This window comes from Haemaphysalis longicornis, unplaced genomic scaffold (assembly GCF_048455015.1).
Source record: "Haemaphysalis longicornis isolate Haplotype H1 unplaced genomic scaffold, Haemaphysalis longicornis Haplotype H1 scaffold_6, whole genome shotgun sequence".
Taxonomy (NCBI): domain Eukaryota; kingdom Metazoa; phylum Arthropoda; class Arachnida; order Ixodida; family Ixodidae; genus Haemaphysalis; species Haemaphysalis longicornis.
This window is the reverse complement of record NW_027526407.1, coordinates 80,715,536-80,857,434: the sequence shown is the minus strand read 5'-3', so window position 1 is coordinate 80,857,434 and position 141,899 is coordinate 80,715,536. Positions and strand designations below refer to the sequence as shown.

At 46.1% G+C, this 141,899-nt stretch overlaps 7 protein-coding genes across 14 annotated transcripts in view; 4 read left to right on the top strand and 3 right to left on the bottom strand.

Annotated features, from left to right (window-relative positions):
- LOC144143585 (calcium-responsive transcription factor-like) overlaps positions 1-21,678 on the top strand; it is a 22,151-nt gene extending 473 nt beyond the window's left edge. Inside the window, exons 2-4 of the mRNA XM_077675393.1 lie at positions 9,998-10,137; positions 12,200-12,331; positions 18,047-21,678. Of these exons, the coding sequence (XP_077531519.1) occupies positions 9,998-10,137; positions 12,200-12,331; positions 18,047-18,484 (710 nt within the window). The 3' untranslated portion in view covers positions 18,485-21,678. The remainder of the gene's footprint in view (positions 1-9,997; positions 10,138-12,199; positions 12,332-18,046) is intronic.
- Positions 21,679-24,134: 2,456 nt separating this feature from the next.
- Positions 24,135-67,794, top strand: LOC144143583 (uncharacterized). Of its 6 annotated transcripts, XM_077675392.1 has the most exons (19): positions 24,135-24,405; positions 24,812-24,844; positions 26,329-26,447; positions 27,245-27,346; positions 28,538-28,783; positions 31,119-31,337; positions 32,426-32,527; positions 35,876-36,083; positions 37,272-37,453; positions 38,621-38,744; positions 41,143-41,274; positions 42,329-49,755; positions 51,149-51,277; positions 51,496-51,548; positions 58,408-58,576; positions 60,845-60,902; positions 61,570-61,624; positions 63,231-63,286; positions 66,864-67,794. In XM_077675392.1, exons 3-18 carry the CDS (start codon positions 26,349-26,351, stop codon positions 63,262-63,264), a joined length of 9,339 nt encoding a protein of 3,112 aa, XP_077531518.1. In that variant the 5' UTR covers positions 24,135-24,405; positions 24,812-24,844; positions 26,329-26,348; the 3' UTR covers positions 63,265-63,286; positions 66,864-67,794. The 6 variants fall into 6 exon arrangements, with proteins under 6 accessions (XP_077531518.1, XP_077531515.1, XP_077531517.1 ...); XM_077675389.1 differs by lacking the exon at positions 63,231-63,286 and having other exon boundaries at positions 31,122-31,337; XM_077675391.1 differs by lacking the exon at positions 63,231-63,286 and having other exon boundaries at positions 38,621-38,693.
- Positions 67,795-69,979: 2,185 nt separating this feature from the next.
- Positions 69,980-75,810, bottom strand: LOC144143580 (bifunctional 3'-5' exonuclease/ATP-dependent helicase WRN-like). Its single transcript, XM_077675382.1, has 2 exons — positions 72,929-75,810; positions 69,980-71,062 (listed from the first exon to the last, which is right to left on the bottom strand). Exons 1-2 carry the CDS (start codon positions 75,653-75,655, stop codon positions 70,673-70,675), a joined length of 3,117 nt encoding a protein of 1,038 aa, XP_077531508.1. The 5' UTR covers positions 75,656-75,810; the 3' UTR covers positions 69,980-70,672.
- A 349-nt stretch (positions 75,811-76,159) lies between these two features.
- On the top strand, positions 76,160-95,381 carry LOC144143582 (CUE domain-containing protein 2). 2 transcript variants are annotated; one of them, XM_077675386.1, is made up of 8 exons: positions 76,160-76,318; positions 76,997-77,100; positions 80,389-80,520; positions 80,903-80,961; positions 81,046-81,182; positions 85,531-85,784; positions 87,052-87,112; positions 93,777-95,379. In XM_077675386.1, the coding sequence occupies exons 2-8, from the start codon at positions 77,006-77,008 to the stop codon at positions 93,921-93,923; spliced, it is 885 nt and encodes a 294-aa protein (XP_077531512.1). In that variant the 5' UTR covers positions 76,160-76,318; positions 76,997-77,005; the 3' UTR covers positions 93,924-95,379. The 2 variants fall into 2 exon arrangements, with proteins under 2 accessions (XP_077531512.1, XP_077531511.1); XM_077675385.1 differs by having other exon boundaries at positions 80,903-81,182; positions 93,777-95,381.
- A 3,210-nt stretch (positions 95,382-98,591) lies between these two features.
- Positions 98,592-111,700, bottom strand: Fancl (E3 ubiquitin-protein ligase Fancl). Its single transcript, XM_077675384.1, has 13 exons — positions 111,557-111,700; positions 111,118-111,237; positions 111,001-111,057; positions 110,795-110,895; positions 109,670-109,766; positions 108,968-109,033; positions 108,139-108,292; positions 107,483-107,566; positions 103,418-103,463; positions 101,142-101,226; positions 99,833-99,949; positions 98,852-98,923; positions 98,592-98,768 (listed from the first exon to the last, which is right to left on the bottom strand). Exons 1-13 carry the CDS (start codon positions 111,668-111,670, stop codon positions 98,748-98,750), a joined length of 1,134 nt encoding a protein of 377 aa, XP_077531510.1. The 5' UTR covers positions 111,671-111,700; the 3' UTR covers positions 98,592-98,747.
- A 4,043-nt stretch (positions 111,701-115,743) lies between these two features.
- Spel1 (DNA mismatch repair protein spel1) lies at positions 115,744-118,642 on the bottom strand. The gene has a single exon (XM_077675381.1). It carries the CDS (start codon positions 118,521-118,523, stop codon positions 115,959-115,961), a length of 2,565 nt encoding a protein of 854 aa, XP_077531507.1. The 5' UTR covers positions 118,524-118,642; the 3' UTR covers positions 115,744-115,958.
- Positions 118,643-127,667: 9,025 nt separating this feature from the next.
- The window catches only part of LOC144143578 (uncharacterized), a 133,698-nt gene continuing 119,466 nt past the window's right edge, over positions 127,668-141,899 (top strand). The window contains exon 1 of one of the 2 annotated variants that reach the window (XM_077675379.1): positions 127,668-127,855. The gene's annotated coding sequence lies outside the window, so the exon portion shown is untranslated. Of the gene's footprint in view, positions 127,856-127,890; positions 128,120-141,899 lie in introns of those variants that run through there. The other variant, XM_077675380.1, reaches the window with a different exon arrangement.

Here is a 141,899-nt window from a genome sequence, read left to right as displayed (position 1 = left end):
CGATTTTCCCGTGTATCCCTATGGCTTCGGGGAATCCTGGGACTACCCGCGGACTATCCGCGGTGAGTCGAACTGTAAATGGAAGAGCCCCATTATGTGCACCGCGCAGCGCGTAGTGAAGTCCCACCGGAAATTGCTATACGCACTGCCCGTATAGCGCCATCTATGAGGGGCTGTCAGAAACGCTCCGAGCTTGCTTGGTGGCGGGCTGACGCGATCTCCGTACGAACGGCAACGTACCTGGTTTCGGTCACGGCAAAGTTTGCGCTGTAGTCATGGGCGTGAAATAGATTATGGCTGCCCACAGGGCCGTTTACGACGCGTTTGAGCTTTTAATCGAGGCAGGAACAGAAATTACGCGGGCAGCCGGTGCACAACATACGGTTAATACGGTGTTGATCAACATATCGTATGTTTGGTCGGGCCGGCCACCTCATTTTTTGTTTATTTTATTTTTGAGTTTTGCGTAAGCAAGTATGTGTAGCCCGAAGCTGTTCATTCCTGGGTATTGCCAACTCTCTAAATAATATCCCACGGCGGCTTTATTCGCCTTAATAAGATTTATCGGGCGTCAGATTGCTCAGATCTCGCATGGTCTCTCATGGCTGCAGGGGGTACAATGTCTCGGGTTCGATTCCCGGCAGCCAAGGCTGCGTTGAATTTACGATGAAGGAGAGAAATTACTTTGCGTACCCGATGTTTCGATCAACACTAAAGATCCCTGAGTGAGATGTCTACAACGCTGCCCCGTGCCTCTTAGCGCGTTGTGGTTTCGGCGGCGCACAAAACACCAGTTTTAATTGACTACGCAGCAGTTAACTAAATCATGTTCTACAGGAACTCCTGAGTACAAACGGGAGAACGTGCACCTGTGCTCATATCTGTGTTTGTACACCTTGCCTCGAGCTGTTAAAGTTGGCTTTTCCGCATGGCGGTTAAGCTGTGCAAGAAAGTCACCGGGGCTAAATGTGATAGTAAGAAACGCTTCTGATGTAAAGCAGCTCATCCATAGTGTTTAAGAAACGCTTAGGACACATTCTTTTGCAGTGTAACCTTTAAACGTTTCACACCCCTCCTCCCACTCGGCCTTCTTTTGGTAAATAAAGGCGCTTTCAACATGCAGACACAGGAAAAGGAAACAGGAAGATGTATAGAACTTTTATCTTGCATTCTTTCACCTACATAATGTCACATGCTAGCAGTGCCATTTGTCCACCATGTTTTACTTTGTGCATTGTAACAGTTTCTTACCAAGATCCAAAGACTCGCCTACAAAATTTCACATCACGAATGGTAAAAAAAATTATCTCCGTAAATTATGCAGAAGCAATGCCCATCTCTTCATTGCTGACACTTTCTAGTTTATCAGAGTTGCTGCAGCCAAGCGTCATGTTACATTTATAAACTAGAAAATACAGGAAAGAGGCCATTTCTAAGCAGAAGGAATTATATCGATTAGCATCTGCGTTGTTTGAATTGTATGTTTTCCAACTGGCAGGGCAACTGCTATAATTTCTATGCACATAAGATGACCATGATCTTGCTCCAGTATGTGACTCTTAGGTGGTTACATGCTGATAAAAGAATTCTGTGCTATCTTCATTCATACACTGCAACTCGTCCGTGCTCATGATGAGCATGCAGGGTGCACGTGTAACGCTTCGTATGTTAAACGTCACGCGACGTCTGCTCAGTTGTAATGAGAATATGTCTACTCCAGGATGCTTAAATAACTGAATCAATCGTGAAAAACCGTCAACTCAAAACAACCTGAAAAAAAAAGAAGCACCCTCCACCCTAAAAGAAAAAGAAGACAAGAAGAAACGAGTTGAGTATTTTACATTGTTTTCAGGTTATCCAAAAATATGTCTCCATGCGGAAGGTCCAAGAAAGGCTGTTGTTTCTTACACTTTCAAGAAGACATCAACACTGCCATTGTTTTACAATATAAAGTAAATTTTTATTACACCATATCCTCAGCTTCAGTTGGTGTTGTCCTTTCTGGGTGACCTGTAAAACCAAAGGTGCAATATAATTAGCAATATGGCTGTGTTCCTTCTATACATGATAGAAAAAGAGCAAAAAAATATACATGGCAAAACCCAGGACCTTCTTCATTTTGTGTTATTTTTTGTTCTACTGGCCCAATTTCAATTCTTGAAACCAACTTTCGTGAAAAACCTATTGAGCATGATTTTCCATACCAACCATTATCACATGAAATGGCTACACAATACTTTTTGCCTGAATGTAAATGTGGCTAAGAAATTTCTTTATTATTATTTTGAAGCAGCCAGTTTTTATTACCAGTCACAGAAAATTGGGGCAGATGGTGCAGAAGTGTATGCGACCACACAGTGTGAAGTGGTGTCCAATTTTTTTGCAAATCACTTGTTAGCCCAACTGGAACCACACCACATACAAAAGCTGTCGTAGTCTTAATAGCCTTATAAATTGACGTGAACCTTTTTCCTCCTTAGAACTGATATCCTTTTTTTTTTTTGCTGCTTGGTGCTGTTTACAGTAAGAACTACATTTTTTTTTTAAAAAGGAATTGCCACCCAAAGAAAACCACTTCTGATTCAAATTAGCAATGTACAAGATTTAGCAATGTACAAGATTAGAATCATACTGCAGAATGGGAACGTATACATGTTGCCCCCCCCCCCCCCCAAAGCTACCCCAGCACTTGCACCCTCCCCCATGCCCTCTCCCTCTTCCTTCGTGCCTCAAGATAAAATCCTGCTGACGCCCATGCTTATACATTAGGAACCAATACAGTGTGCCGCTGGCCGAACTGGTTCTCAATGCATAAATACGAAGCTGATTCAAAGAGAAACGATAAGAAAAAGGGCACGGGTGCCTTCATGGTCTGTTCCACAACTTTCACTACAACTTGGAACGGCGTTTTGGCCCTGAGAAAGATATACGCCTCCATGCCTATTCGGCACTAGGAAGCGGATCCAAGCATCAGCCCTGACTCCCCCCTCCCAGACAACACAAACACATCCTGAGCACGTCCCGAGGACGTTCTATTGAGGATATTATGTCCTCAGTATGTCCTCTTCTGATACTCAATTGGTACTGAAAAGGTCCTATTGTCCGGCCTCAGCACATCCTCAGAACATCCTTAAAAGGAAGCCACGAATGATTACAGTACATTCGAAGGACTACTGTACGACGTCAGGACATTTTGAGGACTACTTTCTAGCCATGCTTTTTTGTTGCTAGGTGTTATGCACAGGGTGTTTGAGAAAGGAGGGGCCTGGGCTTGGTACTGCCAACCCCGAGGTATTTGTGCAGTTGACTCTTTGCCAAGGTATGTCACTGTGTACCCCCAGAATCTCCACAGGGTACAGCCTTTATGTGTAGCATTTATCTAAAACCAGTACTGCACAAGCCTCCTCGTGATGACACAAGTACGCAAAATATGCTGGTGATGGTGATTTATTGCACAAGTAAATGCATCGTAGTGCAATGTGAGGCGACACATGCTGTGAATCGTCACCGGAGTCCACTGGAGAGCCTAGTAGTCACTGGAGTCCGACTGCCCCAACGACCTAGAAAAATGATACAAGCACAACAAATTAGCAAAGCATTTACACAAGACTTTTCTGTGCACTGGGCGCTGCCATTTTTTAACTAACGATGTGCCAGCTTCCGGGCATTTCTTGGGGACTACAGGGCGAGCAGACGATAGCACAGTCACGCTGTTGCGCCGTGCTTGGTTATTAGATGTCCCAGCGACATCGAAACTCGGTGTCACTTATTCGGTATGTCAACAGTGTGAACTTTAACAGTGCTTTAAGGGGAATGTTCAAAGCGTCGGGGAGCAGCCAGCTTTGCCCATTAATTCCGTTCTCAACTCGCTAAGGCGGCAAGCATGCACCCTACGCGTGCTGTCCTGATGGGGGTTGCCTGTGAGGATATCTTTCGTTGTGCCAGCAGGACGAACGCCCAACGCTTTATCACCAATTGACATTTACTTTCTTCATGTGGGCAGGTTGCCGTCATTGCCTTCACTTGGCAATGCACAGCAGCTACCTGTCCGGGCGTCACTACGCCGTTGTTAGCTGAACCAACTATCAACATAAGCGCAAAGTGCTCATACAAGAAACAAGTTAAGTGCACCACAACAAAAGTGTCTGCATGTGCGGAGTCTATTCACTTTACAAATTTCCTGCATCCCTCAAGAGCCACGGTGAATGGGTCGTCGTGCTGAATTGGAAAGTGTTCGAACCTAGCAAATTTGCGAGGGTAACTACGGTCCTACGCTGCTTTGGAAGCACTGTTTATTCACTGTCATGCTAAATTCTTATCGCACGTGTCTGTGCTCTGGAGGTATTCTCTGTTCATTTCATCGACGGGAAGGTGGTAAAAATCAACCCTACACCTATGCTGCCAGCTCGGGTGCGCCAAAACGGCGAGCCGAAAGCGAAATAGGAGTGTCGCGGTAGCGGAGCATGCCCGGTCGTTTCGGTAAATCGCTAAAACGCAAAACCTCTTTAAACGCGCCATAAGTATTTAGCATGAGGGTGAATAAACAGTGCTTCCAAAGCAGCGTACGACGGTACTTACTCTTGCAAATTTGCTACTTTCGAAGACTTTGTAATTCAGCACGACGACCCATTCGCGGTGGGACTAGAGGGATGCAGGAAATTTGTGCAGCGAATAGACTCCCCACATGCCGACACTTCTTTTGCTGTGGTGCACTTCACACGTTTCTTGTATGAGCACTTTGCACTTACGCGGATTGTTGGTGCAGCCAACAACGGCATAATGACGCCCAGACGGATAGCCTCTGTACATTGCCAAGTAAAGGCAATGACTGCAACCTGCCCTGAATGAAGAAAATAAATATCAATTGGTGATAAAAGGTCGGGTGTACGACCTGCTGGCGCGGCGAAATGTAGCCTCACAGACAACCCCCATCAGGACAAAGCGCGCATAGGGGGGCACGCCACCTTAGTGGGTTGAGAACGGAATTAATGGGCAAAGTGGACAGCCCTCCAACGCTTCAAACATCCCCTTTTAAGCACTGTTAAACCTCACGCTACCAAATAAGTGACACCGATTTTTCATGCTGCTGGGACGTCTGATAACCACGCACGGCACGGCCCAACAGTGTGACTGCGGTGTCGTCTGTTGGCCCCGCAGTCCCCCAGAAATGCTCGCCAGGTGGCGCATCGGTCACCAGAAAATGGCCAACCTGGCAAAAGTCTTGTCTATAAAAAAAAGAGTGCATTGCAACTTCGTTGCATTATTACAGGCTTTGACAACCTGACTAAAATGCTAAAAAATTTGCTCACCCAGCTGCACGGCTATATTTTCAAAGTTCTAAAGGGGAAGTATTGCTGGGCATGGTTCAGTGCCTTCCAAGGTGTGCTGAATGAGTAGTAGCCATTGTTTAATTACCTTTACCCAATTAGCTTCCAATGCAAAATGTATAGACCACGCTCCAAATGTTTCTCTAAAATTTTAAGCTATTTTCTTCCCAAAATGTTGACAGTGCCCTTTCCCTCACACCATTACACAACACACACCCACACACCATTTCCCTCATGCCAGTTAGATGAAGTCATTGTCTATCAACATACTCGCAATTCACAGGTGGGGAAAGGCCGAGTTCTGCAGGGAGCTCTGGACAATCCTGAAGTATTTTGCACAGTCCTGCTTCTACACCGAAGTGGTGGTACAGTCGAAAGCTTTATTACAGTAAACACGGGAGCGCGTGCCGCTCAATACATGCAGAGCGCTCTGGTGAGAGGATGGCATGCTCTCGCAGTTTGTGCGGTTGGCGGACGCACTCCCTGAAAGCGCTTTATCGCGCGCCTGCCTGCTGCATCAGTTAGTCACGGAGGATAACATTTTTTTATCACCCAATAAGGAAGCGAAAAGAAAACGCTTTAATCCGTTTGCGCCGTCTCGCGTTTGATAAAAAGCCCTTCATTGGAACATGTATTCTCTGGAATCATTTCCAGGTATCTAACATAGCTACCACGGCAGCGCAATCAACCGTTGTCAGGGGGTGGATCCGCCAAATGTACGAACTGCGACAGTTCGCCATCCCATCACCAGACCTCTCTGCATGTACTGAGTGACGTGCGCTCCCGTGTTTACTGTACAGTGTGTTGCCACGATTATTGGAACACTTAAAAAAATTTTCCTGAGCGAACCGCCGCTCTGTTCGCGCTGAAACTTGCAACGAAGGTCGCATTTTGTGGTCTATTTTGTTTGATACCGGGAACAAACGATGGTACTTAACTTTGTATTCTGAAAATAAATACAAACGATTTTATACAAATAAATACAAATAAATACAAACATGCGAGCCAGCGCAAGTTGATGTTGGAACGACGGAACCACCTGGAGTATGCAGAGCGAAACGCACGTTTGGGATTCACGGTAGGAAGGAGCCAAACAGTGGAGCAGACGATCAGAACATGCACCTAGGCATGAGCTAGCAGACAATCAGAAAACCCGGTTTTCGGGCTCGCACGTCCAAATCAGCGCCATTTTTCCATAGGTGAAAATCGTTTTTATTTTCAGGATAAACAGGTAAGTACCGTCGTTGTTCCCAGTGTCAAACAAAATAGACCACAAAATGCGACCTTCGTGTGAAGTCCGAGCGCAAACAGAGTGGCGGTTCGCTCAGGAAAAAAATTTAAAGTGTTCCAATTATCGTCGCAACACTCTGTATAAATTTTTCGAGTGTACTTTCCCCCATGAACGCTGCGAAGTACTACTGGACCTTGGTGTGTGCAGCAGGGCTCTTGCAGACGATGGGAGTGAAGAAAAACACGTGTGGCTGCGCAACACACCAAGCAGTGATGTAACCGCGGCAAGGGTCGATTTAGAGTTTACCACCCACTCCTGCAGTTGGTGCCGAAACGCCAACGTGGTGTCTTCATCGTCTTCGTCAACACAACTGTGGTCTTGACAACTCGTAATCTCCGCTGGACAGGGGCCGCGCAACGCGACTCTCAATGTGGCGACGCTTCATTACAGACACAGCAGTATGTCATGAACTTTGCTGCTGGTGGTTGCTCGGACTGGGATTACGCCTACAACTCGAGCGTGTGCTAGCATCTAATTCAGTTGCTTCTAAACAAAGCCCGCGTTGTTGCAATGTCGACGGCTTGGGCAAAGTCGGGCACAAAGTCGATTTGTGCGCTGCCAATTAACGCAGAAAATGCATCGATGCGGCACTTCCGTACCCGCCTGAGCTGCCGCTCGCTGCTTTCTGACATTTCGAATCCAGTAAAATTATACAGAGCGCTCACATTTGTTATTTGCACCCACGACAGGTGACTTACCTCTGTGCGTGGCTGCGTGGACGGTGGCTGCCATTTTTCTCAAGGCCGACTGGCTCGTCTTCAAACTTTCAACTTGGCTTGACTAAAATAAGTACTTGCGCATGGTGGCCAGCAGCAAAATAGAAGTGCTGAAAAATTGTTTCGCACAAAACGCATGCACGAACTGAACATTTTCTCTTTTGCATCATTTTTAATTTTAAAATTTGCAGAAGATGTTTGTATTCTTCTGAATGTTGAAAGTGTACCCAGCTAGTAAATTAGAAGCGCTATTTTGTTACCTGTGTTACAAACATACAATGTGGACGAGAACGCTAATCACTATCCGTGTGAAGTACCTGCGCGTGAAAACTATATTAGCGAGCGTTCCCATAGTCTTCTAGAGACCAAAATTAGCAAATCCTGAGTTTCTAGGACACCAAGCGCACTGACGTACTGGGGATGTCCTGAGGACATCGCAAAAGCAGTGAGGACGTTTGGACCTTTTGAGGACGTCCTGGGGATATTGTGTGTTGTCTGGGCTTCTCCTATCATTACTAATAGCTTCACACTTGTTGATTAAAAAAGTGCTTGTCGTTATGCGTCATCCCTTTGTAACAATTCATGCAACGACATTTAACAAGGCGAGGGGAAACGCGCTGAAGGCATACAATACGCGTTCGCACCGTTCAATTGCACGGGCCGGCTGAAGGACCCACGCGACATGCATGCATGCATGCTCGCGCATCGGCTGGAAAGGCTGGTGACGGAAATATAAGCTCGGCGGTCCACGCGGGTCTCCAACTTCAACATCAGTAAAGCAAGCGTTACGGGACAAACCAACGAGGCCAGAAATACCTACCTTCAGATTGGGCAAGCCGTCTTCAAACCACTGCGGTGTGTTGACGGCGCGATCGGGAAGTTGCCACGCCAGCTTGACGGCCCTGGCGCGAATCGTGTACATCAGCCCGGCCCACGACTCAAGACTTGCGCTTTATTACCGTGATTTGTCGCAACAAGATTGGTGGGATCGATCCATTCATGGGTCGGTCAAAAGCGACGAAAAGCAGCCATGTCGACCGTCCGAACGCTTGACCACGTACGTTAAAAAACACAAAAAAAAAGTGTTTCTGACAGCACCCATAGATGGCGCTATATGGGTAGTGCGTATAGCAATTTCCGGTGGGGCTTCACTACGTAGTACATATAGCATCGTCCGTTTCATATATATATATATATATATATATATATATATATATATATATAAACAACTGGCATGCTGGCGATGGGGCCGAAGGCGTGGTGAACACAAAGTAAGAAACCTCGGTAAGAGCAACAGCGGAGGGTTTATTTCGACGTTTCGACTTCGAGACAAGTCTTCTACATTCCTGTAGAAGGCTTGTCTCGAAGTCGAAACGTCGAAGACTTGTCTCGAAGTCGAAACGTCGAAATAAACCCTCCGCTGTTGCTCTTACCGAGGTTTCTTACTTTGTATATATATATATATATATACGTGCTTCGGTTAACGTTTCGAAGTGATTATCATGGGATACAAATGCACGTGTTTAATTACAAAAAGTCAGTCCTTAAATTTTAATACTGGGTTTTGAGCGCGATTGGATAACCAGATGAGAAGCAGTCGTAGTTTGTTTGAGAAATTCACCTGCAACCCTATTTTTCATGCAAAAATTAATCACATTCTTTCTATCTTATACCTGGTCCAATTTGGCCTCTAACGCCTAAAGGGTTCCTGGATGTCAGCATAAGTATATATATATAGGAAAAAACATTAAAAGATTTATAACACAACGGCAGCCTAATAAAGGGCACTACAAAGGCGGGTGAAAGGGAATTAAGGGAAGAGGTTCGGAGGCCTCGGTCCAGGCTTCCTAAATGAAGTTAATCAGCTAGGTTGTGCTGCTCTTCTCTTCTCTTCTGTTCTGGTCATGGCCGGTAAACGCGACAAGAATGGGTTTTCATTTATGCCACCTAAGACAGTGTTCATGTAGATGCAAGGTACTTTTTTGTGAGGGGCGTCACTGAAATAGTTTTAAGGGGCAAGCTGGTACAGTGCAGGAAAACCAAGGGATTCGCGCAATTGGCACAAGAAATGAATTTGACTGATCACATTTCTGACCACCAACTACGAGGGAGGGCCTTCACTCAAAAAAGACAGAAACCACTCCTCATTCACTCTGTACGTTTAAATTTTTTGTGTTTATCCCGGGTAAATTTAAAGTGCTCTCCGTTTAAAAATGTATTGCGACCAACAGACAAAAAGTAAAAAAAAAAGCACCCGAAGACAGCAAACAAAATTGTTCCGGCTTTACTCAAATTTGTCGCAGCATTTCAGGGGGTCCCTGAAGCCCTCCTTGCAATTCTGCCCACCTTGCCTCCCACTGCCAATGGTTCTCTCCTTTTCTGCCAAACCTTGCCAAGATACGTACAGTTCAAGCAGAAATTTGGACTGGTACTGCATCTTTTAATGGGAAATTGACTAGTGAAGGCAGCATCGACTGGCTAATTACTGCGCACTTTTTTGTTGTTCAAAACAGCTAGATTTTTTATACTACTCATTTGTATTTTGAGAGGGAGACCTAAGCTTATTGCAGTGAACCCTCAGTGAAATAGTCGTGGCGTGATATGCGAAAGACATTTTTGTACTGCCTGTGTGGTTTGCAAAACAGTGCCTTCTTTATCTACAGCAAGGTTCATGTTTTCTTCAAACCGAGGCGCCTTGCCAATCTCCCTTGATATGCCATTCCAAGTCACCAGACGAGTCAAGAAGGACTGTGTCATGGGCATTGATCGCAACAAGAGAAAGGACTGGCCAAGCATTACCATGGTGAGTATACGCTAAAAACATATATGCTTAGTGTACCGTAAAACACCAGTCAAGTGACCCCACCCTTGCAAGTGCCCCCCCTCTCATAATCTGAGTATTTCGAGTTTTCGCGCACTACTGAACAAGCAACCCCCCCCCCCCCCTCCCCCAATTACCTGTTGATGGCCCAAACCAGTGAAATTGAAACCGCCTAGGAACACTTCTGACTGCGCTCTTGTCCAAACCAGTCTAATTCAATCCAATAACACAGGGTCGCCGTTAATTCTGCACACGCTCGCCATTTCGTTATTACCCGCCGCGGTGGCTCAGTGGCTAAAGGCATTGCGCTGCTGAGCACGAGGTCGCGGGTTCGATTCCCGGCCGCGGCGGCCGCTTTTCTGATGGAGGCGAAAAGCAAAAACGCCCATGTGTACGAGATTTCGACGCACGTTAAACATCCCCAGGTGGTCAAAATTAATCCGGAGCCCTCCACTACGGCCCGCCTCATTGCCTGCGTTGCGTCAGCGCGTTAAACCCTACAATCAATCAATCAATCAATCAATCAATCAATCAATCAATCAATCAATCAATCAGGCTCAGTGAGGCGTTGCCCTGCTGAGCACGAGGTTGCGGGTTCGATTCCCGGTCGCGGCGGCCGCTTCAAAAACGCCCGTGTGTACGAGATTTCGGCACACGTCCAAGATCCCCAGGTGGTCAAAATTAATCCGGAGCCTTCCACTACGGCGCGCCTCATCGCCTGCGTTGCGTCAGCGCGTTAAACCCTACAGTCAATCAATCAATCAATCAAAGCCATTTTGTTATTGTCATCTGAAATATCCTTACGTGCCTGTGACTTCGTAATGAAAGCCAGGAGACACTGGAAGATTTCTGAGAGGCACCAAAGCCCTTCCGCTCCGCCGTGAACGCCCTCCGAACATGTCACGAGTACACCATGTTCAACATCTCAAAAATGGACCAGACGATGGTTAGAATTGATTCTCTGGCTAACAGGACCAACAGCGCGGTTGATGGGAACACCGTATGAATTGCTAACACTGGTTGCACAAGAGAGGGGCTTCACAGTCTTCTTCATCTTTACTAAAAATGTGTTTCCCTCCACTGACCTGCATTATTTTTTTTTCTTTTTCAGGGGGAGGCAGGGTTGGTAAATATTTACACACCGCCATTTTGAATTACGGAGCAGTTCCTTACAAGGGCCCCCCTCCCTAAAATCCTCTGAACTATCCGCACTTCGAGGGGGGGGGGGGGGGCTTGCTCGGTATTTTACGGTAGTCCTTGGACATGTGAACTTGGGCGTGCTCAGGTGGGAAAGGTCAGGTGAAACAGCTAGCTCAGTAAAACACCAGAGGTGCGCAGCTGTGAGGGGAGATTTCATAACTGTGGAAACAGTTGAACAAATTTTATTAGAATGTGCCGGCCTACATGGAACCGCGATCCCACTTCTCTGAAAACATTGAACGTCTGGAACGGGGACCAATACTAACTCTCAAGATTATTTTAAGACCATGGATTTGTCCCTCGAAGCAGCGCCAAGCTCTACGGAGTCTGTTCTCTTATTTGGATGACATTAGCCGGATTTCAAAATTGTAAATTACGTGGCCCAACCTCACACCAAAGACCAAATTTGTGAAAGTCCGTTATTGCGCCGAGTCCTCGACAGTTTTTTTTTTCTTTTTCTTTCCTGCCCAGCTCTTTCTTGGGCCTTTTCTTCCCCCATCCCCATACCTCAGCAAAGAAGCATGCAGGCGACTGTAAACGCCGGCAAACCTCTATGCTTTTTCAATAAAGACCCTTCTCTCTCTCGGGGTCCTCAATCCAGGACTCCATTGAGGCGGCCTGCCAAGATCTTGTTCAATTCTTTCGGTAGGTTAATCAGGGCGATGGTAAATAGTATTGGAGACACAACTGCGCCTTGGGGTGTACCCCTACTTCAGCAGAGAAGACGTCGGGACATTCAGCGGAAACGTTCTCTGCTACTCCCCCAGTTGGTGCTTTTCTAATAATCACATGCTCAAACCTCTCTTCTTTTTCAATAAACAGCCTTCTCTCTCAATTTTTTCAGTCCAGTTTTCCACCGGAATGGTACAACGACATCTTTGTTGGGAAGAAAAGAATGAGGCTACTAGGAACGAAAAAGAAGGGTTGTACGGCAAGCATGCATTTGAAGTGGCTACGTGTCTACCCAGAGTTCCAGGTAAGACCCCCATTCGTTGTTTTAAGGGGGCGCATGGATCTTTGGGACCGAAAAATTACCCAAAAAAGCATTTTTTTAGGTATACCTTTTCTCTTGATTTTCACAGTTTTTCCTCCGAAAATTCCATACGTGGAACAGGTACCAGGTACTTGTAAAACTCATAGAGGCTTGATTTCAACAAAGGAATAACAATTTTCTCATAATTCTCCACTTTTTTGCCACAAGTGGTATCGCGGTGATACGAAATTCTGGAGAGGTACATCCCAGCATGCAGTGCAGCTAGGAAGATAATTTATTTTGCACTCTGAAGCTGGATGTTTAAACCATCCAATATGGAAAGCAAATTTTGCATTTTTTGTTTCAGGAGTTGCTTAATTAGCGTTATTTTTAATTGGTTACCATACGAAAGAACTGCTTCCCACATTTCATTCTCCACAACTTCTGGTATCTATTCATGCCTTGCTGGTAATATTTTGTTGTATAGTTTTTTTCCTATTGTTCTCAAGAACAATCAAGGAAAATTTTTAATTGGAAATTAGTTACCTCACATCAAAACTAATTACATATTTGAAATCAGCTAAAAAAACCGAACAAGCCCATGAAGTTTCATCAAAATTGGTTGGAAACTAAAAAAAAGTTTCTAAGACCAGTGTGCCCCCTTAAATGATCAGTAAATCAGGCAGGCTGGGATGTACATGATAATGCCTTAAAAAAAAAAAAGCCTGACCAAATATAAGCTATATAGTCTGGTGGATGACACTTTCTGTTATGTCTTCCAAAAAACCACCGTTTGAAATATGAACTTGTCTATTTACAGTTTAGCATTCGGGGCACGCATTTGCTTGGAGACCACTGTCAAGTCACAAAAAGTGCACCAGCTATGGTGTTGTCTGATAACTTTTATGAGGCATTCCAGCAACTTTCACAAAGTGATAGTAGCTTTGCCATTTTTCGTGGCCATGTAGAAAAGCTTGGTGAGGATCAAAACATTGTGTAAAATTTGTCTGCTACCACAGCAGCATACCTGCCTGCATAAAAAACGATTGTGGGAGATCTGGGCCACACTTACGGTCATCCTTACATTGAATGGTTTGGCCTGCCGTTAGGTAGCTGGAATAATTGTCACGGAAGTATAGGTTTATTTATTTTGTGGCCAAAATTTCAACTCTAGTTGGAATAAGCACATACGTGACCAAGACTTTCATGCCTTACCATGTGACGTAGTACCACTGGGGTGTGAATGCATGGGCTAATGCGCTGCACCGCAAGTCATTCGTGTGTACTACAAATTACAAGCTGTACTTTTTCGTTTTTTTGGTGTGTTCCTTTTAGAATTTTGTACCTTTGCTGTGTTTGTTGCCCAAGTAATATTTTATTCTTATAGTCCCAGCCAAGTACATACTTTACTTAAAGGGACACTGAAGTGATATGTAAACATTGCGGGATTACTTGCGCAAATTGTAGTCCGAAGTCCCCAGGCCATGTTTCGACCACCCTGGGCGCGTTTACGCGATTTTATTTAGTAGAAAAATTAATTCGAAAATGCTGTCCTCCTCTCTTTACGCTCGCCCATTTTCTGCGGCGTTTTCGTGTGACGTCAGGAGGGGATAAGTTGGCAATTGGCCGCGCTACTGCACGGCTCCCCGGCCTTCAGACAGAGTCAGTCGGCCCAGCGTTTCGTCCGGGTCGTGGCAATTCGTTTGCTCAGTTGAAACGAAGCCAGGACACGTTTGTGAATGGTAGAATTTGCCTTTCTTTACTTGTTAGTTTGTACACTGTATCTAGCTCCAAGTCAAGGTCGCTTCACACAAGCGCTGAACAAGCGCACATGCGACGCTTCGCTGACTGGTATGCCAGTAGGAAAATATAAGGCCTCTTGAAGGCGGGAGAAGAGTCAGCGAAGTCAATATAGGTACTAAGGAAATAAAATCAACTGATATTTTTACCGTACAGCGTAAAACTAGGGTGCGGGAAGCACTTTTTTGCGCTGGGCGAAGAAGCACAGCGGTCAGCAGCACGACTACACATCTGCGAACGCTTTTCCGTCTACGAAATGCAATTGCTAGACGTGAGCTATTGTGGAAACTCGGGCGACGCTTACTGCACGAGCGCAATACAACAAATAGTCACCTAAGCTGCTTGAAATGTCAAAACTAAAGAAAAGTGTAAACTGGTTGTACAATATATACCCTATATTACCGGTGCAAGCCGAGCCTGCTTCGTGGCCGAGCGGTCTGGGTTGCTAGGTGTGCCACCGCAAGTATTTTGCAAGTCACGAGTTCGAATCCCCGCGGGTACGTACTTTTTTTTTTTGTAAGTTAACTTTTTCGTTTTCCGCCGATGTTTTCTATATTGAGTTCAGCTTTCTTTGGGCCGCAACGTTCATGGCTCCCCGAACTAGTTCACAAAACGCGCGCAGGCTGGCACTGGCGCGCTAGCGAGTTCTCGTTGGCGTGCTGTTGCCATAAGCACCGACTGCTTGCAGGCAGTGGGCACAGGCCAGAATGAACAGACCCTTGGCCTGGTGCGAACACGCTTTTTACGACCCAGGCATGAGGGAGGCAAGCTCCAAATATGGGGGAAAAGCGCATGACATTTGGGCGTCTGCGGGTACGCGGAGGGCGTTCATGCACTGCGTAGGTTTCGGCTAGTGAATGCTACGATTCCAATCCGTCCTAGGAGGCTTATCTTTATGCATTTTTACAGCTGACAACATGGCAGAAGCGCGGTGCGATGATTACTGAGTTATTGAGAATGCCCATCCAACAACGCCAACGGTTGTGTTTTACAGAACCGAAACCGAAACCGAAACTTGTTTGGTTGCTCACCTTGGGCATCGTCCAATCACGGTGCGGCTCCTCCTAACGTCACAGCTTTAGTTGGTGCGGCCGCCGCAAACCGCGCATGGTAGTTTTTCTTCTTTCGCGCTTTGTAAAATAATTACCGATTTGTCAACCGAATAAACGATGAAAAGTGTGCTAATTTGAGCCAGTCTACGCAGTGCAAGCAAAAACGGGAGCTTGACAAATTCACTTCAGTGTCCCTTTAATGACAGCTCTCAATAGTAGTTGAAGATCAGCCGACTTTTCTTGCAGGTACGCCAGCATAATAAATCAGTCTCCCATCTGCTTTGTGGATTTACCCTTCCCAAGTTCTGCCAAGTTTGATGTATCAGTGCATCCCAGGAAGCTACTCGTAAAATGGTATATAGAAGTGCTATTTAAATGCTTTGCTGAAATTTATAAGTGAGCCGACCGTGCTGGCTGTGTAGCTAAGGCATTGTGCTGCTGAGCCCACATGGGTTCTATCCCAGCCAGAGTGGCTGCTTTTCAGGGGAAGGCAGAAAGGGAAAATGCGCGTGTGTTGAGATTTCAGTGCACGTTAAAGATCCCCGGGTGGTCAAAATTAATCCGGAGTCCTCCGCTATGGCACCATAATCAACCCCATAATCAACCAACTTTATAAGGCACCGCACACGTAGGGGAGAACATACCATGTGAGATGACAGATGTTTGATTCAGTATAGTAAAGCTTTACTGTGCTGACATTCTGTATGCTGACAGTGCTAACAATCATTCTTTGTCAGGGCACAGGCCATGGCTCATACCAAACTGCAAGCTGCAGAATTTTTCAACTGAGAGTCATTGCTTCTTTCCATTCTTGTATGTTCGATAATTTTTCTATCAGTTTCCCAGGCAGTACAGGAAAAATCATTCGCCTGATTATAGACATGGCGAAGAAAATTAGTGAAAAGGGGACTACAAATTGCACTTCACATAGAGGTAACATTTTCTTGGAAGAAAATGAGTTGAAAAAGCGAGTTGCACTGTGTGCTGGATGTAACAAGTACTGGCGGAGACTGAAGCAGCAAAATATGGAAAGGACATTGGTTCCTGTCAGTCTGAAACCCAGTGGAATGATGTTATCTTTACATTTGTATACTCAGTTGACCTGTATACCAAGCCTCTTTATCCCGCTATCACTATCCACATATACTACAATGTTTATCGTATTTTTATCATACGATAAAAATTTATTGTATTTTTCTTTTTAACTTTTTGTGGTGGTACATTAACATAACACTTTTAAGCAAAGAAGGCACCAATCGCACTAATGACGGACAGTCTAGGTGGGGAATGTGCGGGTGCAGGATGCAAGCATTAAGCCATGCCAGTATCGGAGGCATATGTTTGCACTGATGTGTTTTAAGACATTCATTGACTGTACAAAGGCCCAAATGCAAGTGATGGTACGCCCAGTGGCACATTTTTTAGCAAAATTAATTATTAAAATGCAGGATTACATGCTGGGGCCGTAGAGAGAGTGGTCTGCAACACTTGCAGTTGCCAGCATCATGCACCGTCTACACTGGTGCGGGCAAATGGCAGCTCACTGGAATGGCTACTTGGGTTTTGCATACTGCGTCCATTTTGTCCAGCAGTGGGATGCACCACCAGAGTTTCTTTTAAAGGAGCCAAGAAGACAAAATACAAGTTGGGTTTAAAGACTGCTTAGCCCCGATAACAATGATACCAATATCATCGCAGTCTTCGAACAAATAATGGAGATATTAAAGAAAACGTGTGGAGCAGTTGCGACCCTCTAGCCAATTTCCAGCAACTTTTCTATGACGTCACGGAACCTTGTTTGTGCGATTGGCGGCCGCCTAACTGACCTGTCACGACGACACATGACTGGACGTCTGTAATAGGGCCTCTAGTTCCATTTGACCGCATCACTTGAATGCTAACGTGTAGTTAACACGCTGAAGATTATGTTTTATTGTTGGCCCGTATGACGTCATTCTTGCTCATAACACGTCACTGTGGCGCAAAATTTGAAAGTTTTTAAATCCTTCTTGCTTTTTTCTCGCAAAAAAAATTTTGGGGGGCTGTAATGGAGCTGAGTGAGATACTGAATCCTAGTTCTTTCAAATTACACGAAGTTGTATTTTCTCTTCATGGCTCCTTTAAGTGCAGAGCACTTTAGGGGCTCACCTTGTCGTCGTAGCTCGCTCGCTGCACCCAAGTAGAGCCCCACGGCGTTCCGTCCTCGCGGCGTAACCCAGAGGTTGCGAAAGCCAAGCGGTTTATATAGTCATGAGCATTTGAAACTCCTGAACTGCTGGCAATTTTCATACATCTCCACGTTGTTTAGCGCAAAGAAAACTGCAGGTACATTTGAGGCAAAATATACGCAGTTAACCGGCAGCGCCCACGTTCATTTAGTTAGGAGCGCTCGTTGAGTTGGTTTTTACTATAGTAAGCGAAAAAAGTAAGAGTGCAACGCCGGCACGTGCGGGAGGAAAAGCAAGCACAAAAATAACAGAACTCCCGCTGGCGCGGTTTCAGGCAGGGGGCGCACGAGCACTGCGAAGGCGGGAAATTTGAATTGCATTGGGTGGTAGCAGTGAGCGGATAACGGCGCTACAGCCCATTATGGCGAATCACTGCTGTGCACTTCCGACAGCTTTCACATTGAGTGGAACGCTTTAATTTTTTGTTTTGTTTTGACTCACTATGACTTAATGTTGTCTATCCCAGTCTTGCTAATGACAAGTGTGCGCCTAAAAAAATTGCGTCATGCAATGCCTAACTCATAATGCTCAGTGTTGATGCCTCTGTAAATTCTGCACGAGATATTTTGACATCTCCCTACATTTTTGTACATCTCTTAAAGTTTGCCTTGATGCTCATAACTCTGGTGGCAATGCAGGTTCAAATCCCTGAAGGAACAGGAATTGAGAAAACCTGGAGAACAAAAGCGGAAAAAATAAGGGAGCTTGAAGAGAAATTGCGAAGGAAAGCCGAGGTCAAGTGTGAACAACGCATCTACGTCACCTTGTCACCAATGAGCTCCCACTGCAACCACGATTTCGAAGAAATGGCAGGCTGCAGCCAAACTGTAAACAAAGACGTGTCTGCCAAGATACACGAACTGGTTCGGGAGGGCGTGACTTCGACAGCAACTGTGAGGCTCTGCCTAGACTATTATGTCAACAACGTTCTTTTTGCTGACAAGCCCAAGCCAGACAAAAGCTGCAGAGCATTCTTTCCCACAGATGTAGATATACGGAACCATGTTCAGGCTGCACTTCGAAGGGACGAGTTCAGCTCGTTGGACCAATCAGACGCTGCCAGCCTGACTGATTAGTACCGTCAGGCAGCAATTTGTTTTACCAGCCATACCACAAGAAGAACGTTGGCAGCAGCTTCAGGAAGAGCACAAGTGCAAGGAGAACTGCAACAGGAGTGTGAAGAGACGCTTCTATTTTGCTATCAGTCCCGTTTCATGAAAGCTATGATGGAAAAATATGGAAGGTCTGTTTCATGCCTCGATGTCACTAATAAAACAACAAGCTATCCACTGCCTCTTTTTCTTATTGTCGTGAAGACGTCCCACGGTTACTTGACTGTCGGTGCTTTTGTCCCACAGTTTCAGACAGAAACTTGCATATCTGAAGCCCTTAAAGTGTTCAGGTAATAGAATCCCGACTTTAGTCCAGAATACTGGATGGCAGACTACAGCCATGCTGAAATAAGTGCCCCGAACGAGTGCTTTCCTGAAAACAAAGTTGTGCTTTGCGACTTCCCTAGGGAGCAGGCTCTGGACCGATGGCTCGAAAAGACGGACAGTGGTGTGCAGTCGAAGGATGCTATACTCGCTCGTTTGAGGAAGATTGCCAAGTCGTCTACGGTTGAGGAAAATGCAATGTCACATAAGTGACCTTAAATCATCCGAACACAGGATGAACAGCAAGCTGAGGGCCTACATTGAATCCAATGGCTGGCCATCAAAGAAATGTGGGTGAGAGCGTACAGGCTCAACTTCAATGTAGTAGCCACCACGAATAATGGCACAGAACAAAGTTCTGAAGCACAAGTACCTCAACAGCAGTCAGGCAAAAAAGATATTTTCGACTACCTTGATTTCTGCCCCAGTACAAAAATTTCTACCAGAGCAGCGAGAATACAGCAGGCGTGTGATGTGATCATCATCATCATACAGGGCGTATAGTGATGATATTCCTGACTACTTGCACATCAGGCCACCCGGATTCATCAAACACATGATGCAGTGGATGAACACTGCAATGGAGTACGGGGAGGGCGACGTGGGTGCCGCATGTGCAGCTGAACACTATACCAAGTTTCTGGATGCCACACAGTAGATATGTTGCAGCCAGGATGCACGTGCATGGTCTTTAAAATAGTGAAGTTGCCCTGCAAACATTTCTGTGCAGGTTCTAGGTTCAGTAAAACTTCATTTCTACAGCTTCCCACAAGCTACCTCAGTGGGCCTTATGTATACAGTTGTAGCAGGCACGTCCAACTGTGAAGCCCGAGAAGGAAGACTAAGCCCTATAGAAGCACAACTGGAACTTCCTGAAGTCAGCGTGCCGCACAGCTCATCAAATCTATTGAAAGTGAAGTGAACCTTAAGCCGTAGCCTTACAGAAAAATTTAACAGCATTGCTTAATTACTACTGCACAGACCATTTGGCGGCTCTGGACAATGCAAACAAAAAGCTTTAGGAAGCCTGCGCTATAATGAGTGAACCAGTTCCTTCATGCAGTAGACTGACAGTCAGAGGCTCCCCAACAAAAGCTGCTCAGGCCAAAGGCCCCAGCCTTTACTGAGAAAAACGACCAGGTCAGTGGGAAATTCCTTGCTTTTTAACAGCTAATACAGAGCACTGGTGTTCCAGAAGGAGGGTTGGAAAAATTGCAGGGAACATGCACAAAACACTCAATGTTAACCCCGTTCTGTCAAGCCCCATGTAAGCGCTGAAATCACAGGAGCACCATGGTTGGCACAAGGGGTGACCCAAGCATTGACTGAAATGGTAAGGGGCTTGTCTTATTGGGCGTAAGCAATGTGTTGTGCTTGACGGAGCAGTTTCATCAGATGTGTGTGTGTCATCAGGTGTCCCGCAAGGGTCAGTTCTGGGGCCCATTCTTTTCCTGGTGTAAATTGATGATCTTGCCGAGCATGTTTCCAGCACTGTTGGATTGTATGCAGATGATCGTTGTGTTTACTGTCGCGTCACTCGTGAAACAGATTCAGATATGTTGAAGAGGGATCTCGATTTTATTTGTTCCGTGTGTCAAACATAAAAAATGACTGTTAACCTTTTTAAATGTAATGTACCATCGTGTCACTTGTTAAACAGATTCAAACATGTTGCAGAGGCATCTTGGTTGTGTACTTTCCTTGAGTCAAACATGGAAAATCACCCTTCCGTTTATGTTTACTAAAAAAAAGAAAACCTATGCCATGGCCACTAATTATGTTTTGGGTGGTGTGAAATTGTCCTTTGCCTCCTTCGGAATACAAATATCTTGGGTTAAATTTATAAATGACCTCTCTTGGAACAGTCATATAGATTACATAATCTCAAAGGCAATTAAGCCGATCACTTAACTTTGTGTTGATGTATTTTTTTGCAATCTCTGGTTGAACTAGGAAAAACCCTATACATGAGTAATGTTCGTCCGATAATTTGGAATACGGGTGTTCTGCATTGGATCCTTACACTAAACTAAACATGGATGTGCTAGAGAGTGTTCATAAATGTGCAGCCTGCGGTTTATGTGATGCTATTCACGAAAAGTTTGGTTGGTATCTAATTGAAACCAGGCGGAGATATTTGCGACTGTGTCTTTTTTACAATATACTATATCAGAACAGAATAGGTATCAACTCATCAACTTACGTCTCTGCTCAAACGCATCACCCACTAAAAAGAACTGAGTACCGGTCCATTATTAACATTTTTAAATATGCATTATTTTCAAAGAGTGTTCATGACTAGGAGAGCTTACCAGAACATGTGATCGTTGCTGCGCCTACATATTTTTTTACCAATTTGCAATGTTTCATGTTTAATATCTAAATTTTGTTCCTTATACCATGTGTGTACTGTACAAATAAACATTTTGTGCTTTGTGATTCACCGTATGTATATTTATACTTATGTTTATGTTAGTTTTGTGAATGAACATATGAAATTGAGGTCATTTTTTTGGTGCGATTGACGCTTGTTATACTTTTCTGGTTCTGCTACTTCTTTTGCTGTTATCATGTTGTGCACATGCTTTGCCGCATGTGTGATGTCTTGTACCATGCACATGTCTACACTGCCTACTTGTATCATACCGTTTTAACTGTATTGATTATTACTTATCGATTTTCATTTCTGTATGCCTTCCCCCTACAATAATGCTCGATAACAGCAATGTAGGTGTATGAATAAAATAAGTAAATAAATGAGGACGTTTCGTTTTACATTACGTCAAATGCAGTTCATTTGCCAACCTGCATGTCTTGTTCAAATATACGCTTCTCCCCCCCCCACCCCTCCCCCTCCCCACCCCTTAATCCACCGAAATAAATGTATGAGGGCTGGCTGTACTTTCTTCTAATGTGAAGAGCAACAGAGAGAATTATCACTTCAAATGTTGCATGCATGCAACATTTGCAGCATGCAGCAAGTTAACCATTTAACAGTTAAATGGTTAACTTGCTTTTGTTAATATATCGGAGCTTGTAGTAATAACCATAACATGGCTATATATTCAATCGTTAAATAAACACCTTGTTCCATTGACTGTCCATGGCCACTCATTGTAGTAACACGCAGCACGACTCAAGATGAAATTAAATAAACTTGTTTCAAATGCGTCACCAATTTGACTTTTCAGGATGTGTTATAAAGTATCGGCAAACTTGTTTCAAATGTGTCACCAATTTGACTTTTCAGGGGTGTTAAAGCATCGGCACCCCAGCCAAGGACTGGCAGTCATCACAGCTCCTTTTTCTGCTGTTTTAACAATCAAAGAGCTGTTTATTCAGGATTCACCTTCTCATTTCGCTTCGGCCACCATCTTTTTTATTCCCTGCAGCATTCATGTGCTTGCTGAGGGAGCTAGCAAACATGAGGACAGTTGGTGCAAACTATCAGCGGAGTTACCTCAAGCTCGCACAATTGCTGGAAAGGCTAAACAATGCTTTCGAGATCCCCAACTGTGAGCTTTCACTCTTTTTTTTGCAAAGAATTGTCTAGGTAAGCCTTTGGGAACTGTGCCAAATCACAAAAATGAGTATTTTGTGTCCAAACTGGCCAGCTAGGCCTCACTATATTGTCGATCCACACGTGGAATGGCAATGCATAAAAATTTAGCAATGAAAATTTCCTACCCTTTGAACCCGCTTAATTTTTGCAGAGACTTACTGCATTGACTAGTGCATCGCACTCTGTGTCGGCTACTGGCTTCCATTTATGGAGCCTGTGGGTTGCGTTAGAGTGTCCTGCTGCCAAATTTTTTTGGAGGCGCCCTGCAGTGCCATGGATATTCCTTGGAATTTATGTTGGTCATGATCCTAATAAATCGTTAGGAGCCACCCAAATGCTGGCAAGCGGGCATTTGTTTAGCAACCACTGTTTAGTGGCCAACATGTACTGTATACATATGCATATGCTGTTAAAGGGGTCACGAAGGAAAAAAAATACAATTAGTTTGGTGACATCAATTTTAATCAACAAATGACATCAATTTTATTGCAAACTTTGAACAAATACTTGAGATATGAGAGAAAACATTTAAAGCTGTGGAAGCTCCGCAGACTTTCAGGCTATTTCGCTGACATCACGGAATCTTGTGCGACTAACAGCCGCCGCGAACTAGTCCACCGCAAGGAAACATGACTAGGTGATTGCAATGGGGCCTCCATTTTTGTTCGATCATATCACTTGAGTGCTAGCGTACAGTTAATTACTGGTAACCATGTTTATAATGCATGTCCATATTGCGTCATGAGGTTTTAATTAGATAAACAGCCTAGACCTTACAGCCATGACAGCTAGCCTAGACCTTAAAATTTGCCGCGTGATCGGTAGTGATACCCATGGAGAAAAACAATCCGTAGATGCTTTCACGTACAAGGTACGTATTAATTAAGATTCTCCTTGAATTAAAGATTTATTTTTAACGTTATTATTGAGCCAGCGCAGAACCCATAGATTTTCATAGTGCATGCATGTTCGGCTTGCTCTTCCTTTTTCCTTGTACAACTTCCTCCCTGATCCTATCGTCTGGGCATAGTTCTTTTCAATGCCAAACGCATCGGCCCCGAGCCGCCAACCAGCCCTTTCCTTCTACTCCGGCCACTCTCCTCCAATCGCTAGCGTTCCTAGTGCTTTAGTCACGTGACCGGTTAATGGGCGACTGACTGTGTGGCGAAAACTCGCGCCCGGCCGCGGCCAGAGCTCCGCTACATCAACAATCTCGAGCATCGGTTGCCTTGGCAACCAGGCACAAACCGCTCTCGATTGGGACGCTGCCGTGGATTCCGCGGTTAGACTCGGGGCTCCACTTTATGACCTATGTGGCGAACCAACCAGGCGTACCACTCATTTCCATCGGAAAGCGGGCGATGCGTTTGACATTGACGAATACAGGAGACAATGATCTGGGGCATCATGGGACAGTGTCAAGTCTGGCAGAACATAGAGTCAAGTTATGCCATAGAGTATGCCAGTGCAGCAGCTGTGGCACGTAGAATCATGAGGAGCTGAATGCATGACGGACGCTACCCCGATTACCCTGCCACGTTCTGGGCCATGGGATATAAGCAATGTCAGCATCTTCCTCCATGGATATGAGAGACTGGCACGGACTGACCCTTTTGGCGTACTTTTTAGTCGCAAATATGTTTGTGTTCACTGCGGGGGGGATCTGTCATTGACAGTTATGTTTGACGTAAACTAGTTTCGGTTTCGGTATCCATTTTGGTTGCCGTGATGGATGGTCACGTGAACAAATAAGTATGGCGTCGCCCATGTAGTTTCCCTCGAAGCGAAGGACCACGTAGCCAGTTTTGCCGTGTGCGTATTTGCAATAAAACTGTCAAGTTTTGCCGCTCTGCAGAGTAACGGCAGAAAATAGCACCAAAAGTGGACGTTTCCAGTGCACTGGACGGTATGCTGGGTGAAGGTTAAGGCTACTATCGGAAGGCCCAGGGCGGTGGTCCAACGACACGCACACAGATGTTCTTCGATCGTTCTAAACAAGGTATTTCCGCATTCATTTGACGCCCTCGCTCTATATTGGGCGCTGCCATTTATCTTGGTTTGACACGGACCCTGCGTTCGGCCCTTGCGGAGTCTCGTGGGGGCCTTATGTGCCGCTGGTTATTTCCTTGGATTCCGGACGAGCTAGCGTTCGAACCGCAGTCCACTGAACGCTGTGCTCCGTGTTATTTTGACGATGGTGACCGCTGTGTCAGAACTGAAATCGTTGCTCGAAACGTCTGACGGCTGTCTGCTATCAGTAATCTTTGACACTACGCGATCAGCGCCCTTATTCACGGCGTTCTATTTTTGGTCATTTGTAAACATGTAGTTGAATATGTAAACAATGTTGATGACAGCTGCAGTTCGGTATGGTAATTCTTGTTTGTCCGTAATTTTGCACACAGGTTCTTCCTCGGAATTATTAAGGCGACATTTTGGTGAGTGCCTTGTATTTGCAAATATGTAATCTATGTGTGGGCATGATTCGTGAAAGAATCTCCCCCATTCGGCCGCCTGTATGATATGGTCTTAAATGGCCGTGACGATATGTTAAACCACCTCTGAGAGCTTCTGGTTTGATGTTACGCCAAGTTACCTTGATGTCATGGGTGTTGGCGTGAATTTGCCGCGAGGCTCTGAATCCGAAATCGAAGATTAGCGCGTAAAAAGGGGGAAAAAAAAAAAAATCTGTGCATCTTATTTGCACCTTGCCAGGGAAATGCATACTACTTTGCATGTGTTGTTGCTACTATTGGTGCTAATTGCGCCTTTATGTTTTTAAGTGTTCATTATCCAGAAACGGCAACACTTTTCCTGCAGAGAAGTGATTGCATGCTTTAAGATGTGATGTAGAAAAAATGGTACCGCTGGAAAAATGGTCTGCATTATGGCAATGTTGCAAGCACCACAAAACATCATTGGGTCATGATGTCCTGAAAAATTAAGAAGGCAGCACGATTGCAACATCAGATCATACAGAAATTTTAAGTTTGATATCAGAACTATTAAAGCAGCTCGGCATTTGGAAAAAGCCCCCTGCAATTAATTTTGGCACCCAGAACTCCCTTGAAGAGACGATGTAGAAAAATACAACCTTGATTTGTTCGAAGGAATTAGCCCTCTATTCCGACCTAGCTGGAAGTTGTTTTAACCCAAATAACTTTCGCATACAGTACCAAAGAATTCAGGAAGCGGGTTCAATTCCCGGTCGCAGCGGCTGCTTTTATGATGGAGGCAAAAAGTGAAAACGCCTGTGTGTTCGAAATTTTGGCGCACGTTAAAGATCCCCCAGGTGGTCAAAAGCAATCCGGAGCTCTCCACTACAGGGCGCCCCATCACCTGTATAGCGTCGGTGCATTAAACCTCATAATCAATCAATTAATTAACAAGGTTTCAGTATTCCAGCTGCATAATGTTAGCAGCGATGCCGTTACGAAAGTAGCAATAGTATAAATTAATGTGTTGAGCCCATGCTAGCATTCAAGCGAAGCGACCGAACAGCATTGCAGGGACCACGACGACTGCGCAGTCATAATTATTGGCAGCTGCTTGAGTTGGTGGTAGTTATTCGCACTTACTAATCCGTGTTAATGGGGCAGTGGGTGGAAGGGGCTGGTTAGTTGTACTCTTGCGTTAGTTTTTCTTGTTCTCTGGCTTAATTGTGGGAAGCTGGCGCGAAATCATCATGACTGTTACTACTCTCCCATTGTAAACCTTTAACTGAAGCGAACCTGTAGTCCTCAGGGTGCATTCAGGTTAAACTTAAATTACATAGCTGTCGGAAATCGTTGCCTGTGACTTCACAAACCTTGTGTGGTAGCACTTCAAGTTAACTTGTCATACCGTTTCTGAAGAATTGGTTTTATAGGCTGTAATGCTACCCGGCACGCGTTGTGAAGTGTCCGTGTTCTTTTCTTTGCAGTGTGACTGTTGTCCTTCACGATGGATGACCCTGACCACAAGGACATCCTCATCCAGCAGCTCAAGGACATTGTCAGGACAAACGAGGAGATCCTCAAGAAGAAAGAGAAGGAGCTAGAGGTACACTTGTGGCGTTTATCTGTCTAGCGGCACGCTCAGTAACAACAAGATGACTAAAGGGATCAACTTCCGGTCACTCCAGCCATATTTCTCACCGTTACTGAAATAGGGAGAGAGGCCTGTGCAGTCTCTGTCAGAAGTCTCTGGGCCATGCTGGTAGTTAATAGGCCACAAAGAATTCAGCACACGAGCTTTCCTGGTGAAAACACTCTTTTTTTACTGTAATCAAATAATTTGGTTACACTTGAAGGTTAAGGTTTTGCTTTGAATTCTTTGGGGACCAATGTGGCTGAGAAAATTTTGACAAGGACTGTACATACAAGAGTTCACTACTTAGGCGAATATTATTCCAAGGACTTTACTAGGGGGCACTGTATATGTTCCCTGCACCCTTAATGCTTTATGCTGGAACTTTTGTAGAGTATTTGACTTGAAATTATCGGGCAGACAAGCTCTTGGCATAGTACGCTCTCTTACGTGTTCTGGAGGAAACGTTGCAAGTGTTTGCAGTAAAGAAGATTTGTGCACAACTTTAGTTCAAGTTGCTCGTGTTTTTCAAAAACCAATGCCAGAAATTTTTTTCCCCAACCATCTTCGATGCTGTATTTTACAATAGCAACTAGGAGGATATGGGAAGTTGAAGGACGAAGTAACATAAAGATGGGCTTTGGCTCTCTGTGTTCCACTTTCTGTAACTTTGCGTTCAAAGGACGACACAGAGCTTAGATTGCCTTTCCATTCACACCTATGCGTTTACATGAGTGGCCGTTTTGCAAATGCCTCTCTCTTGCCTGCAGGAAAGCCAGAGCAAGTTTCAGAAGTTCAAGCTCCAGTCGAAAGCGAAAATCGCACAACTTACGAGTCAAGTAAAAAACCAGCATGAAGCGTCGCCAGAAGGGGTGAGTGGATTTTCACTCATATATCACCTCTGCACAAGTTTCCGTATGACTGATTGTTTGGATTGAATTAAACTTTGGATTTAATTCATTTAAATTCAGTTTAATTATATTTCTGTCTCCTGATAATGACGCTCACACTTTGGTGTCTACTTCAAAGTTTGCTACTTCGAAGTCCAGCACAATTCTTTCGCCTTCTTAGGGAGACTCAAATGCAAAAGCAAGTTAGGTTATGTCAGTATATTGTGGTGCCCTGAATGCAATTGTATCATCGGTTCCGTTTGTTTAACTGTTAGTATAGAAAAAAAAGGCAAAAACTGTGAAAATGGTCATTTCAAACTAGAACTTATGGTGTCATGAATTCTCAGTGGCATAATAGCATGGGTGAAGCTTGTGTAAGCATATTTCTCTAATAGACAAAGCTGCACCTTAGGGGCGTGTGCATGTAAGGTAGGTGTATCTGATTACTGCAGCCTCTAAGTATTATATAGCTTGTATTCACTGGCAAGGCATGCATGCCGGCAACCGTGTGAGTGCGCCGTCACTGGTTACGTCGGGCTCTGCGGGATGGCGGTACATGTCCGTGCTAAGCACATGATTTGTGTTGGATTTTCTAAATTCTACCCCACCGAACGCAAAGGAATGCCTCGACTACAATGCGAGTGCGATTAATAAAATCTTTGTGAACACCACGGTTGAGAATCAATTTGAAACAGACCAGACGACGCACGCCGGTGTTTATTTTTTTCTTTTTCGGCAGGCTGGCGCAGTGGCACAAGCCGCGCCAAGGCCTGGCGCATTGGCCATGTCTGTGGCCGCTTCCAGTGTTGCCAAGCAAAGAAATTGATAGCTAAACTTTTCAATTTATATCACCTATAAAACAGGCCATCCTGCTACCACTGGCATTAGGCTTTGCTTTAGTTCTGATTACATTCCAATGTTTTGCCTTAATTTGCAACTGCAGTCAGCGGATTCATTTTATGAACGTGACATCTAATTATGCCAGCAATGGGCAAACGTGACTAATTGGGGCTCCCTGACAAGGCATTGGTTGAATTTGTTGAAAAACTAATTAGGTCTGCCCACATTGCAGTGCTCTTGCACAGGAATAAGCGGTTTGGGCAAGGATTTCGGGGGGGTATCGCTAAGTGGTGGCTTAGTGGGCATCACGTGGCATCGGATGTTGCTTCCTAGGAGTTTGCCAGCGACGAAGGGTCGAAGCCCACGACACCGCACCACGAGGGAGATGCGGCTACCAAAGGTCGCCTCCGAATGCTCAAACATCAGCTGGACGAAACGAAGCAGCAGTTGCAGAGGAGAGAGCAAGAGATGGAGAAATCGCGCAAGTCCTTCGAGGAGACCGTGGAGCAACTCCAGAAGCAGCTGCTGCAGCGAGACAAGGCCCTCATGGAGGCATCGGATGACCAGGCTGCGAAACAGGTAGGTCATGGCAGTCCTAATGGAACTGCGTTGTTTGGGAGACTCGCTCACAAGGATGCTGTTAGTCATCTGATTGCCGGTCGCAATCGAAAAGGCACTACTGTGAAAATGGTCCTTATAACTGAAATTTGTTTTTCTTCTTTTCCAGTGCATTCACATTCAGTGCGTTTTAATCAAATGAAACATGTTGAAGTATTGCTGGAAGTACTGTGCCAAAAAGGGGACAAGAAGGAAAAGCTAGCTGTGGGTGCACATCCAATGTGTCCGTTTTTTTTTTTTGTCCGTTTTTTATGTAGTGTTTTGTATCACTTGTGATTAGGGGTCTTTGAAAAATATTTTTTATTTATTTATTTCAAAGCAAATTTGAGTACAGTCAATCCCGGATATATCGAACAGTCCAAACATCCCCTTGGAAATCCTATGCAAAAGATCAAAAGATCGTATTTTATATATAGAATTATTGATATATGAAACTATTCTGTGATCACCTTGGAGTTCAATATATCCGGGATCAGCTGTAGTAAAAACAAAGTTTGAATCAAATCCAATATTTTTTGTATATGAGTACTACTTTTTTTTTAAATAATGTTTTGACCATCTGGATGTGCAAAAACTGCGACTATATTGCACATCAAATAACACAAACGAAACTTCGAAACTGACAGTTTAAAGGAGCCATGAAGGCAAAATACAAGTTGGGTTTATTAGAAAGACTGCTTAATCCCGATAACAATGATACCAATATCATCACAATCTTCGAACAAATAACGGAGATATTAAATAAAACGTGTGAAGCAGTCGCGACCCCCTAGCCGATTTCCCGCAACTTTTCCACGACGTCACGGAACCTTGTTTGTGCGATTGGCGGCCGCCTAACCGACCTGTCGCGACGACACATGACTGGATGTCTGTAATGGGGCCTCTAGTTCCATTTGACCGCATCACTTGAATGCTAAGGTGCAGTTAACGCACTGAAAATTATGTTTTATTGTTGGCCCGTATGACGTCATTCTTGCTCATATCACGTCACTGTGATGCAAAATTTGAAAGTTCTTAAATACTCCTTGCTTTTTTTTTTCGTTAAAAAAACATCTCTTGTGGCTGTAATGTAGCTGAGTGAGATACTGAATCCTAGTTCTTTCAAATTAAATGAAGTTATATTTTCTCTTCATGGCTCCTTTAAGGACTGCACTCATTTAAGTGTTATTGTGCAGAAAGGTCAGCTCCCCGATATGTTTGGGGAGCAGCGACAACCTCCTGCTTGTCACAACTCCACCAGATACTGAAGACAGCCGCTCACTTGAGACACTAGCAGCTGGTATCGGCAGGTATCTGTTGGCAAGCACATCGAACAGTGGGTAGCTCTGATTACCGTGCTTCGACCACCGCTCACATGGGTGTTGTTTTCATCTTAGGACTTAATCATGCATATACCGTATTTTTGCGTGTATAATCCGCCCCTGCATATAATCTGCACCCCCACTTTCAGGCCGCCGGTAAAGAAAAAAAAGACATCCTCACATATTGTCCGCACATTTGATACAGGAAAGGCTGCACCAAAGCTGCTGCTCAAGCAACACATCGCATATATGTAGGCAGAAAAAGCGTATGTTTAGCAAGTAGAATACACTGACTGCAAGGCGAAAGTCGCAATGCAGTAGCAAAATTCAGTTGTTAGAGTGCGCTCGTCCTTGTTTTTTCTTCCGTGTTCTTGTATGTTTTGCGCAATCGCTGTTTGGGAAGGCTTAGTCAGTGTTACTGCGTAGGAGCTTCACGGCACAACACGCGTTGCCGTGAAGCTGCACTAAAAGAAAAACCCAGTGTGTTGTCTGCGCCCTTACTTTGCCACTGAAATTTTTGCATTTTTGGTGCGGGCTATACGCGCGAAAATACGGTATCTCTCAATCTGTGTGTGGGGCAGTGGAGACTGCTGCTGGTTGATGAGATTGTCGAAGTCCTTCCACAAGGCCGATGTTGATGTGGAAGGAGTCACTTTTTGAATTCCAGTTTTTGTGGGTGTTTTTTGGGTTCCTTGTTGAAAATTTCGTGGCTTCTTCCTAAGCCAGATTTTTAACCCAGTTTGCCGCTGAGTCTTTCTGATGGTACATACCCACTTCAATGCAAGGGTCTAAAAACATTGCCAGGCTTGCTACTTGGTCTAACTTGTAGTCTGGGAAGTGTATTTTTGGACACCTAGCCAGATTGGTAGCAAACACAGAGGCATCAGCCTTCCAGTTGCTTTTGTCCAGGCATACAAAAAGACAAGGGGACCTTCATGCAGTTCTCGAAACGATCACAATTTGTTGAAGTTCAGCGCTTTCCCCGTTTCATGCAGCAGCCCCCTGGTGGCCAGAGGCCGGACGACGGCGGTGGTTGGGGCAGCAACAGCAGCAGCAAGGAGGAAGAGCGCATGTACGCGCAGATGGTCTACAAGGACTCCAAGATCCTGGAGCTGAACAACCAGATCCTGGAGCTCGAACGGCGCATCCTTGACCTCCAGGAGAACCTACGTGAGAAGGACCAGGTGCTGCAGGCTCGAAGCCGTGCCATCCAGGTGTGTTTCGGAGGGTCCACTGGACTACACTGGGGGTGCACTAGTGGCACACTGGTGGTGCACTGGTGGGCAACAGTGCTACACTGCGGCAGCTCCGTGGCTAAAACTTTTTGTCAGGTTCGAATCGTGGTCGTGGTGGCTAGTTATGCCAATTGGCTTTGCTGTCAAAAGGAACCTTGACTGCTACATTTCACCTAAGTTAGTGGAAAAGCTGAGGTTTAAATAAAAAAAGAAAAGTTTAAAAGGCATTTAAAGTCACTATGCTTGGGAAGACATTTGTGTCGTAACACTGTTGTGCTGAACCATTGCTGTTCGTAGGAAAATGATTAGCAACAGTGTTCATTCGTCACTTGGTGCAGCTTTTCTTGTGTGAATTCGTTTGGGAAGTGAGCCCTTGTTTTATTGACCAGTGCTTTAAGTGTGGTGCAGCAGAGCAGTGTGCCTAGGTGTGTATACAAGCGAAAGTCTTAGCTGTTGGAAAACTTCTCGAAGACAGCTTCTTTATGTTATTAGCCTTCTTAGCCATTTCTAGCGAACATAGTGCAGTGGCTGCTTATGAACACTGTCCCTTGAGTTGCATTTTGAGGCTTGTATTGCAAGCAAAAATAACTGTCTCAGGTGTTCCTGACCGCATAATCAGAAGGATGGGTAACTTTATTTACCACGTCAAGTTGCATTTTACGGCCAGTTTTTAATTAGATCGTTGAGAATAACAGCAAGGTGCAGAAAGATGACTTATCAAATTAATGATTTAATTGTTATAATTAGTTTTATAGTCGTCTTTTTGTTTCAGGCATGAGTCTCAAGTTAGATGCTTGCGTTTGTGGCTTCATACCACTAGCAGTGAACTCGCAAACAATTTTTATCTATTCCCGTTTCTTATTGAGATTCTATAAGAGCATGTTATGCATTGTTTTATGTGCAAAATTCCTACCTAACTTCAGACAGGTGATTGAAAATTGCACTTTCTCTCTGCCCTTTGCCCGAGGCGATGAACGTAGTTGTGTTGTATAGATAATAATCTCGGTTGTATGTATACAGTTGCACATAGAGATCTCATCCGTGGTGGTCTTTGTGGGTGCACACAGCTCATGACGGAAGACCTGAGCCTACGAAACAAGACGACCGTCGATGACTTGGACGACACTCGGGCTGAAATGAGGCTAATGCAGCAGCACTTCCTCGAACAGGTAACGAGGGAGCCAGGAGCGGTGCTCTCTGTTCTGGCCGGAATTACTTCCTTCTCCAATCATTCAGCTTGCCTCCCTTGCCCGCTGAAGTCCATGTGTTCCAGCGCACTTGCGTTTCCAACCACTCCTCAGCATGCTATCCAGATACAGCATGGCTCTCTTCACCACGGCTGACCTCAAACGAGGGTTTCTTTGCTTTGTTCTCCTTGCATTTCCTTACTTTGTGTTCTTGTCTTGGCTTCTGTCTTTGGCTGCACTTGGCTCGCTTGCCTTCCACGCTCATCTCGCTTATGTTGTAATTGCTTCGCCTTTTTTTCTTTTTTTTTTTGCCGGCGTCTTTGAGAAGTGTTTGTGTGGGCTGAAAGTTTCTTCCTTCTTCTTTCCTTCCTCCCTTCCTTCTGTCTTTTTATTTCCTTGTTTCCTTCCTTTTATTGATTCCCTTATTTTTATTTCTATGTTTGACTCCTCCTTGTCCTCCCACTTATCCTCTGGTTGACCTGTCTGTTCTTTCTTCAATTTCCCTCTGCTTTTCGTGCGTATTCTCTGTCTCTTTCTTGGTCTCATTCTTCTCGCACTTCCTGTCTTTTTGTTGGTCTCGTCCTTCTTCTCACACTTCGCTGGGCCTCATCGTTACTCAAATCTTAGACTTTGTTTGCAGGCAACACCCTTGGGCAGACGGGAAGTCCTTTTGTTAGAACTTTTATTAGAACTTTATTAGAACTTTTATTATTATTTTTAGAACTTTATTATAACGTTATTAGAACTTTATTAGGGCTTTACTAGAACTTTTCTGGCAATGGCCTCTGGTACACTTCAGGGGTCATAATTTAATCTTAATAACTGTATTTAGAAAGATTAAAAGGGTTTGAAAACCAATCGTAATGCCCTGCAGTCATCCTTGCAGATGGCATTTCTTTCTGCTTGGTTGCTGCCACTGTGAGCAGAATTACCACTGTTATCAGAATCGGCCATACACAAGCTTACTGGAACATCTAAACCAATGTAAAATCAATATACCGCGCAATGTGCCTTTACTCCGTGGTGCTATAATGTTGTCACACAACTGTTTTTTAGCAGCCCAACTATTCCCTCACAATCCCATGGGTTAAGAAGTGAGTCACACAGTGAAATTTGATATTTCCCTGTCAGGGGTAGTTACAGGTTTCAGTTAGTACCCTTTGTGTGTATAGAATAACCTTGTCCACTTAAAGTACCCACTACTTGGAAAACCAATACCTAATACCTTTTGGTGCGTACATGGATGGAGAGCACGTGTCCGTGCCGTTATTTCGTCGTCCGTCGTCAAAATTTTGCAGTTGACACGTTGTGAAATGGTTTACCAGCGGGACCAAAAGTAAACTTAAATTAGTGTACATTAGTAATGTTGTCCGCTAGACGTCTCTGCCAACCATGAAAGACTACGTAGTACCTCCTGGCATATATATACTAGAAAAGAATGTGGTGGTAGTGTCGAGGCAAGCCGTGCTTCCACGAGCGTTCCACTTGTCCTTGGCACGGCTCATGAACAGGCTAAAAAGTTGCCTTTGGCTGCGAAATAACGGTGTTATTGTAGTGGTCGAGGCAAGCCGTGCTTCCACAAGCGTTCCATTATCTGCCGTGTTAGCACGTTCCACTTGTCCTTGGCACGGCTCATGAACAGGCTAAAAAGTTGCCTTTGGCTGCGAAATAACGGTGTTATTGAAGTGGATTAGCTAAAGTTGTTTATTTGTTAACTTGGCGATCCGATCCAAGAGATCTGTCTCTCAAGAATTATTAGGACGCTTCATGCAAGACAAACAAAAGAAAAAGTGTAACTTTTTTTTTTTTTTTCGCAAAGCTGTATACCTCTGCCCCCCAACAGTTTTATCTCTGTGGGCCAATTCACTAAGGCCTGAGACGCCTTGGCCTTTTTGGCCAAGGCGCCAAGGCCTAAGACACCAAGCGCATACATCAGGCTAATCAAGCATACAGCATAAAGCTCAGAGTTTGTTTACAGAAACCACAAAACAAGCATCGAAACTGCAATGAAACCCCTCGCCCTGTGTTTCTGGTAAAGATTATGTCTGCAGATTATCTTTGAAAGCTAGGCAGAACTATTGTCACAGCAGTTCTCGCCCAAGACACCGAGCGCACGCGTCAGGCTAGGCAGGAACCAGCATTTTTTGTTAGAGAAGCCGAGCGTAGTGTCAGTAGATAAGGTATTAGAGTATTGCCACTGAGGCACGCAAGTCAGCAACGGCGGCCTTTTTGTCACTTATTAGTGTTGCAAGATTGCCGTATCAATGGCCTCACCATTAACTTCGACCGGGTCGTTTGGTAACAGCACTACCAAAGATATAGCAAAACGGCATCTTTGGACTCACTTCTGCTGCTGAAATGCTGCTACACGTGTTATCTTTGATTCGCATTCGGAATGACGTCGGTCGCGCGCAGTTGCAGGGCAGGGAGGACAAGCTAAGCCTACCAGAGTTGACCAACTAAAGTGCATAAACAACAAAATGAACCGTCGCAGTGTAAACAAATGTCATGTAATGCGAACTGATGGATGATCATGGCAGTGGTACGGAACAATAGGAGAAAAGAGTGCCGATACTCCGTACCCTTATCTAGTCACACTAGCCGAGCGCAAGTGACAAGCCCGCCAAGATTACGAGAAGCATTTCATACCCTCCTCCTCAACCACTTGTACTGGTTGAGAACGTCACGTGTACTGGTTTAGCTGAACGTCAACTTTTGCAGGGCGGCATTGCGACCAATTTTTCTACTTTGGCTTCAGGAGTGAAAAGAAGCCATGTGGCGTAGGCGAGGAACGTGGCTAACTGCTATGGCAGTGCCCACCACGGCACGCAGTTGCAGCACTAAATTTTTTTCTAGTGTATATTAGTATGAATCTCTATGCCTCCTGGTAGTACCTCCTGGTGTGTACAGTAATACCGTATTTTCGCGCGTATAACCTGCACCAAAAATGCGAAAATTTCAGTGGAAAAGTAGGGGTGCGGATAATACGCAGGGTTTTTCCTTTAGTGCAGCTTCACGGCAATGCGCGTTGTGCCGTGAAGCTCCTACGCAGTAACACTGACATAGCCTCCCATAGCTCTAGTGAGAGCACCAGTCACACTGAGTGAATTGTGACTTTCGCCTTGCAGTCAGTGTATTGCTTGAGCAGTAGCTTTGGTGCAGCCTTTCCTGTATCAAATGTGCGGGCAATACGCCAGGATTTTTTTTTTCTTTTCGGCGGGCTGAAAGTGGAGGTGCGGATTATATGCATGGGCAGGTTATACGCATGAAAATACGGTAATCTTGTCCACTGAACGCGTTGGCTAAACGTGAGAGCAACGCTGCCCGCAGGAGACGTCGTGGAAGCAGCGGGAGGCGACCCTGTCTGCCGACCTGGACTCCAACAAGGGGCGGGTGTCGGAGCTGGAGGAGGGCTTCCGGCGGCTGGAGTCCACCCGCTTCCAGCTGGCTGCACACAACGCAGAGCTGCAGGAAAAAGTGGTCCGACTCCAGGAGGCGGCGGAAAAGGCCAGGACGGAGCAGGCGGCCATGTTTCAGGGTGCCTCTCTCTCTTTCTCCCTTTCAACCTCTCTCTCTCTCTCTCTCTCTCTCTCTCTCTCTCTCTCTCTCTCTCTCTCTCTCTCTCTCTCTCTCTCTCTCTCTCTCTCTCTCTCTCTCTCTCTCTCTCTCTCTCTCTCTCTCTCTCTCTCTCTCTCTCTCTCTCTCTCCCTCCCCCCGATACCACAATCCAAGCATGAAGCAGCATGCTTCATATATAGCCACCTTATTTTGTCACTCTTTAAATTTTTTTATAAGGTACTGTACTGCACTGTGTACTGTTTTGTTCCAGCATAACATTTTTTTTATCTCTGAACCGATTAGCCTGGCAGAAATTTTTGTTATGTCCAAGAAAGTAGTCATGTGCCCCCGTCCCCCTCTTTTCCCTCTCTTAGCCATAATTGCCCATATAGGGTAATGCTCGTGAGTTCCCTAGCGTTGTTTGCCCATCTCTTTCTTCCCCCCCTAGCACACCATAATCGCCCATATAAGCTAATGCTCGTGAGTTCCCTAGTGTTGTTTGCCCATCTCTTTCTTCCCCCCCTAGCACACCATAATTAGGGTAATGCTCGTGAGTTCCCTAGCGTCGCTCGCCCAATCTCCCTCTTCTCCCCCCCCCCCCCTTGCACATCATCATTGCCCATATAAGGTAATGCTCATGAGTTCCCTAGCGTCGTTCGTTACAGTTCATAAGTTGCATAAGTGAGGGTGGTTAGTACCTCAGTTCTGTAAAGGTTCTGAATTTTTGTACTCTCTTCCTTACGTTTTCTCTTTCTCGGGCTCTTTATTCTTTCAAAGTATACTGACTCATTCAAGCTTCCATTTTGGAAAAAGAAAAAGAAAAAAAGAAAACTTGTCAACTTCACTCAAGATTTATGATAAAACGAAGTGTCTTGTCTCATGGAAGTGAGCAAGCTTGGTTGCCAAACCTGGCATTCGAAAGAAACAATACGGAATGTAAGCTGCATGCAAAGTTTGAATGCTAATGAGCAAGCAATTAGGGCAGAGTTTCTTTTGTTTTTTCCTCTGAATAAGCTTATATGGTTATTGAATCAATGCCCTGCATATTTCAGCTTAAACATGCATAGCTTGTCATTATTGCCTGATTGAAGTTTCCAGTCACAAGTGGCTCGTTAGTGTAGTTCCCATCTCTTGTGCCATCTTCTCTATCTCGCACTCTGTCTCGCAGCCAAGCTCGACTCCCTGAGCAAGGAACTGGAAGAGAAGACGGCGGCCTTGGAGGAGGCACAGAAGACGCTGCAGGAGACGACTCGCGAGTTTGACGCCAAGATTCTCAAGGCCAGAGCCCTGGAAAGGCGAAGGGCAAAGCACATCGAACGCGAACTCAAGGAACTCAAGGAAAACAAAAAGGTGCGTTCCGAAACAGCGGCTGCTTGTGAGTTTTCTGCAGTCAGGCATTTAGCAGTACAGTAAAAGCTCATTACAAGAGACACTCAAGGTACCCAGGAAGCTTGTCTCTTGTAACCAAGATCTCTTGTATGCAATGTTGCTAATGCGGTGAACACGGGGAAACCAACCAAATTGTTTTAATTCAAATGTCTCTTGTAACCAAGGCTTCTTGTATGCAGTGTTGCTAACATGACAAGCATAGACTTGTCATGTTTTCGTTCTAACATGTTTTTGTTCATGTTTTCGTTCCACCTAATCGTTTTCGTTCAAACATCTCTTATAACTAAGTGTCTTTTGTAACAGCGTCTTGTAACAAGGTTTTACTGCGTATGAAATTAATGAAGGGTCAGTTGCAAACACTAATTTGATTTATGCATGGGGCAATGTGTCCACTAAAGGAGCCACGTTTCAGCCTTTAATGATGTGTGTTTCTAAGTCAGTCATTTCTGGACAAATTACTGAGGATTATTTAATGTAAGCGGGGACACTGGTCTGAAAATAACTTCTTTTAATTTTCAGGTAAACTTTGTGGAACTTGTCAGTCTTGCTGCTTTTTTCCCACCGATTTCAAATATGCCATTATTTTTTGAGTCAGTCAATTAGTTACCAAGATAATTAGAGATAATCAGCCATTTTCGGAGGAACAATTAACAAAACAGCATTAGTCATATAACTGTAATCTTTATATTTTCCAATACTATGAACCCTGGTGAGTGCAATAAGAGAATCGTTTTTTTTTTTTAGGCATCGCTCATTAATTTGAAATGGGCATTCAGAATGGTTCCTTGCCACTGGTGCCACCAAAGTTTCACGAGCTGTAAAATTAGTTCCAAGCGATGCACCAAAACACCGATTCTGTTATTGCACTCGCCAGGGGTCATATAAAGATTACAGTTTTGTGGCTAACACTGTTTTGTCTACTGTTCCTCCAAAAATGACTAATTGCCTCTAATTATCTTGGGAACTAATTGACTTACTTACAAAACAATGCTGTATTTGAAATCAGTGGGGGGAAAGCAGCAAGACCACCAAGTTTCAAGAAATTGTTTTAAGAGTAGTTTTCCCCCCTGTGCTCCGAGGAATTATTTCACTCACCGTAAGGGTATCCTTTCTCATCGCTCTTGCCAGGAAAGTCCAGACGCGGAGTCCTCAGATGTGACGACCCTGCAGCAGAGGATCGCAGAGCTGGAGGAAGAGAAAGGTGCGCTCCAACTGAAACTCCTGGAGATGGAAGACACACTGTCCGCACAAGGTTCCCCAATAATTTTTTTTTTCTTCCTCACCCCCTCATCGGATCATCATTAGCACGCTCAATCTTTTTACCCTGCATAAATAGCAGTCTAGCTCAAAATTCGTGCAGTGTAAATTTCCCACATCCCACGTGATACTAGCAGCATTTTGCTGTCGTAATTGCAAAGAAATAGATTGCTTGACTGAATTCCAGGGTAAAGAGCATTTTGGGTGGACAGTGCAGTAATCAGTGATGTCTGCTTACTGTATTTCATTTCATTCCCTTTCCTTCCATTGCTGGAGTTTATTAACTTTCCTCCGACTAATACTTGGAACCGTGTGCGGAATTTGACTAACCGCCCAGAAATAATTTAGACTGATTCCGTACATGTTTGGGTAGCATTTCGGCTGGCGTACCCGCAAATTTTCCCGCCATTTTTTCGCGGGGCTACCATGGTTGCCAGACCAGGACTGCCCTCTGTTGATTAGCTCGCATCATCCGTAAAGGCCGCGGATCTGTCAGCCCGCTCTGGTTACAAACCCCTGCGCGCTCGCGCCGCGGGCTCGGGCTCGAGTCCGGGGTTTTTGTTTTCGCTTCGTCGCCACGGGAGGTACTACAAACGTATGGGGCCCGTTAAGGCAGTCCGTAAAGGGGAGGCGAAAAAAGAACCCGGGTTCGAGCCCGAGCCCGCGGCGCGAGCGCGCAGGGGTTTGTAACCAGAGCGGGCTGACAGATCCGCGGCCTTTACGGATGGTGCGAGCTAATCAACAGAGGGCAGTCCTGGTCTGGCAACCATGGTAGCCCCGCGAAAAAATGGCGGGAAAATTTGCGGGTACGCCAGCCGAAATGCTACCCATGTTTGAAGTATTTACAACAGAACGTGTTCGGATTGTGGCATTTTTCCTGCATTGATTGCGCGCTGCAGAAAAATGTTATTCTCCTACATCACACCTCAGAATGCTACATAGTTTTATCGCCAACGAAGCCAGGCAAGTGTGATTAGTTCCCGGTGGTCCATTGCACCATTTAGAATGTTAAATCCATATTATGCAATGTCTTCCTATGGGAACTTTCGTCCAGATTTTTATTTTCTGAGCAGATTTTTGAGAATTCAATCACAGCAGTGTTCATATAGCGAGCTGCTGGGCTAATGGTGAAAGTGGGGCTTTGAAGATAGTTGTTAATACATTCCAGTTACCATGTAAGGTTAACAGCTTGGACAGGTGTAAACCATTATTGTGATTTCTTAGGCCATTTCATGCTTTCTTTTCTCCACACGATAGAGGGACATGCAATATTGCTGTTTCCCGTGCTGCATCCCGCTCGACACTTTGTTAGCGTAGTTGTGGCAACACATCAGCATGTCTATACGGCAGAACGTGACAGATTGTGGCCAGGTTTAAATTTGAGCTAAAACTGTAGACATCTGCTTAATAAGGGGGCAGTCTGGTCTTAGAGCTATTTTTTTTATTTACCAGCCAATTTTAATGAAACTGCACTGCATTATAGAATTCTTTGTGCTGATTTCACATCTGCCATTAGATTTTTTGTAAGTTGATTATATCTTGAGTTAATTGATGATTAATTGCCATTATTTTGGGTCACAGTTACAAAATAACCACTCCATACAGAATGGCAATTACCACGTGGCTAGGCAGACAAATGACTAAAGAATACAACATAGGAAGAACTTTTTTGATTCAGCTATTTTTGGTCGTTTTACAACACAGTGAACTTCGCTTCTCCCGTGCTGTGCCAGAAATGGATCGCAGGTGGTGCCAATTGAACGCAATAATAATTTTCCAAAGCCTCCATTTGAAAAATTTGTTTCCAACATTGTATTCTCCACACATTTCAGTATCAGAAGCAAAAAGAGTTACCGTTGTACCTGCTCTGGGTGCCGAGATATCTGAGGACGAAATGCTAGCTTTGCATTGCAAAAAAAGGGCCGTTTCACCATCGAATTCTGCGCTAACTGAGCTGTAGAGTGCACTTTAAAATGCTATTATAACATAATAACAACAAAATGTGGTACCTTTTGATGAGGAAATTTACAGACTGATAGAAAAATGGCCGTGGAGGCTTAAAATGCCATTTTTCCGAAAACGCTTTTTTTGACCGTTTTTGGGCCCCAAAGACCCAACTGCCCCCCTTAATGTTGGCATGAGTGATTACCCCAGTTGAACTGAACAGTGTGGCCACAAAAGTGCTGGTTGATGAATTCGCTTTAGCTACTAAGGGTTATGTATATCTCTCAACGTCACTGGTAGTAACCGAGGAATTTTCCGAATGTAGGTAGTACCATTGGGTACTTCATGGCTAGGGAGACTCCATAAGAGAATATTGCAATTGTCACTCTGCTCCATCCCTCTTGTGTCATCCCTCCTCCCGCTCTTCCTTTTCATAATCATCATCTCAGCATCCAAGCTTGAGGAGATGGAGTCCAAGGACCAAGCCATCATCGAGGAGTTGAGGGCAGAGGTGAAGGCGGCACGAGACGAGAAGATCTCACTCGAGGTCCAGGCGGCTCAACTGGAAGAGCAGAGAGAGCGTGAGGACGTTTTTCCTCTCTCTCTCTGTATTTCTCCGGGGAGATGTTTGGACCGTTGTACCCAAAGCTCCAAAAATGCAGCAGCTATGACAGTAACCTCCTTCACTGGTACTTGTGATCATTATCAGATGATGAATTGGCATAGGAGAAGTGAAAAGGGACAAATATGTTGAAAAAAAAAAGCGTTGCAAAGAATTGCTGCCTTGTGCACGCCATTTAAAGAAACCTGGCCTACACAACAGCACTTGTTAGAATGAAAAATTATTTTTTGCAGGCAGAAATGTTTGAGGAGTTCTGACAGGCTGGTTTTGTTATATTGAATAATTATTCTCCGAAACGTTACCCTGTCTTGGTCAAGTCGAATTTCAAATGTTGCCACCAGGGTGCTTTACATATGATACATAACGTTCCTTTTAACACTGTATGCCATCCTTTTGGCATTGGTTAGTGCCTGTCAAAATGAAAGACGCATTTTTTTCTTTTCAACGTACAGTGTACTGTTAGCGTCACAACACAGAATCACGTACGCAGCAAAATTGTATCGTAGTTGGCTGACCGAATGACAAGGTTCATTCTGGAAGATAAGTTGTAGGCGTTGTTAATCACAACTTAATCAAAATGATGCAAGTATATTGCTTCGATGATTGTGAAATTCTTTCCTGTTTTGGGTGTTCGCAATTCATTCAGCATGTTCCTGTTCTATTTTATGCTGCTAATCATGTCCTAATGGCCTCCACTCATTAAACACATTGCAGAATACAATCCACTTTTTTGTGAATTTTTTGTGTTTTAGTCTCTACTTTTCTAGTTTATTTTTAAGTTCAAACTCTCAATTTCTTCTGGAAAGAAACCCAGAAAAGCAGCTTAACCAGCAGCCTATAAATAAACATAAAAACTCCGTTTAGTGCTACAGTGTTGCTCGCTTTTGCAATGGTTCCGAGTGGGCTGCTCTAGTGAAGTTATTTATCTGCAGTATAAAAGTCAAGCTTTCAAAATGCTTGAACATGAAGTTCATGTCCTTCATTTACACCATCTCACCCTTCCTGCCTTGCAGTTGAAGAGCAAAGGATCCAGGAGCTTCAACAAGAACTCGAAGCACTGAGAGCAGCCAACGAGGATTCCACTCCTGCCCTGCAACAAGAGCTGAAGACAGCTCTGGAAGAAGAAGTCCAAAAACTGAACGCCCGGCACGAACAAGACTCGTCCACGATCTCGGAACTCGAGCAAGAACTCAAGCAGACACGAGACAAACTCACGTCCGCTATCGCACGAGCGGATGAACTGGACAGCAACCTCAAGACGGCGGCGCAAAATTTGGAGGAAACGACGTCGAAGCTCGAAGAATCCAACAGAGCGCGAGAACTGGAACAGTTCGAAAGCGCCTCCAAGCTCAGTAGGATACAAGAGATCGAGGTGACCTTACAAGAGACGCGAGAGAAACTTGAAGAGAGGACGGCGAAAGCAGAGGACTATGAACAGGCTTGCCGGGAGTTGAGAGAAAGGTTAGAAGCGAGCGTCAAAGAGGCCGCACAGCTGAAGACGTCGTCGGAAGAAGACGGCGAGGCACTTCGCGCGGAACTACAGCAGGCGCTCGACAACCTGCGCGCGGCTCAGACCAAGTGGGAACAAGCGGATTTGGTGGTGCGGGCAATGCAAGAGGAGTGTAGATTAAAGACGAATCAGGTGGAGGAACTTACAAGCGCTTATACAGCTACCCTTGACATGCTGAATAGGCACTTGGAGGACGTTAACAGGCTGGAAGCGGAGCTTGGGGGCTTGCGAGACAGGTTGAAGGCGAAACAACGCGAAGTCGACGAAGTTTCGGCGCGCGAAACCGAGCTGAGAAGTGAGCTCGCGGTGACGAAGGAAAGCCACGAAGGAATGATTGCAGCTGTCACGAGTCTACTGGGACACATTGGGGTGCCAACGCTGGAGGAAGCGAAGGTTGCTTGGGATCGCGAGCGCTCTGAGAAGGAGCATGTCTCTGCCGCATTCCAGAAGGAACTGCACGAAGCGTCCGTGAAGAACGAGGAGCTTGCGCGTAAAGTTGAACTGTTGGAGGACGCGTCGAAAGAAGTTGATTCGCTGAGAGCCCAGCTGGCAGCCATGAATGATTGCCTCGAATCGTTATCGGTTGGTTCGCTCGACGAGCTGAAGAGTAAGTGGAATGCCCTGCAGGAAAGCCTAACCCTAATGTCACAGTCACAGAAACTGGACAAGGAAGAACTGAACAGCCGGATAAAGGAGCTTGTTGACGAGAAAGCCGAACTGCAGCGAGTTACCGACGCGAAAGAGAATCAAATCTTGGCGCTCACAGCCGAGGTCGACAAGCTTAGGTTAGCGAGTGACGAGGCTGGTTCGTGGCTTGCGGAACGGGATTCAGCTCTACAGGAGGCCCTCCAGAAGGTGGAGGAACTGCAATCTTGTCTTCACTCAGAACGCCTCAAGACGGAGTCCAAAGTTGCGACACTTCTTGAGCAGTGCACCGACCTGGAGAAAGAAGTTTCAGCTCTTCAATCAGAAGTTGAAGGCAAAGAACGCTTATTGCTTGAGCTGAGAGAACACGTTAGCTCGAAGGAGACTGAATTGCAGACCAGTGCAGAACGGTTTGCATCCCAAGAGGCTGTGCTGCAAGAATCGCTGCAGGGGCTTCAGAATCAAATCAAAGCCAGTGAAGACGTCTTATCGGAAGCATCAACTGAAGCTACGACGCTCCGAGAAACAATCCGAGTTAAAGAAGAGGAAGTCTCAGCACTCCGCGCCGAGCTCACCAGTTCTACGAGCAACCTCGAAAACGTTACCGCAGAGAACAAGTCGCTCGCCAGCAAATTGAAGAAAATGCAGAAGAAAGTGGAAGCAATCAACTTAAAGTGCAAAGAAGCCGAATCATCGCTGCTCACCGCGCGACAAGAACTCGACGCTGCTGTCTCAGCGAGAATGGAGCTCGAAAGTTCTTGCTCGGCGCTCAGGGAGCAACTCAATCGAGTCGAAGACGACAAGCTTGCTGTTAGCAAGCAGCTGTCGGAAGCTGCAACCAGGGTCGAAGAGCTGCAGTCTCAACTGTCCAACCTCGAATGCACCCAGCAAGGAAAGGAAAATGAAATGTACGACACAGTCAAACGACTCGAGAACGAGAAGGCGGAAGCCAGTAGCCGTCTGCACGAGGTTGAGGCGACGCTCGGACTGGTACAGAAGGAGAAGGCGGATTTGTCGGTGGAGGTTTCTGCCTTACAAGAACGCCTTGACGGGGCTGTCCAGAGCTGCAAGCAGCTAGAAGAAGCCTCCAAAGAGCTCGAAAAGCAAACTGAAGTCCACGTAAGGGAGAAACAGCAGCTTCAACAACAAATCGACGAGCTCAGGGAGTCAGACAACAATTCGAACGCTCTACTCACACAAACTAGAGAGGAACTTGATGAAAGTCAGCGGGCACTTGCAGAAGCACAGCAGCGCTGTGAAGAACTCCAACGGTTGAACGAAAACCAAAAAGAACTTAACAGTGGTCTTAACGAAGAAATGGTAAGCTTGCGTGAGAAGATAAACGCGAATGAAGAAGCACTTCAAGGTATGAACAAGGAGAAGCAGAATTTGCTCCAGCAAGTTGGAAGCTTGGAAGAATCAGTCGCCACGAAGACGAAGGAAATGGACTCGTTGCAGGTCGTGGTGAGCGCGAAAGATGCGGAGCTGAATTCGCTGAGACAGAACGCCGAGACCCAGCAGTCGGACTTGGTCGTCAAGGTTTCGGAGCTCTCGCGAGATCTGGAGCAGAAGAGGGGCGAACTTTCGCTGGCGCAGGCTGCGTTGGAGGAGCAAAACGTTCTCGTTGCGGGACTCAAGGAGTCGTTAGAGGCCTCCTCGCAGAATTTGCAGTCGTTGGAGAAGTCGAACCAAGACTTGGCGGGCCAGAATCAGGAGATGGCCCAGAAGGTCGACGAAGCGTCGAAACTGATCGAAGCGAAGGAGGAAGCCTTGGAGAGGATGAGTGAAAGCTGTCAGCTGCTTGAGAACAGTCTGGCGGAGGCAGTCGGCACAATTTCTCAACTGCAAAATTCGAACGATGAACTGCAAAGAAGCAACGACGCGCTTGTTCAACAAGTGGAGGAAGCCAGCCGCACAGTTTCCGAGTTGGAGCAAGTGCTAGTCGACAACGAAGGAAACCAGGCAAGGCTCAAGTCGGAGGCGGAGTGTTTAAGAGGCGAGATCGAATCGCTGTTAAGTAGGCTAGACGGACAAAACACGGAAATTCACGGGTTGAAAAACAGGCTTGAAGAATACGCCCAGTTGCAGGAATCCTCGCAGAAGGAAATCGAAAGGCTGCGGGACGAAAAAAAAGTCACGAGCGCTTTACTCGACGATCTCAACGGCAAATCGGGAGCCACCGAAAGTGACTTGCGGAAATTGACCGATACTGTCGGAACTTTGCAGTCTCAGCTGGAAGAGCTGCAAGCTTGTTACGACGAGGCAAGCGAGAAGCACAAGGTGCGTTCCGAAGCCGACGCGGCGGCCATTTCGGAAAAAGAAAACCAGCTTGCCGCGCTACAGGCTCAGTTTGAGAAACTGAGCGCAGAGCACAGCAAAACGAAAGAGCAGTTGGCCGTCGTTTCGTCGGAAATAGAGAACCTCGTAGCAGCACACGACCAGCAGTTGAGGGAGTTGCTTGAAGCTGAGTCGGCCGCGAAGGCGGAGTGTTCGGATCTTCAGAAAAAGCTCGCCGAAAAGGAAGTGGAAGTGTCTCAGCTCGCAGCGCAGCTCGAAGAGCAGAGTCTCGAGAGCACCCGCGCCCGAGAACAGGTTGCCATGTTTTCGGCCGAGATACAGAACCTCGTTCAGAACCATGACCAGCAGCTGAGGGAGTTTGCGGACACGAACGCGCGACTGGAAGTGGAAGTGTCCAACTACGCGGCTAAGCTCGCCGAGTCTGACGACCAGATCAGGCGTCTGGAAGCGAGGGTTAATGAGTTGGACCGGGAGAACAACACCCTCGCGGAACGAGCTACACAGGCATCGAAGGAAGCCAGCGAGTTGTGCCAAAGGCATCACGAGGAAGAAACGAACCTTAAGGCTGAAATCGAGAGGCTTGAGGAGGAACGTCAACGTCTTCAAGACGAGCACACGGCAATTGTCAGCGAGCTTCAAGGTGTTAAGAATCAGCCACTGTTGTCAGAAGACAAAACTGATAGACTGGAGAAGCCAGAAAGGATTCCAGTCAAGGAAGAAATGATAGTCCCTGAAGAAGCACAGCTCCTCTACGCTGAGCAAGCGGAAAGCCTGCAACGAGAAGTTGAAGCGCTGCAAAGAGATCTTGATGCAGCTCGCATAGACGCTCAATTGGCGCAGGCAGCAATTGTGGACAAGGACGCGGAAGTCAAAAGCTTAACTCAAGACCTTGAAAGTGTGAGAATAAGGCTGGAAGAAGCTGAGCGGCAGCTTAACGCCAGGAGCGAGGAAGCCAGGCATGTTCAGAATTCTCCAGCAGAGCCAAAGCTTGACACCAGCCAAGAAGAAGGCAAGGAGTCTGGCGACGCCGAGCTGAAAAAACTCAAGCTGGCTTTCAAGAAGTCGAGGGGGGAGGTCCGTCTCAAGCAGAAGATTCTAGAAGACAGGACGAAAGAAGTGGAAAGTTTGAAGGAGAAAAACGACTCCCTGCAGGCGCAGTTAGAACAGCTGACTGAGGCCCTCACGAATGAGAGAGTGATATTAGAGAGGTCTGCAGGGGATCTTGAGGAACGTGACGAACGGATCAGATGGATGTCTTCCGAGCTGCAAAGCCTCAGGGAACACTCGGACTCGGAAACGCGGAAATGTGAAAGCCTGAGCAGAGAACTGGAAACAGCAAAGCTTGACTTCGACCGCCTGCAAGCTGAGATAAAGGACTCGCAGCTACAGTGTGAGGAATCGAGCAACTTAGCTGAGGAGGTTGCACGGCTCAAGAAGCAGCTTGAGAGTTCTCGCGAAGCTTTTGAAGCCTTGACCGCGGGGAACGCGGCCTACGAGATGGCAACCACTCAACACACTGAGCAGCTGCAGTCGGAGTTGGAGCGTGCAAAATCGGAGCTCCAGCGATTGACAGCGGAACACGAGAATGCCCTCGAGTTGAGTTCTAACCGCGAGCGGACCCTGCAGAGTGAACTGGACGCCACTACTGAGCTCGTGCAGCAGCTGCATTCAGAACACGCAGAGTTCTCGCGTAGGAAGAGCGAAGAGTTTGAGCTGCTGCAGGCGCAGTTGCAATCCCTGAGCGGCGACCTCACCAGGCAGCTCGAGCTCGTCGACAGCAAGGTGGAAGAGGCGAACGCGCTGCAGGACAAACTGCAGACGTCTCAGCTTCAGCTCGAGAAGTTCTCGGCCGAGTACAGTATCTTGCAAGACGTGCTTCTTCAGGAGTGCGGTCAGCTTCCGCCGGGAAACTTGGATTTCCAGGGCGGGGAGTTCAGCGCCTTCGAGTATCTCAAGTGGCTCTTGGAAAGCGTCCGAAAGAGGCGAGAAGCGCTTGAATCGGCACTCTCCGAAAAAGACCAAGAGATTGCCTCGCTCCAGGAAACCCATCAGTCCCTTCAGCAGCATGTTCGGCAGGTCCTGCAAAGCCTGATGGTGGCGGTTGCATCGAATACTGAAGACCGCACAGAACCAAGTGAACCTGAAATTTCAACAGACCCGGAAGATTTCAAGGCGCTGTTGCATGCTGCCCAAGAATGCGTCCTCTCATTTAAAAACACCAATGACGTGCTTTTGAAAGAGAAAGAACAGTTGATGTCGTCATGCGAAACGCTGACCCAAGCACTAGACGAAACTAAACTCGAAAATGAAAAGTGGCGGCAAAAGTTCGAAGCAATGCATGAGTTGGAGGAGAAAGCAACACAAGCAGGACACGTGGAAGTTATCGACAGATCAGACAAGTCTCTTCAAACTGACATTGGAGATGTGCATCCAGCAGAAAAGGGGCAAATGGAAGCATCGGAAAAAGAGGAAATGCTTGCTCTGATAGCCCAGCTGAAAGCAGAGATGGCACTGCTTAGAACACAGCCGTCAGCGCAGGAGTGCGGGAATGGCGACATGCTCAACTCCGAACTCAGCGCCACGAAGCTCAAGTCCGAGAAGATGCTGGTGAAGCTGAAGTTGTTCAAGGAGAAGAACGATATGCTTGCTACACAGCTGAACACCCTCCGTGAGACGCACGCCGAACTTGAGAGCTCTTACCTGAAGAAATCTGAAGAAGTTGCCGAGGCTGAAGTTCGGTGCAACTCGCTGCAGGAAGAACTGCGGAAAGTGCTAGTGCAGAGCGAACGTGCCGAGTCTCTCGCTTCAAGTTTAGACCAGGCCATCGCCCGAGCGGACGAGGCCGAAGTTGAGTGCAGTAAGCTCCGTGACAAAGTCAGCGACCTGCTCGACCAGAACCGGAAGCTGGAAATTGAGTCCGAGCACCTCCGATCGGAGCTGTCGAGCCTGAAGGAACAGGCGGACATGCTGACAAGCGACAATGAGGCGTTCCAGAACCTCGCCGAGAACCTGAAACGGGCACGGCAGAACTTGGAGCAGGAGCTGAAGGCACAGCATGAACAGCACTCGAAGGCCCTCAAAGACATCGAGAACCGTTACCAGAAGCAGCTCGAGGAAGAGAAGAACAGCGAAGCCGCCGCCACGGCCACTCTGAGGCGCGACTTTGCCCAGATGCAAGAGAAGTACAACCAGATCCTCTACCGACACCGCGACCTCGAAGAAGAGTTCCACGTCGTCATCGAGGAGAAGAAGAAGCTGGAGGCCAAGTGCGCGCAGCTGGCGGAAGACTGTTCCGCGGCCAACCAGGCCCTGGTGCTCATGGAGAAGCAGGGTTCCGTCGGACACAAGACAGTCCAGGAGCTCGACCTCCTCCGACAGGAACACCAACAACTCCAAGAGCGGTTCCACCAGCTCAAGAGCTCCCAGCTCAAGGCTGAAGAACGTCTGGTGCAGTCCATAGGCCAGGAGTCAGCGTCTCTCCGAGCCAAGCTCCAGGAAGCTGAAGACACGATAGTCCAGCTGAGGGCGGTGAAAGCGCAGTCGGACTCGGAGCAGGTGCTTAACTTACAGAAGGAGCTGGACGAGTTGTCGATGAGGAATGCGGCGATCGTGGAGCAGTCGCAAGCCAAGGAAGGCAGGTGGAACCAGGAGCGGAAGCAGCTCAAGCACATCGAGGAGCACCTGAAGCAGCATGCTCAAGAGCTGAGCACCGAGCTCGAGGAGGTCAGGGTGAAGCACGAGGAGACGCTCAAGAGCAAGTTGGACTTGAGGAACCGCATGGAGCAGGTGCACAAGGACAACAAGGCCCTGACGCAGCAGGTCCAGAATTGGCGCAGCTACATCCGGGACTTCGAGAACAACCAGGGGGAGGAGTCCAAGGGCCACCTCGCGGAGGTGGGCAGGCTAAGATTGGAGCTGGAGCATACGGCCCAGGAACTCCACCGGCTGGGCTTGCGGAACGAGGAGATGTCCGTGGACCTGAACAAGGTGAGGCTGGGTGTGGCAACAGCACTTGTACATGTCAAGAACCCGGATTCATTGTATAGATTCAATGCCAATGACATTAACTATAAATTAACTACGTTCAGTCCAACCATGCGAGTCTACGCGGCAAAGTAACCCTCATTAGCGGCGTTGGAGGCCAGTGGAATCCTGGTTTTAAGATAGCCACCTTTTCTCCTCCCTCTTTTTTTTTTTCTTTTTTTGAATACAGATATTTTCAGTCAATCGATCTCGTTCGATAATGATAGCAGTGGCGATCAGGGAACTCACGGAATCGCAAGATAATAATATGAATGCATATATAGAAGATTTTAACATTTTACTTTTTTAAAATAAATCGAATTTATTTTTGTCCTGAGCCGAGACAAATAAGTAACGAATCCATATCCGGGTAGCAACAAACATGGCGGAGCCTTGCATAAGTGTTGTTTGCCTTTGCTTTTTCAAAATAAAACAACATGCAGGGGAAAATATTGGTTCACTGGTATGTTTTAGGCACACTGCTCTACAGTTTATCACCAGACTTTCTTGTTTAGTGACGGCCACTGCTGTCAAGGCTACTCATTCAGTGAAGAAGCTAAGGCGAATGTGTTCCCCGAACTCATTCGATCCCCAAATGCTATTTGTGTAAATGTAATTTCATATTCTCATTCCGCACCAAACTAATGGCATTCATAGCTAATGTAATTTACTCTAAATATCATTGAATTTGCCGTGTGACAGTGGTACAGTCGAGTCCACTTATAACGATACTGTTTATGACAATATATCGGTTATAACGATGAACAGCTATGGCACCATCAACTTTTGTATTCTCTCTATGGTAAAATAAACCGCTTATTACAATGCTCCACTGCCACGATATCAGATATAATGATTGAATCCGGTTATATTGTGCACCAAAAGTGCAACAGTGATGATTAAAACGACGCGGTTGCGCAGCCTACTTAGGTATAGTGTCTTCATAGGAGGCCCAATGCGTGACACAGTCCCTCGGGGACTTTGTTTCTGCCAAGGACATTTACCTCAGCTAGGTGAAGCACCTATAGATGCTCTTGGAAATGATTTGCACTATCTTCACACACGGCAAACAAAGGTGACCGACTGTGGCTTCTTTTCCGCAAATTAGTAGTACCACCTTGCTGGCATGCGAATAAAATGTCTTGAACTCTGTTCCGTCTGTTTATTTTGCAACCCGCTTATAACAATTATCAGTTATAATGATGGGATTTCCTTGGCACTTGGATATTGTTATAAGTGGACTACACTGTACTAGATTTACTGATGGCAGTGCAAGCCATGCATCAGTGCTGTATCCGAATCTTGTTTTTTTTTGTGTCGTCAACTGGAATTTTTATTTGCCCGTGCTTTGTTCAAGGTCCTGGAGGAGAAGAACAGCCTCAAGCAACTTCTGGCCCACACGCAAGAAGTGCTGCGCCAGAGGGAAGCGCAGCTGTTGCGGTTGCAGTCGCCACCACTAAGCAGAGATGGAAGCTACGTGATAGATGTAAGCAACTTCTATATCGGCACTCTCATTTCTGCCGTACCTCAAAGGCACAAAGTCGCCTGCCTGCACCTCTGTAGAGTCAAACCTCCTAGGGGTGTTACGCAAGTCTTGATTCACAAGTTCTCACCCTTGTGGGGAGCAATGTGACCGAAACTGTACTCTCAACAAATCTTGTGCCGACAATGTATTCGTGATGTCTTTTTTTTTTTCTCTCCTAGATTGAAAATTCTGGATCCCACACTGCCAGTGACGTGACCAGCCTTCAGCAGAGGTGAGTGGAACAGTTGGCCCTTCCATTCCTAGGGTGTGCCGCAAGGCTGTATCCTGAGCCCGCTATTATTCCTTGCCTGTCATGATTGATGCACCTTTTTGTGGTGCATCAAAGGGTGACATCGCTGAGTGCAGATGGCATTAACATTTGGCTGTGTTCTTAGAATTAACATGTGCAGCACATGTCAGGTACAGTAAGCTCTCGTTATAAAATATTTTCACTCAAAATATTGATTTATTTCAAAGTGTTCCGTAGTCCCAGCGGCAGTGCAAGGATAGCATACCATGTCCGCTTTTAACAAATGTCATTTATAACGAAGCCAGTTTTCTGTGCCAGGGTCTTCATTGCAGTGAGGACTTAGGGCACTTCTAGTGTGTGCAGGGCATCTATCTGCCTTGCTTCGCTTTCTTGCGTAGTTCCTGGCGTGCTTGGCTTTCGTGCGCAGTTCCTGCGTAGTGCAGAGAAGCCAACATTACAGCGCCAGCTCCGCGGCGAAGTCTGTTGTTTGCCCACCCAGCACAAACCCTAAAAAACTCTTATCTGGGCAAAGTTATTAAACTACCCCCCTCAGTGGAGAACCGATGCTCCACTGTAATCAGTAGCTCCTCCTGTGTCATGCAGAGAAGCAAACTTCATGGTGCTTGCTTAGCAACGAAGTCAACCTCACTTGCATGGGAAGTCTTCACTGAAAGGCGACTGCTTTGCAAACCTTAAAAATTCCTTTTCATAGCCGAAGTAGTTCACATACCCTCAGGGAAGAACCAATACCTTACTATGACTGGTAGCCCCTGGCCGTGCAGAGAAGCAAACGTTACAGTGCCCTCTTTGCAGCCAAGTCAACCTCCCTTGCACCGTAATTCCCACTTCAAAAACCTTAAAGGAGTTACGAGTAGTGACACGAAATTTCAAAGCTGAGACAACTATGTAAAATGCTTCCTTTTTATCAGGAGATATCTCCCAGCAAGTTTCAACAGTAGCAGTTTAGTACAACGTATTTTAAATCCATTTTAATCTCTGCGCGCACGAGAAAGCCCAGAGCGGGCCAGAATGACACCATCTGCTGCTTGCCCCAAATTGCCGACATCAGAGCTTCCGTGACATAGCCGACGCGCTGGCTGCGGTTGGTGCGCGCTGCTACGTTGTGTGTACACATCATGGTTTTGAGACTGGCGTCATGCTGCCCGGGCGCGCGGGGATTGCGAAGACCTCGGCGGGTCTGGGCCAGTGCATGCGCTCGCTTGTGCGCGCGTCCAGACCGGCAGCGGTGCGACAGGAATGGTGACATCACGGGCGCCCTCCTGTCATGGCGGCCACTCGGCGTTTGTTTTGTCAAAACCGAAACTGACACAAAAAAAACGACACTGTAAATGATTGTTTACGCTGCGATCGGCCGTCTAATGTGCCATTTTATGATTAGTGAGCTGGTGGGCACCTGTGGCAGCAAAAAAAACGTAACACGAAAATTTCGTGTCAGTACCTTTCATGACCATGCCTATTCCCATCGATAGTATGTTATCGAGGAATACAAATTCGAAGTTTGGCACTCTCCGAGCGATTCTGGACAGCTAGCGCCATACAAAGGGTGAAAAAAGGAGTATTTCATTAGTTTTGCTTTTGAGTTTCTTCTGTCCACCGCGTAAGGGGATTTTTGAAAGTCATTTGCAGTCAGGCGCACGTGGTTTCGGTTGTGGCGTTAATGTCGCTTGCCGATGCTCCACAGCATAGAGTTAATACTACTGACTCTAGAGCAAAAGCTGCCCGGCCAGCCCGTGCATTGAAACCGTGCTACACCCGGGCGCTGACATGATGCCACCCTCACAGCGTTGCCCGCTGCCTTTTTGCCTACTAGAGTTGGCGGCAGTAGCCGGTATTCACCTAGTAACCAACGCATTCCATCATGGCAGCCACCGTTGCTGTGAGTGCGCCGTGAAAACTTTGCTGTGCAGAAACGTTGTGTGAAGTTTTTCCTGTGGTAGGTAGCGAACTTTTGTGCCATGCTGCCGCGTTAGATGCAGTTTTGCATTCTCCGCAACTGAGAAGGGTAGCGCCTAGATTAGCGGGCACTTCGTACGCTCGGAGAGGTAGCTTTTGCGGGTGCGTGAGGGGAGTTCAGTCGTCGCTTCGGAGTTGAGCGGACGTGTTTTTTCGTGCTCCTGTGCTTCGGAGGGGCTTCATTTCGGCGGCCCGTTGCAAGTGCGGGCCGTTGGACGTCGCCTGGCTTTCGCTCTGCTGGTGTGGGCGGTCGAGTGCCAGCTCCCGCCCCCCCGCCCCCCCCCCTCCCCCCCCCTTCCCAGTACCCGTCTCCAAAGCGGTCGGGACCGCCGCAGACTTCGCTCTTCGTCGCACCATGCTCGCCTCCGCGCTTCACTGTTCCCTTCGACGTTTCTCGTCTCCCGGACGCAGCATTACGCCAGCCAACAGTGTTTATGGTGTGTTGTGTGCGACGGAATCGACCACAGTGGAACTACTCTTCTCTACTCTTTCCTCACCTTTCTAATCTTTACTTTTCTTTCTCCTATCCTATTTCCCCAACTATTCCCGCTTGCGGACTGTGTTAAATGCAGGTGAGCTCCCATGAGAGCTTAATAATATCCCCAGTCTATTTATTTTCCTGCTTCCTTTAAAAAGAAATCACTTCCCCCTGATTGCTTTTTTACCCTGATTTTTTTTCCTGGTGGCTTCCCCTGTATTCGCGCATGCGGTGTTTCTGTATATATCATTTTGTGTGTGCTAAAAGAGCTCAGTTGATATGCAGCGCTAGTCCTGTGTAGTCTTTTCTTTGTTGTCCCGTCTGTACAGCGCTATTTTAACATGTTTCACACGCCTCCCCCCCTGTATGCGTCAGCTGATTGTTTTCGCAATCTATTGAGGTGCTCTATACAACTACTTGCTTTTCTAGCAAATCGAAGTTCGAACTGGACAACGCTTCCAAGAAATGCATGTAAATGGAAATCGTATTTGTGACTGCACTTTATGCTAAACAAACATGCTTTCTGTGCCTGTTCCTGTGTCTGTCTACGAGGCCCCTGCAGCACGTGTGTCAACTTTATTCTCCAGTTGAAATGCTTTTAGGTAGTGGCCCTTGCATTAGCTTAGATTCAATAACCGTGAAATACCCAAGCCTAATATTACTGAAACTCTCTCAAAAGATTTTACGTTTTTCTAGGTACGCTTAGAGGATTTGTCATTGATTGTATGCTTGGGGACGTCACACAAGGTACGTGATTAATGTTGTCAGGTTACATTAGGTCGCAATATTTCTATTTAATAGCAGCTTAAACAAAATCTCGACAAAAGCAAACCAGAGGCTAGAAGATATCATGTAGAACGCGCATTTCCATTCTGGGTTTGTGGAACTATAGCTTTCAGTACTTCCAACAACAAAGAAAGTAGTGCAAGTGTTCATTAGTCGCTGCAGGGCTCTTTACCTTTTAAAATTTCATGCCCCCTCTCCCAGAATAAAGAAAGAGGAAAATTGTGTGAGGAACTAACTATTTCCAGCAAAGCTATGGCAGGTTTAAAGCCAATAAACAGACAGGGTTAAAAGCCAAAAAACCTTTTTGAAGGAAAAACAATTTCATGATAAAAAACCTAAGCACTGGAGAAGAGGAGAAGAATGAAATAAACAAATACAAGCAGAGGCAGCGTAAAAGAGCAAAAAATCAACAAAGCAAATGCAATTCTACGAGGCAGTTAGTCACGAAAGCTTCCACAAAGGAGCAGACACTTCAGGAGAAATTTTAAAAAATTGGAAATTATGTACCATATTTACATTATGTACACAGAAGATCGGACATATTTCAGTGGTTTTAGACCAGATGGAGCTGAAGTAGCCAAATCAGTTCTTGCCTTGAAGAAGCAGATTGCAGTGATTAGAGAGAAAAACAGTCACAGGTGGTGTAGGGGTGTTACCAGCATGCAGCATCCTTCGTTTGCCCATTTTGTCATTTTGCCTGCTTCTTTTATGCCTATCTTTTTTCGCCCATGGTGCTGTCTTTGTACTGGCCATTTCCTCGCCTTGTTTTTTTCTCTCCCGAATTTTTTATCCTTTATTTTATGCCAGTCCTTTCCTTTCCTTTCAAGTTTATTGTTCCCATTTCCACATGTAGCACAACCAGCTGGACAGTTCTTCTTCTTCTTTCCTTGGTTAACCTCCCTAGCTTTCTTCTACAGTTTCTTCCTTTCTTTGAAGTCGCACATTAGGTCATCTTAGCCTTGCTCTTACCATCACAAACTTCCCTAGAGGTCTGGTGGTATTACTGGTGGTGAAATAAAATTTGTTGGATAAGAATTGCTTGTACATATGGCCCTCTTGCTTTTTCTGTGTTTATTTTTGCTTCTGATAGACGGACTGATGGCATTGCGATGGCCCATTATTTTTGATGAAAATAAGAATGCTGATGACCACAATCTGAATGAGCATTAGCCAGAACTTTCATAATCAGCTACAGCATTACTGGAACCCAGCTTCGGTAATGCAACTTCGTCATCATCCTTGTTGCTGTGAGCACGCTGGAATGGAAGCGTGGAAATTCTACAAGGTCTGGTGTGGCCCCTTTGTGGCCACCGGTTTCATGTTGGCATAAATGAGAAGGCTGTGCTACACATATCGAATTCCTTCGTTCTATGGCATTCGCATATCGCATTCCTTCCTTTTATCTAGTGTATACAGTTGAAGAACGTCTCCAGATGGCCCTGGCTGGACCGATACGTGCAGATGTAACTGTCGCAAATAATAAAATTGAGAGTTCAGTTTATTGTCGGCTTTCTTTATGACTGCCATATGCAATGCACATTAAGTGTCTGAATACTCTATATTAGCGATTGATAGTCTCATGCTGTTTCCGTTCATTGGCGAAGGCACCCAGGGAAGGACAGAATAATTTTTTAACCCCCCACAACACGGGTGCCCATCTTACATGAACGAAGTTTACTCCTCCCCCACCTCCTCTGTGCAGGTATATACATGGGCCATATGAGAGCAGAGGTGCAAGTATACGTAATTAAACAACGTCGCTGATCCGCCGAATTTAAGAAATGTGTCATGCACAGCATCAAATATATTCTCGAAAATTTCAGATTGCGTGTTTCAGCGATCGAAGGAGCATGCACCAATCGCACACACCCATACAGGAGATTTCTGCACCTACATTCGGGATTACCTTTCGGCTTCGCCTTGTCCTCCTCTAGAAAACCACCTTATCGTGCAAATAAAGTTACCATTATTATTATTAGTTGGCGGTTGTTTTATCTCTGACTCAAGTAAAAAACCGTTCAGTGAAAGTATAACAGCACCCGTAAACAAGAGCCTAGTTATACGCTAGGCATGGTAAAATGGTTCGTACATTTGTTTGTTTTTAATTTACGAATCATATACGATTAAAAGAAGCCGATCTGCCCAGACATGTTTCGCGTAACACGATATGACCGGCTGACGGCGAGTTCAAATCGGCAGCAGCCACTACGGACATGTAGAGAAGGTGTCCTTGAAGATAGGCGGCGGCGGCTTTATTCCGTATCATCGGCAGTCTTCGCAAGCGTGTCTTCGCAAGCAACGAAGTGACACAGCAGACACTAAGGCGTGTTAGAGTGAACCTTTGTAAATTAGCCCCACACGACTGACGCTCCTCACAATATATCGAAACTGAATTTGGCGCCTCAGCCCGACGTCTTCTTTTTGCTTTTAATTTCATTTATTTTTGTTCGTCAAGCATAAATACTTCAAAAAAACTAATAAAAAGCATACAAACTCGTAAAGAAACTCAGTTATTGCCATAAAAGTTGCCTAATTTTAGCTTAGGGCCCTAAATTTGTGCCTCATTTTTAAGAAAAATTGTTAGCCATATCTTAAACTATTGATCTGGCAACTACAGCGTGGCATCATGGCGGCATTCGTGTTTAGACACATTTTTGAGCCAGCTTTACCCGCCTGCTCCACAGGATCGGCAAATTTTGGCGGATTCCGGTGAATCTGAGCTGTAATCTCTGGATGATGGTAGCAGCTCAGACACATCAGATGACTTCGTCAGACTTTAGTACGGATGGCGGAAGTGCGTCAACCGCCCCAAAATGTCAGCAGGTATCCGCCGGAAAGTTTTGCTTTCTCTTTGGGCCGTTCTGTCGCTGCTGCGCGTCGATGTAAACATATCCGGCCTGTTCTAAACGTCACAGCTCTTATCTGAAGGGTGTCGGCTTCGTTCGGGCGGGACCACTTGGCGCCGGCTGCACAGAGTGGGGTCAATTTTTGTTTCACCACGTCGAGAGACTGCTTCGAGTGGTGGCATTATGTTTACTCTGTCCAAAGTAGCATTGATGTTTTAATCATTTTTTTCTTTTTGTTACGTTTTTTTGTTTTGATAATTTTTATGATATTTGTAATAAATCTGTTTGAAATTACAACTGTTGGAAAACCGCATCCTTCCTCTATCATTTCATATCTTTAACACTTTAGCGCCAGTCATTTTCTGTGGCAGGAAAAAAAATATATCTCGGACTACCCAAACACAACCGATTTTTTTCGCCGTCACGAAAGTGTTAAGATGCCTTTTCAAAGTGGGAGCAGTGAACAACCTCTCAATGAAGAACTGCCGCTCCACTAAAACCATTCTATTTTGCACCTCTGTTTCGACAAGGTGACGTGAAGTCAGACTCAACCTTTTTCACACAGGGAACTCCTCTTTAAAAAAATGACACTGCTTTGAAAGTCCTCAGAAATGCTTTTTGAAGGCCGAAGCAGTGAATGAACTCCCACTGAATAACCGCTACTTTGCTGCATTCGCTTCCTTTAAGTCTTCGTTTAACCGAGGCAGGCGCTCATTGTCGATTTCTCTCCTCCTCCGCCCACTCGGCTCCGCGTCAGCAGGCTACAGGAGACGGAGCGAGAAAAGCAGGAGCTGCAGCAGCGGGTGGAGCAGCTGTCGCAGAACCTGCTCATCGAGCGCCAGCGACGGCACCTGCTCGAGGGCGAGATGGGAGAGATCGAGTGGGCCAGCCAGCCCGCCTACAGGCAGCAGACCCCGCACGAGTCGGTGAGGCACCGGCTTGCATGTTCCTTATCCCCTTTAGAAAAGAAACCATTTTGTTTTCATTATTTTTTTTCCCATAATAACAGAAACACGTATATCCATATTTGCACGATTCTAACGCGCACACTTTTTTGCTAAAAGTAGCCTTCAAATTTGCGTGCGCGTTACAATCGGGCATAAGCCTGAAATCGGCTTCAAAGCGTCCAGCGTGCCGCTGGACGCCATAGACAAAACTCCTCCCAAAATCCAACTCAATCCAATCCAAGACAATCCATCAACAAAACGCGAGTAAATTTTGGCATATTTATCTTCCTTTAGGCATACCCCATGCAGCTGTTGCAAATTTTTATTTTTAAGTTATTTTTTAGATTAAATCTTTTCCAGATTTTCATGAGTAAACTTACCTGCGCGTGACAATTGGGGGAGCGTTACAATCGTGCAAATACGGTACGTAACGGGTATCGCATTGCCGATATTTCTACAGTTATTGAAGGTTCTATGTGCCTATGATGAGCCCCATGAACTCCTTTCATCTGTTTCCTCCACATTTCCCGGCTCATTTTGTAGCTGTGATCTTCAAATAATCTAGGCGTTAGTATAGTTGGATCTAAATTCTGCTTTAAGAAGTTTTTGCTTCAGTGACCTTCACTTTCAATGGGAAAATGCTGACCATGACTAAATCTAATACAGTTGAACCTCGTTATAAGAGACACTGATGTAAGAGACAAATGGGTATAAGAGACACTATTCACCCACATGGTTGGCTGCCCTATCTTTCCCATTAAATCGACCTCTTTTATAACAGACATCGGATGTAGAAGATTGGTTATAAGAGACAAGTCATCCTTGAAGTTTAATCAATAATCTGGCTTGTAACAGACATTTTAACTTCAGATGCAGTGCCACCAGTCACTAATTGCAGTTGCTTCCATTGTGGAAACACAGGGCGACAACAGACACCTGCAGTCGCTATTTATTATAACTTCAGCAAACACACAGTGGTTCAGTCAGCTATAAAATGACAATGAGAAGCCCTGCCAGTGGAAATGCAACTGACATAAGTGGTTGAAGCTTACTGCCATCCAGCCCTGCCAGTGGAAATGCAACTGACATAAGTGGTTGAAGCTTACTGCCATCCATTGAATGGAGCACGATCGCACATGCGGGCTCTCCCACTCGCGTAGCTCCAAATCAAGAAGCACTGCAGATGTTGAGTCCTGCAAGCGTAATGAATAGCCTGAGCACACAGCGGAAGAAGCTGTGCGCTCTGGCTATTCATCAGGCTTGTGAACTCAACATTTACGATTCATCTTCCACAAACAAGGAAAGGAAAAAAAGCTTGTGGAATCGGTTGTAAAAAACAGTGTAAATACAGTCGTGAAGCAAACAAAGTTTCATAGATTCTTGGGCCAAACATACATTAGAATGAATCTTTTGCAACATGCTGTAGCATTCCTTTGAGCTTATTTTAGTCACACGGTGCCCACATTGAACTTTGGTCTGATTTGTAAGTGAAAACATGGTTCCCTGCTTATAAGAGACATCTCGTATAAGAGACAGAAACTGCTCCCCGGTACGTGTCTCTTATAAAGGGGTTCAACTGTATTCTATTAGAGGTAGGCATGATTTCTCTCTGGTCAGCTTAATTAAAGAGTACAAATTTTCTACTGTTTTCCTGCTTTCTTTTTTACCCTCTACTGTACTTCTCGTTTTTATTTTTATTTTTACTTTTGTCATTTGGTATAGTTAAGGAAGTTTTGTTACAGGATGCCGATTGCTTTATGATTTCACCCTCATTTTATATAAACACCGAAGCACGTAGATCTGAAATTTTGATGAGTGAACTTACTGAAGGCCTGACAAGCTACGTTTATTGTGAACACAGGGGCACCACTGCCAAAAAAATAATAACACATAATAATAATAATCCAAGGCTTTCCAAGCAGATAGCAGGGTCAGTGTGATATGTGTCAGTGTTAGCGTAGTGGGATAGAATTTGTTAGTTTGTTCTTTCATTAATAATATGTGAGAGGGCATTCAAGTCTTGGCCAACATCTTCATAACCTTCTTTTTTTTTAATATTATAACAATAGGAGTCCTGTAGACATTGCTTACTCTGGTTTGATTCAACAGCACCCAGCTTAGAGCCCCGTTCTGACGAAATCTGATGTGAGCATCGGACCGGAATGATCTTGGAGAATGAATCAGGACTGGACGTTTGTTTTCTCTGCTTCTAATAGGAAACTTTCTTTTTTTTTTTTTTTTTTTCAGCAACGCTTACTACTACAGGATGATGTGATCAAGATCCCTGCCACAAACTACTCCATCAGTGAGTATTAACTACGGAGAAGAAAGAGTTTTGTCAGTGCTCACTGCTTTTAATGTAGGGCCTTTTTTCTATGCTCGCTTGATAATGATAAAATAGCACCTTGATTTGCTAGTGATGGACTATTAATCCAATGAAAGGAAAAACTTGTTTCCAATCAACGTTTCAAAAAAAAAATAATTAATGATTTATCTCGACACTTTTGGGGGAATAGTGTTGCTGAGAGAATTTCGCATACAGTTACTTTTAAGTAAGGCTGAACTGCAAACATCACATTCAAATTGTAATGTGTGAAATTCAAATTCAAGTGATATGATACAAAGCAATAAATATGCTAAAAGTAACGAAATAAAAAGAAATGTAGCCCAACATTACTGTGGAAAGAAGTGTGGCACAAATACTACGTAAAAAAAAGACACTTCATTGTAGTAACTCAAGCAGTAAGGGTTGAGGATGCAATTGCTTGCTCAATTTCAGACAGCAGGAGTCAAAGCTAAACATGTGGGTTAATGAAGACCATATGGTTGATTAACAAACAGAAGGGGTGATTACTGTGCTTATTACTCAGAGTTTAAATTTGCAGGCCAGTAAATAAGTTGCATGATGTGTCACTGTACGTTCCTCACCCGGCATTCCACAAGGTGGCGCACTGATTCTGTTTCTGTTCCAGCCCGCCAGTTTATGTCGCACGCGTCCAAGTTACGTAGGTGGTTCCAAGGAAGGCAGTGAGTACCACAAGTTTACACCTCAGCTGGAAGGGAAGATTTTTTTTTTTTTAGTTTCTTGGGTACTTATCTGAGATTTAAGTGTGTGGCCAGGGTTTAACACTGCTGCCCTGGCACCATAACACTCCGGGTAATGTTTCCAGCAGTAAATAGCCGTGTTGGCGAGAAGAATGCGAGAGCTTACATTTGTTTTTTGTTTTTTAATTAGTTAATGCATGGTAATACCTGTAGATTTTTTTTTTTTTTAGATTTTCTGTAAGCATCCACTTCAAGCTCCAAAAGTTGCCTCCAAGATATATAGGGATGGTTAAGGCCCAATGAAGCTTTGCTCTGTTACAGTTCTTGCAGCTTTCTTTTTGCGATATGTAGTTTTTATGGTAGCCCCTCAGCAGTTTTTATGTCTTCATGCAACTTTGTGGATTTTTTTTTTTTTTAGCAGACAGCTCTGTAATGCTATGAATGTTGTTCAAACATAATACGGCAGATCTCTCCTGTAGGTGCTTAACCTTTGCACAATATAGTTGATGAAGGGACACTGAATAGAGTTTGTTGCATTGTGTAGCTCAGCTCATGTGATGTTTTCTTTTACAATGTAATGAGCGTCTAGAAGCTTAGCTTATTTCCAAATCAAGTTAGTAGGGCAACTGTCAAGCACATTTTATAAAAATCTCATGCACTAGTGATGACGTTAACTAATAAATGATCATGATGAATGAACTAATGATTAATTAATGATTAATTAATGGTGACATCAGATGGGTTTTGACTGTGTAGCGTAATGCTCAGTCTTAGTTTTATTGGTAATGAGTTTTACGGTTTATGTAAACCTTCTGACTGTTCAGGAGCTTTTTAAATAGGAAAAGCGGGTTATTAATGTGTTTAATGCTGCTTTAAGAGTGATCTGGTAAGTTTTTTTAATTAAGGAGATTGTGGTAGGAACGGCAGATAAAAATGGCAGTTTTGAGCAGGTTTTTCCTGTTAAAGAAAGGCCCATCCCCGTGCGTTGCTTACAGTTTACGCTAGGTATTAATGTATTCATGAGTCAGTTTGTAGAGTATTTTTAATTGTAATCATTGACTTTTACACCTGTAACCGTGAAATGTAATGACAAGTGGTTATTGCAATAGAAGTTCCAGGTTTTGGGCTTCGCTGTATTAGTTGGCTGATAAAAGCTCCCCGCATAGGCTGCACACTAAAACATTAAACCAATAAAGTGGTTAGACAGCGTTAACGGCTCTTTTCAGTGTCCCTTTAAACTGAGAAAGCGGCAAGCCTTGTGGAGCTGAGGGAACAACTTGAAATTGGCAAAATTGATGTTTTTTTTCAAACCTCACTACAGCTTTAAACGTGCAGAAAAATGCGCAAATGCTACTGTGTTTATTTCATGCCACCTACTATGAATGACTTGACTGCATGACGACGTTGTAGAAATTGCATTGGTTTATGCTTTTGTTGTACTGATGACTGGAATACGAGACAAACAGGACATCGAGTTGAAGTGTGAGCCACACCATCGTGTCTGCCGTGAAAAGTGTTGGTGCTTCCCCTGGCGTGAAAGCGTGTTTGGGTAGCTGGACATGCACTGAGAAACGCGCTGGCTTTGCAGGGATGGATCAGGTCACAGTGTGCTTCACATCTAAAAGCCCTTTTGGGGCACGAGAGGTACCCACCCTTTTTTTTGCAACCCTTTTTTTTCTCTCTCTGTCTCTGTTCACCCTGCGTTTAGTGCACAGTGACCTTCACCACCGTGCATTGTTTCTTAGTGGTGTCGAGCAGTGGGTGAAGTGACTTTGAAAGAGTTTGATGTGAGAAAGATGTTTTAAAAGTGCAGAGCACTTTAGAGCTCACCTTGTTGTCGTAGCTCGCTCGCTGGACCCAAGTAGAGCCACACAGCGTTCCGTCGTCGCAGCGTAACCCAGCGTCTTCGAAAGCCAAGCGCTGTATGTAGTCATAAGCGTTCGAAACTTGCAAACCGCTGGCACTTGTCATACATCTCCCCGTTATTTAGCGCACAGAAAACTGCTGGTACATTTGAAGCAAAATATACTTAATTAACCGGCAGCACCCGCGTTCATTTAGTTCGGCGCGCTCGTTGGGTTGGTTTTTACAATAGGAAGCAAAAAAAAGGTGGCATTACAATGCCAGCACGTGCAGGAGGAAAAGCAAGCACAAAAAGAACAGAACTCCCGCTGGCGCAGTTTCAGGCAGGGGCGTGCGAGCACTGCGAAGGCGGGAAATTTGAAATGCATTGGGTGGTAGCAGTGAGCGGATAACGGCACTACAGCCCATTTGATGGATCACTGCTCTGCACTTCGACAGCTTTCACGTTGAGTTGGATGGCTTTAATTTTTTCTGAATGCATGCTTCTTTTTTTGCTACTTTATTCTCTTAGAGTAGCAAGGAGTACTGGCCATCATTCACATTTCACACCATCATGACTTCACCAGTTAAAGGGACACTGAAGTTAATTGGTCGAATACTTTTTTTGTGGCTGCATTGTCCAGTTTAACCTATTTTAACTGTTATTTGAATAGTTGCTGGGAGACTAGAGCATAAGTTTATCCTTGGTGGGTAGCAAAAGTGAAAACACCAAAAACACAATCGCAGAGATTTTAAGGGTCCAGCGGCAAGACAGCAAGGCATATTTCACCAGGTTGGAGGTAGGTTTAACCCGCATAAACCACTAGCAAACTTACGAGAATCGGGTGCCAACCAATAAATAGATGACGACAGTGAAAGTTTCAGAGACTGAGGTTGCATTAAACTAGTTCGCAATAAAGTGCTATGTCATTGTATTATTCCACGCACTGGCCACTGACAGTGCTTTTCAAATAAACTAACGCACTACACTTCTTCAAAAAGGTTAAAAGATTGATTCATCGGGTGGAAATTGAATATGCCGCCACAAATAAAAGCTCGCCAAAATAATCTTAGTGTCTGTTACTCAGGCAGTTCTGCCCTCAGAGTAAGGTACTATTTAAGTGGTGACTGTGAATTCAAAAAATGTCTCCTGAGCATTCTCTTAGTATCCCCCTGGTACTCCGAAAGGTGCCGAACTGTGCTCAATCATGATATGCTAATGCCCTGGTGTGGTGCACTCATTTGGAAGACGAACAATGGCCGGTTGCATAAAGTTTGCGTATACCTGTGGATATGAAGTGCCGCAACCGGTGATTTTGAAAGCAGACCCAACAGAGAATGAGCTAGTTCTCTCTAAGCCCCTTTCCACCCCCCTGCTGTTGGCTTTAGCCGTATATTGGTTTAGCGTTTACCCACCGGTTAAAAAAGTCTCCGGTGGCCTGTGTCTTTGTGCTGCAATGATTAGGAGTAAATTTGTGGATTACGAGAGGTGCTGTCAGACACTGTCAACACTCAGGTTTAGTTGCAATTCGTAGCGCACTTGTAACTGCGCGCCTCAAGTGGGTGGTCTTTTGCAGAGAGCCAAGTTGTCATTCCCATATTAAATAGAGAAATGGTCCCGGCGCTGTACCCGGTACATCTGCACATGCATAAGACCAGTTTTGATGCCTCGGCGCACGCGCAGTGGCGCCGATCGCCTACTGGGTACTGTACCGGGACCGGTTCTCGGCTCTGCTAAAATTCTGTATTGTCTTGCTCCGTGGTTTCATCCTTCCATTGCTTTTCTTGCTCTGTAAAAACCATGCGGCTTCATTTTTGCGAAACAAATTTGAACGGCGATTATTCACATATGTGCCAGCCATCCTAGGAGTGTTTTTATTGCCATCTGTCTTAATGTATTCGCAAGTCTTCTCGTGATTGACACCCACATCTCTTTTTCTTTTTGTTCACTTTGTGACCTTTCACGTAGCTCTCCCCCTATCTATTCACCTTGGCCTTATCTGTACGATTGTAGCTTAAACTTCCCGAACTCGTGCTTTTACATGATAGTGTATTATTGAAAATTGTCACATCCAGCATGCTTCTTCAACAGCTCTGCCCTGAATACTGTATTGGAAGTGTTGTTTATGGGCTGAGAATTTTACGAATTAGGCCGGAACTAAGTTTCAGGATGTTGGACATCTACTGGTTATTGTGAGGTGGGAGAAATACAAAAAAAATTAAAGCCGCTCCATTCAATGTGAACGCTGTCGAAAGTGCAGAGCAGTGATTCGCCATAATGGGCTGTAGCGCCGTTATCCGCTCACCGCTACCACCTAATGCAATTTAAAGTTCCCGCCTTCGCGGTGTGCGCGCGCCCCCTGCCTGAAACTGCGCCAGCAGGAGTTCTGTTCTTTTTGGGCTTGCTTTTTCTCCCACACGTGCCGGCGTTGAACTGCCACTTTTTTTCGCGTACTATCGTAAAAACCAACCCAATGAGCGTTCGTAACTAAATGAATGCGGGCGCTGCCGGTTAATCACGTATATTTTGCCTCAAATGTGCCTGCAGTTTTCTTTGCGCTAAACAACGAGGAGATGTATGACAAGCACTAGCGGTTCAGGTTGTTCGAACGCTCATGACTATATAAACCGCTTGGCTTTCGAAGCCTCTGGGTTACGCCGCGACGACAGCCGCTACGACGGAATGCCGTGTGGGGGCTCTAATTGGGTCCAGCGAGCGAGCTACGGTGACAAGGCGAGCCCCTAAAGTGATCTGCACTTAAAACGAGCAGAACCTAAGAGTGCGTGTCCCTGCTAGTGTCTCGCAGCGCATGTGGTTACAACGTTGTGTTGTCAGCCTTCCGGAAAGACCAGAGTAGGCTATTGATGAATAGTTTAACGCACTGCCATGGCAACAATGTACTGTAGACGGGTAAAAGTTGATGTTGGCAATAGCCTACGCAGCGTGTCACTGCAACAAAGCGACCAAGCTCGGATGTAAACACGTGCGCGCAGTTTGGAAGTAGATTGCGTTTAATGCGCGACATCTTTTTCTCCCATAGTTTGCTTGTCGACGCTGCAGTATCGAATCATCTGTTGGATTCGTCCCGATTCCACCTTACTGCTACGACTTCAAAATTAAAACAGAAAATGTTGGTCGCATATCAATCCGTGAGGCATTCTAGTGAATATGAACAAAATCAATGTTTCTTTCAGCTTACACTATTGTTATTTGGAGTAATAACCTACCTGTTGAATTACTTTATATGTCAGGTAGCAATACATGCACAGGAAGCTTTTAAAGTAACATCACGTAAACACCGTGCGAAATCAGCAACTGGTGGTGAACTCAGGCTTGACTTGACTTCTGACTCTTGTCTTTGGCTTGTTTATCTCGCAGACGGAACTGCCGGCTCGCCATACGAAGACGCAAGTACGGCCAGATAACGCTCGGACTCTACCTTGTGCTCATTCACGTTCTGCTTCTGGCCTATCTCCTTTGAGCATCAGCACTGCAGACATCGGCCGCGGAATCTCATTTTCAAGGATTGTGGAAGTCCGTCGGACCGTCTCCCTACAGAGATGTGCATCTAAACAAGTCTCATCGGAATTCAAGAGAAGCGCAACGATGATTGCAACGCCAAGGAACTTTCGCGCCACGGACACAGTGATGACCCCCTCCGCCCTTTTCTGTTGTTTTTATCCCTCTTTTTATTGTTTGGACTGTGCTGCAAGTATGCATTTCGGGAAAAGAACGGCTCTTCTTTTCGGCATATTGGGCAACCACAGTCCTTCGGTGTCCGACGGACCGCCTTATACGTGACGTCTGAGTCTTCGTTTTGTGATCCCCGGCAGACTGGAACTCTGGAATGGTGCTACGATTTCAAGCCGGATTTTTGCGCACACTACTGGGACAATGGAATAATGTAGGAATGTTTGCTAATTGTGTGGAGACTGTGGCGATCAGCTTCTGGCATTTGCTGGACAACTGAAGTGTTAGCGTCTTAAGGAAAAGAAGTTTCAAAGTCTTATACGGAAGGAGTGAGTTCGTATTGAAAGTGCAGTGTGCAATAGAAGTTTTATACGTTGTTTTACTGTGTGCCTGTAAGTTATTTACAGTCTTAAAGATGGCCTGGTCAGCCCAACTGTGTTTCGGCCAGCTCTTAGTGCTCCCATTCAAGCATTTACAACCTTCTTGACTGTGCCTCATTTTTAAGCTATGTCGGTCGCTTGTATGCTTTTGTATTAGCATCGTGCTGAGGAAGGCTTGGGACCAAGCGGGCAGTTGTACATTTTAGGTATAGGGTAAATAAACACGTCATGAACATTGCCATGTATCGAATAAGTTTTCTCGGCTCAAACTGTGTTGTTTAAAAAACAATTTTTTTTAATTAAGTAAACTGTGAAACTTGTCAGTGTCGCTGCTTTTTTTAAATGTGCCATTATTTCTTGTGTAAATCAATTAGTTACCAAGATAAAGAGATAATTAGTCGTTATTGGAGGAGCAATAGACAAAACAGGGTTAGTCATGAAACTGTAATCTTTACATTTTCCAGTACTATGAACCCTGGTGAGTGCAATATGAGAATTGGTTTTTTGATGCACCGCTTGGAACTAATTTTACAGCTCATTAAACTATGGTGTTTGAAATGGACATTCAAAATGGTTCCTTGCCATTGGTGGCGCGAAGGTTTAATTAAGCATAAAATTAGTTCCAAGCGGTGCATCAAAAACCCAATTCTCATATTGCGCTCACCAGGGTTCATAGTACTGGAAAATGTAAAGATTACAGTTTCATGACTAACCCTGTTTTGTCTATTGCTCCTCCAAAAATGGCTAATTATCTTGGTAACTAATTGACTTACTCAAAAAATAATGGCAATTTGAAATCAGTAGGAAAAAAAATTCCCCGCATTTCCCCGAGGGGAAGAATGTGAAAGTGCGATTGCACGAGTTGAATTTGCGCGGTTCGGTAATGTTCGCGAAAGAGAGATCACACACACACACACAACTACAAAGAAAGAAAGATGCATTTATTCACAGACACCTATTTGTGTTGTCGTTGTACTTGATTGCTAGAGCGGATCTCAGCTTTGAAATTTCGTGTCAGTACTCCTTTAAGTGGGTGCATTAGCCCTTCTCACGCCCAATTCCTGGCCAATCCCCCACGTGGGTATGTGCCATGTCAGCGGCCAGGCAGCGCGCGCCCATCTCCCCCCGTTGCCAAGGAAGACGAGGAGCGCGCGCACCCGCAGCTGTTGCTATGCAGACGGCGGCGGACGCGTCAGGCTCGCTTAAGAAGTGCATTCGCACTTAAAAAGCAGCAAGACTGACAAGTTTCACAGAGTTTACTTCACAATTAAAGGAAGCTGTTTTAAGAGCAGTGTCCCCGCTTAAGTTGCCTCTGTGTACCTGGCATCATGTTGATTGGTTTGATGGAGAGAGGAAGGCAAGAAAGTCGACAGAAAGTCCTGCATTGGTGCATCATCAGGGTAAATGCTGTTAACTTGCTGTGCAGCACTGCACGCGCCAGTTATGAAATCAGTGCGAACCTAGTGTGGTTGTGGTGCACTCCGCCGCATTTGGTATATGTACACCAGTGTGGACCATGGCAAAGTCCTGGTGGAGCATCGCGAATCGAGGTTGCTGTTGTGACTTCTCCTACCATTTTCTTTCACTGCGAAGGCATAAAGTGACCTGTTGCGCAGAAATGCGACTGCCAGGTGTCTGTAGCAGCGAGACGGCTCCTAAATTGGTCGATAGTGCGAAGAGAATAAAAGTAAAGAAATTGAGCTGAAAAGAAAATTAGGGGCTAGATGGGTATCGAACCCAAAGCCTCCAAAGTGCAATTTGAACGCTCGGACCTAGTGAACACGCTGTGGCCTTCGACTTCGAAAACGTCAACAACCAGTAGACACAGCTTTACATACGAGCTTGACGTTTTTTGGTAAGTCATTAGAGAGAGAGAGAGTAAATGTTTATTGAAAAGGAGGAGAGGTCGGGCTCAACATTCAGGTAACCATGCATTAAGGCCAATTACAGGCACAACAACATACCCACACAGTGGGATTGGCCAGTGATGATGATGCCAACTGGTGTCGGAGACTCTCGACCGATTCATTAACTCTGATTGGCTGTGACATCAACACACCCACTTAAAGGAGCACTTTGTGGCATTCATTGAAACATTGGTGCTTTCCCATTCACAACTTATGAGAAGAGCTTAGCTGTTTTTGTTGTTGTTTATGAAAATTGTGGGCTTTTCCGCAACACTCAACAGCCATCCTCTCTGCAACAGCTACAGATGTTGCCCATCGCTAGCTTCTACAGGATATACGGTGCACTTTCCCAAGTTCCCTCACTTTGTTTTTATTTATTTTAGTGCAGTAAAGGAGAAGGTACCTTGAAGCTCAAAAACAGGATGCGATAAAAAAAATCTTGTTTTTAGCACTCTTGCATGAATACATCGAGGGAAGTCACAGCAGCAATGGCCATCAATGACAACATAACCGCAACTGTCAATACGGAATATCTTTTATTACATAAATGCTGTATTTGGCAGAAAGATAATACTATTATATCAAATAATAAATGCCACAAAAACGCTTACGTGGCTGTACAAAGCGTAAAATCTCTGCAGCCTTGAAAGCAGTCCGAACACAGTATGTAATTTGAAGTGAAATTGAGGGAGAAAAACTTGCTGTGAATGAAGCAGTCCAAACACCTGACAACTTTGGCCCACAGCATTTCAGGGTACAAGTTGTGCCGGCAGCCTTGTATGCAGGAGTGTTGATAAAATGAAGTTGCCGGCACATAAATGCAGAAACGCAAACGGAACTGTGCAAAACCTGACGAGTACGGCAACCGGTTAAAAACTACACAATGGGCACGCATCAGCCCGTGACATGCCAAAAGTACCAAAAGTACTCTATTGTCTTATCCATCAGCATAGGATCAGTATTTACAATGGGGGAGAGATAAGCGCTGGTATTTAAAGGCTTTTTGAAAACAAATATTCACAAGTATCCCACCTATAATTCCACTACGTAGGCTCCCTGCAGTTAACTGGACAGCATAGTCAAACTTTGAGAAACATTTCTACACCAACACACAGTACTCGGCTGTACATTTGTATTGAGATGGGAAGGATACGTCGACAAAACCAAAAACTTTGTCGTATCAAATGTCTCGAACAAACAGCGACCGCATTCACTTTCTGAACAGTGAGCTTCCCTTCATCTTTTTTCTCACTGCCATCACTTGTTCTGTTGTGATGTTCCGCTTCGCAGCGTTTGACTGTGACGCGCCGTCCTCACCGGAAGCACTTCCCTCACACTTTGGCTTCTTGTCGTCGGACCGTGTCTTGTGGCTGTCAATCACCGACTGCGGGAGGCTCAGCCTGGAGTTCTCGATGCCGTACTTGGCCTGCAGGTAGCCGAGGACGACTTTGATGTGACTGAACTCGACGAAGTCAGGGCAGAGCTCCTTGACTGGCGTCAACCGGTTGATGTCGCCGTTGAGAGTCACCACCGCGCTTGTGACAGCGTCTAGGATGTCCCTTGTGACACCGAGGCTTTCTAGGTCTACGGGGAGGCCAAGCTGTAATGCCAAACAAGCAAGATTAGGCTTAACATAGTACATTCAGCATGGCAAGAGTAACGTTAGAAGCTTAGCTGCACCATATTCCAGCTGTAAAAGAATCCCGGGCCATCTCCACTAACGTGAAACCTGGAGAGGGGCAAAGCATGCAGTGTATAAGTGTATTCTTGGTGCCTTGGCATTTTTGCCAACGGAGATGAAACCGTTTGCGGGTAGAGGTATACAGCTTTGCTGTAAAAGTCTCTTGTCCTTGAAGCATGAAGCTCTCTAGCGCGAGGCGTAAACAAGTGTCCCGGTGTTTTTTTAGTGCGCATTACATTCTGGCACGAAGCGTGAACGACTTTCCCGGTGTTTTAGTACCGTGACTACATGAGACGATGATTACGACGACGACAGGAGACGCCAACAGACCCAGCCCCTAAGGGGCTTCACCCCTACAATGCTATCAGCGCAAACCGGCTTAGTCATGCTTACAGATGCCGAACTCGATCCTTTCCGGTACTCTTGCACAGAGAATGTGGACACTGTGTTTTTGTCTGTTCCTCCAAGTATACGACAAAACAATATTAGCAGGTAATACGAGTGAGGAAATGAACATGTAATTCAAAATCTGTCCTTTTAAATGCAAATGCCCCTATAATGGAAGTGTCACTTCAATCCAAACGAAGCCCTTTAAAGGAGCCATGAAGACAAAATGCAAGTTTGGTTCATTCAAAAGGTTGCCTCGTTAGAAGTATGCAGACACCAAAATAAGCTGTATAATTAGGAAAAAAGGGAACGGCCATGCGACCCACATTTCCTGCAACAGAACCTACGACGTCATACCAGCCAGCTCTGCGATTGGCGGAGGCCGAAAAAAAAAAAAACGCAAATTAGACACAACTTATAAGCTCGCCGGACAAGCTATTTGCGCTTAAATTTAGGGCCCAATCTTTTTATATCACTAAGAATGGTGGGACAAACAGTGCAAGTTACGAAAGCACAGGTAAACATAAAAGTACCGAATGCGTACTGCTGTTGGTACTGTGCGCACTATGCTTCGATTAGATGCACAGCACTGCAGGGCTTTGGGGTTGTATTAGACGACACTGGCCGACTGAAACAAGCGACGATGTCTTACATGACTGTATTTGTCAAGCGAGCACCATGTTTCACGAAACGATTATTGTCTCCATGAACAAAACAAGCCAGGTTTAAATACGTTCACAGACAAACCAAAGGCAGAAAACGGCTCGCCGCGGTGTGGTGGCACCATCTAGGTTGACTAACAGTAAGCAAGTCTCCGCTCCCACGGCCGGACACAACTCAGCAGAAGAAGAGTAGAGCCCGGCTGTGCTGCTCCACACCAAGTTTAGCTGAAAAACCTGCTCTTATGACGTCATTGCAAACATCGTTCAAACACACGTTTTGACGCGAGAATCAAAATTCTAGCTTAAATTGATTGATTTCGCAGTGAATGAAGCATCGTTTGTTTCTGGACAAGTGCTGGGGGGCACCATAGAAGAAGAAATATTTCGAATACAACAAACTTATATTTTGTCTTCATGGCTCCTTTAAGCCTTACCTCAATAAAATACACGTACGAATCAAATGTAGAAAATGTAAACATATTAGGCCAAACAGACTACAGGATCACAAGTACTGATTATATTTGAGCAATAAGTTGCATGTTAAAACCTGTTCAAATGACGTCTTTGTTCAAAAACCTTAACAAATGACACAAGGAAAGAAAAAGTGACACTGCTTTTAGGTATTGCGCATAGTGATGAGTTTGCACGTTTAAATTCAAATGCCCGTAAAGCAAATCTGTAAATGGGAGGCAAGCTAGCACGCTGGCATTTACGGGCCAAAAATAAGACTCGTCACCTTGATGGCCTCGGTGAGATGCCCCATGACGGTCGTGACGGCGAGACCGCGATCGCTAGCGACCTCCGCCACGTTTTGACACTTGCAGTAGTGAAGGTAAGTGGTCCGCTGCGTGTCACTGAGCTGCTGAACAAGATAACTGCTGGAGTCGTCCCGAGCTGACGACGATGCAGCCTCGTTCTGATCGTCGACCTGCCCCTGAAGGTTGTTCTCTGCACAAAAGCTGGCAATGGTATCGACCACGCGCTGACCAAACTTGTTCAGCTTGGCCTCGGACACTCCCTCCACTTTTCCCAGCTGTTCCAGGGTCGTCGGACAGCCTTGTGCGAGCGCAAGAAGGATGCGGTTGTTGAACACCATGTAAGGGGCATAGCCGCACTCTGAAGCCATCTTGTTGCGGAGCTCCATCAGTTGCGCATAGAGCTCGGAGCGGAGCCTCTCATCTTCCGACGGCTGTTCATCGCTCCTGCCCGGAGGCAGCGATGCTCCGTCTTCATCTTTCCGTGCCCTCTGCCTGCCCTGGACGATCTCCGCAAACCCTGTGGTCAGCACTGGTCTCGGCAGCACGGTCTTCAGAGAAAATTGAGGCTTGGCCAATACTGTTCGCGGAGCCTCCATTTCCGCCAGTTCCGTCGACGGCTCCAGCAGGAGCTCTTCTGTGGTCCGCATCCACTGTTTTGCCTTGGGCGTCAGGACAATACTGGAGATGAACCGGGAAGCTGGACCCTTCGGTACGCCCGCATTGTGAATGGCTTTTTCTTGCAGGTATCCCTCTGACTGGAGCAGCCTCGCCAAGGCCTTCCAGAAGGCCTCAGTTTTGTTCTTGCCTGTTCCGAAGAAGACACTCTTGCGAAGGCGTTCTGGCACCCTCTGCGACATCGAGCCGCGCAACACCGCAATCGGCACGGCGATCCCGTAAAACTCGTTCGTTCCCAAGATGACGTCGAGCAAGAGTCGGGCCTCTTTAGTGTAGTTAGTCCTGGAGTCCTTGTTGGCTTCCACTTTCCCTTTGCCCTTCGAACTCTCTTGCTTGAGGCGTCGTGTGCAGTTGTCGCAGCAACGCGGGACGCCACCCACCGCGTTCGCCTCGGCACCTGCGAAGTGAGCCAGTAGCAACTTCCGCCGACACCGCGTGCTGCTCAAGTAGTGCTGCATCTTGTTCAACATGTCAGTCTTGTGCTGGAGGAACATGGGGTTGGAGATGTCCTTGAGGAAGTACTTGTTGCTGACAAGGTCTCCAGGATTGAAGAAGACGATGCAAGTGCTGGGCAGCCCGTCGCGGCCGGCCCTGCCGATCTCCTGGTAGTAGGACTCGATGTCCTTGGGAGCGCCGTAGTGGATGATCCTTCGCACGTCCGGCTTGTCGATGCCCATGCCGAACGCGACCGTCGCGACAACCACCTGGACTCTGTCCTCCAGAAACATGGAGTGAGATTTCTTCCTCGCTTCTAGGGACAACCCGGCATGGTACAGGGCACTTTTGAGACCCAAGCTGCACAGCACCTTATTGGCCTCCTCTGTGGCAGTTCTTGTTGGGCAGTAAACAATGGTGGGGCTGCCATCTTGCGGAATGGCCTCCCTCAGGTCGTCGATCAAAACTCCTTTCCGCCTGACGTCCAGGTACAAGTTGGGCCGGTCGAAGCTCGTGCACGTCAACACAACGTTCTTCAGGTCAAGAGCCTTGATGATGTCTTCCCTCACATTGGGAGTCGCTGTGGCTGTGAGGGCCAAGAAAGGGATGTGCGGGAAATGGTTCCTCAGCTTCCCGAGGTGCCGGTACGAGTGGCGGAAATCGTGGCCCCACTGCGACACACAGTGGGCCTCGTCTATGGCAAACAGGGTTATGCCGACGCGCTTGTCCAGTCTCTCAAGCATACCGAAACTGAGTTCGGCGAACTCGGGGGTGATGTAGAGGACCCTGTACTCCCCCGCATCCAGGCCGCGCGAGACTTCCTGCTGCCTCGTTTGGGCCGATCCCAGCAGGCAGGCGGGAATGTTGGCCGCGGCTAGGCCTCGTACTTGGTCCTCCATCAACGAGATCAGCGGTGACACCACAACCGCGATCTTCCCGGTGTAGACGGGCGGGTATTGGTAGCACAAGCTCTTCCCGTAGCCGGTCGCCATGACGACGCAGTTGTCCCGCTTGTCCTCTAAGACGGAGCGCACTATCTTCCACTGCATTGGTCTGAAAGCGCTGTGACCGAAATTCGCCCTCAGTACCCGAAGGTGTTGCTCCGATGGCGGTGGCTCGTTTTTGAGCGACTCTTCCGTGGCAACTTCAAACGGCAGACCCCCGGTGCTCTCACAAATAGCGTCGAACTCGTCATCTGTGTCGATATCGTAATTGTCAGGTACACCGTTCTCATCATCGGCGTTTCCGTTTTTCGTGCTGAGGTCCAGCTCGGTTTTGGGTTTGGCGGTTTTGCTTGGCGAACCAACGACGTCGGCGAGCTCGCACATTTCGACGATGCTCTTGTCGAACTCGTCGTCGCTGCCCCAGCCGTCGCAGTCGCCCATCGTTTCGCGCGGTTTAGCAGGCGAGCTTTTCTGAAGACCGTTCTTTACTTCGGTGAGCATTTCCAAGGCAAGCTTAAGCTGAGACTTCGCCGCTGACAGAGAATCGTGGCTATGGTCGCTGCCGTCTTCGACGAGGCCTTCGATGTCGTCGAGAGCTCCCCGAAGTTTTGACAGCTCGGCGTGGAAGGCAGATGTCATGTCAACCAGCATCGATGATCTAGAAGTCAGATTAAACACAAGCTATCATGTAACGGCCCTCATATCTGAAAGGTACGAAATTTTGTAGCACTCAAACCTAGGCGGGCCATCAGATCTACAGATCAGGCGCGAACATGAACGTAGTCAGCATTGCAGACGATAGCCAAGATAGCATTGACCGGAGACAAGAGAGAACGCTTAAAATTTTATTGTTGGATCTTATAATCTTTTTATTAATTTATGATTCATAAAATAAAACGCAATAACAGCACCTATTAGTGTTTTGTGTGGTGCTAAAATAGCACAGATGGCACGTCTGCTGTGACAAAAACATGGCGCGACAGATGAAGCGCTAAAACACTACAAACCTTATGTTATAAGGTTATAATCTGGCGCTTCCGTAAGACATAATTCAACGACACGGCACTTAGCGCAGTGCATTGTCACGTCTAAAACTGATACGCGATCGGTTTGTAACGTGTACGCGAAAAAAACAGAACCCAGAGACAGTGGCAAAACGGCGCCGCTGGAAACAGCCGTGGATTGGCCGTCATTGTTTAGAGAGGGCGCTACAGTGCAATGCGACGCTTATTTTAGGTTTGTTTTCACTTTCGGACAGCTTTCCAGAGCCCGGACGATATTTCTCTGCGAGTGGCGATTTCCCGCAGACAAAGGGTAAGCGTGTTTCTTTCTGGAACCGAATTCGCCGTGTAATTCTTAGCAGTTGCACTTTAGCTTTCTTCCAGAACTTGCTCGACTCTGCTGTCGGTAACGAATCGCGCGCAACAGCCGACGGCGCCGTTCTCCCGAATGTCGACATGCGATGCACTCATTCGTAGGGCGTCCGTTACGTCGAACGGGGCACGTAGAAAAGAAAAAAGAGTGTCGGTTAACGGCGGAAGTATTTGATAGCCCATTTCGCCTCCTCTTTCCCGGCCTGCTTTTATTGGTCGAGTGTAACGGTTACGTGAATAAAGAAAGAAATAGGTCGGGCGATCGAGTGCGCGCTCGTTCGAGATGTATACCCTGCTTTTTTTCCGTCAACGAGGTTGGCGGTAGGAAAAGGCCGGTAATACTGCATCGGAGACGCTGTTTAAGAACTTCGTTCACGCTTTGCGGGGTGCATCAACCGAACGCAAAAGCTGCGCTCTCTTGATCAGTTTCCCGCTGTGGTTGATCGTCGACAGACGATCGAGATGCGCGCGATTGTGAAATGTTTAGCCGTCGCTTTCGGCGACGTCGGACCGAGGGCTAAAACAAGTAATTCTAACGCGAACTTCTGAAAAGCAAACCTGTTCGCGGATGTGTGATTTTTGTGCGCTTACCCTTTTTTTTTTATGTTCTCACCGGCAGGCGAAGAGAATGAACAGGGATGGTGGAAAGCCGGCTTCGGACGCATTTGTGAAAAAATCTCTGGTCTGCTTTATTCAGCAGGAGACGGGGGAGGACGCCACAGAGTAAGGACTATTCTAAGTTCCTATTTAAATTCTTATGGCGAGGTAACTTTCAATGGTACAGAGCGCATCTCAGCTTATAGTTTGAAAAAAAAAGTTTAAAAAGACATGCGTGCCGTGCCGTTGCTAAACGACAATGCACTTCCACTATAAGAAATAAATAGACGTAAAAATTGTAATGCATAATCAAACCGCTTCAATGGGTATGCATGAGTAAAAAGTGATGCCTAAGGTAGTGGATGGCTGGGCATGTGTCAGTGCTGCCAATTTTTGTGCCGATGGAAATGTGTAAAAAAAATCAAGGACATAATAAATTGGAAAAAAAAGTCGATGTGCAATTGGAACATTGCGGTATTCCTGCGATGTGCACAGTTGGTCTTGCATACATGTTGATCGGAAAGGGGCATTTCGACTCAGAACATTCAATTCCATATTATTCCCTTGTGAAGAAAAGTTACTTGACAGTTCTGGTAAGGTAAAAGATAAATTAGTCTTGAGCACAAGAGTTGTACTGGCGTAAAACCCTTTGTGTATGTGGAAAAGGTCCAGAGCCGTTGACAACTAGTTGTTGACCGATTTTTCAGATCTGACGGAGACGGTTAAAATGTCCAGATAATCAAGCGTTCCGACAAAACACCGATGCAACAGTGCCAGCAAAAATATCCCAATATTTGTGGAGTCATAGAAATCGGCAGCTGACTATTAAATCGGCATGTATAACCGGAAATTTATCACTGAGTAATAATACTAATAATAATTTTTATTTGTGAAAAACTTGGCCCTGGGTGGCACGCAAGGCCAGATAGAAGGGCTGACGCCCGTACACTAGTGCATCTGCTAGCCTGCCACTCAGGTGGTCTCCTCCATTTGGCTACACTTTCTGCACCTGTTGAGACGGTGCAGCACTCTCGCACTTGATTTGCCAGTGCAGCTAGCGCCACCTGCACTTCAGCCCTTCATTTGACGCTGTGCTGCACGAGTTCTTCTACACTTCTGCACTAGCCTCTGTGCGAGTTCTCATCTCGTGCAAGGTGCAGCGTGCTTTGGCACGTTTTTTTGTGCGCATCGTAGCAGACGGCTCCAGCATGACACTTGTGTCAGTAAATGGAGTAGAAACAACAGTGTTTCCCGTTTTAGACGAGAGTTGTCGTCACGTGCAACAAGATAGTGCATTTGTGCATGAAACACAAGGTGAGTGCAGGGTGACACCATTTCGAGAGAAAAAAAAAACGCGAGCGCGCAAACACGGACCACAGCAGACGACGTTTGTGCACTTTTGCCCTCGATTCGGCCGCCGCTGTACGGAAAGCGCTAGTGTACAGCTGCACTCGCACTGAAATGACACTGGCACTGCACTTGCACGACACTTTTGTGAATTAGTGCACAAAGTGCAGCCAAATCGAGGAGACCTAGGGATGACCAACGCCGTCTGTACAACATTGCCTGTCGCATCATCCGCTTTCGAATGGGAGCGGTAAGGATGCCTGAGCCATGTATGCCGGCACGTGCCACGCCACTGATCAGCTGAGAAACTAGGCATCCTAGGGACGCTAAAACATGAAGACGTAGGATGGCCTTGCGAAGGCTGTACAAGCCCTGTAATCGTTTCGTCTGGTTTTTGTAAAGCGATGCTGACCGGTGGGCAGTACTGCGGCAGGCAGCAGATGGAAAGGCTAGCGGGAGAAAGAAGCAAGAAAATGGCTGTTTTGTCGTTATCAGCTCGGGCTATGGGCAGCGTTATACAGGTGGCGTTGGTCATACCACTATTTTACGTGCGCAATGGTGTCGCGTTGTTGGGTGATGTAAGGTGATTTCAACAAAATACCACTAATTTTACCACCAGTGGTAAAACCCCAACTTACTCCTAGTGCGGTGGGGTTTTCCTTTAAGGGAGGTAATATGGTGTGGAGGCACTCCAAAATGTGATTTAGCGCCATCATCTCCCACAGTGGCGTAATATTACACGTTTACTGTGCTGTGCTTACTGTATTTCCGCGCATATAACATGCCCCTGCATATAATCTGCACCCCCACTTTTAGCCTGCCAGAAAAGAAAAAAAAGAAAATCCTCGCATACCAAAGCTACTGCTCAAGTAACACATCACATACTGCGTAGACTGAAAAAGCCTAAATTTAGCAAGTAGAATACACTGACCGGAAGGTGAAAGTCCCAATTCACAAATAAAATTCAGTTGTTAGAGTGCGCTCGTCCTTGTTTTTTCTTCCTTGTCCTTGTATGTTTTGCACAATCGCTGCCATGGAAGGCTTGGTCAGTTTTACTGCGTAGGAGCTTCGCGGCACAACACGCATTGCCATGAAGCTGCAATATAGGAAAAACCCCGCGTATTATCCGCACCCCTACTTTGCCACTCAAATTTTCGCATTTTCGGCATGGGTTATACGCGCGAAAATACGGTACCTTTGCGTGATTGGAATAGAATTGAGGCATTGTGCAGTGTTTGGAGGAATTAGTGAGATGGCCTTACTCAGCCAAAATGGGGAAAAGCGTCACGTTACAATGCATGCACAAGAGAGAGAGAGATAAAACTTTATTTTAACCATGCACAAGAGCATGCATGCATGTAAAGTCTGAGGACTGCGCTGAGACAAGAGGTTCCATGAGAGTTGAGTGCGAAAAATTGAGCTGGATATCCCATAGAGGCTAGCTCTCATTAAGACATGGAGTGTTAAAGGAGCCACGAAGACAAAATACAAATTGGGTTTATTAGAAAGACTGCTTAGTCCCGATAACAATGATACCAATATCATCGCAATCTTCAAACAAGTAACGGAGATATTAAAGAAAAAGTGTGAAGCAGTCGCGACCCCCTAGCCAATTTCCCGCAACTTTTCTATCACGTCACGCCGGTCACGGAACCTTGTTTGTGCGATTGGCGGCCGCCTAACTGACCTGCCGCGACGACACATGACTGGGTGTCTGTAATGGGGCCTCTAGTTCCATTTGACTGCATCACTTGAATGCTTACGTGCAGTTAACGCACTGAAAATGATGATTTATTGTTGGCCCGTGTGACGTCATTCTTGCTCATAACACGTCACTGTGGAGCAAAATTTGAAAGTTTCTAAATACTTCTTGCTTTTTTTTCGTTAAAAAGCATCTTTTGTGGCTGTAATGGAGCTTAGTGAGATACTGAATCCTAGTTCTTTCAAATTAAACGAAGTTGTATTTTCTCTTCATGGTTAAGACATGGAGTGTTAACCGAGGAAGACCCCTCCCTTTTTTTTATGGATTAATGAGCAAGGGACGTTCTTGTGTTTGCAATTTTTCAGCATGATTGACGAAATCCTGCTGGCTTACGTTGTGGGCATCTTGGAGTCGGACATTGCGGAGGAAGGTTTCGACGTTGTGGAGTTCAAGGAGATGCTGTCGGCCTACATCCCTAGTTTCGACTCGATACTGGAGTAAGTTTCAGAATTCTCTCCTAGAAAATTGGGAATTCCCACGTCTACACCTCCCTTCTTTAGTTAACCGTTGCCAACCAGCCATGTTGGTTGCAATTAATGACTGTCAAAGCCTGACATATATAAAAAAATAGTTACACATAATCGATAATTTATATACAAATGGATGAAAATTTCCAACGGGGAGTGTTCAGGGCATTTAAAACAAGCAATAATTGAAATGTCTCAGTTTGATGTTACTAGGTTCAACTGTTCTGCAGAACAGAACCTGCCGAGTAAAAATAAAAGCTCCAGCTGCGCGTAGAAAATGGTTTAAAATGGAGAAATTCAGAATGAGCAGTGTTGCTCGTCGATATTAACAGCTTTTTTTCCATTCACGCAGCACAAAGATATCGTCCTGGGCAAGACTGCTATGTGGGAAAGTTGGAAACCGCACTCAGAGTAAGAGCTGTCTCCAGTTGCCGCAGTTTTTTTTTTTTCAAGAGCCAAGCTTTATTTGTCTGACGATGCTAACCTCCATTGCAGCAAAGAGAACGGAGAGCTTGTTGATGTCAGCGGTCATCTGCCCCGAGAGCAAAGTCTGCAACAAGTCGACGCCCCGGTCACGGAATACGAGTCAGTCGGAAGAGGACGTCGGCAAGCCTAACCGCATTGCCGTTTATGTGAGTTCCACATCCTGGTAGACCTGTGAGCCAGTGTGTGGTTACAGTATTGCTCTTCAAGCCACCACACTCTTTTTTTTGGGTCGGAGCATTGGGATTGAATGCACTCTGAGAAACAGAACTGTGAAATTCATAAAATTGTGTGGGCAAAAAGTTTGAACTTGCCCTGTGACACACAATATGAGGCCTGTCTAAAAAATCTGGTACAGTAGCCGACCATTTTTTCGGACTTCGAAAATTCGGACTTGCTGGATATTGCAGACTTTCCCGAGGAACTGCCAGTTGTCTTATGGGAGTAATGACTCACGGATTTTTTGGACCGCTCTTTTATTCAAACTATTCTTTGTTCCTTTCCAGGTCCGAAAAATCTGTCAGCTACTGTGATGGTTCGATATCCCACTAGCAACATGAGTTTAGGTGTGGTCTCGCGTGTCTAGTAACCAGTTAAACACCGAACCACGTTGAACCTGTTGTATGAACATTTTATGGTCGTGACGTCTGTCCTGTACACTTGAACCGAAATTGGCACTGTCGCCATAATTCCGTTTCTAGCTGAGAGCTTAGTGAATCTTCATTGCTGCATTGCTAAATGACCCTACCGCTCGCACTGACTACATTTGAATACCTGTACCGGGGCTACCCTGGTGCGCACTGCACGCTAGGTGGCGCTCCTCAGCGCGTCTCCAAATGGGCATGCACAGTCTTTGCCAAAATTTTCTAGGCCAAGCCGAAAGTGCAGAGGTCGCAAAAACTTCAACGTACATGCTTTAATCCCGAGTGAGGCGGGAACGTTTCATGCCAGAAAGCTAGAGAAAACACCGTTGTTTCTTACTGTCGTGACATATTTTTATCACATTGAAAGGTAAAGCTTATTCTTTGTATTCTTTACGGTCAAGAAGGCTTAGGATTGGCCTAGAAAATATTGACAAAGGGTATCGGACCGTTCATCGAACTTTTCGTGCACGCCACACATAAACATTGAACGATAGGAAGACAAAGCTGATGTGTTGGTGTAATAGTAGTGTTATCAAAAAGAACAAAGAGCGCAGAACAACGAAACACTAGAAGACACGGGTGTGAACACACGTGCTGTTTCTGTTTGCACCCTACAGGTACTTGTGTTTTGTTGTTTTATGCTGCTTATTCTTTTTGTTTTTATTACGTACCAAGTCACCCGATTTCCGATTTTAGTATTTAGCAGTAGATTGGAAAGGAAGAAGGTAGGTTGGGGCATAGCCACATAACCGTCTACGGTGTTAAGTGAAGGTCTGGGCCCTTTCGGCCCTGGTGTCTGACACCGCACAAAATAGCTCCTAGCGCTTTGAAAATGAAACCAAAACTGCTACTTTTCTGAGCAAGAGTTCTTCAGGGATCCCTCTTGCAATATACATCAATATTTTTGTTTTCGTAATGCTGGTCGCTATGAAAAAGAAGAAGCTCTAGCGAACATGGCATATGATGATGGGGCGAGTACGGAAAACGAAGTCCTGTTTTGTTCAGATGTCTGTAAATCTGTAAATACTTGCAATCCCCGCTTTATCTGTAAGCCTAAGGTGTCATATCTTTTAGGAAACCAAGAAAGTATTTTCTTTCTATTTGAAAGAAAACTTTTAATTGCCTAATGACCTAGTTTTATGTCATGCGTGTAAATTAATAAATACTTGCACTCTCATCTCAATTTTTTGTTTCTGCACTTACGAGGTCCAAATCTGTATGGTTTGATTCCCGGCCACGGCGGCCGCTTTTCTGGTGGAGGCGAAAAGCAAAAACACCCATGTGTACGAGATTTTGGCGCACGTTAAAGATCCCCAGGTGGTCAAAATTAATCCGGAGCCCTCCACTACGGTGCGCCTCATCGCCTGCGTTGCGTCGGCGTGTTAAACCCTACAATCAATCAATTAATCAACAAGATCGGAGGGGCAGTCAAGTGGGGAAAACCGTATTTTCGCACATATAACCCGCACCAAAAAATGCAGAAATTTCAGTGACAAAGTAGGGGTGTGAATATTACGCAAGTTTTTTCCTTAAGTGCAGCTTCACGACAATGGGTGTTGTGCCGTGAAGATGACCTTGTGTACAACAGTGAGGACCGCGGCTCGAGTGATAGCTCTAGTGAGAGTAGTGGCACTCAGTGAATTGTGACTTTCGCCTTGCTGTCAGCATAGTCGCCGTCGCGCGTGAACTTTCCAGTCGCGCGGCGCCACCTCGCGTCTCACGCACGGAGGGTGAAGAGCCAACGGAGCAAGAACCTCTCCTCAACGGTGGAGAAATCTTGCAGTGGTACAGGCTCGGCAGGAGGGAGCGGCCGCCGCCGCACCCGAGGCTCACCCGAGTCGAAGCCGTCCTGTATAGACAATTGCAGACCAACTCGGTACTGACTCCGGTGTTGGCGCGATACGTGTGCCCCGAGGTATACGTGGACGCAAAGTGTAGTGAGTGCGCGTGTGCGAACGCGACGGTGGCCCACTTGCTGTGGGGTTGTGCGGAACACAGTGCGCGGGGGTATGACGAGAGTCTGCCCCAGGAAGCCACGGACTCGATGAACTCTCACGAGTACGAAACACAGCGAAGGACAATCCAGCGGCTCGAGGCGGCTCTCGGCCGGCAGAAGCGCAGGGAGGCGCAGGCGAGGGGAACGGGGGGTGACCCCCGGAGACCTTTGTGGCGCCGCCCGCGCGGAAGCCCGGGCCGAGGCATCGCCGCGAGGACGACAGTATAGTATAGTCAGGGTGGGGGTGCCCTGCGTCGCACTTGAACCCACCTCCGCAGGATATTTATTTCTCAATAAAGTCATTTTCTCTCTCTCTCTCTACTTGCTAAATATACGCTTTTTCTGTCTACATCATATGTGCTTGAGCAGTAGCTTTGGTGCAGCCTTTCCTGTATAAAACATGCGGGCACTACGCGAGGATTTCTTTTTTTCTTTTTTGGCGGGCTGAAAGTGGGGGTGTGGATTAATGCGGGGCGGGTTATATGCGCGAAAATACAGTATACGTGACACTGCCTCCTCTTTGCCCCATTCGTGACCGTTTTCTCCCGCTCGTACAGTGAAAGCTCGTTAATTCGAACTCGGTTTATTCGAACTTACAGTTGATTCGAACTGTCGCCCTGCTCCCGGCACAGCCCTGTATATTTCAATGGGGGAAAATTCCCGTTAATTCGAACGGGTCTGAATAGAGAACAGTTAATTCGAACTGGGATCCCCTGGTTTCTATCGCTCCTTCCAGAAGAAGTCGGCCCAGAGTGATTACAGTGTGTTGCAAACCCAAACCAAACCAAATTTACTAGATATTCAAGAGACCAAAACAGAAAAACAGTAGACTGATCAATTAATTTCCTTCTCTGTTTGAGCTCCAGGAACATTATTTACGAAGTCACGTCCCACAAGTGTATATTAGCGCAAAATTCGTGATAAAGAGTAGAGAGAGAGAGAGAGAAATAACATTTATTTACACATCCGGCGTGTGGGAAGTCCCCGGCCTCGCAGGGCGCGGATGTTCCCTGTCTAAAGACTACGGCTATTAAAGTCCAATAGTCCTAGGGCCTAGACGTGGTGGCTTCTTTGTGTTCTTCCCGTGCAGTGTGGCGCGATGTCCATTCATTCTAGCACCTGCTCGCTAATTTGAACTCTACTTTTAAGGGGGGACATGGCTCTTGAAACAATTTCTTTTGATTTGTAAGTGCACTCTGTGAAACTTGTCGGTTTTGCTGCTTTTTTTCCACTGATTTCAAATATGCCATTATTTTTTGAGTTGCCAAGATAATTAGAGATCATTAGCCATTTGGGGGGGACAGAAGAGAAAACAATGGTGGTCATGAAATAGTAATCTTTATATTTTCCAATGCTATGAACCCTGGTGAGTGCAATAATTAAGAGAAACGGTTTTTTGATGCACCACTTGGAACTAATTTTACAGCTGATTAAACTTTGCTATTTGAAATGGGCACTCAAAATGGTTCCTTGCCACTGGTGCCACCAAAGTTTAATTGGCTGTAAAATTAGTTCCAAGCGGTGCATCAAAAAACCGTTTCTCTTACTGCACTCACCAGGGTTCATAGCATTGGAAAATATAAAGATTACAGTTTTATGACCAACACTGTTTTGTCTATTGCTCCTCAAAAAATGGAAAATTATCTCTAATCCTCTTGGTAAGTAGCTGACTTACTCAAAAAATAATGGCACATTTGAAATCAGTGGGAAAGAAACAGCAAGACTGACAAGTTTCACAGAGTTTACTTGGCAAAGGAAGCTGTTTGGAGCAGTGTCGTCCGCGTTAATTTGAACAATTTTATGGTCCGCTTTGAGTTCGAATTAACGAGCTTTTACCGTACTCTGCTCCCACTGCAGGACGAGTCAGAGCTGTGCGACGACACCACCTTCCGCACGCTGTGCGAGATGTTTCCCGCGGCGTGCGCGCTCGAGGTGCGGCGCTGCCTCATGGTGGCCGGTGGCGACACCGAGGCGGCGGCGCAACTGCTGCTGCAGCGAAGCGATGCCACGGCCGAGGCGCTGCTCTCGGGGCCAGCTCACGGCTCGGCCAACGCTCGCCGCGACGCCTCAGCCCTGGGTGACAAGGAGCTCAGGGCGCAGATCCTCACCAGGTGCGTTCGCGTCGTGGGCCGATGGCGAAATTTTCTTTTGCGCAGCGTCTAGGGTGGCGTCCAACATCGCCCCAGCCCTGATTTCTTTATTTGAAGAAAAACAATGTTTTCTGTGTTTTCTTAAATTTTAGGTCCCCATAAGTCCACAAACAAGAAATAGCACTGGTAATTCAAGTATTAGCTGATTTATTAATGAGTCAATTAATTACAACGTCTGGCAATTGGAAGATTTTATATTGAGCAGAAACATCTTTTCTTGCCTTTTTTCCTAAACGTTACGACCACATGAGCCCACAAACCAAAATGAGCTTCTTAGTGCATGTATTTAAAGATTTACAAGCTTGGGAAGAAAACTAAGACCTCCATGGTTTTTAAAAGCGTCAACGTCAAAATTTTCTCTTCACCGGAGCTGCCGCTTCTCTGTAGCAACCTTCTTCCCTAAAACGCAACAATGGTGACGCCTATCGCAGTAGGCATCATTGAAGAAAAATTCCCCAGAAAACTAGCAGTTTTGTTTCGTTCTTTATGCACTAGGGGCATTACTTTTATGTGATGGCGTCAATTGACACCACCAGGGCTAAAAGGGTTAAAGGAGCAGACAACCAATTTTTGTCGAGTGCATGCCCTCTCGCTTACATGAAAGCCAGCATTTTATATAGCGGAGTAACCGCAAGGAGTACATAAGCAGGCGGAAATAAGTCTGACAGGCGGCAACACATAGGAACTCTACCTTACATGTTCCAACAACCCCGTCAATTTCAAAGCATGATCCAAAAATCACATGAAGGAATAGGAAAGGGTGCACATTAATGTTGTTTTGCCTGGGGACAGGTTTTTAAACACCTCTTTTCATTTCAAGTGCAGTCAAAAGTATGTTGCTGCACGGAAATAAAAATTTCGATTTAGAGAGTTCTAGAGTGCTATCAGCAAAACTGTTTCGGGATAGGGTGTTTTAAAAGTAATGCCCTTTCATTTGGGATAAAGAAAACATACTACTCGACAAAAAACAGTTGTCTGTCCCTTTAACAAAAGGCATGAATAGAGTGCCATCCAACGACATGTATGTTTAAGACTAGGCTGGTGAAGGGCAGAACATCTGCCGTTGTGGTGTAGGGGTTCCATGTAAGCTTCGTGATATTTTTCTTTTTTTACAGCTTTGCTTACACTGAGTGAGTGATACGGCTTTTACACTTGTAGACGAAGCACTGGTGGAAGCATTTTGCGTTGCCGTCTCTTACCTTGTCCTGTAACTTGCTTTGCCTTCCAGATACGGCTACATAGATCAAGATGAGGATGAAAAGGAGCACAGGCCGGTCGCACCAAAGACGGTAAGGACATTGTCCTTTGTGCCGCAAGTGTGCAGAGCATGCCCTCTAGAACGCTCGTGGTGTGGCCTCTCAATCCTTGTTCTTGTCTATTGTTAAAGCACTTTTGGTCATAATATTCATCACCAACAGGCCCAAACCCTGACCCTTTAATAACTGCGCTACACGTACACGAAAAATTATATTAAGTGCTTAATGCCTTAAGTTTTAATGCCATTAATGCACTGCTAGTACACGCAAAAATGTAATGGCATTCGCTCTGATGTCATTATTGGTTTAAGGAGTTCCGCACAACTCATTCGCCTTCACGAACGCCTTAAATCTGCCTACTTTCGAACGCGATGAGCGCAAAGTGAAACCAACGAAACTCCCAGCACCAAGGTGTTGACGCGGAAACGTAGCTGAACTTCGAAATAAGACGATTTCGCACTCTTGGTGCCAAAGTTTTGAAGAAGACGAAGTTCACTAAAACAGTGGCAAAAGGCAAAACATCGCGTTACTCATCGTTTTGAATCTATTGGGTTTGGCTACTGCTGGCAGGTGACGGCAGTTGGTGAAGCCACTTTTAAAAATGGCTCGCACCATTTTTTTAGAAAGCAGTATTTTCTCATAACGTTTTTTTCTTCACAAAAAACGTTTTTAACCCTTGTAAGACGTTTTTCTCTACGTTAAAGACTTCTAAGATATGCGTGAATTTCTTTTTTTGGTCATTATCACCATCATGCCTAGTACATTTAATGCCTCTGCGTTTTCTTGTGTAGCACGGCCCACGCAAATAATGTCATTCGGTATCTTAAAGGCCTTAACACTGAATGCCATTTTTTGTGTACGTGTTGCACGGGTATTAGATTTCATATCTAGGTTGCCGTGTCGTGAAATGTGCTTCTCATGCAAGTGTGCTTCCACATGGGTCATTCTTTGTCACTTAAAGGAGTACTGACACGAAATTTTTATGTTACGTTTTTTTCGCTGCTATGCATGCCTACTAGCCCACTAATCATAGAATGACAGATTAGACGGTCGAGCGCAGCGTAAACATTCATTTACGGCGTCGTTTATTCGTGCCAGTTTCGGTTTCGACAAAAAAACGCCGAGCGGCCGCCATGACAGCATGTATCACATGGCGTCACCATCCTTGCCGTATCGCTGCCTCTCTGGAAGCGCGCGCAAGCGAGCGCACGCGTGCGCCCAGACCGGCCGAGGTTTTCACCATCCCCACAGGCCCGGGCAGCATAACTTCAGTCCCAAAACCATGACGTGTACACACGCCCGAGCAGCGCGCGCCAACCACAGCCAGCGCGTCGGCTTCGTCACGGGAGCCCCGACGTCGACAGTTTGGGGCACGTAGCAGATGTCACGTCGACCCGCTCTGACCTTTCTCGTGCAGGCGAAGATTAAAAAGATTAAAATGGATTTTAAATATGTTTCGCTGAACGGTTGCTGTTGAAACTTGCTGGGAGATATCTCCTGATAAAAAGGAAGCGTTTTACATAGTTATCTCAGCTTTGAAATTTCGTGTCAGTACTCCTTTAAGCAGTGTTTAGCAGACAGGCCTAACGTGCAGTGTGCGCAGATTACGCCCCCGCACTGCCGAAAACAGCTCCTGCATTTGGTGCTGCAGGCGTCAGAGCTCTAACGAAGTGATGACCCTAAAAGTAGTAGCTGACGTTATTGAGCAAATCTAACAGCAGCCCAGTAGTAACAGCTGCCTGTAATTCCTAGCCTATACTGTAAACCTTTATTAGTAACCAGCAGAGGATTCGTTTGTCCACGTAGCCGCGTTCACGTCAGGGTTGGCTTCATATGATTGCCTCCCGTATGTAACCAACCAAAAGTGCGCCAAACATATGAAGGTTTGGCGCACTTTTGACGCACTTCTGATGCGAGAAAGCTTTTGCGCTTCTCTCAGCTTTCTTTAGGAAGAGATGGTAAATTTTTTGTAGTTCTCAATGTGACAGTCTATTCAAGTTCTCCAGCAGTGTTGGTCGGAACGGCGTTCCTGGAACTAGTTCCGCTTGCGAGGAACGGAGGAACGCCACCGTTACATTGAGGGTGTGTGGAACTGTAACGGTAACTCGTTACGTTTACGAAGGAACGGCCGAGGGAATGGCGTTCCTTCTGGAAACGTTCCATCGCTAGGATTTGGCTGTTTTTGATGCCAAGGCTTTGCGGCGCTGAAGCTAGAACAAAAAGCCACTGGCCCCTAATGTGTTTATATTCCTATAAGCTGCCTAGTTGGCCGCCCCTCCGCAGAATGTGCATCCTCGAAGCTCAAAAAGAGAAGCATAACCTGTTGGGCAGGCTGACCGGGTGCGCACGGCCTTGCCGCTACGTCGACTGCAGATGCGCATGAGGCAGATAATTCGGCGCTGCTTTGATTTTCTTTGATTCAGCCGCGAAATTTTCTTTTGTGCATAAGAGGGGAACGCGAAAACCGAGCAGGAGAAGACGGGACTGTATTGTGTTCACCGCAGAAGTGTTATCTACGGTACAAGCAGCCGTGTCAGCTGAAGGGGCCGTCTGAGACCTCTCTGCTGTCTGTCAATGGACACCCGGGTCGCCGGCGTTGCGCTCACGGTGTGTAAAAGCAAGGCGTCAAGTTCTGAGCCTTAGATTCTTGAAATATTGCCGCTGCCGCGCAAAGCGAGTCGAGATATCTATCTGACCTAATCCGCTACAGCAACCATGCCTAAGAGTTGCAAGCCGAATCTTACCTTGAACGTTTCTTCTATCGCCCCACGGCACGGACACGCTCGAACGCGCCACCGTAAACTTTCTCACGCACCGAGCGAACCATCAGTTTCGGGATGTGCCCACTGCCAGACTTTCTTTGACAATTGGTTTTCAAATTTGGCTGGGAATTATTGCGCCACCTTTGCTTCGCATCATCAGTGCGACGACTGTGGTGTATGTTTACGGACCGGTTTCGGCCAGTGCTTCAGCCGGGCAGCGATGGCGAGCCGACTAGCGTATACTCCAGTCCCGGATTTCGCGGGACTGTCCCGACTTCTCATATAACGTCCCGAGTCCCGCGCCACCCCTGTCGGGGCAGCTATATGTTCCGGATTTGTTCCGAACTTCCCAGTTAGGAACTTTTTTTTTTTTTTCTTGCGATGCAAAGCACGTTTAACAAGGCACGTCACGCTTCGAGACACAAAGTCAGCGCAAACTTGTCCAGGAAGAGCTTCAGGTAAAGCTGAACTTCCACGTGAAGTGCGACAACTTCTGCGAGTACACTCTACAGCGAGATCAATTATTGCGACCAGCATGTAGCCTGCTAATGTACCTATTCAAAAGGCCGCAACAATAATGCAGCTATAGATTCGTCTAAAAAATACCGCCACAAAGAAAACCGATTTCGTTGCCTCCCGATGATGATGATGATGATGATTGCTATTGGTTTCCCCTTTGTAGCGGGGTGATGACGTGTCATCTTACCAACAAAGACTAATATACCCATGTTTTACACTCTTGGTTTAATACTAGCGCTGCTTAGGGCAGGCACAAAAAGCTTATTAGGCACAAAATACTTTTTTTTTTCCTGTTACGGGTGGTAACTGTTCTAGGCAATATTCCCTTCTCTGCTTTTCGTCCACCAGCATTCTAATCTTCTTCTCGTCGCCTCGACAGCCTTGAAGTTAACTTCCTCTGTGATACCCTTAAATCCTAGGGCTTCTGAAAGCCGAATATTCCCTTGATGTTAGGGTACCCCCCACCCCCTCCCCCATCCCAACTTCCTTCATTGAAGAGTTGGTAACCCTAAGCGGGTGGCTGCTGCCGTTCGCAGAGTTCCTCCATTTCGACAACGAGATGACGGAGGCTAAACTTAAAAACTGTAGCATAAAGTTACTGCAGACATGGCAGCGGCCTAAGGCACCCATGAAGTCTCAATCCTGCAAAGTAATACTTTGAAGCTGTGTTGTTGACGCACTGGTTCCGATGCTCGCGCTTGCGAGAATTTAAGGAGCAAAACTACAGCGGTCAAAGTTATGCTCACGGCATCACAGAGTGTTTCAATGGCCGTCAAACAAAATGCACACAAAACAACCACTGACTGTGGAGAGTGCGGGTTGTATATGCTAGCACACGCCTATGAGCGCACGCGGAGGCAGTCTCCTGAGCCTGAGAGACTGAACCAACTTACCGTCAAGCACAACATGGTAGAACTCTCAAGAGCTTTCGTGGAACGGCTCGTCAACATTAACAACGAAGTGTTGACAAAAAAACGGGCTCGTCTGTCCGAACCCAACGCCGGACAGACGAAACTTTTGCCGAGTTCAAACGAAGGACTCTACTAAGTTGCGAATGTGTATTCTGGACATTCTTGTTTCACTCATTGTGTAATATTGAATCAGCATTTATTAAACGCCGACGTATTGTTGCTTTTTATGTGGTTTCTTGTGCAAGACATTTATGTTCATGCATGTAACATACATCTGACCGCGCATGTGAATACCCAAGTGGAAAGCACCACACGTGTTGCACTTGTAATAGAGGAGCACGACACGTGCAGTTAAACATGTCTGTAATATGTTCGGTTCTCCCGGAAAAAAAAAACTGTCTAAGAGTGTTTTAACTGCGATAGCGTTATTAGGCTCATTTTTTGATTTCCCCGTGGCTCCTAGCCGTCCGCTATCAGCCGTGCTCATCAGGCGTCCACGGAAATACGTCACCACTGCCACCCTGAAGCTACAACTGAGGCAGCGAGATTCGAGGGCTCCGCTGAACCTGTAATGTGGCGCTACGGCAGCAGAAGTTTGGAAAGGAGGACAATGATACAACGTCGGATACGAAAGAAAGGACACGCGTTTTCACCAGGTGCCGCGCCCGCGCGGTGAAGTTTGTTCTATGCCCAGTCGGTGGCGGCATGCTCGGCACACACCGTCTCTAGCCACGCCCGCAACTTACGGAAGGTCAAAAACATAAATTTCCGGTAATTCATCCCCCGGGGTAGCTTCGTGGGCTACGAGGCATGTCATAGTGGAAGCCTCCGGAAGAATTTTGACCAGTTTAGGATCTTTAATGTGCACCGAAATCTCGATACACTGGCGTTTTTGTTTTCTGCTTCCGTCAGAAAAACGACCGCCGCGGCCAGGAATTGAACCAGCGGCCTTCGGCTCAGCACCGCAACTCCTTACCCACTGAGCCACCGCGCCGTGCTTTCCCCCGGGACTTATACCGGCACCAACAGTGGCTGACCAGACTAAAACAGTGGACAAAAGGTGGTCTCTTATAAATGAAGGAGGGCATAGATTATAAGCCGAAAATAGCTAAAATAAAACAAACTATGTAGCGTCTAATCACATAGGTTTTCAGAATACTTTTCAATTTTCTCACGGTTATGTCTCCGCTGAAAGCTCGGTTTGGTAAACGACAGATGGCGCCATGCGGGAAAGTTAGAAATCGCCCTAAAAATAGGCACGAATATCCTCCCAGAGAAGAGACTCGTAAGAATGCACGGTGGGGTTCTAGAAAAGCTGGTAGTTCCGAACTCACAATCGCCAAAAACAGAAAGTCTTTTACCCAATTATTGCCTGCAAGGAAAACGTCCAACCTAGAGAAGAGCAATAAAAATAGAAAAGAAACGAGAAGGCTCGTTCAACCACTGCTCATGACCAGAACATCGCAAACCCTGCCGTACCACAATTTTTTCCGTACCAAAGAATGTGAAACACCATCATTTTAGGACAGCTTTAAGGCAGTTCTCAACGTCGCAATTTTCCCCATGAGACGAAATAACAAAGTGCGCACCACCAAAGTACCAGAATGAACATTCATAGACTGGTCTAGGAGAAGGGGACGGCCATTTACTCTATGGAGGGATAAAATAACAGTATTCGGAGCAAAGAATGGACTCGGGAAGCGCAGCAAAACAGTGGTTGAAGGTCAATAGAAGAGGCCTTTGAGCTGCAATTGTCGTAAATAGGATGTTGGTGATAATGACGATGAATAGGTCCTGAACTTTTGTTTTCCTAACGCATTTCGAGAAATCGGAGAACCAATGCACTTTCCTAGTACCAAGAAACCGGATGTAACAACAAAATCGGGAAGGGCCATCATACCTCCTTAGAAAAAAAAAAAAGCAAGCACCCTGTACAGAAAAGAAAAGACAGGCACCCCTACCCCATTGAAAGGAAACCACTGCACCCATGATAGACATGGCATCGATCCAGCATTTCCGCAAAATACTTGCCTCTACCAAAAATATGGATACAATCCTACACAAAGGGCGGTGTAGGACCGCCGCTCTGTTCGCGCTCAAACTTCACACGAAGGTCGCATTTTGTGGTCTATTTTGTTTGATACCGGGAACAATGACGGTGCTCTTACCTGTTTATTCTGAAAATAAATAAAATCCATTTTCGCCTATGGGAAAATGGCGGCCAATTTGAACGTGCAAGCCAGTGCAAGCTGTTCTTGGATTGACGGCGCCACCTGGGGTATGCAGAGCGAAACGCAAGTTTGGGATTCACGGTAGTAAGGAGCCAAATGGGGTAGCAGACGATCAGAAAATCTCTCGTCCCTAGTTTACGATGATCACAAATAGTTGTGTAACAGTGGAAGTGTTCCAATTATCGTCGTAACACCCTGTATAACTAAAGTGCGGAGAGTCTTTGGCTGACTGCATGCCCTGTTCTTTGCCCCGCATGCGCGCATATCATTGCAGGAGCCCAAGAAGCTCATCCGTTACCGCGACAACAAAATAGTGAGCGTCAAGGGGGAGAAGTATTCCGAGGTCAAGCGGGAGGAGAGCGACGACATGAAGCGCACCTACGTCACTCTAAAGCCGGCCCGACAATATAGGTTCCACTAGAGATTGTACGGGTGAGCTGGTCGAGCATTCGGGGGGAAAACCCTTCCGGCTCCCCCTGCCGACGAACACGACTGGTTGGTGCTGTCGACGTTAGAATTCCTCACAGTGACGTGTTGTGCACTTGCCTAAAGGCTGCGTACGCGTGTGTGAAAAATTTAAGTACGACGTAGCAAGATCAAACGAGACATGTTATACGCCGCTCATGTTACGTCTCACATTGGCGCTGTTTATAAGTTCCACGTATTTGCGGGAAATTAATTCAACCTTGGTTGACAACGGATTGTCTTGGCTTAGTACAGCTGCTACGTTGCTTCCCTTTCCTGACCAGCTATGCTGAGAACATGCTTTTCAAAGGTATAACGTAGCAAGATCAAACAAGACGTTATACGCCGCTCCTGTTACGCCTCAAATTGGCACTGTTTATAAGTTCCATGTATTTGTGGCAAACTAATGCAACCTTGATTGACGACGTATTGTCTTGGCTTTGTACAGCTGCTACGTTGCTTCCCTTGCAGGAACAGCTATGCTGAGAACATGCTTTTCAAAGGTATAACGTAGCAAGATCAAACAAGACGTTATACGCGGCTCATGTTACGTCTCACATTGGCACTGTTTATAAGTTTCACGTATTTGCGGGAAATTAATTCGACCTTGGTTGACGATGGATTGTCTTGACTTTGTACAGCTGCTGTGTTGCTTCCCTTGCCTGAACAACTATGCTGAGAACATGCTTTTCGAAAGTATAGTGTAGAAAGGGCAAGCAAGATGTATTGTTATATGCCGCTTGTGTTAAGTCTTGCATTGGGACAGTTTGATCTTGCCTCGTATTTAGCTAAAATTATTTCAACCTTAGTTGACGAGGGATTATTTCGATTTTGTACAGCTGTAGCTTGCCTAAACAGCCATGCTGAAAAGGTGCTTATTTTGTTTGTTTTTTGTTGTTGTTTTTTTAGCATTTTTACAGGGCTTATACGCCTTTTGGCAAAGCATTTACAGGTTTTTGTTGTAACACAATTTAATGCGACTTATGAAGTTAGCACGGTCCCTAAAGTGATGGAAAAAACTCGCCACCAAAGCGTATAAAAAGAACGTCCGCAGTGAAGACGTGGCCTTTATGCAAGTGCAAATGTGAATAGTATGTGCCTGATGGAGATTATGGTACTAGCATCTGCTTACAACTGCCCACGAGGAGTTGGGGGCCCCGCAAGGAATGAGAGATTTGTTCTTTTCATGTACGACAAGCCTGGATGTGGTTTGTGTAGAGCAGTTTTTATTACATGGTTGTCGCTGTCAGACAGTGGCCATGGCAGGTCAAGGTCGGGGAGCACTGCTCTTAAAACAGTTCATTTTAATTTTTAAGTGAACTCTGGGAAACTTGTCAGTCTTGCTGCTTTTTTTCCACCGGTTTCGAATATGCCATTATTGTTTTAGTCAGTCCATTAGTTCCCAAGATAATTAGAGATAATTAGTCAGTTTTGGAAGAACAACAGACAAAACAGTGTTAGCCATAAAACTGTTATGTTTATATTTTCCGATACTATGAAACTTGGTGAGTGCAATAAGAGAATCAGTTTTCTGATGCATCGCGTGGAATTAATTTTGCTGTCTGAAATCTGCATCAAAATGGTTCCTTTCCACTGGTGCCACCAATGTTTAACGAGCTGTAAAATTAGTTCCAAGCGGTGCATCAGGAAACCGGTTATCTTATTGCACTCACCAGGGTTCATAGTATTGGAAAATATAAACATAACAGTTTTATGGCCAACACTGTTTTGTCTGTTGTTCCTCCAAAACTGACTAATTATCTCTAATTATCTTGGGAACTAATTGACTGACTCAAAAAAATAATGGCATATTTTAAACCAGTGGAAAAAAAGCAACAAGTCTGGCAAGTTTCACAGAGTTTACTTAAAAATTAAAAGAAATCGTTTTAAGAGCCATGTCCCCTCTCCAGAGAAAGGAGGACCACAAATTAAATGACAGTGTAGCTTTGTTAGCCATCTTCGGTAGCTGTGGTGCTTGCAGTTGTAAGGCAGGCAGTTTACAAATGAAGTCCATCAGGTCTTCTTCTACAGCTTGCGGGGAAAAAAAAAAAACAAGCATCGAAGAGCTGATCTCGTATCTAGCTATGAGAAATTCATGCGATTCTTGTTCTCGCAAAGTAGGGGTATCGAGCTAGTTGGTATTCCACGATAAGTCACCATTTAGCGCCCAAAAAACAAAACGAAGAACATGACAAACAAGGACAATGCCTGTCCTTGTCTCTCATGTCCGTCACCTGGTTGTTTGTTGGTGTGCCTAATGGTGCTTATCTTGTTCTAAATCAGCCAGAAATTAGGTGTTCCAAATACTCGAAAAGTCAAAAGGCTTTGAACAAACGGGGTTTTTTTATGGTATGTTGTTGTAGCAAGTGTTTGCCAGTGGCGCTAGATCTTAATTGGCGTAACTAAATACATACCGTGCTGTCCCTCGACTTACGGAATGTTCTCTGTACCCATCACAGCTTTCAGATCTGTTGAATGTGTTTCCACTTTTTCTGGGCTGTTTGTATTTACAGTCTGTTTTTTTTCCCCCCTAATGCTTGGGATGTTGCAAAAGTGGACTTGTTACTACTAGATCGAAAGAAGAAGATTTAGTGAAGGAACACTGCTATCCTGTCAGTTGTCTCTTTTGTCCATGTGCTTTCTTTTTTGCATTTCACCAGTGTTTGACCAGTGATTCAATATTGATCTTGGTACAGTATCCCTGTAAGTCCCGTGCTGTTTCATGTAGCATGTGTTTCGCCCAAACAATTCATTCCTGGAATCTGCAGAACTTCAAAAATCAATGCAAAGTACTAAGTCTCTTGCAATCGATCGGGTCACATTTGATCTCTCTGTGTGTCATAGCTTTTGTTGCGCTATGTTACATATTCTCACATTCACATTTAGCCCGTACGTGTTGCGAACTTCTGTTAATGGAATCCTTTCGTCACGACGCGTGACGCAACTCTCAATCGAGCAAGGCAGCCAACGTACAGCGAGAGACGACGATGCAATACAGGCCGCGAGAGTGTCAGCCAACAGAACTGTCTCGGTGACGCGTTTATTTTTTTACACGTAGCATTACTCGGTGCAAAGCCACGAAGCAATACACCACATCGCATTCCATCAAATTGTGATTCAGAGCGCACGTTTAGGTTTTCTATTTTGTTGAGCGTAAAAAAAAAAAGTAACCCAAGGTCCAAGAAATGTCTAGGAGGAGGTTCGATTCTCTGACCAGTGAAATCCCTCGTGAGAAAACAGCCATCAGCTAGAAATGTTATTCCAAATGGTGGCACTTGAAAAGTACGCGTACCGTTTTTTCCCCTACATTTCAGCACCCCCTTGTAGCCCTGTGGACTTTTGGTTTTGTAGTGCGGTGTTCGTGTGCTGTAGTTGTCGGTAGCGCTTGCGAGCGGAGCTGAACAAAACGTAGTTGTTTCGTGCAGGTCTTATCTCCCATCTTCGTCTTTAGGGGAAAGGTTGTACAGAGATGGTGGTGTACAGGCGATCAAGCTGCCGTATTGGGTGTTGGCTTCTTTCTCTGTTTGTCTCTCCAAAGAACTGTACATAGTCTTACTTGTGAAGTCACTAATAAATGTCTGTATTTATGGACTTCGGAGCCTCCCCCCCTGGTTGCTTTTGTGAGTGTACGTTGACTAGGATAACATGTTTGTGGTCATCTTTGCATCAAATGGTTTGTCTCCTCTACACATTGGAATTGTACCCGTTAAACTTTCTGTTGATCTAACGCTACGTCAAATTTTATCTCTCCACTAAACAATTTACAGATTGATGGAATTCTACCCGTTCAACTTTCTGTTGATCTAATTCTACATGAAATGTTTTGTCTTCTCTAAACAATTGACAAAGTGATGGAATTGTACCCGTTCCACTTTCTGTTGATCTATATGTATATATCTTCCTGCTAATGTTCCTCTAGGAATGATATTGCTACTAATGTATTTTCCTACTAATGTGCGAAACGTTGACCTTTGTCCATTCGTGTGAGCTGTTGGTGTAACATGAACATCTAATTTGTTGGCAACTTGATCAGCCAGCAAGACATAAGCCACAATGCAGGCTGTCAAACCGCATCTGTTGTTTTGCGGGAATTCGTTCCAGGGTACAGCCACAAGCAAAATGAAGTGGAACGCAGTATCAGCTATAAATAAGTCATCTATAACTGCGGTCGATCCTTCAACTCTCAGCGAATCGTATAAATTAGGTTCCCATATTAACCACTGTACAGGCCGGGTATCCAACCGAACCACCAGTTCCATACTCTACTCTATTTTGTATGTGCCTATACGCTCCGCATACATAATGTTTGCCACCAAAGCCTTCTACAGGATCCTAGCTGTGCATGTACAGAGGGCAACACCCTTGTCTATAACACAGGTTTCGTACTTATAGCCTTATCTTTCCTCAGCCGAAAAACATTTGAAGAAAACTATTGCATCATTCTGAAGTCTTGACCATATATTTTGACCTCAACGTCTTTTGTGACAAGTTTGAGTCCGCAGTTTTGAAATGTAACCAGTTGAAGTTGAACTCAGTGTTATAGACTAGGGTGTTGCGCAATGTACTAGTTGAAGAGAACTCTGAGCACAGGGGGGAAATATCTTTACATAAGGACGAGGATTGGTTTGTAAAGGCACATGTCAACTTTATAAACAATTGTTTCAACTTTACAAATCCATTTGAAGCACATAAACTCTAGCAGAGGACAGGAAGGCTCCAAAGTGTATAAGCAATTTGTCACGTGGCAACAGGGCTGAAAAAGAATTTGTTTGCTGCCTCTTTATATTCGGCACGACATGGGCTGTAACGAAAAAGAAAACGTTTCAAAACCAAAGCACTGGAGTAGACAGTCGAGAGCCTGTAACTGTAGTAATCGCGTCCTACCTCTGAGCAGTAGGGACATTCGCCGAAGAACATGTCGAAGTTCTGCCTTATTGATGGCAGCGAACGCATCCACTGCAAAAGCGAAATTAGTGACACACAACTCGTTACAGCACAACTGGCCAATTGGAAAAAGCGCTTGTGTGAGCCAGCTTGGTTCTCAAGCACAAGCAGTATAAGGCAACATTATAAGAATCCCCCCCCCCCTTTTTTTTCTGAGTTAATTACCCAGTTCAGCTCAATTTTTGCCCGAAGTTCACATTTTTTGGTCCACCTTGGTGGACAGCAACGTTGAAGGTTATGCTAAAATGTAATCAAAACAACTTTTGCATTTGGGGGCCCTGGCTGAAGGACCAGCCAACAGGCACTTGAGATAGTGGAACCACCTGTTTTTGCTGGAACGGAACATCCCACCTCCTTAAGTATTTTGTTTTCCAGACTTTGGGGGTTTAACATGCCGAAGCAACACTTGGGTTATGAGGCGCACTGTAGTGGGAAAGTTCCAAATTATTCTGGACCACCCGGGGATCTGCAGCGCGCCGAAATCTCAAACACACGGGCGTTTTCGCTTTTCGCCTCCATCAGAAAAGCAGCCACCGCAGCTGGGATCGAACCTGCATCCTTGGGCTCAACAGCAAAACGCCTTAGCCACTGAGCCACCGTGGCAGGTTAAGTTTTCTTCTTTTGGCGATGAGAGATAGCGCCACTATTTGAAGGCTTCCACGCACGAAAGTTCTTATCCGATTTCAATATATCCAGTGAAATGGAGCCACCAACACTACCATTAAACAAATTGGACCATAAAATTTGACGTTTGTTAAAATTTCAGCACACCCAGGTCAGCGGTTAACAGACATGGCTCAACTAATGTTTTGACTCCCTCTATACGAAATGCAACACATGTCATCCGTCTATAGACAAGCTAGCTGCCATGCAACGAACCAGCCTCGTCTAACCGTGAGCAAACCCCAAAGTTGGCCTCACCTCAGCAAGGCATGCCTGGTGAAACGGCTTAGAACAGTGGGTGTTTTGGCAGAGTGTGTCGGGAATATGGCCTTCCAGGAAGTATGAATAGCAGATGCCACATGTGCAGTCGACATCCTGAAGGGAGAAAAAAAAAAGTTTGTCTCTCACTGCACTTCTTATATCAACGCTCTCTTCCAAAACATGCATGCGATAGTGTGGCATTTCTTATCTAGTAAGGTCGTCCCCGAGAAATTTAGAGTTGAGTCGATAAGATAAGACAGACTTGTGTCAGTAAGGACAGGGTGAATCAAGTTGAGAGTCAGTGATGCAAAACCTTGAAAAGGGATTATATTCACAGAGCTCTGTCTCTGATGAAGTAACAGCGGAAACAAGTGTAGCATAGAAAGTAACATAATTCATATTTATGTGAAGCGCCAAAAAGGCATGCTTTGTCTGAACAACAGACTTGCTTGCATTCAGACTTCATGCGCAATCTTCAGTGGCCAACTTAGTGTAGCATATTTAATTACATCACTTGCAAATTTTTGCACAAGTAATATTCTGCAATTATGAATGCTTAGTGCTGACTAGCACATGTGTGTCGCAAGGTCTCATCGTGCCATGGTGTGAGCAGTACCAACTTCGTATTTTGTTAATTTTTTTCGAGCAAACTTAAAGAAGCCATGAAGACAAAATACAAGTTAGGTTTATTAGAAATACTGCTTAGTCCCGATAACAATGATACCAATATCATTGCAATCTTCGAACAAATAACGGAGATATTAAAGAAAACGTGTGAAGCAGTCGCGACCCCCTAGCCAATTTCCCGCAACTTTTCTATGACGTCACGGAACCTTGTTTGTGCGATTGGCGGCCGCCTAACTGACCTGTCGTGACTACACATGACTGGACGTCTGTAATGGGGCCTCTAGTTCCGTTTGACCGCATCACTTGAATGCTAACGTGCAGTTAACGCACTGAAAATTGTTTTATTGTTCGCCCGTATGACGTCATTCTTGCTCATAACACGTCACTATGGCGCAAAATTTGAAAGTTTTTTAATACTTCTTGCTTTTTTTTCGTTAAAAACATCTTTTGTGGCTGTAATGGCGCTGAGTGAGATACTGAATCCTAGTTCTTTCAAATTACACGAAGTTGTATTTTCTCTTCATGGCTCCTTTAAGCAGCTTACATATCGCTGAGAGTGGTGTCAAGCAGTGGTCAGTTGATCAAGAAGCTAAGTGCACAGAAGTGTGTCGGTTTTGTTTTTATTTTTGTGAAGCAAGTATTCGTCGAACATGCGATGTCTACACATCTGCCCTCTCACCTCCGGTGGATCTGCGCAGTTCCGAGACGGGAGCTCCATACCTAATAGCAACGCCAAGTTCGCACTCATCGAGTCACCGCAGTTCCTGAGAGAAGCGAAAAAATCGTAAGTACAAAGGGCTCACTTAGGTAAGCACTGTAGAAAAGTTCCGAGTGTGATCAGGCGGCGCTACACAACAGACGGGCCACATTCCAGAGGGATTCAAGAATCCGCAACTAAAAATAATTTGGCAATACTGCATTGCTGAATGATTTTTGTCAATGTGTATATCATGGTATTATTTCTTGAGACTGGTATTCAGCAGCAGAGCGACCAAAGCACTTCCGTCGTGTAAAAGGAGCTAGTGCACATCGACTTCCAGGCGGTCGGTTACCATGACAACACCCTCGGATCTCTGCTGGAAGTAGAGAGGGTAGAGCAACCCATCTTTGTTGCCATGGCAACAGCGCCGCTACTCCACGATTTCCTTTAACTCCAAGGATGATGGCGTAAATGTGGGGTGCGTTGAAGTAAAGAAAAGCAATGGCACAGCCATGAACATTTCACTCGGGCAGGATGAGAAGTTGAATTTTCACAGATAAGGTAAGAGCTGACCTTCTGCTACTTAGTGCCACATGTACTATCGACGTCAAATGAAACGCGAACACGAAAATACGAACCTGAACACACAAATAGCACGATTTCTTGCGATGCAAGCCAAAATGACGCGTGGCTTAGTTACAAAAACAAAGTTGAGAAAAGTGAATTTCCAAACATTCCGATAGCGTGTCATTATATGAACCCTACGAACAGTATTTTTCAATTTTGCACGTTCTGGTTCATATTTGCGTGTTCGCGTTTCATTTGACGCCGATAGTACGTGTGCTGTCGCTAATGGAGATTTCTGGCAGGGTCCAACACCACAGAGGATGCATAACATATCAACAGTAGCACTGAATGCACTGCACGTATCTACCAATGGTGTTTGTGACATGGAACAGGAAAAAAAAGTGAAAGGATACACCGTGACGTAGTTTCACACTGGCATAGCAAGGAGTAACGTAACTCTTAATTAAAGGGGCCATGAACACAAAATACAAGTTTGTTTTATTCGAAAGATTTGGTGTTTTATAGTGCGCACCGTGCTTTTCTAGCACCAAACGATGCTTTGTTCACTGAGAAATTAAACAAAGCCGAAATTTTGATTCTCCCTCTAAGTAGTGTGTTTCATGACGTCTGCGATGACATATCCCGGATAGGTGTTCAAGCAAACATCAGACGCTGTTTCGTCTGCAGCGAACTGCAAAACGCCTTCTTTACCGTCAGTCCTTCTAGATAGCGCCACAATACCGTTAAGGACTGCTGTCTGCTCTCGCTTTGTTTCTGACCGTATTTGCACCTGGCTTGTTTTTGTTGCAATTGATAGTAATAGTTTCGTTAAACGCTGCGTATGCTCAACAAACAGGGTCACGTAATACAATGTCGCTTGTGCCAATCGGCTGGTGCCGTGCGAGACAACTCCTAATGCACGGGACTGCTGTGCAGCTATAACCAGCATAGTGCACGCAGTACGCATTGGTCCTTCTATGTTTTAACCCGCCGCGGTGGCTCAGTGGCTAAGGCGTTGCGCTGCTGAGCACGAGGTCGCGGGTTCGATTCCCGGCTGCGGCGGCCGCTTTACTGATGGAGGCGAAAAGCAAAAACGCCCGTGTGTACGAGATTTCGGCGCACGTTAAAGATCCCCAGGTGGTCAAAATTAATCTGGAGCCCTCCACTATGGCACGCCTCGTCGCCTGCGTTGCATCCGTGCATTAAACCCCACAATCAATCAAATCAATTCTTCTATGTTTACGTGTACTTTCGTAACTTCTATTGTTTATGCCACCGTTCTTATTGCTATTAAATGAATATGCATTAAATTTAAATGAAAACAGCTCATTCGGCAAGCTTACAAACCCTGCCCAGCCTGCTCTTGCTAGTGCCGGCCTCAACCAATCGCACATGCCCATAATGGTCGTATGTTCTAGTGCAGGAAATGAGCTGGTGGGTCGCATGGCCGTTCTCCTTTTTCTTAATCACGCAGCTTATTTTAATAAAGTTTGCGTTAAAAATGGTGTTAGTGTTATTCTAACGAGGCAATGTTTCGAACGAACCTTACTTGCATTTTGTCTCTATGGCCCCTGATTAATCGTCTGATTAGAAGAAGGCCTGGTGTGCCCACCCTTGACCATGGCTGTAGCTTGACTGCCTTTCACTAGGAAACTGAGACGTAAAAGCGTTCACAGATGTGCAAGTACCATTTGGGGCTGTTGGCTTTCACCGACTCTTCGTGGGAACTCACAACTGAAAAAAAAAAAAGCAGTATAAGGTAACAGCACCTGAATAAATGTGGCACTGGCATGCATTCACAACAGTGCGAAGGTTTGGTTTTTCACCAAGCACTTACAGAATGAGACAGTTGCAACAAGTACTGCATAGAGTTGTGGCTCTGTCTTCAAGCGAAGCAATGCAAATTTTGAAGCACAGTGAAGTTGTAATTTGTGGCAAACCCACAAGGAAGAAGACATAGTAGAGCGAAGGCCAAGGTCATTGTAGACTCCACATAACAAGGCTATGTCGAGGGCACAGGCAAAAAAGCCGTTTTAGGGCTCGACAAACGGCCTGGGCCCTGTATACAGTGATTGCTGTGGTGTGGGATGAAATGCATATAATAGGTGCGGGAAATACATAAATCAAGTGAATCGACATTTCCAAACCCATATATGGCCTTTGAATTAACACTTACTGACACCAAATTTTGACGCCTAAAAAATTATATAATTGGCTTCAGTAGTTTGTACAGATGCCTCACAGAAATTTTTGCAGTGATCCGAGGCCAGAATCACATCTAAAATCGATTTTGATTGTCCCGGCCGCGAGCTTCCACAAATCGGCAGCACTAGCGAAATCGCTTTCGGCGTGACGAAACATCGGCCTGCGTATCTGGCCGGTTCAGGGTGACGTCATATAGTCGTTTTCGGAACCGGAAACGATATCCTGTGCTGCTGTTGTCGGTGGTATTCGTTTGGGCAGGAGACGTGGGCGTAGCTGCGGGAGCAATGCTTGTAAACTTTGCATGTTCGTTGTCTTTGCTCTTCAGTTCGTGCCCGGCGCATGGTGTTCCCTTGCACTGGTGCCGAAAACTGCGTGGTGCCGGCACCGCGCGGTGCGCGATGTCGACGCGCACCGCGGCGTCGCCGAGCTCGCCCAAGTTGTGCTATGGCAAGCTCGCGGAATGCGAAGTACTGCTCGTGGAAGCCTGTCCGAGCAAATTGACGACGACGCCAAGATGCATTATTTTCCACGCGACGACATGCAGCGCTAAACATGGACTGAGTTCGTGCGCGGCGGCGGCTGCAAGAACTGTAGCCCAAGCCAGCGGGCTCGGCGTTGCTCTGGTCAGCTTGGGTGTTGGGAACTTTAGGCTTAGTATCGTGGTGACTATTTGATCGCTGGCATTTGTACAACTGCGAATGACCATCCCTTACACAACTTTTCACCACACTATCATCCCCTTTTTCGCATATGGAGCTTTATTTTGACGATAATTTCCGTTTCAGTGAACGGTGACCAAGACATCTGCCGTGGCCTGTTTTGATTCTAGCGTGCAGGTGGCGCCATCTTTCGGCCGCTCGCCGCACCGCGGTGCCGGCAGTGCTGGGTCAGAGCGCCGAACCTCCGCTGCCGGTCAGTGTAGGCTTACCATCGCAGCAAATATCTGAACACCGCTTTTAAATTCAGCGCTGATAACAACCCCTAACACAATTTTTCACCACACTAACATCTACTTTCTCGCATGTGGAACTTCTTTTTCGCGATCAGATTGATTAGAAGAGTGCTGACAAGCTGTTGCTGTCACGGTCTGCGCCGGTTCGAGCCGCAGTGATATTAAAAAACGGACGACGGCAAAGACATCGCCGGGCTGATTGCCTGGCCAAATAAAGTTGTTCTGTCTGTCGGGTGGCAGCGACTCATTCGAGTCTGACGTTTCAGACGACATGTCGACTGCGCGGGCGAGTGCGGACCATGTGCAATCGTAGCAGACAATGCGGCGAACGTCCCTGACGTCACGGGTGAGACCGTGACGTAAGGCTGGCCCGCTTGCAGGCTGGCCTTTGAACGGCCATTTTCCCGCGTGGCGACCAAATTTGAAACTGGTTGCAATAAACGTGCTATAATTAATTCTGTATTGGCGGCTGACGGCTTTCGGTTTGATTTTCATAATTACTGGGCCAATAGGTATTCTTGATTGATTGATTGTGGGGTTTAACGCGCCGACGCAACGCAGGCGATGAGGCGCGCCGTAGTGGAGGGCTCCGGATTAATTTTGACCACCTGGGGATCTTTATCGTGCGCCGAAATCTCGTACACACGGGCGTTTTTGCTTTTCGCCTCCATCAGAAAAGCGGCCGCCGCGGCCGGGAACCAATAGGTATTCTTTACAGCATAAAAACTGCAAGCAAGAAATTTCATGTCAGTACTCCTTTAAGCAAAGAGAGCATGTTATTAAAGGAGCACTGACACGAAAATTTTATGTTACACTTTTATTGCTTTTATCGATGCTTATTGGTCTGGTTAACCTGAAACAGCACTTCAGATACTGCAGCGCGCGATAGTTATTTATATTGAACGGCCTGAAAGTCGTCTGTTTCAAATTCCCATGCTTTCATCCCGAACGGCGCATATGGCAGACTCCCTGGCTGACCTCACCTTTGTGCGAGATGACCTCACCGCTTTGTGCGAACGTCACCGGCGCCCGCTTGAGAGGGTGTTGCGCCCGCTCGCCGCTCGTGGGGCCGCGCGCGTGAAGTGACGTCACGAGTTTTTGACGAGCGCTGTCACGTCACTTCTTTTTCCTCTCCTGGAGTGATGTCACGCTGATGTCCATTTGCTAAGTGTCGCTCCGCGCGCTGCTCCGTCGGCGCGATAAATGACATCCAATTGAACTATGTTCTTCGCGTCGCAGGCCGCTCATATTTCAGCCAGGGTATTTTGTTGAGTGAAGGAAGCGAACTGCGCAATAATATTAACGCCGAAAATTGGCGTCAGTGCTCCTTTAAGGCCTGGTAAATGCCCTAATCAAAAATTGTGCTAGATCTGCCCTTGGTGCTGCTCCATTCCAAGACTGAGAATAATGTTAAAGGGCCCACAAAGACAACACGCATTCTTTTTATTTAAAGGAACCGGCCTTTAGTAACTCACGTTATTTCATTCCGGCACCAAAGAATGCTGTTTTATGAAAGAAAAATGATCGCAAATATTAAAAAGCTTCAAATTTTGTGTTATGCAATGTCTGAAGTGATGCAACAAGGGAGGCACTAAAAACAGAGTTGTGAGCATGTTAACTTATAGTTAGCATTCAAGTATAGTATGGTCAAACCAAGCTGGAAACACCACACAATCGCACAATTACCTATGTTTCTAGAAGATTGCTTTGATTGGTGACTGACAATCACACAAACACGACCTCCTGAAATCATGAGGACCGAGCACGAAAGTTGCTGGTGAGTATCCACTATTTGGTCTCTTTTCATTGTTATTCAGTTTAATTGTTAATCAGGCATAACAATTGTTCGAATAGCGTATTTGCACGATTCTAAGACACCTTTTTTCGTTAAAAGTAGACTTAAAACTTGTGTGTGCGTTACAATTGGGCTTGAAATTGAAGAAATCGAATTGAAGAAATCGGCTTTCAGTGTTCCCCACTTTTGATTTAATGCAAGCTGGAAAAGCGAAAGTTTATGAAGCACAAGGAATTTGTAATGCCACAGTTGCGTGCGTCAAATAAAATGTCTTCTACCAGGAACATGGTGTCATGTCTTTTACATCTGCGCAGTAGAATCGGCGTTAAATTCTTTTTTCAAATTTTCATCACTAAACTCACCTGCGCATTACAATCGAGGGCGTGTTAGAATCGTGCAAATACGATACTTCACACTTTTATTTTTGTCTTTGTGGTTCCTGTAAGAACTACATTAGCATAGAAATAAACAACTTTGAACAATAACTGCCCCGAGTGCCTTGTGAACAACCTCGCAGTCACACAAGTACATATGCAAACAATTTCAAGTGTTTGATACACCTACGTGCACAGTAGCCAATTTTAATGTTGCATTAATGAACTCCTGTCACCGCACAACTTCAATGTCAGCAAGTCTTGTGAGTAGCATCGGCATTCAAGAACCTTTGAGAGATCGGCAAGTGAGCAGAAATGTAACAATCAACAAAACACTAAGAAGATGCATGCAGCTGCATTCCGCGCAAATTTTATGAGGTAATGTTTTAAACTAGTGTCAGAGTGAGCATATGGAATTAGTAGTCACCGTTATGGGGGCCGCAGAACTCCAGTTTTGGGACAACTTTCGGCGTCTCTGGGTTCACCACTACCGCAACAGAAACATTCTTCCCTAAGGAAAGAGAAAAAGTGGTTTTACCTATTAACACGCACTGACGAAAGTATGCAGTGTCATTACTACAGAGGCGGCAACAAAACTGCACTGAACGACCAACGGTTCAAGTCCTGAAAGCATAATCAAAATTTTAAAATTAACTTGGGATACGGTCGTAGTATGCTTCAATCAAATGTGGTCTCTTTTCAGTTATGTTTACTGAGAATATAGTTTCATAGAAATATAGAGTGGCTGACAAACTAGTGCGGTACAAGAAAAAATGTCCACGAAATAAAGACTACAGATTATTTTTGGTAAGCCAACCCTTCTTGACATGTGGCCGAGTCAACTTCAAGTTACGATACCACCAAAAAGATACTGATAGGGCATCACAAGCAGACACTTTACTATTACAAGCACAAATTACAATCTGGAAAGTTGCACCGAAAATTAAAATCTGGAAAAATTGAAAATATTTAGAGGCTTAATTAAGCACATGATCTGCTAAAGGCTCACAGTACCAAACCAAAGCCAGCTGCAATGCAACAAAAGGATAAGAAAATAATAAGAGCGGCCACAGAATTTCCTACCGAGCGCTAGCCTGCGGTAGCAATCGGAGTGCCTCGCGTTGACGGGATCGAGAACCCAGCAATTTGCGTCCAAGTCATCCATGGTTTCCCAAAACTCTTGCAGCCTATCGACCTCCGCCTTGAACTTGTTGTAGACCGCTTTCAGAGTCTGTTCCTGCAAGTATCGAAGAAGAAGTCGTTGCCATGAACAGGTGTCGTTTGCGGCTGCTTCATATTTAAAGTTGAGATGAGTTCATTCATTTCGTTGCTAATTAAATTCTACGACTATTAGTACAACCATTACACTGTTGAAATATCTGAGCTATGCCTACTACAAGCGACGCTATGCTGAAGATATTTTGGTCATTTTAAAGGTTGTAAATTTTTTTTTGAATTTATGCTCAGGTAATAAAATGCACACTAAAAAAACAATGAACTATCTGAAACCTGCGTTTCTATTGCACCAGTGAAGCAAAAAGGATAGCATTACTGACAAGTATTATGGTCTGAAATTCCATAAGTGGTGTGCTACATGCCACACGTTACATATGAACGGCTGTCACTTCTTTTTTGTCATAAATCAGTTCCACAGTTTCACGGCTTAACGATGTTTAGGTAAAGCTTCTGGGAATTAAAAGTTTATTTTGAGTTCAACTGAAAGATGACCACCATCAGTGCAGAATAGTTTGCTGAAGTTCAGTTAATAATTTAAGAACCGCTATTTACGTCTTTACAGGTGAATGAGCTGTCATGAACCTCATCCTGTCAGAATTTCCCAGTCTGTCCACATGGAACTGCCCGGTTTACAATAAATTAATGGCATGCTGCGATAACCGTAAAATTTACCAACACTGTTCCACTGGAACTCAAACGGAACCGGCAGGTCACACTCAACCTTGGGTTCATCTACTGGGAACTGAAAGAAAAGAGAGAGAGAGATAGAATGGAGAGAAGCGCAATACAAACAACACTCACCAACTGGGAATCTCCAGAGCGGGACACATCCTAAGAGTGTTGTGAATGCAAAGCTCTAGATAAGCCATCCAAAAAAAAAAAACTTCACTGCTCCCTTCAGGTGACACAGTAGATTTTCAACTGCTGTTCCTGTGTCTTTTAGCGTGTAATCAGGTACGAGAGGCAAAAATCGGGGGAACGTGTAGCTTTCCCCCCAAAACTTTCACAATGTAATTAAAGCAATTGCTGCCAAACATCCCGGCTGCCAAGGGCTTGGAACAATCCCAGCCTTTTAAGAAAACTGACTACTGCAGCACTTCAACGGTGCCGAGTGCATTTCTGAAAAAAGTCTGTTGGCTGCCATTTACGCTTGACAGGCAGCTAATGCGGGGATGTAACTAGCACCCAAATAACAGCACAAGTCACACTGTGCCATTTTTCACTGCGGCAAAAACATGGTCACTCGTTGAGGATGGTGGTGGTGGTGACATAAAGGTTTATTCTTTCACTCTAGAGTGAGCTGCAGTAGAGTGGCAGCGTGTGAACTAGACTGCACAGCGTGCACAGATGCGGGCAAAAAAACAAAAGCCTAGCTCACCGCTTCGGAGAATCTGAGTTTCAGCAAATGCGTTTTCTTCCTCCGATCGAGGTGTTTCAGGTGCACCTCATCCCCAGATGCGCTAACTTCCTCCAGGCTTTGTTAGAGGGAGAGAGAGAAAAGAAGAGGCGAAAGAAAAGTGTTTGTTTCCGTCACAAGCACGTAGAACTGAACACAAGTTTAAAGAAGCAAATTTGAGGGATGAGTGTAAAAAATGCACGGCTAACACAAACTTGTAACTAAGGTAGAACAAGTTCGAGGGGTCTGAGAGTCCAAACACCTCTGTTGACCTACAAGAATTACAATCATAAACAACGTTTCTTTGCACACTAAACCTGAATAACGTTGCTTTTAAGAAATCTGCGTCGCTTGAAAGCCGGGAAGGGCGGCAGCGGGCTGACGAAGTGGAGCTCCATCCTGCCGACGTTTAAGTGCCCCGGTATTGCCTAACATTACGGCGTAGTGATTTGAAGGATGCCAAAATACAAAACGAATTATCATAACTAAGAGACTGTATCAAAATTTTCTCGTGCGCATGAATTGATTTATATTTAACAAAACCTCTACTGCTAAGTTCAAGATGTCCAAGAAGCTTGAAATCATCATCACACATTAGTAGAGGTGTTCCACAAAGTACACAGTTAAATTTGTGACGTCTGTGACAACACGCTACTAGCTCTGCCAAACAAGCGAAGTTTCCATCACAACGATATATCGATTTCCAAAATCTGCGATTTTCCTGAAATCATTACAAAAAAATGATTTCAAACACTAATCTGTGCAGATATTTATTTATTTACAATACTGCTAGCCCTTGTGGGCTGTGACAGGGGTGGGAGGTGAACAGGTGAACAATACACACTATTAGGCAAAAAACAAGTCCAGCCGTCGTTGAAAGTCCTGTGAGGAACTACATCCTGCAAACACCTCGGGAGGAAGCGCATACAGTATAAGAGCATACTGTAACTTTTATCTACGGCTTGCGACTCCTCATCCCTATTTTGTTTCATGCTAACTGTGCTCCCACACGCAATCACTGCCCTGATCTCCCGACTAATGACCTCCAAGCAAACAGCTAGCTCGCTTGTTTCCAAAGACTGCGCAAAGCCTAGCATAAGTACTTACTTCTCCCATCCGCAACGTTCCACATCGGCCATAATGCGGCTGAAAACGTCAGGCGTCGGATCGAAAGTCTGGTTTTTCCTTCTCGACTGCAGAACAATCTCCTAGACGGAAATGACAACGTGAATTAGCGTTACCAAATGTGTGCGTGGAATTATCGACGCTGAGCACTCGCCATTGCAGAAAAATAAAATGAACGAAGCACTCACCAACAGGTTACAAAATTCCATCAGAAAGTGGCTGGGTGACTTGCATTGCGAGAACAGCTGCAACGTTGATCAGAACATGGTCACGTTTGGTAACTTAGGGTCATTTTGAAGCCTTACCTCGTCGAAGTTTTTCCCCGACGTCATTATGAGTTGCTGGAGATCCCAGTCGCCACTTATGGAGTATGTTTCAGGGTTCTGGATGTCGCCAACGCTGAAGTGTACAAAGAAGTCTTCGTCCTGCAGGTAAGTGAAATACGCTGCGAGTACAGCGACATATTCGCAAAGGCCAATACCAAGATTACCATACAGTAGCCAAAAATTGGCGCGCTAAAAGCGTTAAAAACGATAACGTAGAACCACTAAATTGTCACATCCCTATTACAATGGAAAGGCCGTGCCGGGGAGCGAACTGACTTTATAAAGTTTTGCATCAACTTTGACGTGCAAGTTCACTTTCTACCTTGCCAAAATAAGCAAGGTAGCATGGCATAACGGAGAACAAGTTGGCACTGTTAATGATGCTCCTGGTTTTGTTTTTTCGAATTCAGTCACATACCAGTATCTTCAGAAACCCTTTGTATTCCGTGCAGCCTTCGTTCATCGGTAACAGCAGGGGAAAACGTTTCAAAATCTCGCCGTCTAAGCGATCAGCTTCCATGCCGTCTATCATTTTCCTTTTCAAGCCGCGGCCATTTTTAAATAACGCACTGATGATGATAGTGAGGAAACGATGACGATGGGGTACGGCGAACTTTTTGTGCTCCGGGCTCCTTTACTTGGACAGCTCAATAACAAAAGCATACTAGATGAAGTGGAATGTTCTACTGGTAAGCTGTTAGTATTACGTTGGTTAAAATTTTAGCGAGAGAGTGCCACTTGCGAAAAAACCGTCCTGGGGGCGATGCCAGCCTGAGGAAAGAATGCCGCGCAACCAAGAAAGAGTAGGCGGCGTCCCCGTTGCTAGGCAACGCGCAAGAACGTCGGTGCCTCGTTCGGCTTTCTGTGCTTGCTGCTGCGGTTCGCGTTCGCCGAGTGTGAAGGCCGTGACTGTCTGCTGCCTGTGGGCTGTCGGGTGACTAGCGTCACTAATTAAGCTACGCTTATTTAGTGACGCTAGTGTGAATCTATTTAGTGACGCTACAGGTGACTAGCCGCACTGGCCTCGCACTCCGAGGAATATTACATAGAACCCCACGGCAGAACCTACAGCAGAACGCCATGCTAATAAAAGAGCTCAGAGCAGCAGTGGAAACAGCAGCAGAAGCAACGTACTGATTCTGTTGATGCATGAAAGCGGGAAGCTCATAAATGCTCCAACGCCAATTAACCTTGACACAGTCCTGTCAGTCTCAGTTTAGTTCTCGAATCCTGCTGTGTGAATATTTGATATGCATAACCAAAAGTCAACGAGCGGGCAGCACCCCACTGCTTTTGTGTGGATCTGAAAATTCACCACGGAAAATGAGGCCTATTCTTTTTTGCGTTGTTCGTCAGCAGAATCCAGCTTCCTTGCAAAAGCCCATGTAGCGCTCAATTTCATAGGTCTCGAAAAAAAAAATGATCGTGAACCTGACCGCTAAGACGACTTAATCAATGTGGCGAGTTTCATTTATTTGTTGTAGTTGTTTAGCTCACAGTGTAGTTGAAGATGTTCCCGATTCCTGCCTTCTGACAATACGGGATACGGGAATGACATAACTTCTGTTTTTCTGGAATTGTGCGGAATCAAATTATAATTTGCACACATGACCGTTTAGGTGACTTCAGACAGGTGTTTTATCCCAGCCGGTATTGGTATCGATAACTTTCTGTCTCAGTTTTAATACAAAAAATGTGAAGACGATGTTCCTACAGATTTTTAACTGGCAGGAGGAAAAAGCGAGATTAAAATTTTGTTCCCACTTTATTTCTTCTTTAGAACCTGCAGAGGACCACGAGAACAGACATTACCATGTTTCGTCGAAAACTGAAGTAGGTAGAGGAGGTCAACATGCACAAAAATCCTTGAGAGGCATAATTTTTTCACCCTACTGAATACAAAGCAGTCCCTTTTGTACAGAAGCCAAACTACACTGATATCCAATGCATAGTAAAGAAGTAGAGGAGGCAGCCTTCAGGACTTTGATGGCGTCTTGTACAAATGAACGAGCTATCAGACAGCCCATTGCCGCATACCCGAACTACCACTGGACAGCTAACCAGGGCCTTCACCTTCTCTTCAGCATTTCATCTTTCGAACGTGACCGAGTGGTTTTACACCGTGCACATTGCTGGTCGGCATCACGCATTGGTTGTCATGCAACCCCACGGCAATCACGCCTCCATAAGGGCAATAATGAACAGAGTCTCATTTCTCTTTTGACAAAATTTCGACGTCTTTCGGAAAGTTAGTGGCTCCTCGTAATCTGTTAGCGCAAAGTATGCCTACGCAGTGGATATTAAGCTCTGCTGTTGTCAGCAGAATCACAGCGTAGTTAGTGAAAAAGTTGTCGAAAAAGAGAAGCGGGTGCTGGGGTTTATCGATTGTTCTCGACAGTGTTAGCATCACCTTCAGTAGACTTTGATCATCAGGCTTGAAAGATACACTGAAGATTGCACTTGAGCCTTGGTAAAGTAGCATATCATTAGGGTTGTTCGTTTCCGGGTTTTATATTTTTTGAAAATCGCAGGGTAAATATCGTCTGCTATTTTTCAAATTGATAATCAGGGAGAGATCGGGTTTTATAAAAAAACATTACGAAATTCAGGTTTGTTCAGGTTAAATCTTCAGACGTGCTAATTAATATACTCAATTTATTTTATCAGTAGGTATCACGAGCTTCTTAACTAGCTCTAACACGCTAAAATTGGTGTTCGTTTCAAGCTGGCAATCGGGGGACATCAGGATTTTCTGGCAAATATTCTCCGAAATTTGGTGTTTCTTTGTAAATGAACCAGTAATGATGAGTTAAAAACATAAATAACTTCAAAGAAATGAAACATTTTTTTTTCACTAAAAGCTAGTCATCAATATTTTACACATCCCCCTTTACACACATTATCACCTGCATGCACAACATGTAGGTCTTCATTCAAGACCTGTCCGATCATTGAACTTATCTCGGATGGGACAAAGTTCTATCGGCATCACAGCTGCCGCTAGGTAGGCGCAAAAATGTCACTGCAGCATTTTCTAGCCTGGGGTAGAGATGGGCTGAGTGATTCCAGTTCTCAATGAGTTCTACAGCTGTGTTTGTGGGGCTTGCTTGCAGCAAGTACTGATTGAGAACGTTGGACTATCATAGCACGATTGTGCAGATCGCTACTTGAAGAAAAAGGTCCATTCGGGGAGAAATCGGGTTTAACCCGATTCTCCTGAAACATGTTCGGGGCGTAAAAATCGTGTAAAATCGGGTTTGTCCTGAAAACGAACAACCCTACATGTCAAGAACTAATCCTGTGGAGCCAGATCAGAGAAATATCTTGAAACCTCATTTGCTTGCCTAGTTGCGGGCATTCCACCATAGGTTTCCAGCACGTGCAAATTTGCATGCAGCCTTCACCGTATCAACGTTCTGCTTTGGTTCCTTCAGAATCTTTAAACATTGACGAGTGTTGGCTGCTGGGCTAACTGGTATTTCGACATTATTCATACACAGCACACAAAAACAGGACACGAAAGAATGGATGCAGACGCAGTGGCATATCTTCTTTCGTTTCCTGTTTTAAAATAGGGGCTGCACCTTGAAAACCCGGTTGCTGTTGGCGGCTTAGTAGAGACTATTCGTGAAGAGCTCGTAATGTTCTTTAAGTGCCTGCAGCCTTCTCAAGGGCATCACATTAGTCACTGATTGGGGGAATTCACCCACCCAGAGTCCGGTAGTCTTCTAGCGAGGGAAGCTTGTAGGCCACACCATAAGCGATACAATGCCTGAAAAGTGTGAAACTTCCTGAAATGTCGCAATTGGCTTCCTTTGCTGTTAGATGTCGTACAGGTTTGTTCGAAAATTCCTTATCACAGTAGCCTAATCCTTTTTTTTTTTTTTGTGCGAAAACGTTGGTCAACTTCGTAGGTCAGAAATCTAGTGCCCCTGGCACAAAAGATGGCAAACGGGTCAAAGGAAGGTCTCATTAACACCACATGTTGGAACTTTTGAGGAAGGCAAGGATGAGGCTGCTACCGGGCTCAACGGAACGTACCCGGGAGAAGAAGAGGACGACCAGGCGAGGCGACGAGATGGCTGCTGTGAGACCGGTTCCCTGTAAATAATGTATAAATACATTTGCTTTTCTTTGACGACGGCCTCCTCCCTTGCCTCCCTGGACGTTTTCCACACATTTCTTGAGGAAGCGTCTGTAAACAGCTTGGTTGAGTTGAAAAGTGGGGTAAATTTGGGTCGGGGCAGTACTCAAACTAGGGACCCGTAGATTTAGAGATGCACACGTCTCCAACACCACCGCAGCTCTGTGGCTTTAACTGACTAACTGGTTCACCTAGACAAGCATTGCGGCCTCCGACTTAGAGACAGGTCACGATTCCGACATGAATAATGTGAGCACACTAATTACAGAAATAGCAATTATGTGAGTAGTAAAATACTGCCCGCTACATGCCCACTTTGTTGGGTGATTGCCACGCAAATACGTACGGTCATACTAAACAAGAGAACTGAAAAGGATAAAAGGAAAAAGGGCAGTGATAATAAAGAGAGGACACTTCAGTTATTGCCCACCAATGCTTTTGCAATTGTTACATCGTAATAATATCTCTCAATTTTTTTCTTTTTGCACACATTTTTATTTCATGAGAATTCAATAACGAATCTTTGGACCAGACATCGGTTCCACAACATCAATGGCTAGTAACCAAACTTTCAGTTGACTACTGCCTTGGTCTGAGGTAGTGTTTTGTACTAAAGAACAGGTAGATAAGAACATAAATGCATTAATTCTTTCCTTCTCATCCTACGAAACAACAATCAGTCCTCCATAGGTGTCACCTCCTCATTGGTACCTTCAAATTGCGCCAGCACCTGCCTGGCGTCCTTAACTACGTGCTCCGGGAAATCCGCCAACTTGGCGACTTCCAAGCCAAAGCTCTGGCTGCAGGCTCCTGGCTTGATCTTGTACAAAAGGGTGAAGTTGCCGTCACGGACGTCCGCCGTTACGTGGACGTTGCGGACACAAGGCAGCTCAGAAGCCAGCTCAGTCAGTTCGTGAAAGTGAGTAGCGAACAGACAGAAGGCGTTCAGCTCCTTGGCAATGTGCTCCGATATGGCCCAGGCCAGGCCAAAGCCATCGTACGTCGAGGTTCCCCTGCCCAGCTCGTCGATGACCACCAGGCTGTCCGCAGTCGCATTCCTCAGGATGTGTGCCGACTCGAGCATCTCGGCCATGAAGGTGGAGACTCCCTTGAGCTGCTGGTCGCCCGCCCCGATGCGAGTGAGGATTGCATCCACGACGGACACCTCTGCCGAGTCGCACGGCACAAAGCTTCCCACCTGTGCCATCAGCACTGCCAGCGCCACCGATCGAATGTAGGTCGACTTCCCGCCCATGTTGGGACCGGTGATAATGTAGCACCAGCTGGAACCCTTCCGTAGTTCAACGTCGTTCGGGATGAAGAGAACGTTCTCTTGTGCCTCCACCAGGGGGTGTCTCAGGTTGGTCATGTGAATCACCCCCGAGCCCTGTGGCCGCATGGTAGGCCGGACGTAGGGCTTGCCGCTTGCAGAGACGGCAGCGACGGCAAAGCCCACCAAGACATCTAGGTGGGACACCACTTCTGAAAGCTGCTGCAGTGGCTCCCAGTAGCCCGCGGCAATCTCGACAATCGACTTCGCAATGCCCTCCTGGGCCTTGTCGTAAGCAGAACGGGCCTCGAGGAAGCGGCTGTTGGCGGACGCCAGCGACCCGTTGCGGAAGCGGACACCGTTCTGCTTGGTGTCGATGGTGGTGTAGCCCTTGCGACCTCGGAGTGCTGGCTCTTCCTTGCGGGTGACTCGGAAGTAGTAGCCCAGCTCTTTACTGGACTCCAGCTTGATGGTCTTGCCAGCTTCCAGGCTAAGGTCTTTGGCTGCCTGCCTGAGGAGGCTCTCGCACTCCGACTTGACCGTCTCCAGCTCCTCGTGGAGGTTTCCCAGCTCTTCATCAAACTCGGGCTTGACCAGGAAGTCCCCCTGCTGGACGGCCTCAAAGTCCAGCGTGCTTTCCACCATCTGGAGGAACTTGGAGAAGTCTGCCTCCAGCTCCTGGAGGGGCGCAGCGAAGAGTGCTTCAAGGAGGGCGCACTTCTGTGACTGCAGGGACTCTCGCAGCTTGGGCAGTACTTGGAGGCACTGGTATAGCTTGTAAAGCTCCTGAAGAGAAGTGCGCTGTCGGTGCAGTCTGCGCGCCATCCTCAGCAAGTCCGGAAATTGTCGCAGCAGCTGGTCGTGCAGCCCCTGGCGCAGCTCCCAGTTGTCGACCAGAACCGCCACCAGTTCCAGCCGTTCTTCAATCTGGTCGAGGTCGCACAATGGCTGACGCAGCCACTGACTCAGCATCCGTTGTCCTCCTACGGTCCGGCAACGATTCAGCAAGCGCAGGAGACTTGCCTCGTTCGAAGACTTGCTCACGCCATCCGGAAGCACTGCCAAGGCCTTGATGGCAGCGTTGTTCAACCGCACAAACTGGCCAAAGTTGAACGTGGCCAACCGGAAGCAGCCCAGTTGTTCCGCACACGACGTCAGGTTGAGGAACTTGATCACGGCTGCCAGGGCGTCCATGGCTAGTGTCAGTTCGACCTCAGGAAGTGCGGCAGCCCGACCCTGCGGCAGTTGAGCCGGCTGGAGGAGGCAATCCAGGTCTTGAACGATCCCCTTGGAGTCCCCTGGCTTGGACTCCGTTACCAGGGCACCTGAACGCTCCAGGAGGGCCTTGAGCTCCGGGCAGCGACGAGCGTCTGCGGCGGGAACCAGACACTCCTGCGGGCTCAGCTGAGCGAGGACTGAGCTGAGGTTTGAGAAGTGTTCGTCGTCGCTGAATTCGGCCACTGTCAGTTGCTGAAGCACGGAGTCTCCGTAGGCGATGCCAACTGTCTGTTGGGTGGAGTGCAGGCAGACGGCGAGCACTCCTTTGGACTCGGAGAGGTTCGAGGTGGAGTTAAAGAGGACGTCTTCCAGAGGGGCCAGGTTGCCGGGTGAAGCTTGCTGGGCGAGAGACCACGCGGGGCTAGCGCCAGAGCGGGGCACAGCCCGGTACACTTCCACGCGGTACCGCTTCACAAGCAGCAGCTCTACGAGAAGGCTTTCATAGCTGCGCTGACTCACGCACACCGAGGCCACCCGCGACTCGCCCGAGCCGAGGTGCTTGAGCGCCGACATGCTGCGGTAGACCTCGCGGCAAACGTACTCGGCGTCTTTGCCGTGCACGGTGTAGTAGTCGTTTCTGTCGAAGAAACGGAACGTTGTGGCCGGCTTCTCTGGCAGGGACTTCAGGAAGCCGAGGAAGCCCGAGTCTCGTTCGACCTCCGCGATGTCAACGTTTGGCAATAATTCGGCCATTCTCGACGAAATTAGGAAAAACAGCAACACTTCTCTGACAGGGATCCGCGCGCGGAGAGATTGCGCGGGAGAACGTTTGCGGGCGCGCGGTTCGACGGGCTCGACGAGGCGTCAGCTGGCGCCCTCTGTGGTGGCGTTTAACAACTGAAATGAAGCGCTACGTTCCGTTGCCGCTACGTTTAGCGGAGCGCACTGAGGTTTGGCGCGCGTTTTGAATTACTGTTGCCTGTTGCTTTCTTTGGTCTGCAATATTAGAGAGCTTTAGCACTCCGTCTGTTCCATCCTTTCCGTTCGTACCGTGTTGACCGGAACTGGACTGGTCACTTGCGAAGAGGTTTTACTAGGGTGGATTAGTTCCACGGGCCGGCCCTCGCCATGTCCGCGCCTTCATTGCGGTGGGGGTCACCTCGCCGCCCTGCCCGCGCGCGCAGGCGTAGTCGGGTCCCGGTCAACACGAACACGGTGCGAATGAAACGAACGGAGCATACGGAGTGCTAAAACTCTATTGCTTGTCTGCGGATTAAGCCATTCCAGCAGCATCAGAAAGCCACTGTGAAACGGCAAGCCCCGTAAATACGCATCCTCCCCAGTTTCATTAACCTAATTACCTCGGTGATATGCTGAATCAGAAACTTTAAACAAATCGTGTTCTGTTTCTTTTTGTCCTTTGAGCTGCTGCGGGGTCAGTGCGCTCGTGAAGCTTATTGTGAATTTTTCCCTAATTTTGCAATACGATTCTCATTCCGACATGTGACAGCTTTGACTTGACAAATGACCAAGTCATTTGGGCGAAAATCAATCAGTGTTCTTTCTTTTTACACCCCGCATAAAATATCGTACGTCTGTATAATTCTTTACATTATTCGTTCTTGTCTTCTCCCTTCGCATTGGGGATAATTCCTCCTCGCCTTTTTACGAATTGCAGTACCGGGAAAGGAAGAAGCGTCTTTCCTCCGCTAGCAGAAGCTAAAATATGACGTAGCCTTTTAGCGTAAAGACCTACATGATGATGACGATGATCTGGATGTTTGGCGCGCACCCGCAAGGGGAGAATCACCAGTGCTTAAGTGTTGACTCTGCTCCAGTTGGAGCTCATAAGTTTAAGTTGTTTACGGAAATGAAAAAAATTAAAGCTTTTCTTCCTCGTTATTTGAAACAGGGTCGGTAGCTTGATCAATGTTCATGGCTGCACTGCAGCTCAAGTTGAAATTCCACGAAGTGCTTCCGCATTTCTCGTAAGCGTATTTTTTCAGTATTTTCAGTATTTTTTCAGTAATTTTTAGCAGTATTTTTTCACATTTCCAGCATCATTGTTTATCTCATCCTGTTGTCGTTTATTTATTTATTTATTTATTTATTTATTTATTTATTTATTTATTTATTTATTTATTTAGAAAAACCTTACAGGCTCCAGGTGGAGCATGGGGTAAAGGGTGCTATACAAAGAAAAGGAACTTGAGGTCATATAGCCAACACACGGCAAAAAGAAATATAAACAAGATTATAAGAACATCATTATACATTTCTTAAGAAAAAAAAAATACCCTGAAAATTTATAAGCAATCAAAAAAGAGAAAAATTCAAGGAACGAACAAACAGAGATACAAAGGCGTCACGTCATTGCAGTGTGCACGTCCCTCAAGACCCCCATCCCACGGATTCTACCCCCATCACCACCCACCTCCCTCACCTCACCCAACTTCATCCAAAGAGCGATGGGAGACCTTGCGGTCCAGCCCTACCATGCCGACCCACATAGCCCTCGTGGCTCGGGGCCTGGAGGTGCTGGAAGCATACGGGCCGCGAGAATAGAGGACCGCCCCATCGGCCGCCTTGATGGTGACCCCTCTATGGGCTCAAATAAAGTTCAACCAACCAACCAAGCAATCAAGTATGTTAGAAGCACAAATATGAAACAAAAATATTAGGAAAAATGCGCATGCTTGTTGTTCACGGAATCTGTCAACTACCTTCCGTTTACTGTTTACTACCTTATTGTTCGTCTAATTACTTCTCTTACTTTTTAGCCCACTTCAAGACAGCGCAATGACGTATCCGTTATTCCGCCGCTGCAGCCGCGCTGCTGCTGACCCCACTCTTGGCGCTGTGCACGGGCCGCTTTTCATCGCCGAGTTTCATACACATGCGGCGTGAATCTTCAAGGTTAGGGCATACCCGCTCACGCGTGAAATTGGAAGTCTTTTCATTCACTTAGGCGAATGCCAGTGGTAGCGCTCGAGGGGGGGCTAGCACCGCTTGGCTAGACGACGCGCTTCGAACGTTCCCGCCCGCAGCGCCACACACCGATCAGGAATTTTTCACCCCCCAACACCCTCGCCCCAGGAGGATTTCGACACCCCCCAAAATCGAAATTCTGGATAAACCCCTGACACCGATGCTCCTGGGTGTTGCCTGGCAACGCGTTTTCTTGCTCTTGCGGCATTCTTTCCCTCTACGGCTTTCATTAGAGAGGCCATGAAGAGAAATTCAATACACGTTTGGTTCATTAGGAGTACTGCTTTGTCCCAATAACAGTGACATCAATTTTATTGAAGACTTCGAACAAGTAATCGAGAAATTCAAGAAAACACCTGAAGCGCCCCTTCAGCTGCGACGGCGATGGTTGGACGCGAAGCTTTCTCGTGAGGATTCCTCTGTTGTTGATGATGATGACGATTGATGATTGCTATTGGCTTCTCCTTTGCAGCGGGGTGATGACGTGTCATCTTACCAAAAAGGAATAATATACCTATGTTTTATGCTTTTGGTTTAATACTAGCTCTGCTTAGGGCAGGCGCAAAACGCTTATTAGGCACAAAATACTTATTTTTTTCTGTTACAGGTGGTAGCTGACCCAGGCAATATTCCCCTCTCTGCTTTTCGTCCACCAGCATTCTAATCTTCACTAAGGGTAGCACAGAGGAAGTTAACTTCCTCTGTGCTACCCTTAGTGAAGACCTAAATAGGAAGATCTAAAGCAGGCTTCACCTGTTCAAGAGTGTATTTGAGGCAGAGTATGCTTTACAGGTGGAAGTTGGCTTTCCTGCGGTAGGTTTTGAGGTTGACTACAGGCGCCAACAGTGAGACATTGAAAGCTTCGCTTTAAGCTCCGACCGTGTCGGTATAGCGTATCAGATAAACGTCGGCTCCATAAAGCGAGGGACCAAGGTTCGATTCCCACCACAGGAATATTTTTTTCTTTCTTCACTTCACCCACGTTCACCATCATATTCCTAGAAAGTTGGCTTTTCTGCAGTGGGTTTTGAGTCGGACTACAAGCACCATCAGTGAGACATAGAGAGCTTCGCTTTAAAAGCAGATGAAACAATGTTGACCCCCAGACACTTTTCCGGCGATTCCGCTGTGACGTCACAGAATCCTGTTCCTGCGATTGGCGGCCGCCGAAACATGACTGGTAGATTGTCGTGAGGCCTCTATAGTCTCGTCTGATCGTATCACTTGACTGTTGACGTGTAGTTTACGCCCTCATAACTGTGTTTTCAGTGTTGGCCTGTAGTACGTCGCTCCTACCCATATTACGTCACTGTAGCGCGAAATTTGAAAGTTTTCCTATACCTCTCTCGTTTCTTTTTTTTTTGTTAGGAAAGGGAAAAGCTAGTTGCTTCTATACTCGGGAACAAATTAATACGGCTCATGTATACGGTATCACTCATGTGGCAATAGCTCATGTACGGTATCACTTATCGGTATTCAGTTACATCGTTCGTAGATGCGTTTACTTATTTCGCGAAACATCGCCGCATGGGTTCGTTCTTCGTTTGCGATTTGGGTCTTTGAAGGTTTTACGATCGATTGGACGAACTTTTAGCGAAGGTTTTGACGAAGTTTTGGCGTGAGAAAGCTTCCCCGCTTCTCTCAACTTTCTTCAGGAAGGAATGGTTAAGTTTTTCTTTTTTTTTTCACTCTTATATCTTTGAACTTGTAAAAGGGGCCGTAGTAAGGATATATAGACCTAAAACAGAGTAAAGGTAAAATGGCTTCGTCTTTCCTGCGCCTTCGTTCCCTTTTCAGAAAACCCTGCCGTATGCGCGAAATTAAAATTTTGCTTTCGGAAGACTGCGTCGATTTTCGAAAAACCGTGTCTTATTTAGTACATACTGCAGTCCTCTAAGGACCAAGCAGGAGATTAAATATATGTGCTGACAGCAATGTAAACTGAAAATTCCTTATAACGGAGCTAGAAATTCTTTCAGAGCTAAAATGATAAAATTCAGTGCTGAATGATGCAAGGCACCACAAAGCACTGTCATGTAGACGCAAAGAAAAAAGTTGAGCAGTGTCAGCAACTCTTTGTAAAACTTTTTTTTTTTTTCACGCGTTCTTGTCCCCGTTAATTTGCGCGCAGTTTTTTTTTTTAGATGCATCATTACCGACTCGCCCAACTTACATCCATTTTACAAAGCATTTGTAATGGCGCAAATGCGTAACCGGCGAGTATACCCTCGCCCTGCATGCCGCATTCCAGTTTTTGTGGCCGTCTGACATTTGCGTGAGCGGAGAGCATTACGAGGCGTGCTGCGCGGAAGTTCTGGCTGGGAAAACAAACTCGTTAAATTGTAGTTGCGTTGTCTCTCGAGGGAGGAAGCTACTGGCGCCAGCCATAATTTATGTTCATATTAAGTGATGCATGATAGGCGGAAGAAGGTTTTTATTGTGCTCAGCGTTTCTACATAGCCAGTATTCATATTTACGGCCCCCAATTGAACGCACGTTCCGTGGTGTTACCGAATTAATCCTTATGTTGCTGGCTGAGTATTTGGCCAGCGAATAATCGAGGAAGTGAGGGGCAAGTCAAATGGTGTGCGGATGAAGAAAGAGGTAAATGTTGGTGTCGAGAAAGAAGGTTCAGGTGAAAATCACGATCCCACAGGGATGGCGTATAGATATGAATAAGAACGAAAGAAAAAGGGCCCAGATGATTGCCGATCATTGTCGTTCTGTCGCAAGCGACACACCGAGCCCACACGCGGCTATGGTGAACTAAACTTGTTCATCCTTAAAGGGACCCTGCAACACTTTCGATAAGCGCTTTCCCCCTTTCCTTCGTGTATGGAAGCAATGCGAAAGCTATAGTTATAGCCAGCACGGAGCGGCACTGCGTGATTTGCTCGTCGCACCACATACGCCTTCCGTTTCTGCTTTGTTTTTGTGGCTTTTTTTAAAGTTGCTATCGAAAAGCGTTCATTGCTGCAACTGAAGGAACACCGGCCAACAGCCGCTACATGGCCTTAGTGACGTGATTGGAGCCGTCGAAGAACGTCAAGACCGGGAAAGAGAGAAAAAAAATTGTGGTTGATTCCTCTGTCATAGGAATCAGAAAAACACGAAAGGGAAGTGTGCAGCGAAATCTGCAGCTGAGCATGATTTGCGGGTCGGCGGCTGTCTTTCCGGTGTGCTTGGCGAGCGATGTCCTGCCGGGGGGTCGCTTCGGCAGGTGTACTGGCGTCATTTCCATGACGGATATGACGTCAGCGAAACCCTGGTGTATCCCGGCATAAAACATTTTCCTGTTAAAATATAAAACCCGAAAACAAACAACCCGAAGTATAACGTACTCCTTAGAACTAAAGGTTGCTTCCCGGCAGGAAGACCCTGTGTGCAGGGGTGCACCCTTTACAGGCTGCTTGCTTCGTTGTACGGGCGTCACTTCCGTGACGGATATGACGTCAGCCAAATCTTCGTGTATCCGGGAATAAAACAATTTCGTGTTAAACTCTTTTGAGCGAGTCTACAAGTTATGCGATGGGCATAGAGCTGTAATTTTTGGCTGAGGTACTCTGCGACCCCTAATCTAAGTACTGGGCGTGTTGGGGGACTACGTTGTGCAAGCATTTGGGATTTCAAAAAAAGTTGAAAAAAGTGTTGCAGGGTCCCTTTAAACGTGTGCTCTCGCATCCGCGGTCAGCCATATTGCAGTGCTCCTGAAAAAGGGGGTAGAGGGGGGGGGGGAAATTGGCCATGTATCTGGTCGCCTCGCTGCAAATGTCGTCGAAAGACGATAGTCTTCTGCCGTCGCTGCCGTGTAACCACCTCTCCTCCTTCCCCCGCCAACCTCGTTTGCTGAACTCAATTCAACTTTCCCATGTTCGCACTGCTGGCGCGCCATCGGTTGGGACCTTTTCTTACTGTTTGGCTTGGCGCTCGAGCCAGGAACTCCAGGCTTGAGCGCTATCTCTTTTCGTATTTTGTTGAGTTTGCTATCGCAAAAATTACGCCCACGTCTGTTTTTGACAATAAAATAACACTGCTAGTGTCAGTTATGTATTTGTGTTTTGCCTCAAATATTTTTAATGTTTTTTTTTTTTGCTGAAAAATATTAAAAAGTATGAAGTATGCCACCAGATTAAGTAGTTTGGCAATGTTTTGCATACATAAACGTCTCGTTCAAGAATGCCTTTAAATTTTGAATGGGCGGCTGAATGTAGGAACAGACAGACAGACAGACAAACAGAAGGACGGACGGACGGACGGACGGACGGATGGACAGACAGACTGACCAAAGATTCGCGATTAAGTAACCAAAAAAAAAACTCGTTAGTTAAAACGAAGGAAACAATTGTACTGTTATGTAGAGTACTAGTTCCAGCTGCATCCTACAATTCGTCTTTTCGTTTTAAATATTGAAGGAATTTTAAATGGCTTTGTTATTGTCCCATTTTTCTTTGCCAGGCCACGCAGGCGCGATCGGTAATGAGAGCGCTTACGCTTGGGAGAAGAACTACGCTCCAACCTGGGCTGCCCCGTCCCATTCGCAAGTTGCGGCCCCGACCGAGCAGAGGTCAAAGGTGCAGCCGAGGAAGCATCCAAGAAAGTCCTGCAGAGTCTGATACCGCACGATCCTGCTCCATTGCCGGTAGGACTGCCGCGTGACGCCGCGTGACGCCGATGAGCCCGGCTCCAGCCGTGCTCACCAGGATGTGCTGGCCAAGTGGCGGGCATGCGTGCCGATTAAGCGCCATCAGCGTGTTACCAGGACCATTAAGTTCCTTACGGTACACTTACTAAGAAACTCTATGACCAGGACCCACCGCCTGCAACAGCCGCTCTCTGCACCCCCTGCTCCACATGGGCCTAACCTACGGTGCATCTTATGCTTTAGAAGTACCCGGCCCTACACATGCAATGGATCAAGTATATTCCGCCAAGTGTTAGGTGTCTTTCTGACTGGACGACTCCGGTACGAATCACCGATACACGGCAGTGGCTGCCCTCTCTCTGAGAGAGTTTGCGCGCTGCGCAGTCGTTGATCGTCACATGTTAACCACCACCTAAACAAATTAACCAACTTAACCCGCTCCCCCTTTATTTTATTTTCCCTCGCAAACAAACGTGTGATCAATCTTCTAATAAAGGTCTGCTATGTTATTTTCCTTTGCTCGCCCTTATGTTCTCGCTCCACTTTTTCACGCATCCCCTATTTTGCCTCTTGGAATGAGATCCCACGTACACCCTCGCACAGATCTAGACCGCACGAGGAAAGAACTTGAAATTTCGAAAATCCTGAGACTTCTCAAATCAGGAAACCAAGAGTGTTCCGGGGCGTGATTGTCTTATTTATTTATTTATTTATTTATTTATTTATTTATTCCGAGAGCATCCTTCTTGCTAGTGTCTGGAATCGTTATCGCTCCCGTGTCCAAGGTCAAATTGTTTGATCAAGGTCACGTTTGTTTGATGCTTCTTTTTTTTTCTTGTGGCTTGCGTGGTGTTTCGTTTCGTTATTTTATCTACCGTCAGTAAAATTATACACACACATGCGAAACATATGTAAATGTTTGCGCTTTCCCAAGCAGTAATAATCGCGGGTAGGCGAACGTAGTTATATCTGCTTGAACGCGATTTCGACAGCTGTCGTGTTTCTGCTCCATGAACGCGGAAAACGTATCTAAGAAGATGAAGGGGTTGGCCAGACGGCGAGAAATTGAGTCATGCGCAGGGTCAACCACTTTGTACAATCATTACGTCTGTTATTTCCTTCCACGAGCCTGGCGCCCAGTTTACTGAACAACATCCGCCCGCGCGAAAGGTTTCTTTCGGCGACAAACTTCTCCCTGCCGTCGGTAAACTTCCCTGCACGTGAGCTGTTTGCGCATTGTTCAGGCCTGCGACGTCAACCGTCGAGGGCTTTGCGCCCACAAGGAGAAAAGAACGCGCGTTCCGCAGCAAGGCACGTGCAAGTAGTCCGGCCCGGGACCCTTCCGTTAGCGCAGGCGAACGCCCGTAGAAACCGTCTGCGACAACGTCGACATGTGTTAGTTAGTTTATTGGTAGGGAAGCCTCATTGGTAGGTCCGCGCGAGCTTCCTTGCAACGAGTCGGCTTAACGAGGAACAAACGGCCCGCAAATAGTGCGCGACGGCGCGAGGATCGTCTGTTATGTAATGTGTCGTCTGCGGCTCTGGAGGAACACCCAAGCGCTTTCCACGTAATACAGCGTGTGTTTCCTTGGTCGCGTACAAATAGTAGCGATGTTTACGCGACTTCATCAGAACTATTAACGTATTATCTAACCGCGAGGAAGATTGGGGGAGGGGGGGGGGGAATTGGCGGGTTAGCTTGCTTCTAAGAAAAAAAAAAGCCGGAGAACTTTGCTTCAGTTTTGATACACAATCACACTAAACAGAAGACAACACAGAAACGGAAGTTTTCCTTGTACATCTTCTATTCCCTGTAGTTTTACGTTTCCGTCCAAGTTTATCGTAATTAATACTAAATGGCCCAAATTTTAGCCGCTTGCTTAGTACGTAACTGCTCAATTTAGCAGCCAGAAAGATATATAGGAATATTACGTTTAGGTCGCTGTCTTCTGCTACTTCATCGCTAGAATAGCAACGGAGGCTTCAAATAAATGCTAACAGTTGCAATCATAAACTGGAAAGGCAAACAACCTTTCCTGCTTTCGTAATGCAGACACAGCGCGTTCCGGAGTCGTCTGCGAACCACTTGAAGCAGACGACGCTCTGGCGGAGGGATACACAAACCGGCGAAATAAAACGCGAGGAGGTTAGAGAAAGGAGGAAGGGCCATTGAGCGACGATCGCGCGCTACATTGCGGCGCGGGTGGAAATAGTCCGGCAGGCAACAGCCTGCGCGCGGGCTTTTTAAGACTGCTTTTTTTCTTTCTGTACTTGGTTCGCGGCACAAAACGGTTCCGAGAGGCGCGCTCGCTGGAGAGGCCGTCAGTATTCACTCTCACTTGGCCGTGTGTTGTGTGCGTAGGGCGTAGGTAACGGACTATGGGGCTCCGGCGCACGCATCTGGAGGAACGTTAGAGGAACGTGACAGCCTACGTACGGCCTGGAAAGAAAAAAAGTAAGTGCGGGGTTTTTGCGTACGCCGATCGCGCGTTCACCTGCTGCGTTTCTGACTCGCTTCCGTAAGCTCTCTCTGCCCGATCCGACTTTGCCGAGTTTTCAAGCAGAAACGTCCCTAGGTGAGCCTCAGCTGGACTATCTTGGGAGCGCATGTGCGTTTCGTCGTTTTGGTTCGTTGTGGCGTTTTCTGGACGCGGCGCGCGCGGGCTTTCAAGTTTGACAGCCTTGGAAAATCGTGGACGAGCGAGGACCGTTCGCATCTGTGAGTGTTCGGCTATTTTATCGAAGCATGCACGCCGGTTTTTTTGTTGGTTCTGTATTGATTTGTGGGTAAAACCGTTGCGGGCCTGTAGCCTGCAGAAATTTAAGCGTTTGTTTTTGTTGTGTGGGTGTTTACGATTTTGCACCATTTGGTGTTGATACACTCATACCAAGCAAAGCGCTATAATTGATGCACTGTACCTAACGCAGCATCCATACGGTTGCGAATGCGTTCAATTTAATTGTTATTTCATCTTCCGATATCAGGGAGAATGTCTGTGAAGAATGTTACAACATTCTCGGCTACAGAAAAGTTTAGTTAAAAAAAGCAGTTATTTGGCTATCTATTGTGGACGGCACAAAAGTTTAAAAGCGATAATGAGTAAACTAACTGGTCTGTATTTAAATACAACATTACAATTTTCGGGGCAAACATTCCAGTTGAGTAATTTAACCAGCCTTTACTTTAGGTTAGCCTCATCTTGCCCTGCTTTTGAAGATATGCGTGCATGGATCAAAACACTGCCCGTCACAGATTACACCTTTGGATATCTTGGTGTCAAGGTAGGATTCGTCGCGTTTGGCCGAAATGGGAGATCGAATTTTCACCGCATGTTATCGTGGTGGATATTTCGAATCGTGTGCTTGTTTTAAAATTTTTAAAGATCCGACTAAGGGTGGCGAAAATTATTTTCGGTAAATTTTAAGCGGGGCGATGTAAACGTCGATTATTTTGCCGACGACGCCAATTATTTTGTTTTGAACCGGTACCACTGTTGGCATTTAAATTTGGAAAGAACCGTAGATTCACCAACTTCCCTGCTACCGAAAGTTTTATTTTGTAGGCCTCCGCAGGAGTGCTCAAAAATTAAAAAAGTTGCCTGTTTTCAACCACCTGTATGCACTCGGTGTTGACATACAGACGCATTTTAATAAGCGGCCGCTGAAGGCGCCAGCGAAATCTGTTTTGTTTAATGAAATTTTCTTTTTCTGATGGTGTCATGACTGTCTGAGTTTGTGTTATCGAACTGCACATTTAACGAATACCTCGACTTCGAAGCCACGTTCTTTATAGTGCATACCCATAAAAATTTCGGTTCTTTTAAGAGAGCTGTGATAACTGGGCAGTATATATTGTTCTTATGCAAAACGGATTAAAAGCGCTGCAGACGATGTCATCCTTCTTCTCATTTCGCGAAGAGATTTTAACAGCTGGTATCGTCCATACCGTATTTCTGGGAGATATTTGGTTTTCTTTGGCCGATTACTACAGTTTGCTAAAAGAAACGCTATAAAATAGTATCTCAAACGGATGCTTTTAACCTGTGGTAAGACCGATATACCGTGTAAGCAGCTGCGACTGGAGAATTTGTTTTTGTACCGGACGCTCCTTTACCATAGCCCTCCGCATTTGCATATTTGTGAAATTTATAACACACGTGCATTAAAAGAAATACTGCTCAAAATAACGATTAGCGTTGAAGGATGTACAAGGGGTTAGAGACCGATTGCTACCTGTGTACGTGAAAAAGAAAGAAGCTAGCGAAATCCTGAAAATTGTTTATTCGTTACTGTGCATTTTTATTGTTTAGTTTGCCGCGACTATTTGGCTACTGCCGGATTTGCCTACCGAAATGGACGAATTTTCGTTTCGTTCGCTCACATTTTGGGGGGGGGAGGGGGGGGGGGGTTACTCACGCTAATGTACATTTGCACTATTAGAATGGTCAAATGGTCAGATATGTTCACTTCGCCAGTTACGCATTTTTGTGCAGATACATTCTTTTCCGGGTGCCTACTCGGCAAAGAATGCTTGCGCCATCAGAAGGGTTGCTACATTCAGTGGTAATTAAAGGGACCCTGTAACACGTCCGATAAACGATTTCACTCTTTCTTTGCGTCTGTAAGCACTGCGAAAGCTACAGTTATCGTCAGCGCGGAGCGGCTCTGCGTGATTTGCTCGTCGCAGCAGATACGCCTTTTCGTTTCCGCTTTGCTCTTGTGGCTTTCTTTTTAAAGTGGCTATCGAATGCGCCAAGTTGGCGCCTTACTTGGCGCCTTACTAAGCAACTAGAAAGCAAACTTAGGTCGGCTCAACGGGTCATGGAACGAGTAATGTTAGGAATAACACTTAGGGACAAGGAACGATCGAGGTACCTGGATCAGAGAACAAACTAGGGTTGACGATATCAAAGCCCATATAAAGAAAAAGAATGGACTTGGCTGGCCACGTAGTGAGACGAACCGACAACCAGTGGACAATTAGGGCAACGGAGTGGATACCAAGAGATGAGTCTAGAAGAAAGGGGAGGTATATAACATGATGGAGGGATGAAATACGGAACTTCGGGGAATAACTGTGGACTCGAGGTCAGGGGGAGAGGCCTTCGTCCTGCAGTGGACATGAGCGGGATGATGATGATGATGATGATTATGATGATGATGATGATGAGGTGAAGGAGAAGATTGAACGTGGTCATTACTGCAGCTGAACGAAAGACGGCCAATAGCCGCTACACTGCTGTAATAACCGAACCAGTGGTCGAAGAACGATAAGACCGGGAAAGAGAGAAAAATCTTTTGAGCGAGTTTCTGAGTTATCTGGTGGGCATAGAGCAGTAATTTTTGGTGGAGGTATACTTTGCGACCCCCTAATCTAAGTACTGGATGTGTTGGTTGACTACGTTCCGCAAGCATTTAAGATTTCTAAAAAGTGGAAAAAAAAAAGTGTTGCAGGGCCCCTTTAATACCACAGCCGAGGTATTTCTGCCTGCCCGTACTGTAAATTTGAGGTGTGGGTGGGCGTGATCGACACGTGCACGCGTGAGTCTACTAGCTGAGCCGTAAGCTCCATATTGTTGTCGCATAATGGGGGAGGAAGATCTGACACGCATCCCGTGACGTGCAGGCGACACTTTGGCGCGTTTTTTTATATCGATTGGATACCGCTGATCATAAGTAGTCCGAACCAGAGAGTGCGACAGCACGATGCATCACTTGAGCAAAAAATGGCTGAACAAACAGCATGAGAATTCGCAGTGCGCGCGTTAACATGCGTTAGCGTAACCCTCAGTTCAGGTACCTTGAAAAGAAAAGAAGGACGCAGATGTGCACGAACCGTCGTCACGCATGGTTAGCGCGAAAAGACGGGTTAGTTTAGTTCATCGATTGGGAAGAAAATGGGCGTTTCGAAAAATTAGCATAGACGCGGGCGATTGCGTGGTGATTAAACTTGCGTGGTTGTGTATACTTATAATATGCATACTGTCGTGTGCGGCTAACCGCTGGCGCAACTTCAAGGCCGATATGAAGCTGCGTTCTTAGTTGATTGAATTGGTATAAGAGGGACATTTACCGGTGCGCGTGACGTGCTTGTCAGCCATTTTAAATGCTGGAGCAATTATAAGCGAACTCGACGATTAAACCCGTCTGCTGTATGAGACACTCGATCAGTCACACTTTCGCCGCGCACGAAAACGCTATTCATAAAAGGCGCCATAGGGTCCACACGCTTTGGTACCAGACTGCATATATTGTCCCTGAAAGGATGCCTTCCGAGCAATGGATATGTGCTCAGTAGTGAAGCCGCTTTTAAAGGGGCTAAGCGCTCTGTAAGGAAACATGGGGTCTTGTGAATGCACCACCTGGTACTTCCAACTCTGGTATCCAACTGAGTATGTGGTGCGTGAAAAATATATTTCCAGCAGTGCATTTGTGTATAGCAGGAAAGCGGATTTTAAAGAGGTTAGGTGTATAACGCTTTTAAGAGTGCGCGGATTCTTATGGATGTATTTAACAAAGGTCCTAAGGGCATTGCTACTTTCGTACACAGGATGCTTATGTGGAGCCTGAAAAATCTCTTCCCAGCTATGCATATGTGTATAGTTGTGAAGCCGAGCCCCGGTGTATAGCATAGCGATTCCCCTTGGGAGTTCTTGCAATGTGTTTTTCTTTTTTTCTCATCGAATAAAGCGGGATAGAACAAGGTGGCTGCGGCAGCAGGCAGGGTGGGTGGTCTTTGGGTGGGACGTCAAAGCACTCTTGAGGCGAGGTCGTGGTCTTTGCGCGTTAGTGCGGATCGACGTCGAAAACGTGAACTTCTCTTCGCGTAAGAAAGAGTTGATTGCGATACGCGGCGTAGGGGTATCGCGCAGATCACCATAAGTTAAGTTAGTCGCAAACAAAGTTTCAAGCATCAAGTGCACGGGAACAACACGAATGCGGTTATCCGACTGGGATTTTACCACGTCAGCAGTCAGTGCCAGGGTTTCTGCGTTTGGTGTGTGTGACGTACTACTGGGAGTTGCGGTCATAGATCTTTTATTTATATAAAAATACTCTGGTTGCGGTGACCCGTGTGAGAATGCGTGAAGGTACGTTAACCGAACTTCACCCTGTCGTTGTTGGGTTCAGGGTAACGCGTCAGCTTCGAGTCGTACGAAACTACAGGAAAGGATGATTAGCAGGACTGCAGCTCGTGAGATTGTGGACACATACGGGAGCGCTGCAGACGTGTTGAACATCATACAGTGCAACCGCGTGTGCGGCGCGGTGTCGTGAAGCGGATCTGAATCGAACGGAGTTCTAGTCTCATTGCGAGAAAGGGCGGCGGGCTCGTGATAAAGTGGTCATACAAATACTACATCAAGCACGCGCTGTGCCTCAGAAATCAAACACGAAGAAAAGCAGCGAGCGCTCGTTGCTACGCAACGCCGGGGCAAGCGCAGAAACGCGTGGAGCGGTAGAGCGTGCCGCCGGCCGGGCCCTCTTGATGAGTGCAAAACACTTTTCTGCCCCCGCGCTCCTCGATAACACCTGAGGTAAACCGGTGATCCGGTGCGGTTGGCTTCGGGAAAATAACGGGTTTTATGCGCAGAGCACTCTAGGGGCTCGCTCGCCTTGTCGTCGTAGCTCGCTCGCTGGACCCAAGTAGAAGCCACACGGCGTTCCGTCGTCGCGGCGTAACCCAGAGGCTTCCAAAGCCAAGCGGTTTATATAGTCATAAGCGTTCCAAACTAGTGAACCGCTGGCTCTTGTCATAGATCTCCCCGTTGTTTAGCGCAAAAAAAAAATAACTGTAGTTACATTTGAGGCAAAGTATACTTGATTACCCGGCAGAGCCCGCGTTCATTTAGTTAGGAACGCTCGTTGGGTTATTTTTTGCGACAGTAAGCGAAAAAAAGTGTCAGTGCAACGCCGGGACGTGCGGGAGGAAAAGCAAGCACAAAAAGAGCAGAACTCCAGCAGCTGGCGCAGTCAGGCAGAGGGCGCGCGAGCACTGCGAGGGCGGGAAATTTGAAGTGCATTGAATGATAGCAGTGAGGGTATAACGGCGCTACAGCCCTTTATGGCGAATCACTGCTCTGAACTTCCGACAGCTTTCACATTGAGTGGATGGGCTTTAATTTTTGCGCCATAGGCTCAGATTTTCCACTTGCGAAGTGTTCGCGCCCATTAAAACACGGGGAAAAGCGGCGACACTGCATCGCAGCCGTTGAGAGAGTTCTCTGTGCGGATAGTACGTGCACAAGCACTGCTCGAAAACATTTCATCGGAGGGGCTTATCATAATGCAATCCCATTCCTACACGCAAGCAGTGCGTCTGCTGGGTTTTGTTTTTACAGCGCTTTACGGGGCGACGTGTTCGGTGTCGCAGTGAGGCGTCCGCCCAAGGTCGAGCGCGTTTTCCTCGAACAGGCTCGTGACGACGCAGTGTCGCCAAATTGCTTTCAGCGGCACTGAGCTTGAGCATCATTGATGTATAACATCGTGGGGTCATGCTCAGTCTTTTTTTTTTTTTTTTTGCCGCCCCCTTCAGGGGATGTATACCAAGCTCCTTGGGCAGAAATCGCAGTCGAGGGAGGAAGTCTTTCCAGGTCTCCGGATGCTCTTTGCGTAATCCGCTGAGCAGTCATACCTTTTGCGCCCTTTCGTCTTTTCTTTCCATTTTAAATTTTGGCGCCAATGTTTTCTCACGCCACCTAAATGTCTGCGTATGCATGCTTGTCGTGCTTCTCGGACGTCAGCGACTTTATACCTGAGTTCGCGCGGAGGGACTCTCCTTCACGCAGTTTGAATGTTTCCCCAATTGCACCGGTCTCAAACGCTTTGCTTTTTGTGGCATATTTGCAGTTCTTGCGCGGACCCTTAGGGAAAGGTGTACGTTAGACAGCTCCGAGCCTTTGTGAGTGGTTCGTTTGGCAAAAAGTTCCTCCGTACGCGTGCTTCGAAGCTGATAACATCGTCCATACCTTCCCCTGCCGATATTTATCGAAGGCTTATACTCGTTACATCGTGTTCGCGTCTCTTTATCCGCTTTCGTTTCTTCGGTAGCCACTGTGGCACAGGTTCCGACATTTTTGCAAGTATTTCTTGCTCATTTCAGCGGCGGCCATATTTCTTGCGCATACCCGGGCACCAACGCCGCTCATTTGCCCAATGGGCCACTGAAGCATTTTGGCTGAGTAACTTTGGTGCCTCTATGCACCGCTGTCGTTTATACACCCCGCGTACGCCTCTTCCTGTAAAATACCAGCTCACTTGAGGTGTCTTTGTGCGCGTGGCCAGCCACAGGAATCTAAATTAGTTAAAGTCAGACGGATTTGACGCTGTTTTTGTAGATCTATATCTCTCCATCACGTTACCGAACAGCGTCAAGTATAGCTTGAATTTTCCTTAGCTCTTTAGTAAATCGTAATTTTTCGTGCGCGTAGTTAAAAATACGAAGAAGTTGCCGAGCGCGCGCGCGCGTGAGCGCGAGCCTCGCGGCGACCGCCCGGCAGTTAACAAACCAGGAAAATGCCTAGCACTCGTGCTTGCGTGCATAGCGACGACCGCCCAGCGTCCCCGGCGCACGTTTGTAAAGCCAGGCATATCCACTTGGGAGATTGGCCGAGATTGGCAAAAAAAAAAAAACAGCGTTCGCCGTTATTGTGAAAACACTGATTGATTGATTGATTGTGGGGTTTAACGCGCCAACGCAACGCAGGCGATGAGGCGCGCCGTAGTGGAGGGCTCCGTATTAATTTTGACCACCTGGGGATCTTTATCGTGCGCCGAAATCTCGTACACACGGGCGTTTTTGCTTTTCGCCTCCATCAGAAAAGCGGCCTCCGCGGCCGGGAATCGAACCCGCGACCTCGTGCTCAGCAGCGCAACGCCTTAGCCACTGAGCCACCGCGGCGGGTATTGTGAAAACACTTGCTCGGAACGAGAAAGACAGGTCATAGCGTACGCCCCTCCAAGGTGATGTCTAATGATTATCACTTCGCCAAAAATGAAGCAAGCTCATACTTATAGCGACAATGATGAGGTGAAGGCCGTTGCGGCAGCGTAGAAGAAAATCGGCGGCAATCGTGGACTTAAACCGTCGTGACGGTCGTGAAGGTTGCGTATACAGCTTCACTCCCTTCAAGTCGTACGCGTTAAGCCCGTTCTACATGGAGCGAATTTCACCTGCGAATTCGCAGTTGCGGCGCCGCCCGTGCGGCAAAATGATTTATTTTCCTTTTTTCACCGCTGCGACATGTTGTCAAATGCTAAGCGGCGTTCGCTAAAGAAGTTCGACTCTTCCAAACATTTGGAAATTCGCCACAGCAACGAGAATAGATCGTTTTGGTGCACGAGCGGCGCCGCAGCTGCGAATTCGCGAGCGAAATTCGCCCCCCCCCATGTAGAACGGGCTTTAGTGTGAGCTTCCGTCATTTTTTAAGTGCGAATGCACTTCTTAAGCGAGCCTGAATCGTCCGCCGCCGTCATCCGCATAGCAACAGCTGCGGGTGCGCGCGCTCCTCGTCTTCCTCCTCGTCTTCCCTAGCAACGGGGGGAGATGGGCGCGCGCTACTCTCCTCCTCCTCTCTCCGCTCAGTGACTGCGGGTGTTGGGCGCCTCCTCTCCACTTCGGGCGGGAGAGCTCTCGCTCGCGTAGCGGGCGCTCCGCATTCCGACGCGTGAGGGCGCTCGTGTAGCCCTCGCCGTAACGGCGGGTGTTGGGCGCCTCCTCTCCACTCCAAGATCACGATATCCACCGTAATCGCGCAATCAACAACCGTGCATTCGCACTTACACACTCTCCCCCTCAGGGAAGTGCGAGGGAATTTTTTGTTATTTTCTTCCTCGCCATAATGGCATGCGCGACCAAGCTTCGGCGCTGTCAACTCCGAGTATCACCCGAGGGAGCAGTGTTGCAAGTTGAGCTTACAAGTTTAGTCGGCGCGGAGTATCCCCCTTGGGACATCCATTCCTCAGATCACCCCACGAGTCGTGACTCCATTTCAATACCACTTCTTGCGCTGCTCGCTTCACTTAAACGACACATGACTACGCCCGTGGGATGGCATTTCGGTGGAACTTAAGCCTAGCACCTGCAAAGAATGATGAATAGTGAATGTCTGTTGTGTACACGATAGCGGGTCTCGCAGGCTATTATAAGTTCGAGCTTGCTCGCTATATTAACGCTTACCGTCGGCATTGCCATCATTCATCCTTTGTTGTTTGTCCCAATGAAAACATACCCGAATGACGTTCAACCCGCAGACAGGCTGTCATAGCCTTGTAGTCGTTTCCTGCTCCAACGATTGTTCGCATCTTGTTCTTAATACGTTTATTCTTTCTCGACAGACCCCGACAAAAATGTACACCTGGTAGACAGTTTAAAGCACAAGACACAGCCTTGCTGAGAGTAAATTTCGTCGCAATTCCCGAAGAAGCAGTGAACAACCTGTGCAAGGCTTCTTCTGTCACGCGATGTACAGTCTTTGTCAAAATATTCTAGGCCACGCCAAAAGTTTGTTCCACAAAGTATTCAAGTAATAAGCTTAACGTTTAACTGTGCCCAAAATATTTTATGGTAGTTAGAAAGAGAGGTGTTGTACCTTGCTTTCCGTTATAAAACGTGTCAGCCTTGTTTAAAGGAGCCATGAAGACAAAATACAAGTTGGGTTTATTAGAAAGACTGCTTAGTCCCGATAACAATGATACCAATATCATCACAATCTGTGAACACATAACGGAGATATTAAAGAAAACGTGTGAAGCAGTGGCGACTCCCTAGCCGATTTCCCGCAACTTTTCTACGACGTCACGGAACCTTGTTTGTGCGATTGGCGGCCGCCTAACTGACCTGTCGCGACGACACATGACTGGACGTCTGTAATGGGGCCTCTAGTTCCATTTGACCGCATCACTTGAATGCTAACGGGCAGTTAACGCACTGAAAATTATGTTTTATTGTTGGCCCGTATGACATCATTCTTGCTCATAACACGTCACTGTGGCGCAAAATTTGAAAGTTTTTAAATACTTCTAGCTTTTTTTTTCGTTAAAAAAACATATTTTGTGGCTGTAATGGAGCTGAGCGAGATACTGAATCCTAGTTCTTTCGAATTAAACGAAGTTGTATTTTCTCCTCATGGCTGCTTAAGAGGTAAGCTTGTACTTGAGAATTTTTCGCGGCGTGTGCTCTTTCGCCGTGGCCTAGAAAATTGTGACAAAGACTCTAAGCCAGTGCGTATGGATACACTCATAACCTGAAATTTTGGTCTACGTTCTTGCGGATTAATTCTACGAAAGATTAATGAATTCTTAATTCTCTCTGTACGGTGCCTGCGTATTGAGCGTCTGACCCATCCCTCGTTGTCCCCAACGCATTTCTTGGAATCCCGCGGGGGATACAAGCCGTTGCGTGTCCACGTGGCGTCATCGAGACTTCCAGGAACGGAACAGCACCTGGCTTCCGGGAAGGGCGTGGCGCCGCGTCATCTCTTCGTGCGCTGCCTGAGCGCGCACCGGTCTCGTCCAACACCGCCCCGAAAGGGGAAAAAAGGGCCCGAGTGCATCCTTCTCTCCGAAGGACAAACGTCACGCTGTGGGTAGATCCCCGTTGGTCGATGTCTCTGGCAGAGCCCCCGAAAGGGACCGGGGGTTGTCAGGGGGATTTCGAGCTATCCCTGTTGTCAAAAAGATCCCGGGCAATCTTCACCAACATGAAACCTGGGGAGGGGCGAAGCATGCAGTGTATAAGTTTATTCTTGGCGCCTTGGCGTTTTTACCAACGGAGATGAAACCGTTGCGAGGTAGAAATATTCAGCTTTGCTCTGAAAGTCTCTTGTCTTTGAAGCACGAAGCACTCTAGCGCGAGGCGTAAACGAGTGTCCCTGTGTTTTAGTACAGTGACTACATGAGACGACGATTACGACGATGACGACATGAGACGCCGACAGCCGAGCCCCTAAGAGGCTTCGCTCCTAAAAGTATGGGCCCAGCCCTTCCTCCCCCCTCGGTCTCGGCACAATTAAACGAGCCATGGGTCCAAAAAAGACTGGCTGAAAGAATCCAAAGCAAGGCTCAATACGACCGAGCTATTTTTTCAGAACACACGTCCCGTCCCGCCTGCAAGACTTATCTTTATTTAATTCCCCATTCGCCGTGTTCCTTTTCTTCAGTATACCTTGTTACTGACGCATTGACGTAGTCGAAGTTCCGCTGTTTCTGTGAAGACGAATAAATGATTTCCTTCCATTCGCGTTGTATACACTGTGTCACGCTGGAAGGCGCTTGCAAGTGCATTTCGAGTGCCACGAGGAGGATACGGTTTCTCTTCCCTGACCAAACAAATATAAACCTTAATTATTACGCTATGTAGGATGTTTGAAATTGATAAAAAAAGCTATTACTTAAAATAAATGGTGTTTGAATTAAGATCCAGTTAAAAAAAAAGCCAGGCTGAGCTCTGTCAAAAACTATTCATTTCTGACGCTGCAAGAAAACGCACCCTGGTTGCTAGAACGACATTCATTCATTCATTCATTCATTCATTCATTCGTTTATTTTGCATTTTCGTAACAACAACAACAGAAAATGCAGGAAGGAGGGCAAAAAGCTGGACGCAGCCAGCTTGACAGGGACCCAACTCCCTTTACAAAGCAGTGGGGCACATAGCGAACAATTCCGGAGTTTCTTATTTGCAGGTAAAAAAAATACAACACCAGGCAAAAAAAAAATTAAACTGGAAAAAAAAAAGTTTTTTTTATCATGCTTTTCACGTTCACAAACAAAATCATGACACTGGACATTTGCAGTGCAATGTAAAGAAGGATAAAAGAAAAAGAAAGACTCATCTAGTACATAGTTACAACTTTGTAGGATTTCGGTGGAAAAAAAAGTGCAGGATTCTACAGCACACAGAATATAGGGAAAAAGAACTGCAAAACATTGGGATCACGTTACAAACGCACAATGGCAATTACAAATGAAACAATGCATAGCAATTCAAAGAAAAGAAGAAAAAAAACGCGGTGTTTACAAATGATTGTGAAGGTAATAAAGTTTCAGTTGAGTAGGTGTAATACTAAGTAAATTAATTCCTTTGGAGGCGAATTCATTTAAAATTCGTGGTACACGGTTGTTAACCATATCCAGGCCGTGGTTGGTCCTACAAAACGGAATCACCCAATTATCATTATTTCGAAAAGAATACCCGGTTTCAGGGACACTCTGCAAACTGGATAGAGATAAAAATGTTGTGTTATTATGCTTGAGGCTGTTTTTGTACCTGATGAGTAAATTGAAATTGTATAAAGAAGTAAACGGTAAAACCTTATAGGAATGGAAAAGATGGTCAACGGGTGAATGATAGCTTAGGTTTGCTATGTGTCGGAGGGACTTTTTTTGGGCTGAGTAAATCCTATTTATATTTTGTTTTGAGGTAGTTCCCCAGACCAAGGTACAATAATTTATCTGGGAGCAAAAAAGAGCTTTGAAAACTAATAATTTAAATTTCTCAGGTAAAACATAACGGACTCTGCAAAGAGCGCCTGAGACCTTAGCCAGAGAACTGAGCACTCGGTTCACATGCGAAGTCCAAGACATATTCTGATTAAAGATTACCCCAAGTGTTTTAATTTCTGACACTACTTCGATGTTGTTTAAGCCAATTCGAACGCGAAACTGATAATATAAACGCTTCTGGGAGGGGGTAAACACAACTGCTTTGGTTTTCGTGGTATTTATTTTAAGTGAATTAGCCGCACTCCATATATTTAGATTGTCCAATGTAGCGTTCGCCATTTGGCAAAGTTCATGCGGATCTTTAGATTGTATAAAGATGCTCGTATCATCGGCATAGATAATAAATGTAGCTTCAGTAGTTATGTTTACGACATCATTGACATATAGATTAAAAAGTAGTGGCCCGAGTGTACTACCCTGAGGAACGCCAGCGGTTAGTTTCATAAATTTAGACATACATTCATTGATCAAAACACACTGTTCCCTATTGTCAAGGTATGATCTGAATAATGCCAAGGCAACACCGCGGAAACCATAGTGTTCAAGTTTTAATAATAGTGAATGGTGATTAAGAGAATCAAATGCTTTTGAGAAATCAACGAAAATACCCATGGTTAGTTTCTTATCTTCGAATGATTGTAGGATAATGTCTTTTTGTGTTAGTAGTGCTAGCTCTGTCGATCTACCCTTCCTAAAGCCAAACTGCTGAGTTGATAAGATATTATTCTTGTCACAGAAAGAATTGATTCGTATTGATATAATCTTTTCTAGAGCTTTTGAAAATGCAGGAAGTATAGAAATCGGACGGTAGTTTGAGAAATTGTTTTTATCTCCAGATTTGTATATAACTACCACTTTAGCCCGTTTCATTTTGTCTGGAAACACCCCAGAGTGCAAGCATAGGTTATAAATATGCTCCAATGCAGGTAAAATACAGTCAAGAACGTACTTTATTGGTCTTATGCAAATGCCATCAACATCCCTGGACCTCGAGTTGCTCAGCGAAATAAAAACTGCGAAAATTTCCTGTTGCGTCGTTGGGCTCAAAAATACGCTATTTTCATTAGGCGTCGTCAAAAACTGCCTGATAGATTCGTCATGGTTACTTTTAACTAGGTTAGTAAAATAAGAGTTAAACTCATCTGCCAGATGTACGCCACTAAGAACAGCCACTAAGATGTACGCCACTAAGAACAGTAATAGTATGAGCAATAATATTGTCACAGGACAAGGAAGAAGTTGGCGCTGGTGCACAGCGCCAAGGAAGCCCGACCGAAGGCGACGACGTTATGAATGCAGCAGTATAGTCCGGTCTTAGCTGTCATGGTCGCCCACTAAATTATCGCTTCATTTCCTACCCCCCCCCTGCCCCCTCCCCTCCCTCATACCCTGAAAACACTTCAGAAGGCTCTGGTCCCTGGTATAGGTGCCGTTATGTTGGTGTGTCTGTTAGCTGCTGTTGTCAGGAGCCTACGGAAGTCCGCAATCTCACTACTTACCTAGAGTCTTCCTGCTGCAGTAAAGGTTCTCTCTCTCTCTCTCTCTCTCTCTCTCTCTCTCTCTCTCTCTCTCTCTCTCTCTCTCTCTCTCTCTCTCTCTCTCTCTCTCTCTCTCTCTCTACTTAGCCCGAGGCTTACTATTCCTTGTGCTCGTGCATTTCTGTCGAGGCGTTGTTGGCTGCCGTCGCGTTTCGCTGTTGCCGAGAGGCACGTCAAAGGTCTCTGCCCCGGCTTATAAGAGCAAGAATAAATTGATTGATTGATTGATTGATTGATTGATTGATTGATTGATTGATTGATTGATTGATTGATTGAGGTGCATGGAGGGTCAGAATTTGTATCAGTGCACGTCCAGTTATTCGACGCACATTTGTGGAGAAAAACTTCACGGTGGACCTCCGGGACAGCTGTGAAGGAACCTGAAACGATGCGGAAGAGCTGAGAGCTGAATTGATTCAGCGCTTCGTATAGCGGGTGACGAAGTACTGGAAACGT

Bases quoted from the DNA above. Each gene is read 5' to 3' on its own strand.
- LOC144143582 (XM_077675385.1), top strand. From the start codon at position 77,006: ATGAACAGGGATGGTGGAAAGCCGGCTTCGGACGCATTTGTGAAAAAA. The intron at 80,521-80,902 runs GTAAGTTTCAGA...CCATTCACGCAG, and splicing joins AGTTTCGACTCGATACTGGA to CACAAAGATATCGTCCTGGG. The intron at 87,113-93,776 runs GTAAGGACATTG...ATATCATTGCAG, and splicing joins GGCCGGTCGCACCAAAGACG to GAGCCCAAGAAGCTCATCCG.
- Fancl (XM_077675384.1), bottom strand. From the start codon at position 111,670: ATGATAGACGGCATGGAAGCTGATCGCTTAGACGGCGAGATTTTGAAA. The intron at 111,058-111,117 runs GTAAGGCTTCAA...TCAACGTTGCAG, and splicing joins CGGGGAAAAACTTCGACGAG to CTGTTCTCGCAATGCAAGTC. The intron at 101,227-103,417 runs GTACTTGCACAT...CGCTTCTCTCAG, and splicing joins AAAGCCAACAGCCCCAAATG to GAACTGCGGTGACTCGATGA.
- Spel1 (XM_077675381.1), bottom strand. From the start codon at position 118,523: ATGGCCGAATTATTGCCAAACGTTGACATCGCGGAGGTCGAACGAGAC.
- LOC144143583 (XM_077675388.1), top strand. From the start codon at position 26,349: ATGGATGACCCTGACCACAAGGACATCCTCATCCAGCAGCTCAAGGAC. The intron at 38,745-41,142 runs GTTCCCCAATAA...TCATCATCTCAG, and splicing joins AGACACACTGTCCGCACAAG to CATCCAAGCTTGAGGAGATG. The intron at 51,549-58,407 runs GTGAGTGGAACA...GCTCCGCGTCAG, and splicing joins GTGACCAGCCTTCAGCAGAG to CAGGCTACAGGAGACGGAGC.
- LOC144143580 (XM_077675382.1), bottom strand. From the start codon at position 75,655: ATGCTGGTTGACATGACATCTGCCTTCCACGCCGAGCTGTCAAAACTT. The intron at 71,063-72,928 runs GTGACGAGTCTT...TTGGCATTACAG, and splicing joins ATCTCACCGAGGCCATCAAG to CTTGGCCTCCCCGTAGACCT.